A 121,896-nucleotide genomic window follows, 5' to 3' on the forward strand; every position below is an offset into this window, starting at 1 on the left:
GTTAATAGATCTGTGTGTTTTCGTTCACACAACTTTTCTGCCACGGATGGAAGACGTTTTTGCAGCAATGAATGAGATTCAGGTATATTACAGGACTGCAGAGTGGCCCATGCGGAATGAAGTGTTGTTTTTCACTCTCAGGCTGATTCCCGTGGCTGCCAGAAGAGAGACGTCCGACTGACTTTCCAGTGATCACACACTGCTGTGAGGAGCATTCAGAATCGGTGTGCAGATTATATCAGCAGAGAAGAAGAATTTTTAATGTTTCCATTAGTTGATGTTTGTACCTGTGATGATAATCTTAGATGCATATTCCACTTTGTGAAGATTTTAACGTGATGTGTGTGTACCATTTGGAGTGAAACATTGCTGCAACACTGCAGCATTTCCACATTTCTTCTTCTTGCTCACACCTTACGAAATAAGTTTATGTATATAATTTATAGAATTAAATCAATCTAGACAAAGCTCAATACTTCTGGTATATATTTTTCGTAGTAGCATCAACACTATATTGTTTGAGCTGATTGCTTTGGAAGAGTGTTTCTTGCTGTTTTTTAATGTGTGAACATGAAGCACAACTTGGCTGGCGCTGAAAAAAACAGGGTGCTTGTTTTCAAACAGACGCTGTGCTGTTTAGGTGAAATTATTTACAAAGAAATCACGATATTGTAGAACAATGGTGCTCAGTTGTGCTACACAATGCGGCAGAATTATTGTACCACCCTGTGCAAAAAGCAGGTGTGAAGTTTTTCCTATTGAGAACATTTTGAAGGTACAAACTGTTTAATGTGTGATTTTAGGTCATGGAATATTCCCCCAAGAGCAGCTCAATGTAGAAACCTCCCATTTCTAAATATTTACATCTAAACCACTCCTAAAAGAGGATGCAGACACCAGAGTGTAATTTGCTCCACATCTGTGGCTGATAATTAGGAAGGAAATCCTTCAGGGTAGGGGTGGTCATCTTCTCCCCAGGTATGACCTTCCGTCCGTGGGACCGTCCAGCGACAAGCCCCGGCAAGGCTGCGTCACACCGCCAGCGATGGCGGAGCCGGCAATCCACAGCCCTGAAGCAGATGGTGCGCTGGAAGCAACAATAGAGTGACAGCTGTCATTCAGGAGGGCGGAGGCGCCGAACCTCTGCAGGGAGACGCAGTTCAGAGACTGCAAGTTGCTCTCAGCAAACAACAGCAAATGTTCAAGATTTCTTTCTAATTTTTTGAAAATATGTTTGATGCATATTTTCAGTTTAATTATTTTATTGTATGTTTTTGCTTATTTTATTTAAATAAAGGTTTTTGTCAAGTGTCCAGTTCAACTAAGTTGCTTTAGTATAAGCAGCAGTGGAAGCAAAGCATCATGAATAATTGCATTGCTGTAGTTGAGCTGCATTTTTGGATACTTACACTTTCATCTACTGTCTCATGAGTGAATTCAGTACGCTTCATTTACTCTACTTTTTCTGTCTCTAATGACTCACTATTGAACACATCCACAAGTTAGAAACTTATCAAAATCTTATGATCTCTTTAAAATTCAGATGTTTTACTATTGTAAGAGAAAAAGTTTCATATCTACATTTGCATAATCAACAAATTGAGCATGTGGATATTTTTTACACTTTATTTGTTAAATAAATGGGCCTAGTGTAAAGTTAATAATCTAAATGGAATTGAATACTAGCTTGTGCAAAGCGGTTATTGCTGTTAAGCAACATACATCGAAGAGTTTTTGAGATAATATTTCCTTTAGCGTTTATAACAGGAGTACTTTTATTTTATCACTGAATTGTACTTGACTTCTTTCCAACACTTTTAAAATTTGAGTTTAACATCAGTGGGTGGAAATGTAAGTTTATTGAACTGTTTCATTAAAATAAATATATATAGTTTATGTGGCCAGAAATGTAACTTTAGTAAAAAATATCTGCACAGCTGAGTTACTGTTTTCTAAAAGTGATGTGAGAGACTGATGTGAATAAACAACACTGTATGCTTCCTAAAGCAACAACAAAAAAAGGGTTCAAAATGTTGCAACCCAGAATGTGGAGGATGATTTCCATCTTACATCTCATGCAATAGATTTCTGTCTCATTCGCTCTCTTCGGTGCACGTTAAATGAGGATTTCTCATTGTGGCAGTTTATTTTATTGTCATGTGAGAGTCTTTCATCCCATAAGAGAGTGTGTGATCTCTCCTGAACAGTCCGGCTCCCTAAACAGCGGCCAGTCGCTGAGCCAGACAAAAAGGTGTTACTGATGACTGTGTCCAGCAATTTAAGCTTTTGAGTGCTGCCCCCAATTCACCTTTTTTTCTAAACTTTATGGCTATAATTGCCATAAAGCTCCTCCTAAATCCTCCCAGCCCCCACCGCTCTTTCTCCAGCGCTTTGTAACATGTTCAATATTCCCATTGTACTGTACTTTCTTCCTGCGCAAGTGCCTCCGCGCCATAGTTTAGTCTTTATTTAATGAAGCTGGGTCAGAGTTCAGCATGTTAGCAGTCCTACGGCTTTGAGCGCAGCATTCAACCCAACACCTCACGTCCAACTTGTACAACTTCTCCTTATGTGCCAAAACAATAAAAACATCCATCAATGTCCTCCCTTGTCTGTGCAGGGTGGGTATGAGTGATGATGTGTATGGCACATTGATGTACTGGAGGGCCGCGGGACTGTGTGAATGTTTGTTTATGTCGAGTGAGGATTTGTCAAAAGGTTTATGTCATTGCTGGCATCAGGCTCCTCCAGCTTGTACTGGGTGGTCTTTGTCTGCTCGCAACCGTAAAGAGCTTCGTTCTCAGTCTCAATTGTCCCCTATTGATTTTCTAAATTAGGTTGATGAGAGGCCCTCCTATCAGGTGGCATATTAATTGGGTCAGGCTGGATCTTATATGAAATCCAAATAATGGCAAGCCGGACCTCAACACTAAACCTTTGTCCTCTGAGTGCTCTCTTTCACCAATTAGCCTCACGGTGAAGCTGCTTCCTGCCACCTCTGATGCCCGTTACTGTTTATTAAGAACCAGGATGATGCCTCTGGTGGGTTAGCGCTTCTTAGTCGCTGCTTCTGAGTGTGTGTTAGAGTGTGTGCCACTCAAAGATAGGCACAGCGGTGGTGCTACTCTCAGCACTGAGGTGTATCTTAGTTCCTGTTGTGCTTGATTCAACACAGAGGAGCGCACTTCTCTTCAAACGCCACTTCTGCATGTATGTGTGAATCCTGTGTATACTCTGTTTTCAGTCTTATATGTGTCACTCTGAATAACGCAAGTGGACATTTATGTGAGATATTTTTAACTCTGCAACATTATGCAGCCAAATGATTACCTTATTCAATAAATTGTACAAATATTGCTTGATTCCTCTTCAAAAAAGTGTGTAAAGGATAATACTATTGCATGAGCTCATCTTAAGGGAACACACTGGCTGAGAGGAGGCTGAGATATAGAAAACAATGTAATAATTTGAGTCAAAAAAAGTTATCCAACACAATTCACTTTTCAAACACAAATATAACAGATTTATCACTTAAAACCTCCATGAAGGTTTGTATATATTATACTCAATTGTAATTAACGGTGTTATTCTGTCTTAGATTTAGATGATCAGTTGTAAACTTAAACACAAACTGCTTCTGTTATTTACTCATTTTCCACTTTGTCTGCCGTTCCACCAGATCTTTTGGTATGTTGGTTTTATTGTAAAACTGTTATTTGTGACTATAGCAACAAGACAGATGCACTAAGTATTCAGAATAAAACAACAAATCCCATAAGCTAAATAAATGATTTATTGTACAAAAGAAAAATGACAGTAAATAAACAACAAAAAGAAAAAAAAAATAATTGAACAGTTATTTATATGCACAACCATTAAACTACAAAGGTGGGGTGATTTTTTTTTTTTTAACTACACAAATAACAGAGGAATAAAGAGGGAAAGTGAGAAAAATGTTAGAAGCGGTGAACCTGTCCAAAACATCATAAATGGCAACATTTGGGTATTTACATAGAGATTTCTTCCTCTCATATATTTATATGAAAAAAAAAAACAAACAAACAAACAATCAAACTCTCACACACACCATTATACAAACACTAAAATTCAAAATTCAACTTCTCAACAGCTTTAACCATAGTCAAGCCACAGATGTGGGCACAGCTAATTATTTCTTTTGACCACACATTTAGCAGAGCTGCTACCATCAGACACTCTGACGACGACTCAATCTGAACCTGAGAGCAAGGGCACCCTGTGGTTTTCTTCTACATTTTTGGACTGGATGGGGAGAGGTTTTTATGAGTTCAATGTTTTAATCGGATTAAGTTTCGACTCCTTTTTCTTAAAAAAAAAAAAAAAAAAAAAAGAAGAAGAAGAAGAAGAAAGAAATAAAAGAAAGGTGTTTAGGAAACTAAAGTGAGGTAGACAGACTTTGAAATGCATTGTAGTTAATATTAATAAATAGACAATTGACCAGTTGATTTCCTTTTTTTTTTTTCTTTTTCCAACCACTGCCCCTAAACCAGCCTTTTCCTCCCTTTGAAATGTTCTAGCATATTTCCTGCGATCACAAAAGTTATAGCATACAACATGTCATCCTCTACTTTGGCTAACAATCCCTGGATACTCCTCCCATTCTTGTATGGGTGCTTTCACTTAAAATAAACACACAATGGCAAAAAAAAAAAAAAAAAAAAAAAAAAAAAAACACGTCTACGCAAGACCGTCCACACATTGTTTGAACTCAAAAGGATGAAGTCTCTCTAACGTAGTAACAGATTAAAGTTGGTGGGTGGGCCGTTTCCAGTTAAAGCATTCTATGTTCATTGATCCAGACACTTATTACACACAATGTCGCGTCGCCGAAGCCTTTCAGGCCGCCGGAACCGAGCGTCCAGGTTCCAGACCGGATGGAGGTGTGTGAGTGTATGGACAGGCCCCCGCTTCAGACAAAGTCAGGAAAGTGTGATGGTATCAAAAAGAAGTGATAACCTCTCTAGTTTATGGTTTATCACCAGAAGCTTGAATAGTTTTTTTGTTTTTGTTTTTTTTTTTGTGTTTTTTGTTTTTTTTTTCTTAATCCTATACTGTACAAGCTCTCTTGTGCTTGGTAAAACACAAACAACACTTTACCTCCTCACGCCATGAACGTCCCATAGTGCAAAATTTATTGTTGGTAAGGTAGAGTGCCCCAAAAAAAGGTTTTTGTACCCCTTTTTAATATATACATATATCATTTATATATAATGTCAGAAGGCTCTTCCTTTATCCAACAGCATAGTGCTTTCGTTTATAACAAAAGGATATCTTTGCATTGACATCCAGGAGACAAAGACAAGCTTCAAGCGTACTAATCTACTCTGAATTCAAGCACTAACAATATTTTCTCCGTTATGACGATGATGATGCAGTGTTGAGGCTTAGGTGGAAAGGGGCTTTTTCCAAATGCAATCGGTTATGTTGTCTAATCTAAAGTCAGTGCTTGAGTTACATTCTCTTCATTGTTTGCACGTTTGCTGTGAATCACGGTAGCTAAATTGACTTAGTACAGAATCGCTGTTAAAGGATTTTGCGTTTTTCCTATTTACCGTCCGAAACTAACGTCGATAAAAAGTGAATGAACCGGCTAGACAGAAGTAACGTAGCTACTGCATTTCCTCAATTAAGGTGTATTTCTCTTTCACACAAATGTTCTAAGTCAAAATGTTTAAACTTCTATAGCGATCAAGATCTAATCAATCACACGTTCAGCTCAGTAGTTCACACGGATTAATGAACAGTGAACATGTGAGCCACAACGACACACCTGTGTGGTTTATTTCAGGATTTCTGTTTCTTGTCACATGTTCGGTTGGAACCCTCGGTCACAGTCAGCGTGTTGTGGGATGACTCCGGAGTCGCCACAAACAAAATCTGAATTTCAGCCGTAGTTTGAACGACGCCATTTTGGAATTGGATTTCTTAGAATTTAAATTCATTTCCGAGTTTGAAGCTGAATTTCAGTCAATTGAAATTGAATGTAATCCTCTGAAAGTGCAAGTCAACCTCAAACAGAATTAGATTTAAATTCTCTCTGCTTTTCTTCTGCGTTACGGCCCCTGAAGAGCAGTCGAGCGCAGATTGCAGTGGCTGTCAATAATTCACGAATAAATGTAGAAAATCAGTCATTCAGGTGCTGTAAATGAATGTTGCACTTCTCCATACAGTGTTCATGAGTTGCCGAGAGTGTATTGAAATGGGAAAACAGAAAACACTGACCTGTTTAACCATGTGGTTCAGGTTTGCTTTTTTTCTTTGAATGCAGGAAAAAAAATGTAATCGGCACTCGATTATTCCCCCTTGGTCCACGTCAGGAGCAATAAAACTGAAATTCAGGATTTAAAAATTTAATTGTTTTCCTGCAGGACTTCTTTCCTTATTCTTCTTTTAAAAAGGTGTCGAACAGTTTGAGAGTGCATCAACATGCAAGTTTTGTTTACTGACCTTTGTAGAATTATAAAAAAGTTATTCCAACTTCATTTCTCTGCCGTGAAATATGTAATTAATCAGTTCCCCCCTTTTGTTCAAGTTTATAAGAATGACAATAAAGGTAACTGTGAAGAGGTTTGGTAGATCCTTGGAAATGTGACACCTGGGTGTTATAGATTACTGTAACATATCGGTTTGGTTTTGGATCTCTCTGCCTGTAAACAAGATTTTGGATTTATCCTGACAGTATCGCCAGACTTGAACCTCCTCGTGGTTGCTGATGTTTGTTTTCTGAGTGTTTTTTGAAGAGATGAATTGCAAAACAGATCCGATCCTGCCCCCTCGCAAACGTTTTAATGTATCAAATCGTATCTATGAGTGAGTGTAATACCAGATTTACCTCCAAACAGAAATTGCTTCAAAATATTGTGAATGCTTAAGTCTCCTGTCATCTCGATCCACTAACCTGGACATTTCACAAAGATGTCAATAAAAACTTTTTTTTTTTTTTTCAAAAAAACCCACAAAACTAACACATACTCTATAACATAGTTTTGTCTCGTTTACCGTTGTCTGAAGCTGCTCCACAAGCACAAGCTATTTAAATTATTCATAATGTTCCATCGCTCAGTGTTTTTTTTTTTTTTGATTCATATTTCATTCATAACCTTTTGTTTTTTTTTCTTCTTTTTTCTTTTGTACAGTTAGAATCAATTCAAATACTGGAAAAATGTAAACCCAGTGGTGGTGTTTTTTTGTGGCTGAGCAAAGGTGAAATCTGGTGCAGAGGATTGGGTTCTGGTGCAAGAGGAGCGCTCCGTCGGGGGTTCGGATGGTTTGATGTGGGCTGTACACAAAGTGTGCGTCTCCTCGCGCCGCCTAAGAGCACCCACATCGATCCACCACCATCCCCGGGATCTTCCCGTGGATGATCTGCTGCTTGTCATTGAAGTAGAGCATGTTAATGGGGGACATCTTGGTCGGGGTACAGCAGGGTCCGGCGGAGCCCCGGGGGTTGGCGTGCTGCACCAGGTGCGTGTGCGGGTACTTCTGCATGAACATGTACTCGCACTGGCCGGAGCAGTAGTTGGCTTTGTAGCGCTTGGGCGCAATGATCCAGTCCCAGCCGAACGCCTCGAAGTCCACGGTCAGCGGGTAGCGGCAGCAGCGGGACTCGGTGGAGTGCTCGTCGCAGTCCAGGCCCAGGTTTCTCCGAGAACGTTTGGTCGTCTCAAGAACCTTCACTTCCAGGAACGGCTGCTGGAATCAGGGGGAAGAGGGGCAGGGCAGATGGAAAGAGGTGGTTATAAGAGAACAACAGCAGGGACACCGCTGAAATCTGCGCAACGTTCAACATCCACGTGTAAAGTCACACTGTAAAAAGGTGAAGTTTTGATGTGGCTTTGGAAAAAAAAAATCTTATTTCTGCATCAATGAATAGCAAAATGATCAGTTGCTGACATTTCTTCTCTCCTGTTCTTTACTTCACAGGCAAACCTGACAAAAACCTAGAAAACAGTAGACCTGTAGGGTTTTTTTAGAAATAGACTATTAAAAACAGTGAAGACAGACTCTACATTTTCCTGCCTACAATGAAGCTAAGAGGTAAGTTGTACATGGCGATGCCTTTTATTTAGCTCAGCAGACTGTGATCAGTGACGTACTGTACGTCACCCGGGTTTATGGGTGAAACTGACCTTGCTTGTCTGGTTACAATAATAAAAGCATTAACAGTTTATATATGTTAATAATAACAGCATAGTTTGATAAGTTACACAAGTTTTGAATGTTTTATATTATATGTGTGTTATCATATCTAGATAATTTAAAAAATAAGTGAACGTTTTTAGATATTTTCAAAGGGAATATATTAAATCTCTGGATTTATGTATTTATTAATTAATTGATTTTTTTTTAAACACAGCCAACACACTCATACCTCAGTTGTCCACTCCCTCCATTGTTCCTTTTATATAAACTATGGCCACTAGGGGTCACAATGAAGTCTTATTGAAAGTGTAAATGCATTATTCTTGAGTTTATATTTATTTGAAAGCAGTGATGACAGATGTCTTCTAATTTGGGAAGGTGATCACACTGGCTCCTCTTCAAAAACGCTAAAACCTTGAAGACCACTCTCACATATCTCGGCTTTATGTATAAAAATGAAAGAAAAACAGTCAAGCTTAGATAAGAATGAAGACTGAAAATGATAAAAAAACAAACAAACAAAAAAAACCAAAACACTTCGTTCACCTCTGTAATGAGTCAATGAATCGATCTCAGACTTGCTGATTTACAACGTTAGACTAAACTGTTTAATCTCAACCACACTCACACACTATTTTACTAAACTCTTGTTTTTTGGAGCAGACGTCATGCCATTCGTCCTGAAGTCAGCCGGTTCACATCCTCAGATAAACATCAGTTTAACTCTTCAGACCTGTCTGCTGCTCTCTGCATGGAGGGAGCTGATTTCAGCGGTTTTTGTTCACAAAGACTTCTTCATGTATATTGTTTTTTTTCTACACTACTGCATGAATATAACAAGCCTTTTGTAAAACTCAACTAGTAAGATTACTTTTAAACTCCCAAACTCATGCCAAACAGGCCTCTGTAGTGTAATCTCAATTATATACTTTTGGTGGAATTCACTGTTATTAATGGTATTTGGGATCAATGGAAAATACCAAGTTTTTGTTGATGACCTACTAAAGGTTTTGACCCTAAAAGAGGCAGTCAGTCTAAATATAAAGCCTAAAACTGACAGTCACAAAAAACATTCTGGGCTATTATTTACATTTTGCCATTGCATTTTAGTTTTTCTAAATGTGTTTTAAGGGAATTTTCTTCCTAAACATTAAAAAAACTATAGAGAGATAAGGTTTAATTAACAATGAACTGTGGCACTGTGATCACATCATGATTCCCCTAATATTTTAATAATTATTAATAATATTGGTTGTTTTTTTAGGGCCTGTAAAATTTACCCATGAAGACACAAGTCAACTATTACATTTCTCATTCCAGGAATCTTTTTGGAGCTGGAGAAGGCATTTATTTATAAAGTATAGAGGGGCTTTTAAACAGTATTTATTTGAACACATCTACGATGCATCCAGCACTAAATACAGTCTAACTTCCACACATGTAGCTTCAGTTTTTAATGGGTTAAACAATTAGCTTTTGTTGTAGTTGGGATCTTTTTTGTTTTTTGTTTTTTTTTTTAGAATAAAAATGTAAGGATTGAATTATATTTTTTTGAAGAGGAAACACAATGTGCCACTGTGAACACTTCTGCAAAGGGCACTGATAAAAAAAAAAACAGAAAAAAAACAAAAAAAAACCCAGCCTTTTCAAACCCTTAAGGCTGACTCTGCATGCTCGGTTTGATCCATGACCCAGGAGGTCATCTGCAGGCTACCATAACCTTGACCTCTGGGCAAAGCGAGCAGATCAAATATTTTACTTCATCATGTTTGTTTTACAAAGCCTTCTTCTCCCCACAGTGATTCCAGCTGGGCTCGAGCGCAGGTTTTGTGACGCATTCAAAAGAGGAAATAAGCTGAAAGGCTGTCGGGGTGAGGCCATGTCAGCTTGGCCTTTAGGGCTTTGTTATACAAAAAAACGACCCACAGAATCAAGGAGAGGCAGAGTTTGACTCGTCCGTGCTTGTTGTGTTTCACTTTATTTTCGTATACTTGCCCGTGTTTTTGATCTTTTCCTTTTTTTGTTCAAGAATAATATTGCACACTGCTGTGTGCTCAGAGGGCAGCGATTTATTGGCCAAGACACCAGAGCTGACCTCTGATATGTGTTGTGAAGATCTGACCCAAATAACCACTTGGTAAATATTTGGTGTTGCTTAACTGGGATAAGTGGCCTACATAAATCAACGTAGACGTTATACGTATCTGTCAGTGGCAGTGACTCTGGGATTTCTAATAGGATTAGTGATTCATGGATGGTTTTGCTTTGGGTTGGAAGTTTCATCCATGCAGTCACATCCATTACAGGAGACCCAGAAGGTTCATCATTAAAAAAATTATCTAAACAAACAGGCTGGGATGTACAGTATGCTGGCTGCGTGTAAAAAGCCTTTTCACAGAATTTGAAGCATCAATTTGACGTGAGGCACAGCCTGAGGTGAAAACCTCCACAGAAACATCGAGGGGAGCACAGTGTGTGTCTCAGATTTGAATAAAAATACTTCTTTTCAGAAGAATTATGCAAGGGCTTTGATGCATTTTAACATGCTACTGATTAAATGCATCTTTTTATCTGTGAGAAAAATGAAAAAGAAAGGAAGAAATAGCGTAAATAATATTCGGCAGCAGTGTGTTGCAGTGGATTTTTAAGACGAGATGTGAACGTGGCTAAATGATGAAGTCTGATCCAAACAGCTGTGTTTTCTCAGGATGGGTCTAAATATAGAGTCGGTCGGGAATGATGTGTTTATATAGAGTGATGGGGTTACAATATTTAGAAATGAAACTGAGCTCCAGGACAACATTTGACGTGACTATGAATGAATAAAAAAAATCACTTATGAATTGAAATGACATTTTTTTCAATCTATGTTTGATTGACTTTTGCGGACAGGCACAAGTTGTTTGGTGACCGCAGGCTTAAAATCAAAGAGGTTTGTAATTATCCTCAGTTTAGTGAAAACTGCTGTTTTAGGTTATGGTCATCTCACTGCGATTGTTTCTGCTCCTTAGTATTTACTGAATGCTATGTGAGGCGACGCTCTTCTATCTGAGAGGTGTATGCCTGTGTCTCCAGGTCTTGGTCATGGCTCATCAGAAAAAGTTTATAAATATGGGCATTTCCATTCTTTCTGCGCAGCCTTTGCATTCATCCCATTTGAATATGAAAACAGCGTGCAGATGCTGAACAGCCTGCCCCAGGGACAGGTCTGAGGGTCCTTACCAGCCCCTCCTCCCCGGGTCGCAGCGAGGTAACTGCCAGGTCATTGCCGCTCTCATCAAAGGCGTTGATGTCGATTCCCCAGTTGGTGTGGGGCTGTTTGAACCAGTTCTGCAACACGTGTTTAAAGTCAATGCTCTGCCAGAGGCCGACCCGCGAGTTGAGCTCGATCTTCAGGGAGCGGATGCGGATGTGGCGGCTGCCCTGCTCCGTGACGGGCTTCAGCCGCAGGATCTGCAGGTAGACGGTGGAGGTCTGCTGGAGCGGCCGCAGGTAGACCCACAGCTGGGCCTTCAGCACCTTGGTGAACATCAGTTTGGGGCTGAACTTGAAGAAGCAACAGCTGGGCTTCCCGTTTACCTGCACCAGGGGCTCAGCTGTGGAGGAGAGGACAGCCACGTCAATGACTGCACGCATAGTTTACAGGAGAACATGCACTTGGTCTTTTATTTCTAATATCACTCCACTTCTGGGAGTAAACATTATCTCACTCAGCAGCAGCATCTCCATTAAGCTCAAACAGTCATCAAATTCAACTATCGCTGATCCCAAAAAAAACAAAAGTACATTGTCTTAAACATTAAACATATCTTTTACGGTTAAAGAAAATTTATAGCCATCAATACCGCTCTACAACAATCACTGCCATCAAGAAAATGAAGAGAAAAGCCAACAACCACCAGCGAAACCATATTCAGAATTGAAAGATATAAGATAAAAGAGATCTGAATCCCACTTTCAGCAACACTTCCTGTCAGGTTTAGATTTTTGATACAGCTCTTCAGTTTTCTGAGACTGAACATGAACATACGTATGAGGTGACAGTGTGGAATTCCCTGAAGGAAATGATCTTTTTCAGGAGTACTATTGCTGTTGTTTCTGGGAGGAAGAAATCACAATTCATCCAATCACAAATGATTTGTCTTAATTTTTTTATGTCTTTAGTTGACAAAATTTACAAGACACACAAAATCTGAGTAATAGTAATTTTCACAAATATCTGCACATCTTTCTCTCGCATGATTTTGCAAAAGAGCAACACTGACTGTGACTGTGAACTCTGTTTTTGTGTGACCTGACAGCCGTCTTCTGTCTGTGTGCTTGAACGCCGTCGATTATCATATGTGCACATGGTCCTGTTGTTTGGTGAGGTTACATTTGTGATTACATTAAGGTTTGAAAACAGACAAATTTGCATATTAAAACAGGAATCAGCGATGGTGGCCAGAGGCCAGATGGTCACCTTAGATTCCCCTGGGTCAGTCATAATGAAATGGTCTTAGCCCTACATTTCAACTTAAAGAATTAAAAACACTCAAGATTTTTTTCTTCTCTCTTTCTGTTTTTGCTGCAACGCCTCGTTGAAAATATATTTGAGTATGGATTAGGGGTTGTGTTGGAGACTACAGGGCGTCTCTTAAAATAGGCAGATTTATTCCTGTCATGATCTTGGGCTCTGGTGTTTTTTGTGATTTGCACCACATGTCGAATCTGCACATGGTTCATTTACATACACTTCCATCTGACATAATGACACCCATCCATTGCATTCACACATTCATTTCCATGTAAAACGTTCATTTATTAAGGGAAATTTATTCTTTATCTATCTGGCACATTAATGTGCTGAGTACAATAGAATATTTAAGCTGCCTATTTTCTCTGAGCAAGTCTGACACATAAGAACTCGAGGTTTTTTTCTTGGAGAGGGGGGTGATTTTCTGTCATTTATCTTGAGAAGTTGTTGTTACTCCTTCATTTAAAAAAAAAAAGATAAAGAAAAACTGTATAGACCTGTCAATCACTGCTAAATCTGAGGTTGCTCAGGCAAACTGCAAATGCTTCCTGGGTCAAAAGGTTATTTGGCACCTCAGCCTAGTTAAGAAATGGGATCAGGGGTCAAAACCTTCAGCCTCTTTACATCTCTGGGGTGCTGGGGAGGGGCAGCCCTAACAGCCAGATTGAGTTTGAAGGTCAAGGTCGACCCTATGGCAATGGTAATATGTCTTTCTTCACATCACGCCTTTTCACCAGAGAATCATTTGAAATCTCAGAGACACAACAGTGCTGAATCAGCCACAGTTTGTTTTTGTTTTGATTAGGGCGGAGATTCTCCAGCCAATCGTGAAATGTTTATCAAACCTCAATTGACCAGGAGGGAACACTGCACTAGCTTTTTTTTTTTTTTCTCCCCCCCCCTCTTTTTACACTAAACAAGTGTTGTAATTGAATTATAGGCATGCATTGAGGGATATGAATTCACTGAGGTACAGATGGACTATCCATTAGAAGAGTCCAGAGCGAACCTTGAATAAGGGCCAAGCCAGGGACAGACATGGTCCTTCAGCCTGTATTTCCAAAGACAGTCATTAGCGAGTGTAAATTATACACTGTCTCACGCTGGACAAACAATATGTCAATGTTCCTTTTGGTGGGTTGCTGGGGTCACGGCAATTAACGTGGGTGGTGTTGTGTTTGCTCATCAGCACAAAACCGGGAATGAATGATTCTGCAATTTGCTTGGGGTTTACTTGTGGTTACTACTTTTTTTGTTGTTTTGAATCGCTGCAGATGGGGGACCAAAACACGGCGAGCTCTCCCCTTCAAGCGCTTTGCGTCGCTCTGGTCGAGCTCTCGGTGGGAAAAAAAAAGACGGAGGAACAATTGAGAAATGTTTCGCTCTCTCAAGCGCAGGACTTTCTTGACGGGTAATGTGAGAAGCAGAGCCCGGACACCGTGATCCAGTTAGGACCCTGCTTATTAAACACACGTGCGCAACATATGAGTTACGTCACGTTAAACAATGACTGCATTGATAAGCGGAATCAATTTGTGTCTTTATAGATCCTGTAAGCTCACGCTTTCGCGGCGGGCCGGAGAGGATGAATGTCTGCTCTGTAATTACACCCTGCGTCTTGACAGAGTTTTCCATGTGTGCAGAGCGAGCGTGGCTAGCTTGTAAAGATCAGAAAAACCAAAGGGACACTTAATCTGAACTAAGCTCCCCCTGGTCACCATAACGCAGGTCTGTTCTTACAGTTTGCTCTCAGCTCAGTTAACCCAGCGCTCCGCCGCTGCTCCCGCTCTCCTGCAGGTAAAACACAAACTCTGAATTTCAGCACCACCTGCTGGAGCAATGACACCTTCTCTCCATTGCAAACGTTGAGGTTCCACGTGAAAACTGATCTCTTTACAGTAAGAACGCTCATTTCAGCTGAGCTGAAAGCCAGGTGAGGCATGGACAAAAGGCTACGTTTTTCCAAAGGAAACAGGTTTGTTTGCTTTTCCTCCTCGCGCTCATGTTTCCAGCTGGCTTCATTATTACAGCAGCTTATTTCCCTGTGGTATAATTGCAGCATATGCGGCGCATGAATTTTACTGCCAGCACACAGCGGGCCTGCAGGTGAGCGTATCAAACATCTGGCGGACTCCCTGGATACCTGTGTTCCACAGTTAGCCTCCTATACATGTACGTAAGGGGAGGCGTATAGAATATAAGGGTTTGCTCGCCATGCCATCTGTCCGTGTTAATACGATCGCTGGCCATTTAAATGCTTTTAATAACTGAACACGGTAATGTTACTGAGGGGCAGGCGCAAATGGAGGCAGTTTAACTGTTGGAAACAGATGGAGGTGAAGGTGTAAGGTATGCACTGAATGGGGAACATGTTGCCAAGGAGTGCTCACAAGAATCATTAGTAAAATAGGTTTTTCAGTAAAAAAGAAAGAAAGGTTGACAAATGTTCTTATTGTTGACACTGGCTCTTCTTAGTGTTGTTAAGTTTAGCAGTATATTAACAACAGAGGCAGCCAGTGGAGGAAAACACAAAACAAGTCTAAATGGTTTGACTGAGCTGCTTCTTATTCAGAAGCAAAGTTTTCATATATATATATACATCAGGTAGATAAAACGACGGCTAAAACCAGGTGATGATTTAATATTTCAGGGAATGATCAGAGAGTTTGATTATATATTTTATGAATTTACTACATTCACTAGTTAAACGACATAAACACTTGAAAAAAATACGGATGATAGACATTTCCTGATCCAAACATTTGCCAGTCAGGTGAAGACACACAACTCAGATGGGATGGGGAGAGAAATGGTCATCTATTGTTAATGTCCAAATGGATAATGCATAATGATATAAACCTAGATAGGACTTCCATTTGCATATATATCTATATTTTCTTTTCTTAATGGGAAATGCAAATGTGCCATTTTGTGGTGAGTATGTGTTTGGGAGCCTTCGTGTTGAATAAATGTGACTCTAGGGTATCCCCACGCACCTCGGCATATTAATCATCGTGACACGTTCACGACCCTTCTAATAAGACAGGGGCCACAGTGCACCCCCTCAAACATCCCATCCCACCCCAGCCCCACTCCCTCTTTGTCTCTTGGCCATTCCCAAGGGACCGGAGAGGGTGGTGGGGGAGGCCGAGCTCGAGCAGAGGATGGGGAAGAGGGGGGGGCGTGTGTGCGTGTGTGTACGCGCGTGTGAGTGTGTGTGTATGTGTGTGTGTGAAGTTAGACCCCCTCATTCAGAAGCCCTCCCCTGAGACAACGGCAGGCACAAGACTCCTATTAGGACTGAGCACAGTAGCCCCCCAGGAGCAACAAAAGACACCTCCTAATGCTTGCTGTTCTAGCTCAGTGAACACACACATACACACACACACACACACACATATACGCATGCACACACTCACACACAAGGAAACACGCAGCCACACACACACACACACACACACACACACACACACACACACACATAAACACACAACGTCCACAGGCTCCAACCGGACTGTCTTCTGCAAACACACTCAAAATTCATTGTTTTTGGTCTTGTATATGTTTGTATTATAAGAGGAACATCTGCTGGACAGCAGGATGGGAAGGACGAGCGTGCAGTGAACTGCAATAAGGTGGACAGCTGGACAGCATGCAGCACACTGAGGTCTCACCGCTTATGTTTGTGTGCATCCACACATACATGCAAGACATTAATGTCACAGGACAATGTTCTGCTCTCTTTGTAAAAGTCAAACACGAAGCTTTTCTTTTTTTTTTTTTTTACTTTGCACAAGTGGACATTTAAACAGCAACACTGACAGATGGTTTTGATTGATTTGCAGGCTTTGTTTAGCACTGATGACAAGTTGCATTTAATGTGTGAATGAATATAAACAGAAATCAGAACTCAGTGCCCTCATCAGGTTCTTTGTTATACATTTTTATATAAATACTATAACAGGATAATCCACATTTTCTGCCATTTTATTTTAAAATATCAAATGAAGACTCATGCTCATTGTTGCTCTTTGAGTTAATATAAAGAAGCCAATTGATGTTGATGGAAAAAGCAGCCTTATGATTGCTTCTAACAATTAGCAGACCTTCAGGTATTTTTAATTAATGTTATACACACTATAGAAAGCACTACAGGGTTTTGTTTTCTGTGTTTCAATTCCTTTGTCATTCACACTTATACTTTATTCCACTGAGACTTTCTGTGTAGTTTCTCCACTCAAAAAGCATTTAGCATATTTCTGTGCCAATCCTAAATTTTTGTCAGTCTGCTAAATTTTCAATTTTTCAAATTTTAAAATTTTCAATCAGTTGATAATAACAAACGGCACACTCCATGATTGTTTTATATAGGGAGGCTGCTGTGAAACAGCAAGAAAATTATTGAGTTCAGTCAAAAAAAATGAAAACTGGGACTGATTAGACACAAAATAAGCCGATCTCCTGCCATGTGTCACTTCGTATGGTGATGATAGTGCAAATATTTCTTTGTTATTTAAATATATTTTCATCTCAACATATTTAATTATGTTGAAAATCTCCACTACAACTGTTGGCATATGCTCATAATTTCCTGCTAATCACATGCCACAAGTGATGCACAACAACACCAACTATTCTGACACACAGATTCTGTTTTCCTTCAGAAGTCGTCTTTTTAATTGTTTTCTGGCTTAGTCATAGGTTTTGAAAAGATTGCAGAGCAAATGAATACTTTGCACTGTCAGTATGTATTTCACTTCGACATGCAACACACCTTTACAGTGCAGTACAGCATTGTGAATATTCGGGCTTCATTTAGAAGCAACCTTTCCTACAAATTCATGAATCCTGGATTTGAACCAGGTGTGGCCATCAGGAAGTGTGTTCATGCTGTGCTCGAACACGCGACAAAGAAGTGACACCTGAAATACACACCGCGACAAAATAAAACTATCATCTGCAACAAAATATTGACAAACCTTCAAATTGATTATGACCTTTTTGTTTTGCCTTTTAGAAATACTCATGCTAAAGACAAGTGTTCAGTTTGAAATGTTTCGATTTGCTGAGAGAACAGGTAATCACTCATCAGGTTCGATGTCTCAATCTGTCGCTAGCAGAGGATGACAGATCATGATCCCTGACAGAGCTCACACCCGTCAACACACCCAGCTGCTTTCAGTGTCTGTATTATACAGAGTTACTTACTGTAATGAAGAGACTTTTGAAGTATTTGTCTCATTCGTAATAGAGCATACATTTCCACAATAAACATCTTAGTAAATGTGTACAGAATTAAATGAATAAGTGACAATCATTTCTGTCACATCATTTGTTGAAGAAGGGACACAATGAAACTAAAAGCTTCAATAGTCCTGTCCCATCCTTACTACTGATACACTTTTCCAGTCCTTCAAGGGTAGTTGACTTTTCTAGTCTAATTTTCTAACAAAAAAATCTCTACATAATGCACAAACATAGTTAAAGCTCTGACTTAGTACAAGACTTTTCATCTACCATCAAAATTGTATCATAAGCATCCAGATAATAGGCTAATTTCCCCCTCACAACACTTCTACTGACTCAAAACATTTAAAAAAAGACTCTGTCTCTGAGCTTATACTCTACCTTTATGAAAATGATACTGTTTTATAAGGCAGCACAATCTTTAAACTCAATACTGTCTAGCTGAACAGCAGAGAGCAGAGGAAGACAGACTTTCAGGGGACATCATTTTTATGAAAGATCTTTTTCCACTTTCTCTGTAAATACCTTAGTAAAGGTCTTTCAAATGCATGTAAAAGGTTTTTCATAAATATGTGACAAACAACAGTTCTTTTCAAAATAATTATACACAGCCATTTTCGCAAAAAAGAATCATTGTTGCACACAATTCAGTTGAAACTGATTCGTTGTGCTAATAAGTCTGCTAAGGATGAGCCTGGACTCCGTCCCAAACACTTGCTGAGCAGCAGTTGCAGGAGGCAAAAATGTGAACTGCTTTTTCACATTTTCTGTTGAAAGTACCCTCCTTTTCACTCTCACACATTCATGTCACCCCCTTAAGCAAGAAATGCGCAACACTTCTCCCTGAAAGTTTGTCTGTCCAAACTCACTCGACTACAGAGAAGAAAATCTCTAAAGCCACCCAAATCTGTCAGAGCCCGAGCCAAGAGTTTTCTCTCAAGACAAAGTCAAAGTGCCAGATTGTGCCAAACCTCCCTCTAGGAAGCATTTCCCTCCATACTGTTTCCTCGAGCAACAACAAATATCTATAGTTCCCTTTAGGAGCTTCTCTCACTGTACATTATATAAATATAACTTGGCTATTGTCCCGAAAGAAATCACTTGAACGCTGCATTCATAATGAATGTCTCGGCGTGGGCACGGCGAGAAGAAAACACAACCATAGGTGATAAATACAGCGAGGAGCTGCTCTCCTTTACAGCAGAAAGGGAACTAATTAAATTTTCATGTAGATAATCACGAGGTAATCCACTGTTAATTGTGCTACTTTCCACCACAATGTCTCCCTCATGGGATCCAACATTATGCCCATGCAGCATTTCGTTTGCTTAAACGCCACTTAGATTTAATGGACTCTTCCATAAACTCATCCTCAGCACCTCCTCACACACGACCACACAGAGCCTGAATGCATCCATCAACAATAATCCCCTCAATGATCTCCATTTTATCTTTTCACTCCCCTCCTCCTCACTCATGTCCCTACATAGGGCTTAATTACTGGTGTGAAGTAATTATTTCCTTTATTAGTGAAACGTAACATCTGTTTCAGGTCTTTTTAATTGTACCTATAAAACCCTTCCATTATTTCTGTCCCTTTAGGATAGGACTGGGCTGCTTGTTGCTCCCTGCGGACCGGCTCCCTTCTTTCCTCCACCCCCCCCTTCATACCCGGGACGTGAGCCGCGCCGCACCTAACTCCATCACGCTCTTTGAAAGATTCTCGAAAGATGCAACGCGGCGCTTGGCAGCGAGGCCAAAATGTTCCCGCACAACCTCTGCCTCAAAAGCTATAATGAATGCGGTCTTTCACCCGTCCTGTTCTTGTATTTTCGATATAGCATGGTGTAATACTCAGGAGGCATATTCTGAAATGCCAGGAGAGAAGCCTGGCTGCAGGGACTGGTACATGGGAGCGTGGGAATAGAGGAAGGAGGGTGGAAGGAGTGAGATTCCTAAGGTCCTGGGGAAATTTTGTCTCTGTATTAATAGACTTTGGTCCCTTTGAAATTTTATTAGCCATAAAGTTGACAGTATGTTGTGCAAATTCTACACTCCTGCAGAACCTTTCTTGAGTTTTTTTTACTTCTTTTTAAACAAGCCGGTCATGCCCCAGCGTCCAAACAATTCAAAACCAAAGTTTATCTTTCCCTGAACTGATGCCAGCAGCTACACAAGGAGAACAGGTGTCATCGTCAAACTGAGACCTCCATGGAATAAATAAATCTATAAAAACCTCACTTAGTCATCAACTTCCAGCAAACACTGACCAGTGAGTTGAAGACAGTCCGACTTCTGCTGCTCTGTCCTTTTAGCGCTCTCCCTCTTAATTTTTATGGTTCCTGCACCTTCAGGAAATGACCCTTTTATAGGGTCAACACTATAAAAGACTTGTTTTTTTGTGGGAGTGGTTAGTGGATGAGTGTGTGTGTGTGTGCGTGCGTGTGGTGGGGGGATAAGTGTTCAAGTTACTACCGGTTCGTCTTTGCTGCCAAAGAAAGAGACCTGATGAGGTTAATAGTCTCCTCTTCCAATATATCACATAGCTGTGAACTCTGTGACCCTTTTTGTCAATAGGAGAACTTTTCTCTGGAGTGTGTGTGTGACTGTGTGAGTAGGTGTGTGTGAACATCCCTATGTGTCCACACAAGTGTGCACATGTGGAAAGTTGCACATTCATACCTTTACACATGCGTTTCTCAGTACTTGATGCAGGGTCTAGCCTGTGTTCATGCAGGAATACAGAATATGAGCTCTCCCTGTGTGACGATGCAGATATTCATCGAGAGGGAAACAAGACAAGGAGTCTAAATAGAAAAATTTGAGAAGTAATGGAACCTTCTAGAAGCATTAGGATAAATTCGGAGCGCTTGAGTCTGTCTAACACATACTGTTCGTCACGTTTAGGGTTATCAGATTTCAGTTTCTGATGATGAGTTCTGTACATTTTGGATGCTTCGAGGCTGAACATGGAGGATAAGAGAGTTCTGCTGTCTGCTGCATCCTTCTTTAGTGAACAATCTGAACATTACGCCTGCAGTGCAGAAAGTGAAATTCAGTGAAAGCAAAAATATTGAACAGAACTTTTAGTGACATTCAGCTGTCTTGCACCATGTGATGGTACGGCTGGAGGAGCAGGTCGTGCACCTCTTCACCCCTTCTGCAACCGAGCTCTGGCACTGAAAGAATATTCTCAGTCGATTTCCTGAAGTCACATAATCTGAAGTTAATCTCTATGAAAATACACAAAAGAGACTGAAAGAAAGACGAAAAATAAAAGGTCACCGGTGGCAGAGGAAGGCTGGGCCTGAATGTTCTGGACAGGTGACAAATGAGAGACTAGTGGGGTCAATTCCTCACCCCACCTCAGGCAAAACAAACTGCAACACACACACACACACACACACACACACACACACACACACACACACACACACACACACACAAACACTCAACAATGGCTGAGTTCACACGCCGTGTGTATTTGTTAATATCAATACTGCAACGAGAAACGTCGCTGACGAGCGGCTCAACACTGAGTCACTTTTCCATGCCTGTGAAAGGCACTGAGCGGTTACCTACACAACACACTGTATGGAGAGAGATGTTTTCGTACATAAAGTGCCGCGCGACGATATAAATAGATGTACTTTTCCATGAAATTTCATAGTAATTAGAGACCAGGAAGCATGGACCCTCTCAACCCCCACTGCGGCACCCACGTACCTTGAGTGAATACTAAGAAGCAACTCTGGCACAGGTCCAGTTCAGTATGTACTGTGTGAACCCCCATGGCCCATCAAAGGCAGTGTGCACGACCGTGAAAGGGTGATTGGGTTCGAGGTGCGCAGGGAATAGTGTTTGAAGTCCTCCTTCTATCAGAGAGACAGAAAAAGGCACTTTTAATCCTGTGGGATCACTAAGGCGCCACAGGCAAAGGAGATGCACTCATTCTCTCAACTCTTCCATGAGTACCGGAGGAAAAGAAAGAGGAAGAACAGAGGGGGGTAACGGGAAAGAAGAAGAAGAAGAAGAAGAAGAAGAAGAAGAAGGTGGGGGCGGTTGTTCAGGGGTTTGTAAGAGAGGAAGACAGCAGATGATAAAAAGTGCAGCTGATGTAAAGAGATGAGAGGAAGTGCTGTAACATGACAGATAATGTCAGTCATTAGCTCCTCTGGCTGGCAGGAGCTCTCAGAATGAGCCAGCGTCATACGAAATGCCTTGTTTTTTGGGAGGGGGGGCTTAACAAGGTATCATGTCACTTTGTGCTTATGCTTAATGTGCATAGCGGATTCACAGAGGATGGAGGGCAAGACTCTAAAATAACATTTAAAGCTATTTGTCTATAACGTACAGTAAGAGCTCAGTATGCAGAGCTTGATCTTCTCTGTTTATTACTGCAGAGAAATAGCTGCAATGTGGCATTTATTAGTCTGGACATCGTTGCGATAACATGTCAGTTCACTGTCAGCAACTGTCACACACATCTGAACATTTGAGTGTGTGTTAAGAAATTAACATGGAATAAAAGACGAACAGGTAAAGAGTCAGAATGCGACGAGTGTCAGCTGGAAAACTAACTGCTGCGTAAAGCATGTGTAGATATGAACTCTGACCTGTCATCTTCCTCAAACCCCAATAACACACCTTTCACTTCCAAAATATCACAAATTGTTAAGTCCAATCAAATCTGTCCAGAGCAGGAAAACTGAGAGGACAAGGTTTGATATTACATCTGAGATTCAAAGACTGGTTTAAGGATAAGTCATAAAATACAAAGGCAGATAGATATAAGTATCAAAACAGAAATTATGTGATGATATTAATGAAATCACTTTTTTTTTCCATCTGAGAGAGGCGGTTGGGTCTGTCACGACAGCTGAGGATGGGAAAATAAGAATATAAGAATAAACTTGATAAGAAGAACATGATTGAGAAGAGAATTAGAGAACTGCAATAATTTCACATTAGATAGATAGATAGATAGATAGATAGATAGATAGATAGATGCAGGCAGGGCTGTCTTTGTTCAGTCAGAGTACAAAAACTGATTATCTGGAGTGTGCTTCATCCGCCTTGTGCAGAATATATTATGTGTGTAAATGTTGTTGAACCCCGCGATTCGCCAGGAAAAGGTCACACACTCCCCTCGACCCTAAGTGATTCTCTGTCTTTGTGTACTCGTGGTGAAAAAAAAAGAGAAAGAAAAAAAAACGAGCTGCGCCTATAAACTTCGCATTTAAAAGGCAAGTGCGGCCGAGGGGGGCCGCTGCATGAGGGGAACAATAGCAGCTTTTTGGACACACTTTTTCTCACTGCGATGAACAGCAGGGAAACCGGTAGAGCCTCCTATAAAAGACCGATAGAGCACAGCTGCCAGGGTTCAGCAGTAATTTTATAAAATGTCTCCAAGGGGCCTGCCTGCGGTTTATCCGTGGATTTATGGGAAACTATAAGAGAGCGAGCAAATTGTTAGGGGGCAATAATCAGAGGGCCCCACGATGCGATCATAACTCCAGAAATTTTAGGGCCTTCGTGCAAAGTTAGGCAGCTTCCAGCAATTTCTCTGATAACGCACTTGACATTCAAACGGACGCGCTGCGCCCTGATTCCACTGTCCATCACGAACACGAGGAAAGTTTGAAAATGACAGCAGGGGGGATGGAGAGGCCAATGCTGCGCTATATCACCGTCATTATCATCATCAGCACCTCCGAAACAAAATTTCACCGGGCCATATTGGAGCTGTCGGTTTCGGAGTGACGAGGCTCTTTGCCCGGATGATTATTGATTTATCAGCTTCGCGCATAATCCCTATTTTGACAGCCACGGGCAACAGCTGAGCAGAGCCATTTGTCAAGCGTTATCAGTCAGCTTCAGGCACAAACAGCGAGCCTCCCGAATCTCAAAAAGTAGGTTAGGTCAGTGACTTGACCGGGGCTCAGTGGCTCCTCTGTCCACGCAGCAGGCCCGAGTCACTTGAACCTCTCCGCTCCGTAATTACGCGCATGACGCATTTGGAGACAATATCGCTGATGGGCTGTAAACTATTACTCACGCTCAGAGGCCATAGTGATCACCGACTCCGTGGTGGCGTGGTACTCATCCTCCTCCATAAACTCATCCTGGGACGACGCGTCTCCCTGGAAGTCGTGGTGGTCCAGGAGCTGCTGGAGCGGGGGCGCTTTGGGGAGCAGCTGATTGACCACCTCCCGGCTGATATTGGGCGCCTGCTTCAGCCGCAGCTTGCTCAGGATCTGGGACTTGATGGTCTCCAGCCTCAGTACTTTGCTCTGCTCCCTCCAAACGCAGGCGGAGCACTCGTGGGAACCGGCGTCCTCGTCCAGCAGAGACAGCCCGGCGTCCGTGGGCGTCTCGCTGGTAGGAGGCACCAGCAAATTGGGCTCATCGCTCCCCGACTGTCCCAGGGAGATGAGCACCATCAAGCACAATAAGAAGTTGTACCTCGTCATGACGATGCGCGACCGCCGGGAAATGCAACTTTTTTCTCAGTGTTTTCTTGTTTTTTTCCTTGGTTTATTCCGTTATATCCCCTCTCTCGGATGTGCGCCGCTCCGTGCCTCAGCCTATAGACAGCAGGGAACCAGTGACATGCATCTAATCCAATACGATCACCCCGAAGTTGCTCCCTTTTTTTTTTTTTTTTTTTTTTTTTTTTTTTCTTTTTGTGCAGCGGGAGCTTTTTGCAATAAGTTTTCAAAAAAGTGCGTCCCAGTGTGTCTCGGCACAGGCGGTTTTGATTGAAAACGGACAAATTATCTGCCTGGTGAATGCATAGCCCGCTCACGTGTGCTATTATGGTTGTTTTGGGGTCTTCCGTACTACTTAAATCCACGGAGGTGTGTGTATGTTCAGAAGTGTCACTGAAAAATGTGCAAGTGCGGTCAAAAAGGGGCTCTTTATATATCACAGCTGCCCGGTGTCGTAATCCGTCTCCATTGGCTAAGATTGCAACAAAAGGCTTTTAGGTCTGTCACCAAGTCAAGAGGGACGGAGCGGAGGGAGGGTGCGCGCACTGTTATGGGAGTATAAATGTTTTTACAGTGCACAAACAAGGGCTCACATTAGAGATATAGACCAATTAGCTGATTGTGAGGAGGCATGTTGTTGTAAAAAAAAAAAAAAAAAAAAAAAAAAGCCTTTAATGGGTCGTTTTCTTTGATTTCTCGTGAATTCACTCCTGAATCACACACAGTCAGATTTAATGTTCTTTTTTTTAACAGAAACCTGCAAATGGCAAGCACTCATACCAGACTGTTATATGCAAATATATGACAAGTGGTGTTTAAACTCAGCATGCATTAAATGTAATTATAAGCCTTTTTAGCTGACAATTATGAAAAGTGCATGCACTGGATTTTACACTTTAAAATTGTCTGTATGGGACTTGTCACGCTCAACTTTCACTATTTTATTGTAAAAAGACTTATTATTGCACATATTTTTTTTGAAACACGTAACAGGGATGATAACAACCATGTCATAAGTCTGCAAATTGTTCTGGATTTAATCAAAATATTATCCTTCAAAACATGTTTACTGCTAGATATAAATATTTTGAATATTCTTGTAAAGGTCCAGCATGTGTTCCATTATGAGGTTTTAATAAAAGTTTCTATATTACTAATTGCGCCTCTTGGTGGAGTGGGGAGTCCCTGAATCAATAATAACTCACTAGTGTCATCTGCTGGAGGAAAACATGCAGGTCTGTGATTTCACTGAGGAACAGATGCTTTCCCCTGATTTTTTGCAGTTTACAGGATTGTGTTAAATGTTTCATATCGTTCATCTCGTGAGGGATTGAATTCAGCCTGAACCATTAACAGATAGATAAGATAAATGATTATCTTAATATCCATCCATTTTTTAATAAGACAATCACAAACATTGTCTTTCACACTTCGGGGCAATATCAGAATCACCAATCAACACAAGTTCTTGGACTGTAGAAGGAAACCAGACCATCATGATAAACCCACACATTGCAAAGTAATATAGTGTGGTGAGGGCACACACACTCAGTCATGTGGAGCAAGAATGCAATTTCTTTCTTTCTTTCTTTTTGTATGAAACCCTTGCAGAAATTATCTGTCTGTCTTTAACTCATGTATTGGCTAATCTTAGGGAATGGTGCTCTGCATTTCTCACGGTCAAAGGTCATGCTCAGGAGCCCACATTGGTAACCTATACTGACAAGGGGATTTGAACCTGCACACTTCTGAATACGTTGCTTCATTCATAGGTCCCCACTTCCCCTTGGACTGGATTTCATCTAAGTGCAAAAGAAACAAATTAAAATGCTGCACAAAACCAGTGTAAGGATTAGGACTGTCCATAGAACTGTCATTGTACTTACAAACATTCCTATCAATTCTAATACTCAGATATTGAACGCCTTTTTTTCAGTCCGTCCCTATAATCCATTTTATAAACAAGTCTTTATATTAAATCCTTGACCTTATTATTATTTTCAAATCAAATGCCCTATCTTAATTTATTTACCTATTTGGTCTGCAATTGGCTTTTGTCATATTTGTGTCTTTTTCAGAAATGTGTTTCATTTGTTTTCAGTGTCAAATTGATGAAAATGTAACATTGCTAAGAGAATTGTTGCATCTTTTATCATTTATTCTTGAATGTTCAATAAGTGACAAGACACCAAAAGAGACACTGAAGGCAATAACATGTGAATGTCTTCTGTAGACAGGTGAATTATTTTACCAAGCCTCTAGTCCTGCGTTTTTAGAATTTTATATACCCGGTATTCCCAAAAATGAAAGCTAAGAAACAATATAAAATGAAAACTAACACAACCTAAAGAAATATGCATGTTAACAACTGAAAGTAATGTAAACGTAAGACCCATTAAAATGACAGTATTCTGTAATTAACTTTAATAAATTTTTTTCCTGTTTCCATCCATCCATCTTCTATGCTGCTTCATCCTGTCAGGATTGGGGGGAACTGGAGTCAGTCAGCCAATGATGGGCAAAAGCAGGATCCACCCTGGACAGGTCTCCAGTTCATCACAAGGCAAACAGAGACCAACAACCACGCTCACATTCACAGCTTGCCATCAGTTAACCTCACATGTGGGAAGAAATCCTGAGTAAGTGGACTAAACCCACGCACACGTGGGAAAAATGCATTCTCCATATGGAAAGGTCACAGTATTATAATTTGTTCTCAAAAATAAAAAAATATATAGTGAAAAAAAAACTATTCAGGGAAAAGCAGTTAAAGCCCCTCCAGCTCTCTGGCGCCCCCTAGGCGAGACCCGCCCCACACTTCAGGAACTACTCCTGTCATGGGAAATGGAGTTTATCCCGCTAAACAAAAGCAGACAGAAAAAGAAGCCCTCACCTTGAACAATGAAGTCGGTGTTTTAATCCCGGAGTGAGTCCGGAGCCCGGAGCGGCCTCCGGGGAGAGAGAGGCCGACCTTTGACGCGGCGGTGGGCGGAGTGAGGGCGTCCTTAAAGGCGGCGTGGCCCCCGCGGGCTCCCGTACATCACGGCCTGCTGCGTAGGAGCCAAACAGCGCTGGAACCGGGGGAGCTCGGAGGAGTTTCTTACATAAACCGAACCTGAATATATAAAGCACGGAAGATGCTCTCGGTCACGCTGGACAGCAGCGTCTCTCCGAAGAAGCGGACGTTATCTCGGGGACTCAGCGAGGATGAGTCGCTGCGCAGCATCATAAAGGAGGTGAGCGGAAATCACGGCGTCCTTAGTCCACTAGCTGAAGCTACAGTCGCCGCCCAGTGTCACATTTTCAACGATTTACCGTGGTTCACCTCTCCAGCCGCGTCTTTATTTCTGCTGTTAAACGCTACAGTTCGTCTGTGTGCGAATCTCTCGGGCAGCGCTCCTTACTCCTCCACTTCCTGTTTTTTTTTTCAGCCTCTCGTTGTTGTTGTTGTGAGTGTGAAGTCGATGGCGTCCAGCTGAGAGCACTTTGTTTTCTTCTCCTCCACAGACTGAGATCTCCTCCAGACGGCTGACACGCAGCGACAGCCGAGCAGGCACCCTGAAGAGGAGGACGGACAGCCAGGTACCGTCCGGGGACCACCGGGTCATGCTTGTGCTCCACACCGGGAAATACTGCTCTAAACTCTCACATGGATGTATTTTAACCATGACTCTACAGAGAATTTGTTTTCAGCCACTGTTGTGTTACTTAAAGTGAACACAAGTGCAAAGTTCATACAGCTGCAACTTTTTAAAGGGATTTCCACATCGAGCCATTGCGACATGTTATTGACAAGTAAAAGTACAAAGTAATCCTGTATAAAACTGTACACAGGATTAGTTCCTCTGTAAAGCCACTGACAACACCTGGCTTTTGACTCAGTGTGTCTGCAATTTAAGTCTTTGTTTTGACCACAAGCTTCAGATGTTACACAAGTTAGATGATTGCCAAAACATTCAGGCAGGTAGACGAGGTAAAGGTCTGCTGGAGTCAAAGTAAATATCGGGATGATTTAAACAAAGTTTAATGGCAGTAGCTTTGAATATTTCTTTGTTTGGTTGGACACGCTAGTCTGAGCAGTTCACATACTGCTGATCAGCAGACGCATATCTCTCAGGTTTATGTAGAATGTAGTGATAAGGATAGGATAAATGCCTCTACAGTGGTCTTCAGGTGGAGCTGTCTTTATGCCAAAGCTCAAAAGAGGAAAAACAGAATAGAGAGAGAGAGGCAGGCAACTGAAATGACAGAGCATGGTTTACTCAAATATGTCGGTCAGTATTATCAGTGCTGAAAAATATGTATTTCTGTGTTTGAACAGTAGTAAATGTATAAAACATTAAAAATCTGTCATTGCTGGTATTTAGGATGCTTCCTATTTCACTGAGAACCATTGTGCATGTGGGCAGGGGGGTCATGTGGTGTTGAGCTCACTTCTGGAAACATTGACTGAAATCCTTGTAAAACTTTGTGATTAAATCACAACAGTCAAACTCATTGTGTCAAATTATTGATTAATTGGATGCACTGTGCCGTCTATTTAGAGATACGTTCAGTTCTCACAAAAACTGAGAGCATAATGGAGTATCTTCATCACAGTTCTGGTGTGACTGCTTTCGATATTATTTATCCATTTAAGCTCATTTGGTTATAAAAGCCTATTTTGAAGTCAGACGCTGTTTTAAACGCTGAGGCTCTCAAGGACACTGGCGATGTGATAAGAGTGTCACGTAACGAGGCGAGATAAGAAGATGTGATGCAGATGGGACGCTTCTGCTCTTCAGGTCACATTGTGTCGACTAATCGCTGTTTTGGCTCCAAGTCATGAAGTGTTTGTCACAGCAACAGAGCAGCGATTTCTCACTGAGTTACAGAATTCAGTTTAAAACCAGTCATGTGTTTTTTAATGACAGGTCAAACATCCTCTGCATTTGTTTATAATAAAGTCTGTCTTGAAGCTCATAGCTTCTGCATTTTTAGATCAACTCCCCAATTTTAGACATTGCTTTACTAAGGTGATGTAGCATGGGGTTTTTTCATCTTTTGTAATAACCATTTCTTCTCTTTTCACAGTCTGACCAGGACCTTTTCATGGGACTTCCAGAAATGGTGATGACTTCAGTGTTTTTAATTCTCCTCTCAGTTTCTACTGCTCATAGTATTAGTCACTGTTTTGTTGAGCCGGATGATCAGTCACTGCAGTGAAAAAATATTCTCTACATATTGAGAGATGTTCGTCCGGGTCCATTAGGCCTCCCACAGCTGGCGTGCCTCCCTCTCAAGTTGCCTACGCTGATTTGCAACTCTTGTTTTGCGGCGTAGCTGGAGCTGCAGGCCAGCTACGACGAGGTGGTGCAGGAGCTGCGTGGGCTGGAGGTCGAGCGAGAGGCTCTGTTGTTCCAGGTGGACGTCCTGCAGGACACCCTGGAGGGCGTCGAGGAGCTGCTGGCCGAGGCCCAGAGGGAGGCCGGACAGGCCACTCTGGTACGTCGAGGTCTCACCAAAACTCAAACCGCACAAGTCCCTTGAAGCAGGTTTCTGGTTTCTAATTGTGTCAAAGCCTGGAACGGCTGGTCGGCTCGTGACGTTTGTGTCTTTCTGTACTTGCAGGAACTCGAGCAAGAGAGAGCAGCCAAGAGGAGACTGGAGAGCATGGTTCAGTCTCTGATGCAAGAGGTGGAGAGATTGAAAGAGGTAATATGACGTTTGCGTGTGGTTTAATAGACTCTTACGAAAACTGTTACACAAGTGTTTGTCAACGGAGTGACTCACACCAGTCCTCTCATAATAATGCTGGTTGGTGGAGTGACTGAGGATGGTTTTCTGATGCATTAACTCAGCCTGGGTTTCTCAGTTCTTCAGATACATGGTTTCACTGCACTTCAGTGCATTTATATTTTACGACCGACAGAGAAAGGTTGTCAGTCTGAGATCCATTACTGTTTGAAATGACGGTTTTATGTCTGTCTCTGCAGGAAAGGAACAGCAAACCGCCTGCTTCAGTGAATATGACGGACGAAGGATCAAGACAGGAGCTCCAGACAGAAACTGACGGAAAGGGATCGCTGAATGTTGGACCGTCGGCCGAGGAGTCGGGGGAAGCGGGAAATCTCCTGACCAAGCTGCGGAAGATGGCCAGTAAGCCCCCGGGCCACGTGCCCTCTCTGGCCCTGGACAGCCTGGCCTCTGAAGACGGGGTCATCCAGAGGCCGTGTGAAAACGGGATCGAGGGCGGACTGGATCCCTCCGCGGACACCAACGACACGGACAGCATAAGTGCCTATGAAGACGCGTCTGCGGAGACTCCGGAGCAGGACAAGGTCTTTCCAGGTGACGGAGACGACCTGGAGCTGCCGGACGACGCGGGGAATAAAGACAACGGCCCGACTAACGGCCACAAGGCGGACGGCGGCGAGAGCCTCGACGGCAAAATCCCAGACGGCAAAATCCCAGACGCCTGCGTTATGTCTTAATTCGATGTGCTTTTTCTACTGCTGGGCTAAAGGAGATACCCACTGGCAAATGGAAGAGAAAATCAACGATTGCAGTGTAGACCCACAGCTCTCTCTGAACTAATATTTATGGCAACAGAAAACTTAAAGGTCAACGGTTATAATCACTTATTTCACTGAAAGGAAGAAATAATTAGACAAGCACTTAATCCCTTCATTTTTCAATTGAAATTGTTGAGCAGTGTCTGCCTAAAGCGTTTCAAATGAGAGGATTTTCTGTTTTTCTCTGCCACAGTTTACAATCAGTGATGTTAAATCCTTTAAAAGACCAAAATCTCACTTAATGGAGGAATTTATGAATTAATATCCCAACATTTTATAAATGATAGAAGGATTGACGGCATGATTTGATCTAAACTAATGTAGTCACAGCCCGAGCTTTAACACACTATACTAGAATAACTTTCCTTTTTAAAATAATAGAGGAACTCAGGATCGAGGTGGTTTATTTTAACAGTTGTAACTTCTGCCAGGACCACTTCATATTTCTGCCAATCATTTCTCATCAATCTGTCTTAATTTTTTTTTTTTTTTTTTTAAATGCATTGACCTACATGGGAAAACCCTCCGTGGAGTCTGGACTGTTTACCTCATCCTCACCAACACAAGCAGCTGCCAGAGACACAAATCAGGATCTGTCTGCATACAAAACACAGTGAGCTCTCCGTATTTGGCCAGAGACTGTTACCTTTTTTCCTTTTACATTAGAAACTCTTCAGTTTTCGTATGAGATGTTGTGATTTCAGGCTCATTTTACTGAACAATCCCACCTTTACCTCTGCGGTGGAAGTCACTAACGCAGGTTTCCATCACATTTGACACTGATCCGAGACAGGCATTGATTAAAGGGATAATATAGATAAGGGAAATATCAAATATTCACTGCCTCAACCTTCAAAAAGCATTAATTATTTTTCTTTTCTTAAGATTTAATTTGTTACATTTCCCCTGTTTTGTTTATATTCGGCTGATTTTGCACTTCTCTCAGAATCTTGTCATGCGGCATGAATTAGTCAGATAACGTTAAAAACGACATTCCCTTTACAACCAAACGAAATGAGTGGACCTGCTGCAGGCCGGACTCCGTCTGCCGTCAGTAAAGCTGCATGTTTGCACATTTTTGCAGTCGATCTTGCTGAAGTTCGTCTCTTTGGATGTCTTGGATTGCTGTAAACACTTTTCATATGTGCTCACCTTTTTAAGGTTTCTTTTTTATAAGACGTTTTTCAGGGAAAGAAGCAGCGGTAGATTCTCTCACCTCGCCTCGGATATAGTTTGCATGAAGCACCTTCGAATGTAAACTGATTTCCAGATGCACACGAGTTGATGACATTTATGAGTACTTTTGCACGCAGTACTTTTCATACGTATACTGAAACAACTTTGTTCATTGTCTGCAGAAAACTCCTTCAAGGGTTTTTTTTCTAGTTTGAATTACATTCCTGGTTCCTCGTGTGAGAGGTGGGAGGTTTTTTTTCTATCACTTGAGAATTGTTCCGTTAATAGAGAAAATCAGAACTGTAATAATATGTGGAGACTTGAACAGATACATTTGCTACTTTTGTGTCATTTTGTAGGTTTGATTCAGCACATCACTGTTTGTATACCAACTTGTTTGCCTTTGTAACTTTTTCACTCAGACATTCTGCTGATTCAGATGCTCATCCTTTTCTTTCTTTCTTTTTTTTGTACATTTCCCAGATTCAGCAGTTGTACGAGTCTGTTTTGATGTTACGTGTCTTAAGTCACAGGGGCCTGCGGCGATCGCAGCTCCTCTGTAGGATTCAGTTCTTCATGTGAGTCGAATCGTAAACATCCAGTGTCTGATCGATCATCAATACTTCTTTAATTTATCCTGGTCATTGTTTTCATGTCGAGAGTTTAGTTAAACAGAGCAGACGTTGGAATTCCGTTTCTTTTTCATACCACAAAGCAAAAAATCTTTCAATGTCTTTTGTGCATCTATTTTCAATTTTTTGTCATGAGCTTTGAATACGATGTTATGATAAAGTAAATTAAATGTGTTTCTATCTAAATAAAATGAGTGAATAAAGCAGATTCTGGTGTGTTGTGTTCAATGATGAGAATACAGAAGAAAATCGGCCAAACTAAAAGCACAAAATGAACTACTCATAGGACTGGGTTGGACAGTGGGTTAATATTCTCGACTGCAGTTTGTCTTTTTTACTACTGTATTCACGGTTGTCTATAGGTGTGATTCATGCCCAACTGGTGCTGATTTGAAAGAATTTAGAAGTCAGAAAACATTTATTTGTGTTTGATGAACTGAGCTGCAGTCACACCTGCTACACTGACAGCGCCCTCTGCTGGACAGACGGCATCATTACATGCAAGACACGAAAATTGATCTCAATCAAGTTTATCAAATCAGCTGGAAAAGCGTCTCCGAGCAGAGTTTTTCCTAAGAAAGCATTCAGCAGCCACAAACACAAAGGAAACAGAATGAAATTTATATATGATTCTTAAATTAGTACGAGATTTTGATTAAACCATGTAATAGGCGCAATGAATATAACTTAGTGTTTGTCTTAACAGTATAAAATAATTTGAATAGACGGGTTTATTTCAGTATAAGGCACCAAAAAAACTTTGATCAGATTCCTGGTATTGAATCAGTAACCTTGTAAAAGTGTGAGATGATTCAGAAATGCTGACGTTTTTGAGCAAAGCAAAATCAAAACATGCCCTTTTCCTTCTTCAGGTTGAGCTGCTTCCACAGTGGCAGACTCACAAAGTCGTCTTTGGTCATGCCAAACACGCAGCTGAAGTCCGAGTCAGAGAGGTGTTTCTGAAAAAATAACAAAAACAGAATTTAGTCAGTAAAATCATGAAACACATCTGAGTTGTAGCATCACATTTAGTATCATCACATCTGCCTTGAAAAACAGTTGGACAGACTGTCAAATTTGGTTCATATTAATACTGATTTTAAGGCATTAAGAATATTTTAGAGACTTTATTGTGAAATCGGAAACCACACAGGAAATCACATATGATAAATGACGTAATGTGGGAGGAGGAGCGGCTGTTTGCTGAGAGGAAGGATCCAGAAGGTGGTTTTCAAAGAAAAAAGTTCTCAGAAATATTAAACTGTACAAACATCTGCGCGACTTACAATCAATTGACAATGCCCCTGACACTAAATTAACTATTTTTTTCTTTCAATATAATTTTTCTTTTCAAACTTGATTAAAAGCTTGTGTAACACACATACACACACTGATCCTATTTCTACACACCTCTTTCTGCTTGGGGTCGACGCCTTCAGGCAGCTCGTTGGCCTGCTTGTTGATTAAAGCATCTGGGGGGAAACACTGAGGGATTTCCTCACTCTCAGAGCTGTTTGGTTCCTGGAAAATCACAGAGAAGATTCCAAGATGACCGCTCCGCTCTGTGTCAATCAATTTCAGATCAGACCAATGGATGCAGTGCTTTACAGAGGCGGGGAACAACTAGGATCTTGTACTTTGTTTTTATTCTCTACATCTGTACGTCAGTGTCAGTCTCTGAAACTGAGAGATGAAAATTTTACTTACACTGTTTAGAACGACGGGCGCTGCAGCATCTCCCACCTCCTCCTTCAAGTCCTCATAGCTCTTTCCTCCCTAAAAGATGTCAGTGTTTATGAAGCAAACTTTTTTAGTCTATTAAAAGTAAAGTTCTATTACAGTTGAAACACTCACGCTCCATTTGGTGGGATCCCAGGCTGGGAACCATCCGGTGAAGGTTGGCGGCTCGAACCCCTGCTTGATCATGACGATGGGGGTCTCTGGGTCTCTGCCGGCAGGGTGGGTCTGCAGATACTCTCGACTTGTGACCACTGCGTCCTTGCGTTCATCCTCATTGGCGTCTTTGCCGATCCAGAGGAACACCTGAGGCCACCAGAGGGAGGAGGCTGAGTGTGGTCAGAATGGCCTGAGCCCTCCTCCATGGCAGGGTGGCACATAGAAACGATACAGTCTAATTTACCTGATTTCATTTTGTATCTCTAACTTATCTGCTTTCATGACGTTTTTCAGTCTAGGATCTTTCTCTTGCTGATGTTACGCAATCATTTAATCACAATAACAACTTCTTTATTCCACAAAAACATAAAATATGGATGTCTCTATCATTTCAGTTCATCCTGAACTATTGCATTTATTTAGATGTTATTGTTCAGGCTTGGAGTTGTTCAGCTCTGCAGCTTGATGCTTTATTTTTTTCTCAAAGTCCTTTCAACAATGTGTCACTGGATTTTATTACATAATGATATTATGACTGAATGATCATTTTGTTAGTTTTCACAGTGTGACCAGCTGTGACTGAGTAGTTTGATGCTATTAATTTAATTTATTTTCTTATTTTTTGATGAAACTTGATTTATATGGTTTGAAACTGTGATACTTGTCATCAGTTTTTCTTTATACTTCTAATTTAGTAAATTCGGTCTTAAAAATGCATGTTTTCATAAAGTAACTATCACTTTTACATTCAACCGATTAGCTACATTTTATCCGGATTCCACCTCTGAAACCGAACAGGTAAACGTACTCCCAGACTGTTAATGCTGGCGCTCTTCCAACACGAATCTCTTCGTGTCGTGTGATACCTGGTCCCAGGTGTCCAGCAGCATGACGTCGTCCTCGCTGAGGTCCTCCTGGATGAACTGGGTCACCTCCGTGGCGATGAATCGGCCCGTCTTGTTGGAGCACTCGAACAGACGGGGCTGATGGTCCAAAACCAGCTGCTGTAGCCTGAAGACGACAGTCACATCACTCGCACATCTGCACACCCCCGTCGTCCTGATGTATTTCATTCATTGCACTTGTATTGTTACATTTTTTTTTACCTCTTGTCACTTGAGTATGGCGCCTTCCCTCCAAGCAACTCCCAGAATTCACTGGGCTCCTGACCCTCGGCCACCAGCTCCTCGGAGCCTCTTTCTGACTTGCTGCAAGTCACGGAGCTCACTTCTTTTGCCATCTCTCGCTCATCTCCGCTCGATCCCTGGAACAAGTACAAAAGTATTGCTTATTTGTCATTATATTGTTGTTTTACTCTGCCTTGCTCTGTGGCTCGGCAGCTGGCGAGGTTTAAGACTCAAAAAACCACAGCAGGGCAGATGTTATCACTTCTATCTCACTCCTCTCTGTGCCTAAACTTACATCTTCCCCATACATGATTATGATTGATCAATCTGAAGTTGTTCTGGCAGAAACTCGTCTGGAAAGCTTTTCCTCCTCTGAGCCTCTCTGTGGTTTTCGTCTTTCGTCAGCAATGTGATGATTAGAGACGATGAGCTGCGATGTTGGAAAAAAGTGCCTGATCGCTGACGTCTTGGTCCAGTCTGCAGGGAATAACTTCAAGTGTTTTTCTAACATTCTATTTTAAAATGTTCCTAAATATTAGTTATCAAATTGAGAGAAAATGTAACTTCCATCCACACTGAATACTTAGTGGGTGGTTTGATGCGTGCGTTAGTCTACATAATACATTAAATGCTACGGTGTTATTTGCATTTTGACAATGAAAGCTTTACACATTCATTTTCTTCAGTCTTCATCATTCATGTTTGCAGGATTACATGTTGCTGTGTTGCATGATTGAAGTTTGAATGGCTGAAAGTAGCAAAGAAATAGAAGAACTTCAACGATGTAAAGGAGAAACAGTAATTTTGAACCAGCAGCTTTTTGATAAGCTCCGTGTTTATACTGAGCAGAAGTGGGTAAAGCTTTTTTTAGTTATATAATGGCTCGATTGTTGTGATGATCTCTAAAACTGAACACGAAATGCAGCACATAGAAAACGAGAGATGACGACCAAAAATAGCACAGTCTGACTGCTGTGTTGACTGGAACTGGGTAGAATAGTGGGATAACCGAGTCCCTGGAGTTGTGGGTGTTGTGATGATTGGATCTGATTTACTCAAATCTAGTGTAAAGTCCGCTACAGTCCACGCTCACACTGTTTTTGTGCTTTTGATTTGAGTACAGGTGATGAACAAACAATAATTTATTGCATTAACTAACTTTAGTTTCTGTTTTTTCATACAGAATTTCTGGCTGTTTTACCTTCCCACACCACAGATAAACCCCCGCTTGACTCTTCAGGAGAAACACATCGTTGGAGTTGAGAGAAGAGGCCAGGGCCGGAACTTCGATGGTTTTTGTGTTGGTCTGGTCGGAGCCTCGAACCTGGAACAGTCTCACTGGGGGTTCTGGCTCAGAGGAGCCGTTCCTGGACGTGCCGCCCTGACATAGAGAAAGAGGAAGGTTCGTACGGTTAAACAAAATGTAAGTGGACGAACTCTTTTCTACAAGCAGGAGAGATAATGTAAATTCAGTGAAGGTTTTCACCTCAAAGATGACCATTTTCCCTTTGAAAATCGCCATGAAGTGCCTCGGCTCCTTTCCCATCGTGACTCTCACTTGAACCGGCTCGTCATTGTACTTCTTATCTAAAGCCACAGCCTGGAAGGCCGAAGCTGCCACCTCATCCTGCGATGCATGTCGGCCCTACAATCATGAGCGGCACGTCGATCCTCACGTCAGACAGTTCAGTAAGAATAACAGTGAAATAGGAACGTGGTTTTGGTATCCTTGCCTGCCAGATGTAGAGCAGGTAGCACTTCCTGCTGTTGACCAGGTAGGTGTAGAGGATCAGGTAGCAGTCTCCTCCGTAGAAGTACCCGTGCCACTGAGGGTCCACGGGGACAAGCTCCAGATCCTCGATCCTCCACACCTGAAAACATCAAGACTACATCAAGCCATGTGATTTCTCTATTTATTATCCATGAAGCACTTTGAACTATGTCAATGTGCCAGAAAAATGCTACATAAACCAATTTTGATTGATGGTTTGATTCATTTTGAGAGTTGTTTTTAGTAGTTATCAGCTAGCAATCCCAGCTAGCCATGGAGGAAGACAGGTACACACTTGACTTTACTGTATCTTCTTACATAAATCCATCCATCCATCCATCCATCCATCCATTTTCTACCGCTTATCCGGGGCCGGGTCGCGGGGGCAGCAGTCTCAGCAGGGATGCCCAGACTTCCCTGTCCCCAGACACTTCCTCCAGCTCCTCTGGGAGGATCCCAAGGCGTTCCCAGGCCAGCCGAGAGACATAGTCTCTCCAGCGTGTCCTGGGTCTTCCCCGGGGTCTCCTCCCAGTGGGACATGCCCGGAACACCTCCCTCGGGAGGCGTCCAGGAGGCATCCTAAACAGATGTCCGAGCCACCTCAGCTGGTTCCTCTCGATGTGGAGGAGTAGCGGCTCTACTCCGAGCTCCTCCCTGGTGACTGAGCTCCTCACCCTATCTCTAAGGGAGCGCCCAGCCACCCTACGGAGGAAGCTCATTTCGGCCGCTTGTATCCGGGATCTTGTCCTTTCGGTCATGACCCAAAGCTCATGACCATAGGTGAGGGTGGGAACGTAGATTGACCGTTAAATCGAGAGCTTCGCCTTTCGGCTCAGCTCCTTCTTCACCACGACGGACCGATACAACGACTGCATCACTGCAGCCGCTGCACCGATCCGCCTGTCAATCTCACGCTCCATCCGTCCCCCACTCGTGAACAAGACCCCAAGATACTTGAACTCCTCCACTTGGGCTAGGGTCTCTCCACCAACCTGGAGGGGGCAAGCCACCTTCCTCCGGTCGAGGACCATGGCCTCGGATTTGGAGGTGCTGATCCTCATCCCTGCCGCTTCACACTCGGCTGCGAACCGCCCCAGTGCATGCTGTAGGTCCGGATTCGATGAAGCCAACAGGACAACATCATCTGCAAAAAGCAGAGATGAAATCCTGTGGTTCCCGAACCGGACCCCCTCCGGCCCCTGGCTGCACCTAGAAATTCTGTCCATGAAGATTATGAACAGAACCGGTGACAAAGGGCAGCCCTGCCGGAGTCCAACATGCACCGGGAACAGGTCCGACTTACTGCCGGCAATGCGGACCAGACTCCTACTCCGGTCATACAAAGACCGGACGGCCCTTAGCAAGGGGCCCCGGACTCCGTATTCCCGGAGCACCCCCCACAAGACACCACGAGGGACACGGTCGAATGCCTTCTCCAAATCCACAAAACACATGTGGACTGGTTGGGCAAACTCCCACGAACCCTCGAGCACCCTATGGAGGGTATAGAGCTGGTCCACTGTTCCACGACCAGGACGAAAACCGCATTGTTCCTCCTGGATCCGAGGTTCGACTATCGGTCGGATCCTCCTCTCCAGTACCCTGGAATAGACTTTCCCGGGGAGGCTGAGGAGTGTAATCCCCCTATAGTTGGAGCACACCCTCCGGTCCCCCTTTTTAAACAGGGGGACCACCACCCTGGTCTGCCAATCCAGAGGCACCGTCCCCGACAGCCACGCGATGTTGCAGAGACGTGTCAACCAAGACAGTCCCTGCACATCCAGAGACTTAAGGTACTCAGGCCGAATCTCGTCCACCCCCGGTGCCTTGCCACCGAGGAGCTTGCCAACCACCTCAGTGACTTCAGCTTGGGTGATGGACGAGTCCACCTCTGAGACCTCAGTCTCTGCTTCCTCCACGGAAGACGTGGTGACGGGATTGAGGAGGTCCTCAAAGTATTCCTTCCACCGTCCAACAATATCCCCAGTTGAGGTCAGCAGCTCCCCACCTCCACTGTAAACAGCGTTGGCGGAGACCTGCTTTCCCCTCCTGAGGCGCCAGACGGTTTGCCAGAATTTCTTCGAGGCCGACCGATAGTCCTCCTCCATGGCCTCCCCGAACTCCTCCCAGACCCGAGTTTTTGCCTCCACAACTGCTCGGGCTGCAGTTCGCTTGGCCTGCCGGTACCCGTCAGCTGCTTCGGGAGTCCCATGAGCCAGCAAGGCTCGATAGGACTCCTTCTTCAGCTTGACGGCAGCCCTTACTTCCGGTGTCCACCACCGGGTTCGGGGGTTGCCACCACGACAGGCACCGGAGACCTTACGACCACAGCTCCGAGCAGCTGCTTCGACAATGGAGGTGGAGAACATGGTCCACTCGGACTCAATGTCCCCAGCCTCCCTCGGGACATGAGAGAAGCTCTCCCGGAGGTGGGAGTTGAAAGCCATGCTGACAGAGGGTTCCGCCAGACGTTCCCAGCAGACCCTCACAACACGTTTGGGTCTGCCAAGTCTGTCCGGTTTCCTCCTCCGCCAGCGAATCCAACTCACCACCAGGTGGTGATCAGTCGACAGCTCTGCCCCTCTCTTCACCCGAGTGTCGAAAACACGCGGCCGGAGGTCAGATGACACGACAACAAAGTCGATCATCGACCTCCGACCTAGGGTGTCCTGGTGCCAAGTGCACTTATGGACACCCCTGTGCTCGAACATGGTGTTCGTTATGGACAAACTGTGACTAGCACAGAAGTCCAATAACAGAACACCACTCGGGTTCAGATTGGGGAGGCCGTGCGATCCAATCACCCCCTTCCAGGTCTCACTGTCGCTGCCCACGTGGGCGTTGAAGTCCCCCAGTAGAACAATGGAGTCCCCAGTCGGAGCACTGTCCAGCACCCCTCCCAGGGACTCCAAGAAGGCCGGGTACTCTGCACTGCTGTTCGGCCCGTAAGCCGAGACAACAGTGAGGCACCTATCCCCGACCCGAAGGCGCAGGGATGCAACCCTCTCGTTCACTGGGGTGAACTCCAACACATGGCGGCTGAGCTGTGGGGCTACAAGCAAACCCACACCAGCCCGCCGCCTCTCACCGCGGGCAACGCCAGAGAAGTGGAGAGTCCAGCCCTTCTCGAGAGGTTGGGTTCCAGAGCCCAGGCTATGTGTGGAGGTGAGCCCGACTATATCTAGCCGGTACCTCTCAACCTCCCTCACAAGCTCGGGCTCCTTCCCCGCCAACGAGGTGACATTCCATGTCCCTAGAGCCAGTCTCTGTGTCCGAGGATCGGGTCGCCGGGCACCCTGCCGTCGGCTGCCACCCAATCCACACTGCACCCGACCCCTACGGTTCCCTCGGTGGGTGGTGAGCCCACCGGAGGTCAGGCCCACGTCGTCCCTTCGGGCTGAGCCCGGCCGGGCCCCGTGGGCAAAGACCCGGCCACCAGGCGCTCGCTTACGAGCCCCAACCCCAGGCCTGGCTCCAGGGTGGGGCCCCGGCTGCGCCATACCGGGCGACGTAACGACCTTTGTTCTTTTTCTGCTCATAGGGGGTTTTGAACTGCTCTCAGTCTGGCCCGTCACCCAGGACCTGTTTGCCATGGGAGACCCTACAAGGGGGCATAAAGCCCCCCGGCAACATAGCTCCTGGGATCATGCGGGCTCTCAAACTCCCCCACCACGTTAAGGTGGCAGTTCTAGGGGGAGTTCTTACATAAATAGAAATCAAAATATTAACGGTCTCTTGGGCATTTTTATCATCATGGTCATGGTGGACATGAAATCAGCTCAGAAACAAATACACTGAGATATTTGAAAAAGTGGCAATTGAACAGCGCAAAAAAAAAGACTGACCTTGAATAGGATTGCCGTGGCAGCAGAAAGATCATTTGAATGTCTGTGTATATTCTCATTTGACTAGGAAGGAGGCGTCTCAAAGCAAATTACACAAGGGACCCTTACGCAAGAGGCAGAATCTCTTCCGAGACACATGACCAAGTCCCCGCTGACGCCATTCAGTTTGCTTCAAATTATTTTGAATTATTTCCGCCATTTTTTCTTGATATACGATTTGAGCTGACATAGACATACCTGTGTAATAATTGACATTACCTGCACTTCACCTGTACCGGTGTCCACCATCCTCTCCTGAGCCGCCACTTCTGGCATCATGTGCATCAGAGTGGAATCAAACTTCTCCTGTGAGACGTTTGCTAAAAAAGACATAAAAAGCATCTATAAAACAAGCATTTTTTTCCCCCCAGAGAATGCATTTTTCATCATTTACGTGAGTTCTCTGTGAACTGACAGATGAGCGTACCGATTTTGCCCCTTGTGTTGATCTTCCCCATGCCTTGAGTCTGGTCCTTCACGGTCCACCTCTGGAAGAGCTGCTTGAACAGAGCAGACTCCGCTCCATCGTTCACTGTTTCCACGTTGGTGGTCACTGGATAGTTTTTTGCCCTGATGAACTCCTGCAGCGGCGAACCAGATACGACAATGGAGAATGAACGTTCCACTCTGGATCAATCAAGAGTGTCACTCACCACTGCCTTGCTCATGGCAGCCTGCCTCTCAGATTTGTTTGCTTTCTTCCCTTTCCACACAAAGATCTTGGTGCCTCCCTGGTCCACAAAATAGCAATCCTAAAAAAGAGGCATTTGTTTTATACATTAGCAGACTTATTTTCAAACGATTAAGCACTTTGTGTGTTTGGTTGAGTGTGTCACAGCTCACGTCATGATTGAGGAGCTCCTGAACCAGCGGCCTTGTGGCAACTTCCGTGACCTTCATCTCACCTCCGGCGTCTGACAAGCTGTGAAGAAAAGCACCAACAGCTCACACCCAGAAATCTGTGACTGAGCCGACAGCCTGAGATCTGCCTGTGCAGCGTCTTACTGGTACAGCGTGAGGCTGGCTTTCTGCTGCTGGTCAGCGGTTTCGTCCGGAGGTCCGTCGACCAGCGCAAAGTTTCTCTCTCCAAGAGCACTTGTCAGGATCGCCATGGCCTCTGGAGAGTTGCTCTCTGCGTAACCCTCCACTATCTTGATCTCTGCCCGGCCTCCTCGCTCTCTGTCTCGGATGTCTTTGGCCAACAGCGTCCCCTGAGCAGCAGAGAAAACTCATACAGAACTCTGACTATAAGCTACGATAAAAATATACAAGCGCTGCTCACTTTCAGTTTTTCCTGTCTGTTGCACTTGGGGCCATTCCACTGGACAATCGTCTTTCCGATGTCCAACAAAAACACGTCTCCAAGGTTGAAGTTCATCCAGCTCATTTCCACCTGAGACACATTGAAAGACGGAGGTCAGCGGTTCTTCTGCGTGACGCTACGTTCCACCTGCGAGGCGAGGCTGACCTCTCTGGCAACCGCCCTTTTCTTTCCTTTCATGTGAAGCAGCCTCTTCACGTCATACGTGTTGGTTTCTGTGTGCCTCATGCCCGATGCTACTCCTCCTTTTTTATAGCTGGAAAAAAAAAACCAGAGGATTATTATCTGTTTACTTCTGCCAAAGGCCTGTGTTTCAGATTTTGTCTCTCACATTATTCCTTTCTTGAAGTAGCCCTTGAATTCATTAGATTCGTGGTTCTGAACCTCTCGGTGTTGCACTGCGCTGCCGCCCAGCTGGTCATCCAGCTGAATGGTGTAAACCGCTGCAGCGCCCTGTTCGTCCTGAGAAGACTGAGATCCGATCCAGTAGTGGATATGGTAAGTCAGAGAGCTGCACTCCTTCTGAGTCTGAAAACGGAGAAAACGGAGAGATCTGCTCAACATTTATTTACTTTTCATGACATAACAAAGAGGAATTAGACAAATATACTAGAATTAGCTGGGCGGTCAGTCATCCTGGCTCCAAATCCCACAATGATTGGTCAGTCAGCTTCCCAGACTTACAGACAGAAGGATGTAGCAGTCACCCTCATAGAAGTTTCCGTATGTTTTCTCACAGATTTGAGCCAGCTCCAGTCTCTGTTTCCCAGAAAAGAAGGAAATGATTTATCCTCAGGTCATGAAATTAAAACAACAAACACATTATAGATTTATCAACTGCAACTCTGATTCCATCAGGCAGAACATTTAACAAATGTAACACTGGAAGAATTGAATTTCACAGAAACTTGGCAGAGGTTGAAAGCTTTTAATTTCAAGAAAAAAAATGTGTATTTTTTATTTATGCGTGAAAATACAGCAGCGTATCTCAATAAATGGAAGAAAAAGACATGAAATATAACTTTTTCAACAATTTGATTTCAATCTTGTCAGTGACAAAACTTACAAAAAGAGTATTTCAGAAAGGAAGAGTCCCTCAGAAATAAATTTTTTTAAAAACTACATCTACACACTGGCATACGTTCATACAATGAAGCTCTAACCACCACATAATATTCAAAAAAATGTTTAATTTATCATGAAGTAATTAAGAAAATGAGGCAAATATTTGCACATTTGAATACTGTCCAGAAACACCTCCGCTCACAAACACTGCCACCAATCACAGGTTGCTGTACATGCACGGTGAAGTGGTTTCATATAAAGGAGTCACATGTCAGCACAGTTCACAAGCAGTTAACTTAAAACGGCCTGAGGCAAAATGGAAAATGGTTTCGTGATCCGATCTGTCAGAGCCTCAATTCTTTTTTGGAAATTTCAGACGTGGATTCCTGCAGCAGCCGTCCAAAGCCTTCAAACGCCTGCATTTTTAAATGTGGCACTGAATTAGAGCCAATGACTGGGAGGATTACACGTGTGGAAAGACACTATCATCGCTAAAAATATATATACAGAGGTTATAAAACAGCATCTGTTACGTCCAGATTTGGGGGAAATCTTGCATATTTCAGTAAATCTCTCATAAAATAATAACTCCAGTAGGAAGCCTCGGGACTGGTTAGTATGGAGGAACAACCATCTCCCAGAATAGTTAAACTAGTTTAACACTGCACGTCACACAAGAAGAGGAGATACTGTATTAAACATGCAGCTTTTTGGTTATGCGTGCGATCATCACTTTCAAAATGACTCTGCCTTTTTCATGAAAAAGAAAAATGTCTTATTTTCAACATTGCATGTAATATTTAAAGGCTATTTTGAACAAAGTATGGGTCTGTGCAAACTGAAAATTATTGTATCCAGTTACATTTTACACATCATACCGACTTTTTTGTTTTAGTTGAGGCTGTATTTCAAAGATATAACTCAATACATTTGTGTTGTGCTTTTTTCTGTGATTATATCACACATTCTAGAAAATAGAAAAAAAATTTTTGAATTACCTCCACTCTCCAGATGATAATCCCAGGACTATGAGTTACTGCTTTGAATGGGTGCTCCATGCTGCTCATATCAGTCAGCGTCACGTCTGCAGACAGGTGATCCCTTTTTCTGACAGAAGAAATGATTGCAGCAGAGTCTAAGCAGTAGATTAACTTACTTGGCTAAATTTCCACAATTTATAAACTTTGCTGTCAAAACATCAATAATAATTGCTCTTTAACTGAAACACTCACCTTGTGCACTGTATGAACTGATGAAGAAGCTTCTATACGACCCTACAGTCACAGGTGTCCTACCTGCCAACAATAGAACCTCAGTTCCAGAGGTCCTCTGTGCTCCTGACGGATTTGCCTGTGTTTGCATGTTTCAGGACCTGTCACTGGGTTCTGCCCAATCACTGAGGATGAGACCAAATCCTGTAGGCAAATGTCCAGAGAAAACGCATTGGCTCATATTCAAATACACACACAGTAACACTGACCGCCGTCCTCACGTCTATGAGTTTCCCAGCCTCCTCGGCCTCATCAGATCTCAATCTGTCCATATATGGATATTTACACAGCGGACAGTAGATACACTACCTGTCAGTGAAGTTCATGTCAATGAGCTTATATCAGACATTCGTATTTGTTGTTTGAGTCACTCATAGTGATGAATAAAGCTGTTTCATAACCGCAACTTCAGACATTTGATGTTTTACTTCTTGAATATGCGTACCGATCATTAGGATGACGGACACTGTTAGAACTATGAAATATGTATATCAGTCGGACTGATCATGCCAGGCATGGTTGTGTCACCCAGAAGATATAGAGGAAGCAACAGAGTTCACATAGCTGCAGCGTTTTCCATAAAGCTAGGTGTGGACATTGCTCCAGCTTGGCTGAATATCTGAGGAAATTTAAAGAAAACATTGAAAATTCTGGCAAATCCACAAAGGGAAGACTGCCTTTCTTTGAGATGGCTGAACCAACTAGTCTCTTTAACTCACTGTGCCATGCCCAAACACTCAACACATTGCAGCACTCACATCTTCCAAGAAAACATTTGGATCGTCAAACATCAGACATGAAGCATGAAACCAGTCATTTGAAAAAATCTAAATCATTCTTGTTTGATTTCCTTCACCAAACCAGTCACACCTGTTATCATTTCACTTGGAGTCGCTGCACGAAAAGGTTTTTTTTTTTTTTTATCCCAGAAAACAACACACATTTGATTACTGGTCACTTGTCCAAGTAATTCAATAGAGATTTTATCCTCTCAGGTACTGTTCTTCTTTCTGACCTGGTTGCTGTCGCTACTAGCATGCCCCCCACTGTTTTGTTTTATTTGGAATGAAAATGACGCTCAAGTCAAGCATGATAATGTTTGTATGTAAATAAACTCCTCCTTACACAAACAGACGTCCAGTCCAACAGATGGAAAGTGGAGCAAAGGCATGTGTTTGGCAGTTTCACTAATCTGCAGAAGCTTTGTTTTACCGAACAGCTGTTAACAGTGACTAACTTTATTTGTTCTGTTTGATTCGTCGACATATACAATGCAATCCAGCAGAGGTCAGCATGCAGATTTCCCGTAATATTTTATTGAAGAAAAGCATGTAGAGAAATTTCCATGTCAGCTGTAACACAGCTCTGTTTAGATTTGCATATCCACTTTTACCACTGTGGATGTACTGAATCCATTCGTCTTTTGCATCACATTCAACTATAAATTGCTGTCTTGAACTTTTTGGACAGCCATTTTCAAAAGATATGAATAGATTCTTTTTTTCTTAACGTTTCCCATGTGTCCCTCTAGTTATGTAACAAACCAAAAACACTACACACTTAATGAATGACACACCTGGAAAACTGAATGAGACTGGGAGCATTCTGCTGTTATTTATAGCTCTAACATAAGCACGTACACACTATTCACTCCGGAGTCGACTGGAAAAACACACGCACTCTTTTTTTCTAGGAGGAAACTCAATGAGTTTGGCTTGAAGATAACTTCCCAGCGCAGTGAGTGCTGAGTGCGCCGCGGTGTTTTATAAGCTTGGACCATAATCACTTAGCTCTGAACGGGAGACGACATAAACACAAATTTCCTTTGTTTCCTGCTGTGCTGTTGTTTTGATGGTGTTTTCTTTGTTACTTTGGAGACATTATTGTATCATTAATCCTGTTCCAGCTGTAAAACACAGCAGATAGGCACACACAGTCTGACTTCAGTGTTGATCTGTATGGTGAATTGCATGTTTGGCTTAGTTCATCATTTGGAGTAACCTGAGTGATGAGGAAACCATCCTTGTGAGTTTTCCAAAGTCATTTCAGTGCTGTAATCCTTTATGTTTCCGCAGACAGCTGATTTCCTGCTGTAAAAATCAGACTATGAAGATCATATTTTGTATCAAGGAGCCAAGCTTTGGAGAATCGCTTCTTGATTTGTCCAACAGACTCCTGAACACTCATGTTACCAGTATTTATGAGAGTACAGGTTTCTTCAGGGGACGATAAAACAATATTCGTGCACACAGCATGGACAGGTAGATGGAACACATCAACCACGTTCTCCTGCAGCGTGAGAATTATATGCAAATAAACTGAACAGAAGCCTATTTGTACAACCCTTTTTCCTCTTAGTCTCTTCAGCTACAGTTTTTCCTCTCCACACAGTCGTACAGTGTCTCTCTGCCGCCTTCACTTCCTGCTGTGAAACTTGTGCTCCTCCCTCCTGAAGGGTCGTCCGGCCCTTTCAACCTCAATTATATTTTCAATTACATAAATGCAGTGTCACAGAATAATGCCTTGTTTTGTGTGGTGCAGGTGAAAGCAGGGGTAGAAGTCAGCAGCAGCGGCGTGCCGTTCCTCTCACGGTGCGCCTCCATCTCCTCCAGATGTTTCTGGCTCCTCCCAGACAAGCTTAGTAAAACATTCCAGCCCACCTCTGGGAATCTGCTGGCTCCTCCGCACACGCTCGCCCAGCTCCAGTCGGGATTTCACGGCAACCAAAGAAGGCACAAAAATGAGAGGACTTGTGGTCTTGGTCACCCTGGCCTGCCTTGCCACTGCCCAGCACCAGGCACTGATTGACTACTTGGAGCGGCGGCTGCTCGCTATTGAGGTAAGGCTCTCCTCACCTTCCTGCCGAGCCCTGAGCTCCAGAGTGCCTCTGAAGGGGAAACTTCCAGGGATATGCCAGAAGCAATGGAATGCAGATGTGGGCACAATCCTGAGTGAAATGACAGAAAATACTGTTTGCTGGAACTGGATGGTGTCTGTGTTAGGATAAAAGAAATCTAAAACTGAGCAAAATCATTAACTTATAAATGTGTGTACTACACTGTCGGCATTTAATGAAAACTTGCTCCTTTTTGCATGTGTGAAAATGCACCCATGTGAGAGATGAAGATACATCAGTGGTATAGAAATAATGGAGCGCTAAAGCATGTGATATTCTTTATTATCACACCTTTAGAATTAAATAATACTCTAAAGTGCATAAAAACATCCTTCAGTCTCACTCTGCATGTTTACGCTGGATGTTTACTGAACACCTGTAAAGATGGTTTCCTGTCTGTGGTTTGGTGAGGTCAAAGGTCAGGGTCTGCTTCAAAGCCGGAGCAGCAGCAGAGCGAGTCGGTAGGATTCAGCCGTTTCCTGGAAAAAGCGTGGCTCTTTGCCACATCCGGGCCGGACCTTCCTCCTTATTATGGTTTACTCTCACAGTGTATTTACCGAGCAACAAAAAGACATGAAATTATGGCCTTTGGTGCTTCTGAGAAATCCCCTTCTCTTCCTTTTTTTTCCAAAACCCATATCTGTGTACTGCTCTGAAACAAAGCAGCCCTCTCCCTCTCCGCTTGAGATCGGACTCAGATGTGACCGATTGTTTTGTTATTAAAAAAACAGGACAGGATCTCCCTGTGGCACGAGCAGACCGCCCGCTATGCCTCGGAGCTGCGGGAGCTGAAGCAGCAGATGGTCTCCCAGCTGGAGAACCTGGACAAAGAAAAAGAGACGCTGAGAATGAACCTGGACGGCGTGGGGACGAGGGTGGACCGGGTGGAGCGGGAGCTGGACTACCTGGAGACTCAGAACGGGGCGCAGCCGTGCGTGGACGTGGACGACAAGCTGATCGAGCAGCAGGTGACTCTGGTGGAGGAGAAGCAGAAGGCCAAGTACTCCAAACACTCGGGTGAGATAAGAGCGTCTTCTCAAATTTACGTCTCTGGGCCGCGAGCGTTGAGGCTCCTTTTCGTCTTCTCCCAATGTCCCAAAGTGCACTCTCATTTCCAGACTGCAGCGACATGATCTCCACAATAAAAGCCATGAAGATCCTGAAGCGAGTCGGCGGGCCGAAGGGCATGTGGACCAAAGACACCAGCAGGAGCTCTGGGAAGGTCTACGTGTTCAACGGGACGGAAGAAGACACCGTCTACGAGTTTGGCTCAGTGCAGGACTTCACCCGCTCAGCCGGCCTGTCTCTGTCCACGGAGCTGACGCTGCCCTCGGCCTGGGCGGGAACCGGGCACGTGGTCTACAACAGCTACGTCTATTACGTCAGGCAGGAGGAGGAGGTGATGGTGGCCAAATACGACATCAAGAGCCGGTCGATGACGGACAGCGCCGTGTTCCCGGTGCAGGACCACGTCCCCGTGTACAGCCTGAGCCCCGAGACCGTCATGGACCTGGCGGTGGACGAGGAGGGGCTGTGGGCCATATACTCCACGCGGCAGAACGACAGACACATCTCTCTGGCCAAGGTGGACGCCGTCTCGCTGGACATTGAGCAGATGTGGGACACGAACTGTCCGAGGGAGAACGCAGAGGGGGCGTTCGTCATCTGCGGCACGCTGTACGTGGTTTACAACACCAAGCAGCCGGGGCGCTCGCGGGTGCAGTGCGTGTTCGACGTCAACGACGTGATGGTCAGCGAAGAGGCGCCGCTGGTTTACTTCCCCAAACGCTACGGCTCGCACGCCAGCTTGAAGTACAACCCGCAGGAGCAGCTGCTGTACGCCTGGGACGACGGATACCAGATCCTCTACAAGCTCATCATGAAGAAGAAGCTCGAAATCTGAGCTCATCGACACCAAACCATTTCAATTCTGCTTATTTTATTTGAGTGACGTCTGACTGGTGATCGTTTTTGATTTCCATAGTGTTTTGTGTGTAATTGCAAAAATTCATATTATTGAAACAAAATTGATCAAAGTTCTTCAATGACTAAGAAGTTTACTTTTTTTTTTTTCATTTTCGTTCCAGTAGCTGGTGAATTTTAGTCGTTTCCACAATTAGTTGATCACATGAGGACCTTGATTGAAGATGATTTATTTGTTCATTTTGATAATCAAGTTGAAATACTGAGGATATTTTTTTCATGAACTGAAGCAAACTATTGGATTGATACACATGCAAACTGTGTATGAAGATGTGTGTGTGTGTGTGTGTGTGTGTGTCACAATGAGATGCATCTCTGAACATCAAAGGTATATATTGGTAATTCTTGAAAATAAATGTGATTCCATGAACTCCGACTGCCTGACTTGGTAATGAATGGGCTGATTGTGGAAAAAGTCAACACCTTTTGAGGCATAAAAAGATAAGTGGTTTTTCAGACTTATCAAAAAGAAGTTGTACAACTTCATTTGAAGGCCGGTTAATAACCCCATTCATCGTGAGCTGCTTAATATCGCACTGTGTGTTCAAGCAGCCAAAGATTACCGAGCTGTGGAAATAATTTGATTTAATAACACCAGACAGGCTCTGAGGCTGGTATTTGATCACACAAAGAATTTGGCAGAATTGTTACATTTGGAGAGAAACCTGCAGACTAAGACCAGAAATCTGAAAACTTCCCACCACAAAGCTCCTGTAAGCCACATGTATTCCATTCAGGATGTAATCACACAGTCAGAAACAGCTAATCGTTTTTATTTTTCTATAAAAACTGTTATTTTTGGATAAAATCTGGAGTAAGAACAAACCAACAGTACATTAAATTCTGTAAAATGTGACTCTTAAAGAACATTTGTACATCTGGTGGAGACTCCTGCTGGCAGATGTAAATTCTCATTTATGCATAATAAAGGTGCATTTATAAAATCACTTCAACATACCTGTCCCCGAACGCTGAGTTTGAGTTAGTGAGAGAACTTCACTAGAAAACGTTTGGTGGCCTCACGAGCCGCTGCCGTCTGTTGAGCCTTTGCTCACGGCTCGCCAGCCTCTATTTGCACTTCTCCCAACACACCCATCATTTCAACTAACTGTTGGGCCACGTCTTCTTTAAGTCCAAACTTCCTAGAACCGGCATAGCTTTTAAATTGATCCCGAGAACAGAACAGAAGTGACTGGCTCTTTCAGATACAGCCCTTCACAAAAATCACAAGCACGTCCACGGCAACTACAGATAAATACATAAATCAACAGAGAAAATTAAACAACTATTTTACATTATGGCTGAAAAAACAGAAAGACTCGAGACTTCTGTCGTCCCGAGACCATGACTGAGGCACTGAGGAGGCGTTCCTGTAGTGTCCACTTTTTTCAGTCCTGGGCCAGTCAGGAGCCTGAAGCGTGGTGAGGCAGAGTGCTTATTGCTGGGGCACGGCTGGAATTAAAACAGTCAGACGTCTTTCTCAGAGTCTCAGCTGAGGAAGCGGCATGCTGACGTCGCGGAAGAACCGGTGGACCAGGGCGTTTTTGGCAGACAACCTTTTGTTTGGATCATACTTCAGCATTTCCTGCAAGACACATTGTAGATAAATATTAAGCATAATTTTGACAGTTTTCAACCGAGCGCTGAAACTACTGAGATAAAGAAAGAAGCTGTGGTGAAGAAACCTTCTGGATGTAGAATACAAATGCATTTATTCCATATCCAAGTTTTTCATGCCTTTCCAAACTTTGAATAAGAATAAAATCAAGAAATCAAGTGTTCTCACTCCGAGCAGCTCTTGACCGTCCTCGTCCAGAAGAGGCACCACTTTGGACAGCTCCTGTCGAATCCATTTGGGGAAGGACGGTTTGTAGTCAGGCATGGATGTAACTCCAGGCCAGACGGTCTCGTCGGGGGTCCCCAAGGTACGGAAGATCCGGAATAACTGATCGATCTCCGAGTCCCCGGGAAACAGAGCCCTCCTGGTGATCTGTGGACGGAAAGCAACGTGTGTCAACTGGAGGTCGGCTCACTGTGCAGCCTTTTGGTTTTGAGAGTCTTACCATTTCTGCGAAGATGCACCCCAGACTCCAGATGTCGACACCTGTCGAGTAGTACTTGCAGCCCAGCAGAATCTCCGGCGCTCTGTACCAAAGTGTGACCACCTGACCAGGGCGACACCAGCAGGTTAGTGAAGAGGATCACACTCTTTCCTCCAATAATATGAGCTGATCAACACATTTAAACTGATAAACATTTGATGACTGTGGTGTTATTTCTCCTTAAAACAACTCCTCTTTTAAAACATGTCTAATCCAGCTATCACAGACACTCCTTCAGCATTCTTTATAAACACACGATTCATTCTGATGAGTGATGATTGGACTAAACTAGATTTTCTGTTCTCATATCCGATGGCTTCAGTGTTCTAATCATCTCACCTCGTGTGTGTATGTGCGTACAGGTACTCCGAAGGCTCTGGCCAGACCAAAGTCGGCCAGCTTGATTTCACCCTGCGCGTTGATGAGGAGGTTCTGAGGCTTCAGGTCTCGGTGGAGAACTCGGTGAGAGTGGCAGAAGGCCAGGCCTTGAAGCAACTGGAAAAGATAACTCTAAAAAAACACAAAAATACACACTGAGGTCAGTCGGCTCCCCGCATCATCTACGCTACACTTCTTGGCAGAGACAAATGTGAGACGGTGAGCACCTTAACCAGAGGCAGCGGGATGCCAGTGACTGAGGAAGAGTCCATGAACTTCTTTAGATCCTGATGAAGAAACTCAAAAACCAAGTAGAGTTTGTTCTCGGTGTGAATGACGTCCCGCAATCTGAAACAGGTTAAGAGACAGGTGAGGTCAAACACTGGAGCAAGGCACACAACGATCCGGAGGTCTGGATTCAACACAGAGATGTAACTTACTTGACAATGTTTGGGTGACTGAGCTCTTTTAGAAGAGAAATCTCTCTGATGGCTGTGCTTGGTACGCCCTCCGTTTCCCTAAGGGAGAAAACACAGTGGAAAAAATGACCCTTCAGGTTGTGGAGACGTGTTTTAAGTCACCTTCAGAAAACATTACCTGAAATTGTTTTAGCATCATTCACGCTTATTAATTAGTCAGCTATTTATGAAATGATGATAAAAACAATACTAATATGTATCCTAGCATATTTATTAACAAGATGTGCATTTATATATTATTAAGAAGGATGTTTTAAATCATTAGAGCTTAAGCAATGTCACGATGACAGGCTGTAAATAAATCTAAACTAATCTAATAAAGATTCTTCATAATTCACAAAACAGCTGTCAAAAGAGACATACATTTTTTAAATTAGCAGTTTTTGGCTTCCATGTATGCTGTAATCTCTCAATACAGTGCAGCTCAGTTCAACATCACTGTAAACATCCTCAACAACACACCAGGAAGTGAATAGAATATATCTTTGCTTACATCAAGCAACACTTTACATAACGTACATTTGTAAAAGTCAGCTGTAAACAAACTCTCCTATGAGCATCCACCGAGTCGTGCCAAGGAACGAATTTTACTGAACAATACATTGGTGAAATGAGGCCGAGTTAACTGATAACAGGACTGAAGACAGCTTTGCTACCGAGTTTCAGGAAAGCATCTGGCAGTGTATCATAAACACATTTACTTTCTTTTTCCAAGTTTCTATTCACTGCCTCTGATTTCAGCTTGAACACATTTTACTCCATGTAAATCAAGTATATTAATAACTTATGGGACGAGTCTAGCTAAATCTTAAAGTGCGCTTTAGACCTGTTGATATAAACGTTAAGAAGTTCTGTAGTTTGTAGAACACCGTTATGTGCAGGTTTGACCTGAGGTTAGCTCCGGCCTCCCGGGTGCTCCAGATGATTCCCACCAACACCCCGAGCTTCACTTACGCGTCGAGCCTGATTTTCTTCAGAGCGACGGTTTCTCCGGTCACTTTGTTCTTGGCCTTGTAGACGACTCCGTACGTGCCCTCTCCTATCTTCTCCACCTTCTGAAACGAATCCATGCCTGCCGTCGCCGTGAGCTGCGGGGCCACTGCTTTAGCGTCTTTGTGCTGGGAGCTAACGAGCCAGGCGAGCCGCGCGGACCCGCGTGAACCTAACGGCTCCTCCGGCCGAACTTCAGACGCTTCCGACGACTCGGTGTCCTGACCGGCGGGCCCCGTCGAGGACAGTCGCTCTCGAGTCGGAGCGAAGTTGCTCAAAATGAAAGAAAGCGCATTGATTGTTTCCGCTGATGAGTATTACCGATGTGGACCGCCGCGGCTGCAGCTCCTCCGTGGAAACACTGAACCAACACAACAGCGTTTCCCGCGTTAGCTTGGGAGCGCTCGATTTTTTGTCCGCGACACACCGGACACAAAAGACCGGCAGAGTTTTTTTTAAGTTTCTGGGATTACTTCCTCTGTGGTGTCCCGCTCAAAAACGCTTAGTATGAAGTATTTGTTTTTTAGTCAATTATTTGTTCTCAGCTGTGATTAAAATTTCGATCACTGCGGATTAACAACGATAAGTAGAAAGAACTATATAACGCCGGAGCGTTAAACAACAGTACACCAAACTACCACACCGGTCACATGGTGGAACGATATGACGCAATTACGTAACCAACGTCTGACGTCAGCAAACTTACTTCAAATTAGAATGAAGTTATCATCAGAGACAAAATGAGAAAAAATAAACAGAAAAAAATGAGGCAGGTCCCCAAAGTAAAGCATTTTCGAGGAGCACTTTAGTCTTTGTTTCTCTTAAAATGATGGTTCTCAAACAGCTTCAAAGAAACAGTATTACCACAAAAGGCACACAAATACTTGCATAGCAGTGTACTACATGAAAAATAAAATGAAATCATCAACAAGAAAATAACTGGGGACAAAGCACAAGACAAGTGGCAAAATTATTGCCTCTTTAAAATTGTTTATCAAATACAAAATATAAAGCAATAAAAACAAGAAACAAAAAATGAAATTCATCGAATTTTTAATAAATATCTCGATAATGAAGTCACAGACTAGAAGAAAATGCGTGAAAATAGATCATTTGACTGTCTAGTCTGGAGAAAGTGAAAGAGAAATGAGTAGCGCTCTCTGGTGGCTGTTAGTGTAACTTCACATTCCATCTGAGCACCACTGATGAGTGGTTTCCACCTCTGTTCTGTCTTCTCTGCCACTCCTTTGCTTTATCCAATCAACAACATTAGATTCTCAAGTTCCCTATTAATATTATTATTTTCATCACATTTTTCACATCAGATATGGGCACCAGCTTAACTCATTCCATTCCATTAATGGTGAATAAAAAGGCCAGGTAAATAAAGAGCTACAACCAGAACGAGCCAAAGTCAACAAGGAACAAAGATCAATCAGTCTGAACAAGAGTCAGTCACTATGACATTGTCATGGGTCATTCCAACATAATTGTTTTAAGAAACACCCAAGAGAAGACATTTATATAAAAGTAGAAATTTATAATTAATGTTTTTCTTAAAGGGGGTCCACGGCCCAAACTGATTTTGTTCCCCATGTAAAGATAAAGCCTGCACTGATTACACTCATGTGCTGGGACCGTGTTGAGTCATCAGGTGTCCCTGTTGTGTGCTGTGGGCTGCATTTGTTGGTCTTACCAGACACACAGAGAGCATTCATGCCAGTGGTGCACATGATGGAAGCCCAGAGGCCTGACACGTCTCCAGCCAGCAAGTTTTATATGCAGTGTGATGTCTCTGCGCACTACAAAAAACGTTTTCATTGTCTTATTGAAAAGCAAATGTAACTTTTAACTCTCAGCTCTATGTTTGTGTACGGTATGTTGTTTTCCATGAAAAGTCACGAAGAAAAGATACCAAGCAAACAGTATTTAAATATCCGACGTGAGTTACAAATTTTGCTGTAGATTAAGGTGTTGAGATTTTCCAGTCTCCTCTGCTCTGCCAAAACATTTTGTTTCATAACAGCAGAAATAATCCATGTGGACATCGATAACCAGGAAGCAGGTTTTATTTCAGGGAATTTACTGCATCCTGAATGATCAATCTGATGTTGATGGAATAAGCTGCACAGTGCCGTCGTAGATAACGCTTTCACTTCATTGCAAGAATGTTTGAGTCTGAGCTTAGCTTTGTGGGTTTTCAGTCTATGCATGCAGTTTGCATTGCAGATGAATGACTTTTAATTTTCTCTAAGTAGGAATGTGAGAGTGGCTGTCTGACCCTCTGTGTTTGCCCTGTGATGCGCTGGCAGCCTGTTCAGGGTGTGTAGCTACCAAGCATGGAATTACTTTGGCTCTTCAATGCAATGAAGACCATAATGTAATGATATGCCATTGGCGGAGGAAGATGTTTGATCCCTTTTTGTAATAACATTTTGGTAATAATCTGATAAGTTACTGCATGATGGAAGGAGCATTACAAAAAATATTTTTAAATTTAATAACTGCTGTCAAAATAGGAATAAAATATAAATAAAACTAAAATTCTTGGAAATGCAGTTTTAAGCAATTTTCTTAGTGAAAATAGGCACAGTTGATGGAATTGTCAGATATTTACTCATTGAGAATACATCCTGTACAACACTTCCTCCATTTTTGAAAGACATATTTTATAATTTTATCACATTAACCAAAAGTTATGAGGAGATGTTTCGGAGAAAGTGACTGGCATATAACCAGGCATGTCCTTTACTCAGAAAATCTTGATTACAGGATCTGATGATTTCCAAATGCTTCCTTTTAGTTCTTGAATTCCGGTAAACAACTTTCTAAGATAATGAAGAGTGGTGACTAACTAAGAAAGATGGCTGACTATTTGTGGTATGCTCGGTCAGGTGTTCTGTAGGGGGATTTATTTCCTCCTGAACTGTGTTGTGAGCACATGAGGGGTCACATGTAGTGCAGCTTGAGCAGTTTCACAGGCATGAGACAATGTCAGACCCACAGCCGCGATGATAACAGAGCACATACTGACTGCTTCTTAAGAGCTATTCCTCCGAAAACTGAATGACAGAAAATCAAATACTAGGTTCTTCAATCGTTTGTAAATTTCTACCTAAATATGTCATCATCTTTCAAAGCTAAACATTTTTTTTTCACTATCATAAAACTGATTTTTAAAGACAATTTTTGTTTCCATGAATCAATAAAGGAACATTGGTAAAGCAATTTATTCACTGTAAAGTAAAAATTTCACCAAAAATTATTAAAGAAAAAACTTTAACCTGAGCTGAGAGATGAGCGATGCAGCAGTGAAAGCTTTAGAAGTGACACTTCACTGTTAGAAATACTCAGAAAAAATTTCAGATTGTTGAATCTTCACTTCATTTTACCTTAAAAATGTCAACTTGCTCAAATTTTATGTACTTGTTCCTCTTTGCGCTAAATCAAAGAAAAACTCTTCAGGAGTATTTGTGGTGACATTTGGAAATTCCTCTTGTAGTGGGCTCCGGGGGTAATGGGGAGGCTTGCTGCAGTGTCGGGGGAGGGGTTGGGGGTTCCAAGCCCGGCTCCCAGACCTGCTGGGGGGCCTGAGAACTTCGGTCATGAGGCACTCTGACATCCTCATCTGGAGGAGCATTTCCTTTTCTGTCAGGGAGGATGGGTGCGGAATGACGGTGGTCGAGTGTGTGTGTGTGTGTGTGTGTGTGTGTGTTCATAGGTGGCCATACGTATGCATAAGTATATTTCCTGTAAGAGATTATGTAAGACATAAGTATAGAAGACCAATAGAAAAAACACTGGTTCGAATATAGTCAGTGGGGCTTTAGAAGAATAGAGTTTTTCAGACATGATTACAGTTTGTGCACATGTGAGATGAGTGACTTCAACAGGAGGGAGGACTGAGCCTGAAGCTTCATTATCTGGGATGGACTGCAGCGTCCTGCCACCCTGAAGGACATAAAGCAGCGGAGAAGATGGATGTGTACATGTACACATGCTGACAAAAAAAATCTACCTGGCTGACATAAATTATCATCATGGATTTATTTTCCTGGTACAGCCCACTCAAAAACACCCAGACACTGAAATCTTCATGGATGAAACTCTTAAAAAAAAAGAAGCTTTTTTCCTAATGTATGTGAATGAACAGATTGTTTTTTCCCCCCTCTTAATCTGAATGTACACCCTGACGAAGGGTCGATCTTAGAAACGGTCCCTGGGTGTGTCTGTGCTGCCGCGAGGGCAGATTCTGAAGCAGCCTGAGGTGGATAAAGGAATGACAGAGGAAATAAAAGGACGCCATTGATTTGCCACCCACACTCTCATCTTGTGATGCCCATGCACACATAGCAGTAAGGTCATTCGTGCAACACCGGCATGACTCGGCTCTGCTCCCAGCCTCCTGCCGTCCAAACACTGAAGCAGACATCCACACAGCGCTTTCATTGACAATGTGCAGAAAGTTTTTTTTTTAATTGATTTTCCTGCAATGCACCCAAAGGATTTCTTTGTGTTCCTCTGAATTATTAACATGCATTTATTTTTCAGTAACTTACTTTCTTGAGCTAAACAGAAAATTAAAATTTGTCTTGAATGTGGTGAAAATACAACATGTCATGCTCATCAAGGACATTTCAGCTTGAACCATTACAAAAAGACAGGAGACAACAATAAATATTTAGAAATTAAAATTCTAGGAAGAAATTAACTGACGTCAAACACAACAAAAGTAATGGTTGACTTGTTGAAGGGGTGGCGCCAGTTTGCAGACTCCCAATGATGTCAGAGGTGAGAACTGATTTTATGGTAATTCAAGGGCAGAGGCTTTCTTAAAGAGAGTGAGGGGGCATTCCTGAATTCTCTCTGGGGTTTTTGTGTTTGGGGTCGAGGACTGCAGGGTGAGGTTCGGGGCTCAGACAGGAGACAGACACACACAGGATGAGGACGCTGCTGCTGCTCGTTCTGGCTTTCGCTTCAGCCACTGCTAAAGGCGAGTATGGAGAATAACAGAAAACTGTGTTTGATAAGGTTTTTTTAATGAATTAATTTTTATAGTAAAAATTATTGCAAGTAAATCAAAAACAGATCAGTTAAGTGTAGTTTTAACAAGATATTTAAGTTTTTTGAAAGTCTCAAAGTTATCTGACTAATGTAAATTTAACATAAAAAAATGTAAAAGGTGAATTTTTTTCTTCCTTCTTTAAAGTGGTGCAAGATCCTCTTATAGATACCTCTGAAAAATACACTTAGATGAAATAGATTGCATTTTTAATCTGTATAGATTGTTGCTTTTCCATGAGAATCCCTTTAATCACTGTGACTAATGTAGACTAACACATTTCTGCTCTAATTACAAGCTTGAGTCTCCACGTTTGAGGTTTTTTTTTTAATTTGGTTTGTTCAAGTAATTTTTCCATTTCATGCTTGCTTCATGCACACAATATATTCTCTGTTCTAATAATGAAGGTAGGGATGAGGAAAAGGGGGTCGCACACTTTTATCCATTCAGTTTCAGACCCTTCACATGTTACTTATGTCAATAAGAACATACATACCTCTTTATTTGAAACATTTGAAAAATGTTGCAATGAATTTCTAAAGCTAGAGAGACTTTTAGAAAATATTATTTCTGTTTCTTTTTTTTTTTAATGATAATTGCTGAAATTATTTAGTGGTTTTCACATCAATTGTTAAACACACCAATAGGCGGGAAAAAGTGCAGCGACCCGGTGTCTGGGAGCCCTCATTCCTCCCACTGGGATTACTGATGCTGCCTCTCAGCTGATAGTCACATGAAAGGGATTGAGGGGGATTGCGAGTCGTGTGACTCCCACTACTAAGAACCCTGACTCCCCCTCTCCACCCCATCTACCCTGAAAACACAGAACTGCTCTAATTTACATTTAAACAGTTGATGATTTTCCAACAATGTTAAAGGTCATACTTTACTGACATGTTTAGGAGTTTTTATACCCTATATTCACATTTAAAGACGGAGACTCTTTCAGTCGTTTGTTTAGAGGTTACCTGGAAACATGATGTGTATTATATATTCTTGTCATGCTGACTTGGTGATATTTCTTACAGGACAAAGAAGTCAGTTCACACGTTATCGATCATGGAACTCGCGGACTTATCCAGTGTGGAAAGATGGCGACCCGAGATTCAGAAACTGCTGGTCTGGTGAGGCTCAAAAGTTTCTCCTCTAAAAACCTTTCATCTAGTTGCTGATTTTCTTTTTTCAGAAACAATAAAAAAAGTTAAAATGTGATTTTCTGTCTTTCTTTCTTCTTTTTGCCCAGGTGGAGAAGTGACCTTCACTCTGAAGAATGACGCTCCCACACTGACTGGAGCAAAAGCAAGCTTCACAATTGATCTCAGCTTCCCTCCAAACCAGACGGTGCGAGCTGACGGACAGGTGGTCTGGGCCCAGAACTGCACCGTCAATGGTAAGAAAACATCTTTAATCTAAATAACAACTCTGCGTTGAGGTGTACAGCATGTTACCATGTAAAGTTTCAGCAGGTTTAAATTTGACCTGATTTGTATTATTGCAGCATGTGTGAATGATGGTTTTTGTCTCTTTCAGGCCGACAGTACCAGGAGGGTCAGGCTGTATATCCCAACCAAGACACCGATCGGACTGGAGTTTTCCCTGACGGCACACCTTTCTCCAGGACCCGGACCCGGAAACCACAATACGTTTATGTGTGGAAGGCATGGGGTAAAGTCTACGTACATTGTTATTCTGTTTGAACTTTGCTGCTTCTGTTTCTGTATTCTTCTTTCTTTGCACACCAGAAGCTCAAAGCACAGACTGCTACTGACTTGTTTGTATTCTTGCACCAGTTCTTTCTCACTGATGGTAATATTGCTGCATGTCAGGGCGATACTGGCAGGTGGCAGACGGACCATCCTCCTCGCTCAGCATCAACACCGACAATGTCCCGCTGGGCTCCTACAACATGGAGCTGGTCATCTACCACTGCCGGGGCCAGGACAGGTTCATCCCCCTCGGCTACGCCTCCTCAGTGTTTACTATCACAGGTAACCCATCAAACTGCTTTAAACTGTCTTTAAATTCTTTACCAGCCTTTTAAAAACCAGCTCTGTTGTTCTTCTCTGTCTTCAGATCAGGTTCCTTTCACCATATCACTCGCCCAAGTCAACGACGTGAACCAGAACGACCAGAGCTTCATCCAGAACCAAGCCATCGGGTTCACCGTCAATCTCCACGACCCCAGCCAGTACTTGAGCAGCGCAGACATCAGCTTCAGCTGGGACTTCGGCGACAACAGCGGTACTCTGATCTCCCGAGAGCGCACAGTCACGCACACGTACGTTACAGTCGGGACCTTCAACCCTCAAGTGGTTTTGATGGCGAGCATCCCCTGTTTGAATCCCACTGCTGGTGAGGTTTCAGAATAACTTAAGTTTCATTTTCTATCCTTTAAGCATATGATATTTTGCTGAGAAATATTTTTGTTTCCCTTTCAGCTGCTCCTGTTGATGCCTCAGCTGCTCCAGCAGTGGTTGTGATTCCCTCCACACCAGCAGCCGCTGCTGCTGCTGCCGCTGAGGGAGGAGATGCCATTGCTCTGGATGTGGATACCTCTGACGCCACTCCCCTGGCTGCGTCTGTGCAGCCGGACGACGCAGCCACAAACACGGAAGACGGCGGAGCAGCTGCTGATGCAGATGCAGCAGCTGAGGAAGTCGCCCCCGCCAACGCTGCCGAGGCCGACGCAGCCGCCACTCCGGCAGAAGAAGAAGGAGCTGCCGTTCCTGCTGCAGAGGAGGCAGACGCTGGAGCTGAAACAGAGGCGACGGCAGCAGACGAGGCCCCGGCTGCCTCTGTTGCACCGGCGGTGGAGGAGACAGCAGACGCTGCTGCAGCTGCTGCAGATGAAACGGCTGTGGTGGTCGACGCTGCTGAAGAGAATGTGCCTGTGATCGACGCGGCTGCTTCGGCTGCCCCGGCCGCAGAAGGAGAAGAAGCTGCAGCCGAAGTCGTTGAGACCATCACTGCTGCGCCTGTGGAGGAAGCAGCTGCAGAACCAGAAGCTGATGTGACCGCCGAGGCCGAGGCCGAAACTGCTGCTGCTGCTGCTGAAACTGACACTGCCGTTGAAGCTGCTGAGCCTGCCGCAGAGGTCGTCCAGGCCGAAACCGAAGCCCCTGCAGACAATGTTGTTGCTGTGGCAGCTACTGAGCCCACGGCCGTAGAAGCAGCAGCAGGCGAAGCTGTCGAAGCTGAAGTCACGGAGAACGAAGTTGCAGCCACCGCAGCGGCCACAGGTGAACACATACAACAGATTTAAATCAATTCAGGCAAAATAAAGAAACTGACAAGATATTTTTCTTCTCACAAGCAGGTGAAGAAGCGGCTGTTCCAGCTGAGGGCGAAGTGGAAGCAGATCCAGCGCAACCTGCTCTCGTTTTGACCAAAAGACAAGCGCCAGAGCTGACAGCTGATTGCACCGTCTACCGCTACGGCTCCCGCGCTGCATCCGTGGACGTTGTCCGTAAGTCAATAGGACTCATTCTTTAATTTAAAAAAAAAAAAAAAACATATTTTAATCATTTTTGGTAATATTACTTTCATCTCCTTGCAACAGAGGGTATTGAAAGTGTGGAGATTGTGCAGGTTTCCAGTGTCGTGTCACTGACGACGGAGCTGGATCAGAACGCTGTGGATGTCACCATCGCCTGTCAGGGAAGGTGAGCAGTGACATCCGTCATGTTTAGTTCTTTAAATGTTGCTTTCATTCAGATTTTATGGGCAAGGGGAAAGCTGAGGCCTTGGAAATGTTTGTTTAAAATTTATAAAACAAGAAGCGCAAACTAATGTTGACTTGTCACCTGATTTTCTGATCAAATCACAGGCAGAGAAACACATCTTGAGTGTGATATAAACACATTTTCAAGGCTTCTCATGTTCATAACTTGCACCTGGGAAAATTATCCTGTACCCAATAACCTTTTTACATAATCATTTTGAATACATATTCAACTCCGTCTTGAAGACAACCAGTCAAGAGTTGGCTTCAAGCCAAAATTGTACAAACCAACACATTCTTCCCAGAAACTTTCATAAACTTTCTAAAAAAAACTGCATTTACTCTCATTCCCAGTCCTTCCTGTTGATTTTGTGTATGATATTTCCAATATGTAAACTCAGAAGACATTAATACAGTTTTCTCGTTTCCTCTGTAGCCTGCCCAGTGAAGTGTGCACCGTCATCTCTGATGCTGACTGTATCACTCCGGTGCAAACCATCTGTAACGCGGCTTCGCCTTCTCCAGACTGTCAGATGATCCTTCGTCAGTTCTTCAACGAGACCGGAGTTTTCTGCCTCAACGTCTCTTTAACTAACGACGTCAGTCTCGCCGTGGCCAGTGCTCGAGTCAATGTGGCACTCGGTAAGTCAATAAGAAAAGGATTAAAAGACAATGAAGTGAATCTATAAAAAGAGCGTTTCTCATTAAAGTAATGTGTCCGTGTTTTCAGCCTCTGGCGGCTCTCCAGCCGGGACCGCCGCTACAGTGCTGGGAGTGATGGTCCTCGCTTGTGTCGTCTGCTGTATCGGGTTGATGTACAGGTGGGTGCAGATGATGCTGAGGTCAAATGTCCTGACTGCTGCTGTTTCACAGTAACTTTGACCCCAGGTCAAGGGTGTCAAACATGAAACTAAATGGCCCTGACAGCGGGTCCAACCTTAAATTTCTTTGTGTAAAGATTACAAATAACACTTCAACTTTATTTTTCAGTCACAGAGTATGGTGCTTCTAAACTATTCACTGTTTCAATAAGTGTAGCAGACAGAAAATGTTAGATACCACATAGTGAATTAGTGTCAGCACCAAAACTTTACTTTACTGGTGATTTAATGAAAATCAGGTCACTGAAGTCTGGAAACATTATCCTGCCTGGAACACAACAAGCTTCAACCCACATTAAACTGAAGAGAAAATGTGAACCAGGTTGGATTTTTGAGGCATTTTTAAGGAGCTTTGAACAGATTGACTTGAAAAGAAAAAAAACCAACACAAAGCTGAGTCATCTGTTGCATTTGTGTATACAATAATAATAATAATAATAATAATAATAATAATAATAATAATAATAATAAATTTTATTTGTAATGTGCTTTGCATTTCAAAAGAAATCTCAAAGTGAATTAATAATATTAGTATTAGAAAAAAATGAAAGCAACAAAAAATAAATTACTGTTGCAAAAGAGATTATATAAATTTGATAATCACATCATGTTAAAAATATTTTTTTCTTTAAAATTTGAATTGAATTTCATATTTTATTCATCCATTTTCACACTAAAACTAAGTAAAATTGATGTTTATCATAGGTTATAATACTATAATTTTTATAATTCAAGATTAATAGGTCATTTTTAGCCTAGATTCTTTGTCATCATTAGTATTGATTACAGTCTCTTAACAATTGCAAAATACATTTATAACATGGGCCTATAAAGCTACAGGGACTAGAGCTAGACTAGACTAGACCCACAATCTAAAGTGGGTTCAGGTAACCAATAACCTGCCAATTATTTTTAGTAATCGTGTCCTGTGTCCTGTTTCTGAACAGGCGGTTCAAGCAGTACCAGCCACTGAGAGAGGACGGCACGGCGAGCAGCGGGGGCAGCTCTGCAGTCACGTCAGTGCCGCTGCTGCTGTGGAACCTGCTGAGTCGACACTCGCCAGGAGAGAGCCGGCCTCTGCTTCAGGGGAGGATCGTGTAAATACCTTCATCGGATTGTGCGCTCAATGTCTGCAACACACGCCAACGTCTCCTTTATATAAGTACTACTGTCCGAGGTGATCCTCTTATACGCCCGGCCATTAAAACCAGAAATAATTAGGAGAAGTGGAGCAGCCCTACATCACAGAGCAATTTGTTTGATTAAAAAAAAAAATGGAATAAAACTGTTCAAACATCTGTGGGACAAACATTCAACGTGAGCTGTAATATTTTTATTAATTGGCATTGATAGTTTATAGAAGGCGTATCCTATCTCTCATGGCCTGTTTTTACTAAACCCAGTAACCTTAAAAGACGTTTATCGCCCATTTCTCCACAAGGTAATTTAAATCAAGCTCCTCAAAAACATTGTCCTGTTTGCTACGATGAAATGAATAAAAATGGACCTTTATCTCCATCATGAGCTTGTCTGGCATTTTTGTTCCATAATTGTAATATTGTCTTTGTCTCTATCAAGAACAACGACGACAACAAACATGAAAATAGACAAAGTCAGGAGAAAAAACATATATGCACTAGAAAAACCACAAATTAGGTTGCCGAAGCGCAGAAGTGAAATGAACAAATCAGAATAGTGTTGGAGGATACAGAGTGGGAAAAGAATGCATGAGCCTCCTCATCCTGCAGGGTGCAGAAGAGAGACGCTGCTTCCTCTGGCTTGTGGTGGATCCATAATTTCATATAATCTGTCCCAGTAGAACAGAAACAGACAGCTGGCAGCCTGCAGGAATATGCTTCCTGAACTCAAGCTTTGAAGGTTATGAGAACATTTTAAACACACTTCAGCTACAGTATAAAGGCTCTGTCATTGCAATGGGGGCCTAGAAATCAGAAAGGTGAGTTAGCGGTCGGAGGTTTCACTGGTTTGAATCTCACTGCTAACAGATTACCATTGTGGGTCGTCGAGCGAGACCTTTGACCCCCATGAGCTCCCACTGCTCCATAGAGATGTGTGAAATGCAGAGAGCAAATTTTGTTGTGTATCAGTTGTGTAAAACCACATAAATCCTTCTTCTTGTATTTAAAACTGAAAATCACATTCAAATATTTACCAAAGCAGTAGCGATACACACAATTTTGCCCCTCCAGAAAGTGACGATGAAATTTTTTTTGGCCCTCAATGATGAAATTCGAATCCTTGAAGTGTGCCTGAGAGAATTCCTTCGACCTGCAGTCAGGACCCGTGCGGGCTGCAGCCACCTCGGACTGCAGGAGCACACGATGTGCTACGCCCCGCAAGACAAGGGCACCGTCAGAGAAGCACCGCCCTCGTACCCACCCCCACCCCGTGTGTCTGAGGGTCTGCTCTGGTCGGACGTTCATCCGTACTGGGTGGAACTGTTGCATCAGTGTTGCATTTGCTGAACTTCATGAAATCCAATACAGCTTGAGGAGGAAATAAAGGATGATTTCTAAGAAAATGTTAAGCACTGATTTGGTTTAACTTATTAAATTACAACAAATGTACAAGAAAGTGTTGTATTTTACATCAGACCAGTCTTCCTGTTACCAGTTTTATCCTCTCAGGTGAAGTACAGTGTAAGTTAATAGATCTGTTAAGCGCAATTTATAGTGGTGGCTAGTTTGAGTAAAATGTCAAAACATGAAGACAGAGTGTTACAATCAGTCTCACACAGGATACGTGCATGAGGCAGGACGTCCTGTTAAGAGCGCAGCAAACTCAATAAAAAATTCAGAAAACTTATAATGCAGAAGTAGCAGATGCATCCAGAAAGCACTGTGGTTATAAGAACCCTGAGTGTACAGAAAAAATTATGAGCCTCACAAGCTGGACTCGGCTCACTTAAAATGATTTACTGTTATGTTGCGGGCTGCTTTCATGCATCGGGCCGACGATGCACCGCTGATCGTAACGTTCACATTGCATGACACACTGCAGTGCAGGAAGAAAAAAAAAAGGGCTGACGTCACTGCAGCAAAACCTTTAATCGGAGGAGCCGTGGCCCGAACAAAGACATGAGCTGATGTGACCATGAACATGAAAGTCAAAATCAGCTTTTAATGGCATGCTTGCAGTCCGACGTAAAGTCTAATGTGATGTTTTTGTAATAAAAGTAGGGATTACATCTGCTTTGAAACAAGAGACAGCGATGCTGCAGGAGAGGGGATGACCAGTGGTGTCTTATCATCCGTTCTCACTCTGAGACGTCAGAAGTTTGCATTGGGATCTGTCACTCATGTATCAGTGCATGCAGCGTCCTTTGTGAGTTATTACTTACGTACACAAGATTCTAAGTGAATATCCCTCCAACAGACTTGCGTAACACTGCGGGGCTCCATTACAGTAATTACCAAGTACAGCAATTCATCACGTTCGACCATTAACATGTCTGTTGGTCACATGTTCCCTGTGCCGTTCAGCCCTCTCCTTTAGCTCCTGAATCCTCTCCTCTGCAGCCCAGACACGAGCCAATGGCCCTTCTGGGAGGCCGTCATTTTTCAAACCATGATCTCTATCTCAGCCCTGACAGCGCCGGTAGCTTCTAATAAGTAGTTCTATCCTCGCGTTTCATCCCAGTCAGTGCGGACAACCTAATGTTAATGTTGTCACCTTGCTCCAGTGAACAATATAAGAGGTATTGTTTTTTCCTTTGTCCAATTACTATCCGTTGACTTTACTGTAGATGGAGAAGAGATGAGTCAGGGAGGAGGTGACACCGCCCGGCCAGCCTCGTCGCTCTGATTAATTTGAGCGACTCTTTATTGCTCACCACTCCCTAGCAACAGATCTTAACAGGGATGTAGTTTCCTTCTTCCCCGTCCTTCTGCGCAGCAGAAACAGAAAGCTTTACGACGATAATAAGAAAGTAGCACTGCAGCACACAATCAGTACATGTTGTACATTGAGCAGTTCAAGCTGCTGCTTCCAAACAGACGGTGTTGGTCTAACGTGGGTCACCGAGGGTTTTTCATTGCTTGATAAACAAAATCTACACTGTGTGCAAACTGTAATTTTAAACTTGTAATATTAATCTCACCCTATCTTTCTGAAAAGGAAGATTTTTTGTAATCAAACTTTCAACAATCAAAGCAGTTTCAGCCGCACCAGATGTCCACAGATAAAGTAAATTTAATTAAGGGGAAAAAAAGGAATTCAGTTTTTCTCTTGGGCTGTTTTTTTTCTCAATCAATCACTTTTTAAAGGTATTGATGTTCAAACACAGTCTCTCTGCATGCACCATCACCCCCATGCAAATGAAGTATTTTTGTGTCCCAACCCCCGCAAATTAGTTTTTTCTTTTATTTGAGACGCTTTGAGATGATGAAGGACAATAAATGCTTAGACTTCGTTTCACACGTAGCAACGCTCCGTTCTGCTGTCCCGGCTGACTGCTGTATAAGTTTGATCAGATTTCCCATTAAAGGCCACACCCAATGCATTAATTTTATTTAAGAATACAGGGTAGATCCCATCACCTGACCCTTCAACCCCCATAATGAAATCACAACGCCGTATTTGAGGTCCCGATTTTCCACTGACCGAGATACCTAAATGCCTGTTTGGATTTGAAATATGACACACATGCTGAGTTCAGCTGGTTGAGATGGACACAGATAATGTAGACTGACAGTCAAAGGAAAATTGAGTTTTAAAGGTCCTGTGGGAATTCTCCGAGAACCAGAAGGATCAATCGCTAATGGCAACATCTGGCTGATTGTTAATACTACTACACCCCCCCAACATCACCCCACCCCCATGATCAGAAGTCTGGGTGATTTTGGCTAATGGAACTTCTATTATATGCACGGCTTTATCTGGAAATGCAAACTGGATAAACACCGATGAGAAATACTTGATAGAAGCTATTACAATGAGTTGGATTTAAAGATGCGAACGGAAAGTGAGACGTGCGAGTGAGACGGGGTGTGGGACGATGGGGGAGGGAGCGGAGAGTTACTGACCATGAAGCAGGTTGATTAGATTACAGAGCTAAGACCAACAGGCCATTTGTTACCCAGAGAGCCAGGGCTCAATGGGAGCAGTCCTGCAGACCTGCAGACCTGGAAGAAACAGAACCAAGCGCCTCTGTGTGTTTCTGTGAATGAGAGACAGTGAAAGAGAAGTAAAACAGTTTTACTACAACGTCCCGCAGACGTGGCTTCAGTCAGCAAACACGCAAAGTTAGAGTCAAGCTAAACAAAACGCTCATTTTGGTTTGGGTCTGTTGTTGTGATAGGTGTGTGGGAATTTATGGTTAAAAGTGAAATAAAGTTATCAAGTAGAGTGAAATGTTTAAGGTGCAGTAAAGCAGAGATGGATGAGACTTCAAGGCACCAAGCATCACTAGAAACACAAAGAGAGAACTGCCACACCCATTCCACACTGAGCATGCTCCGTATTACGTCAACTTTATGTGTGTCTGCAGGCCTCTGTTAAAATGATTTACACACACACACACACACACACACACACACACACACACACACACTCACACACGCACACACACACACACACACACTCACACACGCACACACACACACACACATACAGACACACATACACACACAAGAGCACACAGAGAGACTACTGAAAGTGCTGCCTCAAAAAATGCTGCTTTTATTGCCTTTTAATATTTACCCCAGGAGGACAGGACAGTAAATACTCGTACTTGAAAATCTACTCACAATTAGCAGGAAATGATAAAGTTTTATGCAGGTTGAAATGACAGTGTGTGTTTTCCATATCACTCACAGTGCCTAATGGATGGGATGCTGATGCTATTGCAACATGCAAAAAATGAATATTGAAAAGTTTAAGATATAAAGGTGTGAGCTGTGCTTCATTGCATGTCATCCTTGCATCATTACACTGTCTTTAAGTGTCTTTCTATTTGATTATGGTTTACTTCTGCAATCCAGTTTGACACTAAAATCTCTTGAATGTCAGTTATTAATTGTTGCAGTTAAATCTGATGGTGGAAAATCCTGATTCTATAGAAAAACACATTTTCAGAGAAACGCAGTACTATTAATGTTGACACTATAGAATGTCCACATTATACACTCACTGTGATTACTTTCAACAGATAAAAGTTACTCTATGATAGCTGTATAGCTACAACAATTTGATTTCTGAGTCAGTCTGTAGACCAGCAGACGTCTGGTCTGTGCCCTCTTCCACCTGAGAGCATGAACTCACTCACCGGCCAAACGCTGCCCAAAAATACAAACAAAATTATCTGACAACTCGCATTTTGACAGAGATTACTGGATATGGAGCATTTTAAAAGGATAGAATAACTGCAGAGTCATGGCTCTGTCCCAGACGCCCAGGATGTCAATAAAGTATTCCATTACTGTAAAAGGAGAGAGGGAAAGAGGGGAGAGGAGAGAGGGAGGGAGACAGACAGAGGATGAGAAGAATCAAATCAATGCACCCGTGTGTTTCAGTTTAAGCTAGAATTTCACATTTCTTATGGAGCACTCATCGAGAATCAGGTAACCGAATCCCTGACATTTGATATTCATGTTGAGAACAGAAGCAGAATCGAAAGTAAGTTATTTACACAGAAACAGACAGTATACGTGCGTGCAGGAGTCATACGGAGAAACCCTAAAGCATCTGTCTACAGTGTCAATGAGTGCATGAAGAGAGAGGAGGGGTGGCGGTGAGGAGGCAGCTTTAGTTATCAAAGCAGTAATGTGGAAGTCAGTCTGACTTTTTGCCAAGTGGTGTGGTTATGAGGGTGGAAGAGAGGAGAGACGGAGTGAGACGGAGCACCGCCAGAGGCTGGGTCTGTCTCTGAAGGGCAGGGAGTGGCCAGAGCGTGCATGCTGATGACTGATTGAAGAAGGAGGGCTTCGTGTGGGTGGAGTGAGGAGGCACGAGGGAGGGGGGAGGTGTGATGCTGATAGGGTCACCAGCTCTGGGTGCATATAAACCCTCGACACGCTTCAGCCGGATGTCCTGTTGCTTCACGAGCCTCTCCAAGCCTCCAGCTCTCCACCTTTCCAACAGCCACAGAGAACAGAACCAGAACCAACCATGAGCCATTCCTCAATGCACACCTCCACCTCCTACAGGCGCACCTTCGGGAGCCCCCATCCTATACCGATGTCCACCTACTCCTCTGTGTCCTCTCGCATGCCAGCTTCCGGGGGACGCTACATGCGTTCGATGTCGCCGGTGGTGGCGTCCCGCTCCACCACCTACCACCAACAGCGCTCCCGCCCCGGCGCCCAGGCCCCCCGTCTCAGCTACGACAAGGTGGACTTCACCCTGGCCGAAGCCATCAACCAGGAGTTCCTGACCACCCGCAGCAACGAGAAGGCCGAGCTGCAGGAGCTCAACGACCGCTTCGCCAGCTTCATCGAGAAGGTGCGCTACCTGGAGACGCAGAACGGCGCGCTGCAGCAGGAGCTCAACCAGTTCAAGGGCCAGCAGCAGCACGGCCAACCCAACCGAGCCTCCGAGCTCTTCCAGGACGAGCTGAGGGAGCTGCGGCGCCAGCTGGACGCCACCGGCAAGGAGAGAGACCAGTACCAGATGGAGAGGGACAACCTGGCCGAAGACCTGACCCTGCTGAAGCAGAGGTTGGTACCAATGTGATGCAAAGTGCTGATAGGTAGACAGATAGACAGATAGACAGATAGATAGATGGATAGATAGATAGATAAATCTTTATCGTTTCTTTGACTGACTCTTGCAAAATCCAGCAGACTGGTTTCACTTTGAGCACAGAGGGAGTGGAGAGTCCCGTGGCGTGAACCACTTGACATGAATGATGCTGCTGTAGGGCGTGGCACAGGAGCAGCAGCAGCAGCGTGACACAGGATGCTGCACTGCATCATCATGTGTGCAGACGCTGCTCATGTGTGACCGCATGTTGTTACCGGTTTGCATGCCGGTGAAGTGAAGAACCTCAACTGCATGAAAAACGGATCAACTCAAATGTATGACACGAGGATGCTGAATTCAGGCTACAACTGTCTGACTTTTAATTTTTTTTTCAATAACAATCATCCAAGCATCATGCATACAGCAAGATGTGATGAGGCAGCAGGAGGAAGGGGGATGGACCAGACACAGGGTGGGGCTGGGCCGAGGAGTGGGAGGGAAAGAGAGAGGAAATGGGACCAGAGGAAGAGAGGTTGGATGTCAGGCGTGGCGAGAATAGCGTCAGGAAAAATCAATGTGAGTCAATGACTCCATTAGGTGTGTTTTCAGTGTCCCTCTGTGTTGATGGGCCGGTGCCAGAGAGCCCATTAGGAAAACGAAGGCCCTCTGTAATGCAGCATGAATTAAAGATGAGGAGGCAGGACCTACCAATCGACTTGATGTCCAGCCCCTCCAGCCCGGGGAGGACTTCTGTCTGACAGGACAGGCTGAAGCGCACATCCAGAAACACACCCAACACTGAATTTAGACAGTCACTCAAAGCTCAACAGAGAATGATTAAATCTTCATCGTTACTTTTATATGACAGCCAAGTCAGCAGATAATGAAGGGTGATTTGATCTGACACTGAAAGAATAAGAAAAATATATACTTTTTTTATTTTACCTAATGATAACCTGCAAAAGATGGAGTTTGCAAAGCCATCCTTCAAAACCTTTTAAATGTTACTCCTTTGGTGAATCACTAAAAACTGGCCACACCAGAGTGAGTTTTGTGTGTGTGTGTGTGTGTGTGTGTGTGTGTGTGTGTGTGTGTGTGTGTGTGCAGATGACCTTACTGAACTGTGAAGATGGCACATTAGTTGAAAGGAACAGCTGCCGATCCCAGAGGACTCACTCCCAAAATCCTTTCTACGGGACAGTAAATTAGCAAATTGATCCAGAAAGCTTTTTGCCAGCTGAGGCTCCGGTGCACCTTCTCTCCCCCGCTGAAAAAACAATGCTACTTGGGCAGCAATGAAATAACATACTTACTTTAATTACTTTCTTCTCAAGGTTTGATGAAGAAGCGCAGAAGAGGGCAGACGCTGAGAATAACCTGGTTGCTTTCCGCAAGGTAAACATTCAACTCGCTGGACCATGATCACCTTTAGGCTTTCAGCGTCCGCAGTGTCAGATAACAGGTCAAAGTGAGCAGCTCTGTTCCATCATCAACAATTTTACAACACTGTCACAGTAACAAGACCAGGCACCTTGTGCCGATCCAGACTTCTGTATGAAACACACACTCATGCAACTCACTCATGCATTTTCCTTTATCACATTTTCCTATAAGAACACATGGAATTTATTGAACTTATGTCTGTGTAACTCCTGTCATGAAGACCTCAAGAGATGAAATATGAAACTGTTTCTTTATCTGAAAAAACCAGGATGTGGACGATGCCACCTTGTCTCGTCTGGAGCTGGAGAGGAAGATTGAGTCTCTCATGGATGAGATAGAATTCCTTAAGAAGCTCCATGATGAAGTGAGTGTGCCAAATATCTCCACATTTCACTGACGATGCAGAAATAGTAAAGTATTAAAACTCATTGGGCACTTCAGCATCCGGTGAGATCGCCCTGTGATCAACTGTGCGTACACACTAAACAGGGGCGAGGATTTACCACCTGCATTGCGCCACTCATTCATTCTTCACAACTGTGTTGTTTTTGTTACCAGGAAATCCAGGATGTTCAGGTGAGCGTTCAGACCCAGCAGCTGAAGATGGAGGTGGACAGCAGTTCTAGGCCTGACCTGACCGGTGCTCTGAGGGACATCCGGGCCCAGTATGAGACCATTGCCTTGAAGAACATGCAAGAGTCCGAAGAGTGGTACAAGTCCAAGGTCGGCACTTTGACAGATATATGGAGAGCTACATGTAACACAGAAATATTTTTTTCATATTTTGTGAATGTATTTTGTTCCTGCAGTTTGCTGATCTGACTGAATCTGCCAAGCGCAACACTGACGCTCTGAGGCAGGCCAAGCAGGACGCCAACGAGTCCAGGAGGCAGATTCAGTCGCTCAACTGTGAAATTGATGCTCTGAAGAACACAGTGAGACCAATACCGTTATTACATCACACCGATCACTGACAATGCTGCACAGATAACTATTTCAAATGACGGGCTCCTCTTCCTTTTTCAGAACGAAGCTCTGCTGAGGCAGATGCGTGAAATGGAAGACCAGTTTGGCAATGAGATTGGAAACTACCAGGACAACGTGGCCAGGCTGGAGGATGAGATCCGCCACCTCAAGGAGGAGATGGCTCGCCACCTGAGGGAGTACCAGGACCTCCTCAATGTCAAAATGGCTCTGGACATTGAGATTGCTACTTACCGTAAACTGCTGGAGGGAGAGGAGAGCAGGTGTGTAGGAACACTCTAAGAGTTTTGTTCTTACTTAATTTTTATTTATATATTTTTTCAGTTGAGATTTTAGTTTTAATGGTGTTAATGAGAGTTCAGAGGGATGGTCCAGGTTGACATAAAAAGACTGACCTCAGAGCAACTGAGATTTTAACCTCAGGTCAACATAAAATGTATATCTCACATCTATTGTTTTTCTTATGTTCAGGATTACTGTTCCCATCCTCAACATTGGCATGAGCAATCACCTTGGTGACCGAGGTAAGCTGCAGTTTGTTTAATTCTTCAATTAAATGTAAATTGAAGTTTCAATGTTCAGTGATTGCTGTGAAAAATTGTGCAAGATTGTTTGGTATGGAAGTTTTCTGTTTAAAAAAAGATCTTTTACTTGAATCCTCCAATCATAACAACACAGTGAAGCAACCGAGAATACTACAACACTAAGAGACAGTGGTTATAATTGCAGTGAATTCACAGAGAATTACTGAATATTTGTAAACAAAACACAGTATTATTTTTCCTGGAACACTCCATAAATGACATTAGAATTCATCTAAAATTACCAGCATCTTCGTCTCTGCACTGTGATTAGCTCCTGGATTTAAAAAAAATCCAATGTAGTTGTAGAAAATGTCCTGTTTTCAGGCTTTATCATCAATTTTAAATGAAATTAATTTTTAAAAGTAGATATTTGTGCAAATGGAAGCTATGCTTGTTGTTATTCCACATTATTTAAAAGGAAAGGTTTTATATTTCTCCTTTTGGGGCCGATGCTGTATTTACATGAAATTTATCGCTGCTCAATGAAGACTGTTTGTTTTTCTCTGCATTTTGCATTTTTGCATTTCAGAAGAAAGAAAACTGTTTGTGAATGCAGATCTACTTGAATGTGTCGATCTCAACAGTCTTTGAATTTGACTTTTTATAGACTATGAAAAAACTCCAGACAGCCAGGGCAAGAGGACTGTGGTGATAAAGACCGTGGAGACTAGAGACGGAGAGGTACAGTCATTCATACGTATATAGTATGAAACACAACAAAATAACTAGTATTTTTGTTTGAAAAAAAAGAGAAATCAAAATCAGACCAGCATATAACAAGGCATATTCAACTCACCTACCTTCTTCTTTTCATCAGGTGGTGAAGGAATCCAGGAGGGAGAAGGAGAGAGATGCAAGCAGAGTCGACAAGGACGACAACGACGAGTAAACCTGTTAGATAATGTGAAGGCCAGTGCCATGATAATGAAAAACAATATTTGAAGGTGGAGGAAAAAAATAAATAAAACTGACAAACTTTCAACTATATAGTCTTAAACCCCTCTAGTTATGTGTTTGATTGTCTAGCAAAGTGTCTCTCAGCATAGGTGCAATGTTGGATGAAGTCCATCAGACGGTGTCATTCTGGTGCTATTTAGGCCACCTGACTTTTGTTAAACACTTGTGTCATCCGTAGGGCGAAGCCAAACTACTTTATTAACGTACCACTCGAGGCCTTGATTTACAGTGCAATCCCGTGGAATCCTTAGACGACCACATATTTGTAGCAGAGTATGAATGTTCAGGCTAACACAGGTAGTTTAAATATCGGACTTAGTAGTTTGTGTCACAGACATGACTTACTAGGAAACCTCCTGACACTGCCCTTTGGCAAGAACACTTTTAAAGACAGACTGGGGATAAATAAACATGTCTGCATTTGTTTTAGCAGCTTTGCGATACTCTTATTGTGCAAGCCTTCTTTTCACCAAAGAGTTGCATTCTTAATAAACATGTAACAATGAAAATGTTGACACTGAAAATATGACAGCCACCAACGGAAAAGACTTTTGCTGAATGTGCTTTGCAATGCTGTGTGTATCTGGCACGATTAAAGAAAGAAAGTGTACAAGGAAATAAACTTCACTGGAGGAAATCTGTGTTGTCTGCTGTCATAACTACAGGTCTTTTAAAATCAATGTTTCGGCTTGTAAAAACATCTCCTGAAGTGTGAATATAGAATAATACTGAAGTAAATTGTCATCTCACTCTTATTCAGGAGGACAGAGAGAGAGACAGCAACTCCACAACTGCTTTCATGTGGAGCTGTGTAATTGCAGCTTTTACTCACAGTATTTTAATATTGCAATTAGTTATGAGTGTGTTGCTGGGAAAAATAGTGGTGTTACAATAATGTCTAATTTATAATGTATCATTCTCAAATCTGGTTATAAGTGAGGTGATAATAAGTGAAGTGAAATGAAATGCTTTACTGAACTTTCGTTGGATGAACCACAAGTTCACAGTAGCTGTAACAGGTGATATATTCTTTTAAATCTTTTAAAATTATGAACGAGCATTTAATATGGACTTTCTGAATAATGCTATCTTTGGTACTGTGTATTTTTTACATCTTCCCAGCAATTATTTTGTTAATGTTAGAATGTTCTCTAAAATTACTTTTTGCATAAGCTTCTCTACTGTCATCACGTCACACACACTCACACACACACACACACACACACACACACACACACACACACACACACACACACACACACACACACACACACTCACTCACTAGAAAAAATATCTACCTTGATGCTGCTTCTTTTCTTTACACTGTGAAACTATTTTCATTTCTTCGTAAGAAAATGTGCACCACCATAACACTTGCAGAAAAGACAAAAAAATAAACAAAACAAAACAAATAAAACAATTAACGCTAACAACTTCACACGTGCACATATGTCCTTGCAGTCTGTCAAAATGGAAAAGGAACCACTAAACAACAGACATCAAATCATCAGCTTGGGCTGAGTGACCTGGAGTAAAATTCGCCCTCAGTTTCACATTTCAGGCAAACTTTAATCTCAGGGTTTGGCTACATTAAATACATTTTTGCTCGATTGAAGTTCACTGACCTGAATCATTCTTAAATATGATTTTCCCCTTTTTTATTTGTCCAAACAGGGTCAGGTATGCCATTACGTTACTTTTATCAATACTTTACCCAGAAAGGGGCTGCCTGCCAACCCGTACTCAGGGAGTAAATAACACTCTGTGACGTAATTCTACATCCGCTGCGTGTCTTCGCTCGCTGTGTTGGCGCGAGATTTTCGGTTGTGGGAGACAAGCTTTTCCTGATCTTTTTATTACATTTAAGATAAAATGGTTCTAATACACGTTTAATCCGGTGTTTGTTGAACAAGAGCCCCGCTCAACGAGACGTCTCTGGACCGACTGTGTGGTGAGTTTTTCTCTTATTGTTACTTTTGCTGTTGTTTTTACGGTCAAGCTGAAGCTAAGTCACACAGCATTAGCATTGACCTGGAGCCTCTTGTTATTAAAACTGATTCTAATAATTACAATAAAAGACACGTTTTCCACAGCCAAAAGTGTTGTCACTGTCTGCCACTTTACATTTATGACCGTCCTGCCATCATGCAAATCTGCTGCTGTTATTATTAGTTGTGAAGTCTCACCTCCTCTGTCTGTTACTAAATTACACGAAATTGATTTTTGGCTTTAATGAATGAATATAATCACGTGTGATTCTGAATTTCTTCCTTTATGACTCCTGTTTTATGCACTCAGAATATTATAAAACTGCATTTTATAAGTAATACTGATGGGTATTCTTGGTCTCAAACAGTGAGACTCTGAATTGTTATTCAAAAATACTGATTTCTGGATTATTATTTTTTTTTAAATTGTGAATATAAGTTTTTAGGTGAACTTTCATCTTGCTGAAGGTGTGAGGACTTATTCAGGATGAATAGTGAAATCTTGGCCACCTGCTGTGCTCTTGGTTATTTGGAAGGAGACACTTACCACAAGGAAGCGGACTGTCTGGGTGAGTTGTTATGAAATGGTTGGGGAAAAAAAATGTCACAAAGAATATTTCATTACTGTGCATGAAAAGTAGCCTCTCATTAACAGTCTTCCGTCTGTGCTGTAGAGAGTGTGAAGGACTTGATACGGTATTTACGCCATGAAGATGACACCCGTGATGTTCGCCAGCAGCTGGGCACCGACCAGATTGTACAGAATGACCTTCTGCCAATCATCACCCAATACAGACAAGACAAATCCTTATTTGATGCCTGCATCAGGTAAATATCTGTCTAACAAAAAAAAAACTACATGTATGTTTTTATTTGTGTTCTTAATGTGATTTATATTTAAATATCCATCATTGTACAGGCCGTATGCAAGTCACTGTGTCAGCACCACACACAGGAAATCGCAACATTGATCATAGTGTTGGCTGCAAAAAATGAATCCTCACAATCACAGGGCTGAATTGCAACTCAGCATGTGTACCATGTGTATTTTGGAGAATTTGTGCTTCCATTACCATTGAAAGGACTGATTTTATGTCTGATTGTAATCGCTGTGAATGAATGCAGAATCATGGATCACATATTTTGTTGTTTTTGTTGTGTCTGTGTGTTTTTAGGCTCATGGTCAACCTTACGCAGCCTGCCATGCTGTGTTTCGGTAAAGTTCCAGATGATCCGGTGTTCAGACAACACTTTTTGAAAGTGACATCTCATTTAGAAGCCTATAAAGAGGTATTAATACGCCATTAGCTAATCATATTTAAGAGGCTGTCATTGCACCCTGTTAAATTCCCAGTGTGTTTGTTGTTTGTTAATTTTGTCCTTTTGCTTATGTTTCAGGCATTTGCCAGTGAGAGCGTGTTTGGCATTTTGAGCGAGACTCTCTACAACCTTTTACAGCTTGTGAGTGTTTAAGTGTTGGAAGCCTCCATGTATTCACCCGTTTTCCCCCTGACTGAAATATTCCAGACGTTTCATGCATTTCTCTTTGTTTTGCTTGCCTTCGGTGTCCGGCGGCGTCAGGACTGGGAACAGAGGCAGGAGGAGGACAACCTCCTGATAGAGAGGATTCTGCTGCTGGTCAGGAATGTGCTGCATGTCCCTGCAAACCCCTGTGAAGAGAAGGTTTGACTTTATCTTGAGCACACTTGCAAAAATATTCAAACAAACCACAATATATGTTTTGAATTAACATTAGAAAACATTTCTTTACGGAATGGGCTTTTTCATAGCACCTCTCTTTTCCCGACCTTTGTCCATCCTTGTTCCTGCAGAAAGTGGATGACGATGCCAGTGTCCACGACAGAGTGCTGTGGGCAATTCACATGAGTGGCTTTGATGACCTGGTGAAATTCCTGGCATCGGCCCAGAGCGAGCAGCAGTGGAGTTTGCACGTGTTGGAGATCATCTCCCTCATGTTCAGAGACCAGGTTAGAGAGTTGACAACCTCACTATTGAAATAGTCACAATCAAATCGTGTTTTCAGATATTTAAAATAAGTTTTGCTCTACATTAAAAGACACCAGAGGGTCTGGTGAGCGCCGGCCACACACGCTCAGCAGAGGAGAAGCAGAGAGACGCAAACGAACTGGAGCTGCTGAGGCAGAAGGAGCATGCAGAGATTCGCTCTCGTGCTTTTAAACGAGGAACCAGGTAGAAACACACACAGATGGAAACACACAAAAATATGACGAAGGCTGCAATTACTGTTCATGGAAACCATGGGTTTTTGGGCATTTAATTTTATTAAACAGAAGAAATCATCAAAAATAGAAAGCAAAATTGCATTTACTTTGCTTTGAAATCTTCACTGTGTTCATATTTTGCCAAAAATACAACTGAATGTAAACATTCTTATAATGTACTCGTATCAGTGTGCTAAAACAAAGGGAAACATTTTGAGTGGTCCAAAGTTCTATCTTCAGGTCATCATGCTTCTGTTTGTGGGACTGAAATGAGTTTGACGCTGCTGTTTCAGACATTCTCGCTTTGGAGGATCCTTTGTCGTCAAAGGGCTCAAGGCAATCGGGGACCAAGATGTGATCTATCACAGACATGTTCACAATGTGAGTCCAGAACCTTCCACGACAGTATTATATGATTTCATGTGATGACTGAGCTTTACCCTTATGTTTTTCAGTTTAAAAATTACAGTCACGATATCGGCAAATCTGTCAGACGTGTTCCAAAGAGGAACCGACGGGCCCAGGAAACTCAGGACCAGCGGCGCTCGGCCTTAAACGTTCGACTCTTCCTGCGGGAGTTTTGTGTGGACTTCTTGGAAAACTGCTACAATCGACTCATGTACCTGGTGAAGGTCGGTCGACTGAGTATTTCTGCCCTTTATCTTCTAACAAGTTGCTGTTTTTGATATGAAGGTTTTGTCACAGAGTATTCACTGGATTTCTCTCGTGATCCTCCTTCTCAGGAGAGTCTGATTCGAGAGCAGACTCAGCAGCACGATGAGACCTATTACCTCTGGGCGCTCAGCTTCTTCATGGCTTTCAACCGTGGGAACGGTTTCCGCGCCGACTTGGTTTCGGAGACCATGTCCATCCGCGCCTTTCATTACATCGAGCGCAACATCACCAACTACTACGAGATGCTGCTCACAGACCGCAAGGAGGCCACCTCCTGGTCCCGCAGGTAACTGGACGCAGTTCTGAAGAAGGGAAGCTGAAGTAAATACTGCAGCGGCCCTCAGACTGCCCTCATTGGTCGTTTTCAGGATGCACCTGGCGTTAAAGGCTTATCAGGAACTGCTGTTCACCGTGAACGAGATGGACCGCTCGCAGGATGAAGGGATCCGCCAAAGCTCCAATGTTATCAAAAGTAAGGTGCTGGTTAAAGTTACAGAGGCAGTGCAGATTTTTTTTTTATTTGTAGAATTTTTTTTTTTTACTTATTGAACTAGAGACTCTCAAACTTTCTGCAGTGAGTACAGCTTAAAAAAAAATAAAGTAGTTGAAGCCTACCCAAGAAACTATGGGCAAAGGACAGATGGACAATAGGACATATTATATTTGAAAATGTTTGCCATTCACACCCAAACTGTACAAACTAGCAGCTATATATCGCTGTTTTTTTGATCAAATATGAAAGGGAGATACTACTTATTTCTACTATAATTTTTAGGTTTTATATAGTTAGTCTTATTTTGAAAATGCTAGTTATTTGAGCATTGATCTTCCTGCTCACACCACTAGAGGGGGCTAATGTACAGTTGATGGAACAGTGTCACAATTTGAGAATCAACACTGTTTTGTATGTTTTTCACTATGTTGTAGTTCATGCATGAACCCAAAATACTGAAAGATTGTGCATTGTTTGTTACTGATGAAAATACTTAAAAGAAAGAGGTTTTAGTCTCATCTGTTTGTCTTCACCTCGCAGGTAACATATTCTACCTGATGGAGTACAGGGAGATTTTTCTCACCTTGCTGAGGAAGTTTGATGAGACCAAACAGCCTCAGTCGTACCTCAAAGACCTGGTGGAGACGACTCACCTCTTCCTGCGCATGTTGGAACGTTTCTGTAAAGGTCGCAGGAACCTGATGGTGCAGGTCGGTTCTTGGGTTTGATGTGGATTCATGTGCTTCTCCTTGTTTTGGGCTCTTCTTAAAACGTTAAAAAATAAATAAATAAATAAATAAATAAAAAGACAAACCTGTGACCTCTGCAGAGGAAGAGAGTGAAGCGGAAAAAGTCCAGAGGAAAAAAGCCACAGTCGGCTGTGGACAGAAGTCCAGAGGCGCTGGCAGAGACCTGGAAGGTGGTTGAAGAAGAGCTGAAGACTTCGGGGTTTCAGGTTAGTGTGGAAGTTTAGCTCAGGGAGGAGCAGGCGGCATTTTATCAGATCACATTGTTCTTCTCTTGGTTGTCAAAGTATGTACAATATTTGACATGAAGTGTTTGCAAAAAACGAAAGATTCTTTCTGTCTCCATGCTTCAGTTGTCTGGAGCTCTAATGGAGAGCATCGTGCCGTTTGACGCCACCTCTGAAACCCCGCTCGAGGACCAGCGCACCGAGGCCATGGTGCGGGTGCAGGACGCTCTGCTGGCCCGACTGGGCCCAGAGGCACTGGGGCTGCTGCGTGCCGCCAGGTCAGGACGATCTCTACACACACTCTGCATCCCTCCCTTTTCCTCTGACCTGACAGATACAGTTATCATGTCCACATTTCAACTTTGGTTCTGCCGCGCTCAGGGAGGTGTGGCCGGAGGGAGACGTGTTCGGCTCAGCCGACGTTGAACCCGAAGAGGAGCTGGAACTCCTGAAGCAGATCCTGAACGCCAACCTGCCCAGTAGGTTTTTAATTCTGACCATGTTATTCATTCCTCATGATGGCAGCTTTAAAACCAGCTCTGTGTCCCGTCAGGGTCGACTCCTCCTGAGGCGGCGGTGGAGGAAGAGGATTCTCCAGCCGAGTTAGAGGAGGAAGAGCTGGAATCCGTCCAGGTTTCTGAAACAGAATTTAACTTTCTGGATTTTATCAAGAGGTGGGGATAATGCTTTTAGTTTTTTGAAAAAACACACTGAAAAACATGCAGCATGATCTTGTGACGTTTTGCTCCGCCCCCCTTTCGCCCGTACAGGTTTGCCAACCCGGGCGTCGTGCGACCGTACCTCCTCCTGCTGAAAACCTACTCCAAAAACACGCCGCACACCAACCACTGCATCGTCCGGATGCTGCACCGCTTGGCCGTGGACCTGAAGATGGACGCCCTGCTTTACCAGCTGTCCGTCTTCCACCTGTTCAACAAAATCCTGAGCGACCCCTCGTCGGCCGCTTACAAGGTGCAGTGCCTTGGGATCCAGGCGCCGGTGTTCAGAAGCCCGCTGTGGGTCACGCACAAAACTGAAGTCTACTTTCTCTCCAATTTCACAGGAGCTAGTGACCTTTGCCAAGTATGTGCTGAACCGATTCTTTTCACTGGCGGCAAAAAACGACAAGGCGTATGTTGAACTGCTGTTCTGGAAAAATGTGGGGGCTGTACGCGAGATGACCGAGGGCTACAGCAAGGATGGGTAAGCGCTCCTTTATCCCTGCATTCTCTGTGGTTTTCGGCTGGTGTGGAGTAGAGAGCTTTTCAAACACAGCTGTGAATGACTCAGTTTCATTATTTAAAATTGAGCAGTGAATTAGCAGAAGGAACATCAAGGAACAACATTACAAGATCTTAAAGAACCAAGCGTAGATCTTCGGTTTTCTGGGTCAGTTCATTCTGTCCCTACATTTGAACCCACACAGATTGGACTGGATTACAGTCAGATCAGAGCTCTGAGGAGAAAAAGTGTCACTTCCAGAACGCATTATCCTTCTATACTCTGAAGGTTGTCCGTAAACAAACACTGTTGGTGTTTTGCTCTGCTGTAGAATAAATGTATAGCTGATATGAAGCCAGTGCTGCATATGTTCCAGGATTATCATCTCTGATATAATAAATATGCGTTCATGTTAGAATATCAGGTATGTGTGTTTATTTACGTCCACAACATAAAATGTCTTTCATTGTGCTAAATATGTCAGAGATGGAAAGAAACCTTCATGGACTGAAGAGGAGGAAGAGGAGTTGCGTAAGCTGTACGAAGAGCACCGTGACTCCGAAGGTTTGCTTTCCACTCATTCGTTTGCGCAGCTGAAGAGTAATAAATTACCAGAGCCGTCCACCTTCTCTCTCTGACTGCTGGTGCTCGTTCAGATCCAGACATCGTGGAGACGCTGCTGCCGTTACTCAGCAACAGCAGCCGCACGCGGCGACACGTCGTGCTCCAGCTGGTCCACATGGGCCTGGTCCAGAGCACCAAGGAGCTGAAGAAACCAAAGTATGGACCCAAAAAACATGATGAATATTTTCTGGAAAGCATTGAATGCTTCTATTGATGAAGTTTCTTTGATTGATAGGAAGGGTACTGGAATCGTCCTGTGGACCGAGGAGCAGGTGCAGGAGCTGCAGATGCTCTTTGAGGAGTTCAGAGACTCAGATGGTACCAGAAACCAAATTGATTTATCGTTCAGTATATTCATATCTAACTGTGACGTTACTGCTTTTTACTGCATATCTGCCCCTGGCTCCTGTCAGAAACCCCTCAGTTTGTGTGGTGATCCTGTTTTCACAGACGTGCTGGGGAACATCCTGAAGAAGATCACGGCCAAGCGGTCTCGTGCTCGTGTGGTGGACAAGCTGCTCAGCTTGGGCTTAGTGTCCGAGAGACGAGAGCTGTACAAGAAGAGACGCCGCACCGCTAAAGGGAAGAGCTCCGGTCGCGCAATGGTACTGACTTTAGATCAGTCATGAACTGAAGAGTAGATTAACAACTTGGAGATAAAATTGTTCCAAATATGTTTTTTTTATGTGAAATTATGTGTCTGTTTACACAATAATCACTTGCCTAAGAGATTACACTTGAAACAAAATGCTTCTGTTTTTTCCCCTCCAGACCGAAGAAGAGTTTTTAGCTGAACTAACACGAGGTCACCCAGATGAGCCCGCGAGCAGAGATGACGACGAAGACGAGGGAGAGGAGGAGTCTGAGGAGAGCGATGAAGAAGATGATGAGGAGGAGCAGGATAAAGAAAAGTCGCCAAAAGGTGGAATCAGCAGCCAGAGGCTGAATGTGACCGTGGAGAGGAGAGCTGATGTGTCCAACATGGTGTCTGCTCTGCGGGAGGAAGGTGATTCAGTCTTCATGTCTGATTGATAAACCGTGTTCTGCTGAGACATGTTTTATGTGTGTTTTTGCTGTGCTAGATGAAATGTGTGATAAATATTCAGACTGAGGTTGCTTTGAGAAACCTTGGACACTCATTCGAATTGGGAAAGATCCAGCTGGATCCGATATGGACAATATCAGACATGTGCTCTTCAGACTGGTATAATAATCCAGTGTGGATCACACATGGAAAAGCTGTTCGGACCACTTGCCTGCAGTGTGGATGAAAACTCTGGTTCAGACACAGAAAAGTGAAATGTAAATGATTGTATTGATAGTGTAAAATATTTAAAATAAATCACAAACATAAGCAAAGCAGTTTAATGAAAACATGATTATGGAGTTTATTGAACCCTCGTTCCTCCTCGATCTGCCCTCAGGCCTGTCTGGACCTCTGATGTGGCTGCAGAACTCTTTGAACCGGACAGCAAATGATCGTGAAGAAGACGGTGAGACCAACGAGAAGCAAATGAAATATTTAACTTATTATATCATCGTTGTTTTTTATCCGAAACCCTTTGTGCTCCTTTTTGGCAGGCTGTTCCCAGCCGGTTCCATTTGTCCCTCTGACGGAGGCGAACGAGGACGCCATGGAGAACAAGAGCTTCCAGAGGCTGCTGCGCAAACTGGGAATGCGACCACCTGCAAACGAGCAGGTGTGTCTGTGTTCCTGTCTCATTTTACTACCAAATCATTTCACCTTATTCTAACTCATCCACTGTGATTTTTGCTTTTATCCGAGGCAGGGCTGCTTCTGGAATTTGTTAAAAATATCACAGGTTATGACATCTCATGGGGCTGAATTAATGACATGCTGACTCCGGTTTGTTATCATCACCGTCCTTCTACCTAGGAGAGATTCTGGAGGATCCCGGCAAAGATCAGCGTATCACAGCTCCGTAGTGCAGCAGCAGCTCTGAGTCCGAGAGAAGACGAGCCTGAAGACAGAGGCACAGCCACGGAAACACAGGAGGAGGAGGAGGAGGAGGACTCGCAAGAAAAGAGGGCTCAGGCCCTGAGAGCTCTGCTGCTCACACGGAAGAGGAAGCAGCTCTCCTCTGACGATGCAGGTAAACGAGGGAAACTATCATGTTACAGAGTATGCGGAAAGATTTCCCCTCAGTGCAACCCCTGTGCTTCTTTTTCATGTAGTTCTTGTCGATGATTTAATTTTAATTTAAATTGTTGCCGAGGAGCAGTAAACCTGAAAAGTCTTAAATCACGCACAGGAGTCGTCCCGTGCTCCCCTTTTAGAAATGGTTTAATTATAGCACTTCTTCATTCAGTCTGGAAGCATATTTCTGCTCCTCAGACAGACGCTGTTATGAAGAAGATTAGTGGCCATCTTTAATGCACTTCAGGAGCTGCAGACAGAAGATGTATAAAGGTCTCTTAAGTTGCTCGGGGATGGATGCAGCCCTCTGGAGGTCTGCCGTCCAAACAGTGGAAACTATTAGCTGAACGCCAAACACCCACCTAAAGAAAATGGGCCTTTGAGCGGTCCCTGTGGACACAGACCCTCTTAAGCTATTTAATTGTGTCATATCTTTAGACTGCAATTCATCGGTGCCTTTTAGTTTTATGGCTAAAAAAAGAACCTGTGACGCCTTTTTTTGTTGTTGCAATAAAATGTAATCTTAAATAAACAGCAACTCATAGCTGTAAGAATAAAAGGACTAATTGTGTCACGCATACTGACCAATTTTGTCTGCTGTGCCGGTTTAAATAAATACATTAAAGATGGTGTTAATCAATACATGTTTTATATATAAAAAAAAACCTTATAAATGTGTGAACTGATGTGATCTGCAGTGTTTAAAAAGAATTTGTAGTGATAATTTTTCCTTCTTGTGTTGTAGCTCCAATATCTGACGTCACTCTTGATCATGGTGATAAAGAAGACATTGAAAGGTAACACACACACACACACACACACACACACACACACACACACACAAACTTATTAATTAAAGCAAACCTCGGTTCAGAGCCTACTAATTCATCCTGATTCTTCCTCCACTGTGTTCATCAGGCCTCAGGAGAGAAACTCCACTAAAAGAAGCAGAAGCAGAGTTTTGGATGATGAGGAAGGTACTGTGCTGCTCCTCCCACTTCAATAAGAACAGAAAATAAATTGTTTACAAATTTGAGAATTTATACTGAAGGACGTTTAGGTCATCAGAGATTTAAGTTTGATAAAAAGTTGGCTTGGTTGATTGATTAGTGTCTGCTTTTATGGGTAAATATATTAGTGACATGTGCAGAAATTGATTGTTAGTGCAGCATCACTTTGCTCACATGCTGCTGTCTTCACAGTGGAAGAAACGAGCACTGCGATGGATCCAGACACAAATAATGACTTGGGTTCAGACAGGGAGGAGGATATCTCTGCTCCTGTGAAACGAAGGCGGAAGATGGTCTTGATCGATGACGACGACGATGAGGATTAGTGAAGGAGTCTCTTAAGGATTTTAGGAACGACAGAGGGGAGAAATATGTGAGTCATTGATGTTCTTTTTGCTGCAGCAAAAGCTGTTACTGTAACATCAAACATGCCAGAGGATACACAGGTTCTGTTAGGAGTTGCATTTTGGACGCTCAAGAAAATAAAAATCTGCTGGTCTTAGCATTTTTATTTTTTATTTTTTGCTTGTTTTTCCCAGTTGCATGTATTTTATGCAGATAATACTTTCTGAGAAGATTTTGCTTCATAACAGTTTCTTTAAATGCAAATTTTGTCTTGTAAACATGGTATTTGTTGGTTTTTCAATGTTGACTTTGGGTTTCCCTGTTAAATTTAAAAATATTCATGAATAAAACAATCCTGTTGATGATTCCAGTGGTTGCTGTTGAACTGTTTTTTGGATGTTATTGTAGCATTCATTTTTCAACACTAGAGGGCGCATCATCGTTAATAACTGATATTAAAAGCAGTCGGTATAAGAACACACGAATCCCGAGCTAATAGACTTGAATGTAATTTTTCTACATCTTTTTTTATTATCATTATTGTATGGTCAGTTTGGTGCTTGTGTGTGTGTTGAATGAGTAGAAACGAAAACAAAGAATGGAATAACTGAGAAATCACTTTTATTTCAGTCAGACTTGTGTAAATATTAATAAAGCATAGATATTGCCACAATGTTAGTGTTTTCCATCCATGGGGCCTGTATCTTTTGTATATCAACAGTCGGGGCCTGTATTCGAGCAGGTTTTCCAGCTGTGTCTGTGGTGATCTGTTGTCCTGCACATCTGGACCGCATTAGTAACTTCCTGCTGCAGCATCTGCTCTGCCCCCCACCTCAGAGAGCCTGGAGGAGACCTGACAGCCCTCATGCCAGTTCAGCATGTGAGTTCACTGCTGCATTGGGTGTAGTCCATCAAGCTGAGGCCTTAAAGGTCTGGATCGCTTCCTCTGCTCAAAGAAAGGGCCTCACCGGCCTGCGCCGCTTAAGCAAAACCAGGCTCGTGTTTGAGTTAAACTGAGATGACTCACTGGCCTGTGACTGCAAGTAATTGTCTGAAGACTGTTGCATACATGTGAGAGACAAATGTGCTGTGCCGAGTCATTAAATCACACGTCTTGTAAACAAAAACCATGCACGTGCATTTTCGCACAAAGAACTGGCTTTTCATTTAAGGCTGATAAAGCAGGAAATCACCTCTCAGACTTTAAGTTTCTACATTTTTATCAGCAATTAAACGTTTATGCCTGTAATCAAAAAACATGAAAGATCCTTTTTAGGTGTATTTACTGGAGAAATATATTATCTAGTTTCACCAGTATTTGTTGCATGCGTTTCTTTTAATCAGATCTGATGAAAAGCTGATACTGATTGTTTTTTTGATGAGTGTTTAAGGCCCACAGTCACAGGGAGAATGTCACTGCATGCAAATGTTACAACATGTAGGTGAAGGTGCCGGCGGTTCCTTATTGCGTTACCCTCAGGCCTCAGCCCAATGCGAAATACTGTCTGTTCGTTTACTCTCCCTGTTGGAACATGTCAACAAGCTTTAAGTTCACCGCCTTGTGGCTTTATATGATAATTAAAACCTATTCTTTGCATTCATTGACTAAACTGGAGAGCCATGATTGAGTTTTCAGAGTGGAGTTTCACTCCGCTGTGAAACCAAATGGATTACCTTGATGGTGGTCACTTTCTGCCTTCAGCGTGAATTTAGGATTCTCTGATGTGTTCAGGCTAAATCGAACACTGTGGGGGTATTAGGGCTCATGCTGTGACCACCTCAGTGGTTGGCTAAACTTAAAATCCTTGTGTTTGATTAACCTTATCAATTAGGGCCAGTGTAGGTCACTGTAGAACTTTCTTCTTTTTTTTCTTTTTTTTGAAGATGCTGTGAAGATCAGGGCATTATTACATTTCTTGGTGGTTTTCTCAAACAAAGAATAAAAAGTAGAAAAGTGATTTGTTTGGCTCAATTGATAAGACAGGACGTATAGTCTAAAGGCTGAGGCCCCTAACAAAGGAGGGTTCTGCTCTATTTAAGTGAAGTCAGCTCTACACTGTGAAAAGAGCACAGGGAATCACCCAGGCTTTTTTTTTTTTTAATGAAACACAAAATGATCCAATTTTACAAAATCAGCCAAACTGACCTGGCATAGTGTGTCAATAGTTCACTTTTACATCATAACGTTTTTTCTCTATTTCACAAACTCAGAGCTTTACAGAGTTGTACATTAGTTTTATTGTACCTTTAATGTCATGACAAATCTTCAGACATGCAGCAGCACACAAATTCTCACCTACCCCGCCTCCCGCAGCCATAGTGCAGGAAAAGAAGTGCTCCTCTGAACAGAGCTCACAGCTGTAGCTCATTCCTGAACATACCAGCACAGTCCTCAGGGTTATGTGTCACCATGTGTTACTCTCCGTACCCAGCAAATTCCCTGGGAGGACTTAAAAAGAGAAACAAATAAGTTACCCACTAATTACCCTGCTCCAGCTTCACATCCAAACACTGGTCCCAAATGTGCGGCTTCCTACAGGCCTGATTGCAGACACTTGTCTCCACTAGTCATTTCACAATGCTCCTACAATGAATCTTGTAAGTCATGACTTTTGGAATAGCATTTTCTTCAGAAACATTTCTCAAAAATGGCAACATGCCAGTTTATTGAGTCTAACTAAAAACACATTGCTTTTTAAATGATCAATAGGTAGCCTGTGTTTGGATTTACTTTACATCATCAAATTTTAAATTGAGTTGTTTCTATGTATTCCAGAGATTGTTTTCATGGTTTCCTGGAAAGAAAAGCTAACTGAATGTGAATGGATCACGCAAGACTTGTCGACTGATTTAGAATGAATTTAGATTGAAATAATAGGGTCTATTTGAGTGAGTTACAGGTTGTGACTCTGCACCGTCTCTGTTACATGAAGCCACTGTCTCTGGTCTTTGTGTAAATGCTAATTAAAAATCAACCTGTTATGGAAACAGAATGTCTGTAAAGGAATTTTCATTCTAAATATTATGTGATTATTTCAGATCGACAAAACAGTCATACATCTTTTTTATGAACCATGTCACACAATAGATGATTGACCAAACAACACGCTAAATGATAATCGATGTCGGGCAAATTACTTTTAAAAAGTAATTACCGTAGTAATTACGGAGCGCCGTAATTGGCTGCCTGGGCGTCTTAAAAACCCATGCAATTTCGTTGCACTTGTAACTTCGGTAACTTGTTGCGATGACAATAAAGACAATTCTGATTCTGATTCTTCTTCTAAAATGTAACTGAGTAATAGAACTTTAACAGTAACTTATTACAGTAACTTATTATTGCTTAAAAAGACGTGTTTATCTCATAGAATTTGATTCCCCTCGTAATGGAACTTGAAATTCAGATGCATGTTCAGTTACTTATTATAAAACTGAAAATATGATGAATTACCGGTAAATAAATGGACACTTCACAAAATAAATCACAAACAGGAAACACAGCATTAATCTAAATTATTCAATTGTTGCTGTGTTATAATATGACACCAATAAAATTTGATTTGTAGCTGTATATGATATTCTACATTTGTAAAAAAAAATTTAATAAAACACAATGGATGTATGTCAACAGATGTCTGTACTTCCATTTGATCAGGGCTCTTTATATGACTGTGTGTCTGTCACATCACGTGATGCACTTACATCCAGATACAGTTCCTTCTTTCTGTATGACCATATGTCATTTAGAACGTCACTGACTGAAGAGTTAGCAACAATGTATCAGTTTTAAATGACGTCATCATCTAATTTAACTTAGATATGCAAATGAAGAGCGGTTATGCTAATTAGATGATGACATCATTTAGAACTTTTCTGACTGAGTTGGCAACAATGTATCGTTTTAAAGCATTATTTTGTAATAATACACAATAAAGTGCATCATATTTAATTTAATTTAATTTAATTTAATTTAATTTAATTTAATTTAATTTAATTTAATTTAATTTAATTTAATTATTAATCATATTGTGTAAATGTTATTTCACATAATGCACTTTCCTTTAAATTCTTTTTAGCATAAAGGCTGTGGGTGGAAACTACAGGGATAGTGGGGGAGTGGGGTAGGACTACAGGAGAGAGAGAGAGAGAAAGAGAGAGAGAGAGAGAGAGAGAGAGAGAGAGAGAGAGACAGGGAGAGAGAAAGCACAGACTAGTGATAATAATTGGAAGCACAATTAAACACAATTATTTCCTCTTTGTTGTCAGATTTTACCAGAATGTCAGCTCAAAAATAAATTGCACAGATGATATTGTCTTAAATATCGACAATCTGGTAAAATAGATGACTACTTTGATTATAATGACTTGAAGTAATCACTCTGCTGCCAGAGAGTTTACTTCAATTCAGCAGTAAGAACAAATAATTCATGAATCCTTGTCATCTCTGTTCAACATTATGTAATTAGCTGTTGTTGTTTTTTTATATACCAAGACGCTCAGTTCAAAGCATGTCTGACATTAACCTCTCATTTCAGACTTGCCCAAAAATATCAGCATATGTGGTTTTCAACCAGAATTGCAAATTTGACCACAGGGCGGTTATTCAGTTTCACTTCAGTTTTTAGTCTGTTGTGAGTGAGCTCTGACTAGAAGGAGCGAAGTGTTTTACTGCAGTCTTTTTTTCCCAATAATAGCTTTCACTTGCATTAGCTGTTTTCTCCCCAATTATTAAAATATAATGATTTCTGGAGTTTTCTCAGTTCTCCATACAGTAACTTTTTTCAAGTAATTATGCTTGCACTAATTGTATTATCCAGTTGATGGCATTTGATGACTTCCAGTCTTGCTAACCTTTGTCCAGATTGTTTAAATCTTTGGTTGATACTGCTTTACTTATTGATGGTTAGATATTTTCAGAGGGCTTAAGCCAGTCGACTATCATCCAGTTTAGAGACTTGTCCCAGGTGCAGGCAGACGTTGGGGATCTGAAGCCCCCCCCCCCCCCCCCCCCCCCCCCCCCCCCCCCCCCGCAGCCCCCCCGCCCCCCGCGCGCCTAACGTCCCAGAGAAGCGCCGCCGCGGCTGGATGGAGCCAGAGGGAGAGAGGGGGTTACCTCGGGTAGAGAGAGGGAAAACTTTTCCTCCTTTGTTTTTTTCTTTTTTCTTCCACTTCACTTGGGAGAAAGAGGAGAGAGTGGAGGCGTGCTAGGGAGGGTTGTTCATATTTTCCAGGCTGAAAGAGGAAGGTTTGGACTGGGTTTTAGTCGCGGACGGGAACTTCGAGCGAGGGCTGCGCGTGCAGAATGGAAACGAGTTAACGCTCCTCACATCTGCCCTCGTGAGCTTCTGCTTTCTCTAAACAGGAACAGGAGCCAAACCATGCCGCGCAGGCCGCCTGAGAACTCTTAATAAGTTTTTTTAAAAAAGAGCCTGGGGGATAAGTGGAAAGGAAACCGGTTCTCCCTGGTCCCCTGCTGCCGCCGCCGCCGCTGCTTTGTGTGTGAACGGTGGCTGTTTTTCCTGCCTGACAGACGCAGAGCGAACGTTACTGCCGCCGATCACAAGCGAGCGGCTTATCGGTAAGTCTTTAACAAACACTTGAAAACCAGCTGAAGCTTTCAGTACCTCCGGTTTACACTGTTTCACCGGCTCAGGCTTTAAGGACAGGGTTCGGAGTGTATGTTTATATTTTTATTTTTTATTCCGTCTCAATCATTACTTAGTTGAAGAAGCGGTATGGAAACAATAGCTGCTCATATCGATCATCGTTGAACTATCATGCCTCAGATCTAATCCTAACAGCTGGAAATGTTTAAATAACACGTACCCAGACTTCTCCTATCTCTTCATCCACGACTGGATCTCTTTTAAAGAGGTTTACACTCGAGACACTTCATGCAACTTATCTTCTCAGCTTCTGCACAACAGAGACATAGCGATCCTTTATCTGTGTGCACTGAACCAGCCATTCTGTCCCACAGTTATCCTTTATTCACTCCTGCCGGCAAGTTATGCAGAGGATGTGACAGTGACAGACAAGTTATTGTCTTGTCTTAACAACCACTGGAATAGAGACTGACTTTTAATAGTTTTTTTTTTTTAATAACTCCACAGGTGGTTATAAACATTCAGTAACAATGTCCATACAATTGGTAACAATGATATGGAGGCATGTTTGAACATTTCAGGTGTTCTGGTGGCCCTCATAGCATGCAGAGAGCCCTGCCCTGTGGTTCTGGGAGTGCCTCCTGGGTTTTCTGGCCAGTGTGATGACAGCCTACAGGTCTTGTCTTTACTGGGGAGCAACAGTCTGTAGTTAAAGCCCCTCAGCCCATGTCCCCTCCCCTCTTTCCTCAAGTTGACCTACTCTGTCAGCCTGCACCAGATGGTTTTGGCCCCTTGAAAAAAAAATGGCAAAGAGGAAGCCCTTCCCCGTTTTAAGGTGAAGTGAAGGCAGAAATGGAGACATGAAAAGTAGAGGGTGATGGGATGGAGCCGGTGTCGTTGTACATTTACATTTGCATGAATTCAGACAAATGTCACTTTTTACCTTGTTTTAATTATAATCTTTTGTAAACATCACGTTGACTGAATGATAGAACACACACACAGGGAGAACATGCAAACTGCACACAGATGGTAAGTTAAAGACAATTCTCTTTATAATTTATTTAGATACACTATGAGTTCAGTAATAGAATAATCAATTATGTGTTTCTCTTGTTGTCAAGCATGTAACAGACATTTGAACCTTTATGAAGTAACTTTTTTTGCAGAGATACATTCAGTCAAGGATTATGTAAGCAAATTTAGAACAGACATCCTCAACACTATTAAGTTAACACAAGCTCTGTCTTATATCTCCTGCATTGGTTCATGTACACAGCATGTCAGGTTAACTCTATATGCCAAGAACCCTTTGTCCCTATGGATGAAAGCAGTGCGATGAAAGATGTGTGTTTTAAACTGTTCAGCATATTTGGATGAGCTAATGCAGGGGGGTCCAAACCTTTTTTCACTGAAGGCCCAATGCAGAAATATATAAAGAGCTGAAACATTAGAGTCAGGGTGTATCGCTTCACCTCTAGTTCAGTAAATTTAGCGGTGCCAAGCAAATGTTAAATTATTCTTCTCAATTGTTGTTGGCTAATAAAAATAAGTCAGTTAGCATGTGGTCAGTAGTTTTGTACTTGAATCAAACGCAGTATTGCAGAATCATTTAGAATCTGATTCACAAAGAAACCACATTAAAAAAGTGATTTTAAGTGTTTTGAAACATCCGTCCATTGACTGGCCTACTTATAGTCATTTAAACATTGGTTATAGCTCTCGCATGAGAAGGGAGCAGAGTTGGCATGGAAAGTAAAGGACACACATGATATTTGAGGCTCGTGAGATCGCTGTAGGAGGTACAATTATTGCAGACTGGAATTTCACAAAGAGGGTTAAATGCCTGCTGTAAATGATAGAGCTGCAGTGGAAGCACTGCAGACATATATAGGCACAGCTCTGGAGGTCTAAACCACTACTGTGTGACTGCATGGCTCCTCTTCTGTTGCTACATCTATCTCCAAAAGGTCCCGAGTCAAAGAGACCGGGGGTCTGTTTGATTTACCTCTGGCAGTCTGCCGTAGCTGCTCTGCCCATTGTACGCCCACTCACTGTGTATGAAACAAATACAAGATAAACAGAACTGATGTGTGTTTGTTCATAATAATATTTTGAAATGGCTCCAGTTTGATTGCTGAGGGGATGTGGCGATAAAGGGTGGCGGCTTTTCGCTCAAGGACACTTCTGCCCCAATGGCGGTTATATTTTGAGGCCTTTTCATCCAAACTTTGTGTTCATCAGCAGCATATATTAACTCACATACAGTCCCATACTGTCACGCTCTCTCTCACATATGGACATCAGACTCCACCACACCGCCTACTACTAAATCCTCTCCGCCGCAGACTTTAATAGAGCGTTGTGGAAATGCCCCTCCTTGCTGCACAGGCTGGGCTCTCCCTCCTCCGCTGCTGAATCATAAGTAACTTACAGCAGCGGCAGCAGCATGTGGGGATGACTATTACTCCTTAGTTTGGAATTCACTGTGGTAATGACCATGTGTATGTGTACAGAATACGCTCATGCTCCGGCGACATGTGACTCTCTTTAAAAGGCTCCTCATTACATTGGCGCTCTTTCATGCTTTTTCATTTATAAGTAGCTCTGCAGTTTACAGCTCAAAGACCTCGATTGTTTAGATGAAAGGAAGGCGGCCATGAAATGCAGAGATTATGAGGGAAAAAGAGATTAGGGACTAGAAACTTAAATAAATAGCCTGAAATACACATTATCGGGGGCCAGAGCTGCAGGTCAACTTTTGAAGAACATGGCAATCATTCGGAATTGGCCGAAGATGACTTTAAGACTTGTTCTTTTTCTTGTTAATGTTTTTTGAGAAACTGAACTCAAGATCCCCAAAAAATGCAAAACTGTGCAAGTTTGTTGATTTGGAGGTAGCTGTATCAAATATTCTCAATATTGCAGACCTCAAAATGACAATAAATACGCCACAAAGGAGGTTTTTGACACAGCTTCTGTGAAAGAAGAGAGACCTGGTCACAGTTTACCACGCTCTGTACCTAATGCCAGCTTTGATGGACGAAGATGTTGTGGTTCCAACCTGGAGCAAAGGACAGGGGGCTTTTCTAACATTTTTACAGACATATGTTCATTTTGAGTGTTGCGTACAGGCAGGACATCAAAAGTATAGTGATTCCAAATTACAATGACTTTACCACATTCCTCCAAGTAATGATGTAGTTCTGTTCACTTGGTCAGAATTACTCTAAACCAGTATTTGATTCACGCATTAGTAAGTTTATTCTCTTTGTTGAAGCGCCATTAGTTGGATTGGTTAGCCAGTTAAGCATCAGTTAGGAAATGTTCCATTTCTTGGAGATTTCTTTCTTGGTAAAAAAGAATAAGCAAAAAAAATTTCAAGATCTAATTATACCATAATCTTTGATTGAACTTAATATTTCTAGAGTCAGCATTCAAACCCTATGGTCATTTTTATCTAATAAATATCTGTGTGAGCGGTAGGCTGACAGCAGAGGAAGCAGAATGTTGTTATTCGTGACTTCCCATTTCACAAAATAATCAGTGTTTCACTTCAGTTTTAATATCTTCACATGGCTCTAAAAATCATGTGTATCATGTAGACAAAGCCACCCAGTACTCAAAATCTGATAAAAAATAATAATAATAATAATCTTAGCTCATGTGGTGCTTTGTTTATTATGCAAGTTTTTACAGAACACAAACATAGCAGAGACACAAAACCTCTTCTGAGAGACTCAAGTATGCACACAGAGGAACTTATGTCACGACAGTAACGTATCTTAGCCTGCAAGCTATAGACAGATTACAAACTTATTTCCACTGTGTCACAAGGACGCTTATCATACTGCTCCCTAATGCGAAAAGCAAAAACGAAATGAGTGTTAAAGTAACGCAATATAGAAGATAAAACTTTGGGGATTTTTTTTAGTTTGGGATTGTCATCAGAAATGCAGAGTTTTGTTGTTGAGGTTCAGGCTTGACTGTCCAGCTCTTTAGTCCTTTCTGCCCCGTGTCACGATCTCAGGGGTCAGTTCCTGCTGAAACGCCATGTTCCACTTCCTCATCTGGTCCTGAGCTTCCTGCTCTGGGCTGACAGGAAGCTCAATAGTGAGACATTTGATGTCTATTTTTTTACACTTCAGAGTGGAAGCAGATGTTGTTGTGGTGATGAGTTTATATGTAGAGTACATGTGAAGTTTTCTGAGTATAATATGGCATCATTTTTACCTCCTGCATTGTGACTGGTGGCCAGGTTTCCCAACAATTGATGTTTTCTGTGTTTCAGCTGATTTGGATGTTCAGCTTAAGGCTTCATGATTTACAGCTACAACTGCACAGACCTCAGAGCTTCTCGCATTCTTCTCACTGAAGTCCTCATATAGTCACGGCATGGCAGTTTTTCGGCATCTCAGCTGGTCTCGGTCGTCAAGTCAGGGGAGCACGCGTAGAATCCTCGGCTGCAACTGCTTCACACCCCCACCACTTGATTAAACACACCCAGATTAGCTATGTGGGGAACTTGTAGTCAGGCCTGCCTGTTCCTCAGCAGCTGAACTCTCAAATTTACGCAGCTCAGCCCCTCTGTGTTTGTTAAAGGAGCATAATAATTCAATGGCTCATCAGCAGCTGATGCTTACATGTGCGTAAACTTTCAGGTCCACTCTGTGACCTCTTGAGTAAATCTGAGACCTAATTTAAAGTCTTAAGCAGTGAGCATCTAATCAGTGAAATCCTCTCGTTTTAGTAGTGGTAAAGAGGTTCTAATGTTCAGTCAGAGTGTGTGGTCAGAGTCTCTACACATTTCTTAAGCTGTAGTCAGAGTTGAGGATTTTGCAGGAACTATGATTGGAAAGAAATAAATGTAGGCCTGTAGTTTGACTCTATGTCTGTTAATCAACAGGTTTGAAGCTTTTTTTCAATTGCTGGGAAACCTGTTAGTGTCTCCAGAGAACAAAATCAGTCACTTCTGTAAACGTATCACCATCATCCAGTTTAATTCACCGTGTCATGCGCGCTATTTTTATAACAATCAGAACTGAATCACCCTCAACCATGCTCTAAGATTCATTTTAAAGTACTCTCAAGAATTGTCTGGGAACAGATGGTGTTTTATCACTCGAATAACATTGCTTCTATGATGATATTAATTGATAATGCTAACTTTTTTTCAAGCACAAGAGTGATGAAGTACAACCTCTTGGAGCTGCTAGCGTGGCCGTCGACACTTCTTCTTGTCGGTTTGTATTGTGGAAGTTGCCAGGCAACTTTAGTTGGTAGAAAATTTGGTATTGGAAGGTTTTGGGGGGCCTCTAGTGAGTTCAGTAACTAAGACAGATAGCACTGCTTTGAGTTAGGACCCCCCTCCCTTCGTCACTCAGCACCCCTCTGGGCGCAAATACTTGGCACCCATCTCAAAGCAAACAGCTTGGGATGTAGCAGTTTCCTCACTGCTCCTCAGCCATCTTTATGTGGTCCCCTTTTAGTCCGCATGGTTTCCTCTGAGTGCCACTAGAGGTCACAGCATGGGCCTCAGAGTCTTTGTTTTGCCCCATAATGGCTCCATTCTCCCTCAGCAGCAGTGACTTCCAAGCCTGCTGGACATTGGACACCATTGTGAGGAAAAGAGGTGGTAACATGAGGCAGGGAAGTGGGAGTGTACCTGGGTGTATATGTGTATTGAGTTAAGCAAATTAGTGTAAAATGCCGGTAAAATATTTACTAGTTAACCCCCATAGCAGCAACTTTACTGGTCATAAAAATGTTTGTGTGTTTATTTTTTACATTATTGAGCATTAATCTATTATGAAGAGTTGTTAAAAGCTTAAGCAGGTTGAATTTTATTTATTCACTTCTTTGTGTGTATGATGTAAATGCATCCAATAAACCAAGCACAAAGCCTTCATTCAGGGTCCTCTATATTTATATCCTGCAAACATTTTTGTCCTCTACAAAAATGTGCATTGTACTTTGTTATAGGGATCAGCTGAGTAGCCGTATGCAGAATTTGTCTCATGCTGCATTGGGTCACAGTCCCCACAAGATAAACAATGTCTAAAAAAGCAAATGGCAGGAGCTGGCCAAACAGGTATACAAAGCTCCGCACCAAACTGGAGGGGCCAGGTGTTTCGTATTGGAGGTGTCATGTTGGAACGAGGCCAACTGAGACAAAGGGCTTTCAGACATACTGTATACAGCAGTCAACAAAATCAAGCTTAACAGGCAAACTCAGAGGAAAATCCTTCCACTGATGTTTCTTTTCAACACACAACCCTGAGAAAATCTTTCTGTTTTTATATGGCCGCATGTGTGGTAGCACAGAGAGGCAGATCACAGAACTGAGCTAACTAGAGGGAAACAAAAGCTCAGAGCGGCCAGGGCTTCTTTTTGATCTTTCCTCCTGTTCAGGGTCACAGGGGGCTGGAGGGCTCGCTCGCTGGGTGAGAATAACCCGTCCATCACGACGCGCATATGCCAGCATACTGACAGTCAAATTCACATCTGCTGTAAATTTAGCTTTGCTCCGATGATCCTCACATAATAACCCTTACAGATACATTTATGCCAATGTAACCAAGATGCTAGAGGTTTTTGAAGCAAGTGCTTACGTGTATGTGTGTGTGTGTGTGTGTGTGTGTGTGTGTGTGGCTGTACATATGCATATTTATCGCCATTGGCAACCTGTCCAGGATGTACTTTGCCAACAGCTGTAGTTAGCTGGGATTGACTCCAGCACCACCCAAGATTGATATAGACGATGGATGGATGGATATAGCCTTGATTATAAACCGTCCAGTGCATAATTTGTTGTGGAAAAATTGGATTTTCTCTTAGAGTTTTAACACAGAGACCAAGACTAAATGGCAGATGGAGCAATGTAGCAGCAGAAGCAAAATCACATTACACTGAAAGCCATACTATAAGAGTGAGTTTGTGAAAACACACACTGAAGGCTGCAAAGCGGCCAAAAAAGTTTTGGCCAATGTTAGTGTGAGAAGAAAAAGCAGATGGGATTTCAGGTTGCACTTTTTCTCATTTTCCTTTCCATTGCTTGAAGGTAGTTTTGCCTGTTATCTTATATCACAATAGTGCATTTTAGCCCACAAGTTTCATAAATTGAAATTACGTATTAGTTATGTAACTGTGTTTCATGTGGTAGAGCGACTGTGCTCCAAACTCATGAGCCGTGATCCTCCTGTTGGCTCTGTCATTGTGTCAGAGTAGTGGATGTGAATAAAAGCATACTCCAAAGATAAAGAAATCTGGGTGCCCACCCTTGTTAATTAGCTGTATAATGTGACGGATCATCAGGAGACGGTCAAGGGCCATTTCATTTTTCCTCAGCTTTGTCGCTTGTCTTTCAGCGCAGAAATGAGACGTTGCAGTTGTGAATGATTAAAAAAAAAAAAAAAAAAAACAGAGAGAGGGAAAAATAGGTACCGAAGAGCTGCAAGTGACTGAAGAAGAAAAGGGGAACTTTCCGACGGTCTCATTTTTTCCATGTCGAGTCATTCAGGACATTCAAATTACACAGTCTGCCGTCTGACAGAAAAACCAAAACAAATGTGCCATATTTCGGCGTTAAAGAGCATGGCTTTGGATGTGGGGAGACCTGGAGACAAGAGAAAGAGAAGAACAAGATAGGACAGAGAGAGCTGGCATCTGTGAGAGAGGAAAGGCAGGGCCGACTGTTCCTGACCGTTTGTCTCAAGTCGAAAACGTGAGTTTGCTGTAATCGGATCTCAGCTGCGGTGAGCTCATACACGAGGCCCGCCAGCAGCCTCAGAGAAAGCAGTCCACCCATAAGCCTTCAGCCCTCTGCGGCGCTCTGCAGGCCTGCCACTTCGGATATCACAGATAATCTTTGAAGAACACTCGTCATTGCACTTCAGACGACACAGAAATGAGAAGGAAGAGGAAAGGGGAGAGTGGAGTTGAAATATAGCTTACCGGGAGGAAAATGGTTTAATCACTGTTTTGCTTGTAGACTAAGGAGAGGGTATTGGGTCATTTTAGACTTTGCTAAAGTATTTCTATACCTTGCCGCCGGTAATTAGTTACCCTGATTACCACTCTGGCTTCACAGTGAGAAAATCATCAGCTTGAGTCCGGAGTTCGGACTTTCCTATGTAGAGTTTGCGTGCGTGTGTTTTTTTTCCTCCAGATATTCCTGTGTTCCCCCACGGGCCAAAAACATGTTTGAAGTTAATAAATGACACGCGAATGAGACTCTGTGTGTGTGTGTGTGTGTGTGTGTGTGTGTGTGTGTGTGTGTGTGTGTGTGTGTGTGTGTGTGTGTGTGTGTGTGTGTGTGTGTGTTATTGTCTGTAGCTCTGTGTTGGCTCTCTGTGTACTTATGCGCCCGGCCTTCACCCACAGTCAGCTGGAATCAGATCCAAAACCCAGTGTGATGCACCTTAGAAGATATCATGTTTCAGTCACAATACAAGACAAATCTGTCACCGATACAAAAAGAGGGAAATAAAATTTTAGTTTAGTGAGCATCAAATCAAAGTTTCACAATAACCCTCTGACATTTCTACATTCCTCTGAATGTTTGAATGGGGGAGTGACTGAGGGGTTTGTGTGCCTGTGACATATCAGGATTTCCAGAGTTGCTTTATCAACTTGCAGCTGTACAGCTGTTCAGGAGGAGTAGCAGTTCACTTGAAGATATCACCTTTCACCTTAACCTCTGGAGTTCTGGGTTTCCTGTGTTGATCAACTTTGGTCCATACTTGACATAAATTTGACGACACATAAACATTTCTCCTCAATTCATCAACATTTTCCTCTTCTTTTTTTTTTTTTTTTGCAGCCACCACACCTGCCCAGATGGACTTGAGATAACGTCAGTCGAAGTCCTACCCTCTTCCTGAACTCCAGCCAGCCCCAGAGCCTCCGACGTTCAAGCAGAATGGCCGATCCCACTGGACTGAGCTTTGAAGGAACCGGGGCAGGCATGGCAGAGGTCGACGCCTGCAGTTTGGAGATAGAGAGGAAGTACGACGTCATCCCTGCCGTCATCTGCTCCATGTGTTGCCTGTTCGGCATCATCTATTGCTTTTTTGGTGAGACTTTTGCATTTTAACACTTGGCTCAATCAGACATTCAGGGAATCAGTTTGTATAGATTCAGATTTTTTTTTTAATATAATATCCTCGTATCTCTCTTTTTCTAGGGTATCGCTGTTTCAAGGCCGTCATGTTCCTCTCTGGCCTGATGTTCGGCTCGGTCATCATTTTCCTGCTGTGCCACAAAGAGCACGTGCTGGACACCCAGCTGAGCGTGGAGGCCAGCGCGGGCATCGGCCTGGGCATCGGCCTGCTGTGCGGCCTGGTCACCATGCTGGTGCGAAGTGTGGGCCTCTTCATGACCGGCCTGCTGCTGGGTCTCCTCCTCGCTCTCGCCGCCCTGCTGGTCACTCACCAGTTCTACACGCCCACCACGGTGTGGGTGCCGCTGGGGGCCCTCCTGGGGACGGGCATGCTGTTTGCCGTGCTGACGCTCCAGTGGCAGAAGGCTTTCACCATGCTGTCCACGGCCGTGTTCGGCGCCGCCATCATGACGGTGTGCGCCGATTACTTTGTGGAGATGCTGGCGCTGGCCATGCACGTGTATGACTGTTTACGGCTCACGCCGGGGCCGCCGCTCTGCTGGTACAGCTGGGTCATCCTGGGCATCTGGCCTGCGCTCAGCCTCATAGGAGTGCTGGTTCAGTGGAAACTGACGGATGACAGCTTTTCTCACACTGAGGGTAAGGAGCACTCATGAAGACTCTTCAGCACATGGAGTCACGGCTGAAGTCACAAATACTACTGTTTTTATCAATTCAGCGTTAAATATTTTACTCTCTGCAATTTGAATATAAAAGCTTATTTTTTTGTAATGTCCTTTGTTTCTTCTAGTTCTTATCAGTCGGAGACAGAAGCGAGTCCAACTGATGCGGATTCGAGAGAAGGACGCCAAGAAGCGACAGCAGGCAGGTGGGCAGGAAGGCACATACCGTCGTAAACCCACCCCAGTGAAACGTTATGCTGGGGATCTACTGGCGCCGGTCAGTGTCACCCAACAGTCGTGCTGCTGTAGTGATTAGTGATGATTTCATTATCCAAACTGATTTCTATGTGGGTCATTGATGTGCTCCTCTCTCACTTTTCTGTGTCGATCATCTCTTCAGAGCTACCTGCAAAGTCTGCGGGACAGACAGATGGGCACAGGCACTTCCCTTAGCAGCCTGGGCACTGCCAACCACACCATGATCGACCTGGACTACGACACGGCGTCCACCGTCCCCCTCACAGCCACCACGCCGGTGGTCAGGGTCTGAGCAGCACACAGAGGAGAGGGGACTGCTACAGTTCTCCAGCTGTGTCTCACGTAGAGTAGAGCCCGTTAGCTGCGCCACTGTCTCCGTTTTTTTTTTTTTGTTGTTGTTTTTTTTTTTTTTCCTTCCATGACTTGTCTCCGCGCAGGGATGGATCCTGTCAGGTGTTCAGTGAAAACAGAGTGCCGCTCTCTGGGGAGATGTAGGAAATGTCAGGCTCCTGCTTGACGACGCTAAAACCACTGCAACCACTGTTTCTCAGAGAAACACTTGAAAACACTAACAAATTAAAGTCACCATGTCTGCACACCGTGTATCAAATACATAACAGCTAGTACGAGCCTCAAAAACTGTTCTATTTTTATTAGTGAATTCTTTTGGACTGTATGTGTACTGTACATTGAAAGTTAGTTAATGCCATTTTATGTAATTACCTGTTGTATTATTGTTTAATTGCGTGGCCTTAGAACATGTGGAAGCTTTTGTTTGAAGTGACTTTTGTTTTAGACGGAGTGTGTTACGAGTGTATTGGTGGAGTGCGAACCCTGATGCAGTTGAAACTCTTCCCAGTCTCCAGGCCTGTGTTATCTGTGTGAGTCTTTTCCTCTTGCGGTCCAGCTCCTTTTCAGAAAACCACAGCTGAAGGATTCAGAGGGTTGTGTTTGCTTGAGGAATACGTGTTTTTTTAAATAACTTTATTTATGTAATGACCAGGGAGTTTTGAGACGAAAAAGGTTCAAAAATGAACAAAAACAAGGCATGCTTGTTGTTTATTTGTAGATTTTTAAATAATTATCCATTTGTTGTTTTGCAGGGACAATGCACTTGTGACCTGAACCTGTTGATAGAAATTTCAAAGATGAATAAATTTGTTTGATAAGAAAAAAGCAACAGTTTGGACCTCACTTACTGAGTCCAATGGTTTTTATTGTTTGTCTCTTTGGGCTCTTAGCAACACTGGCGCCATTACTCACCAGATCTTTCACCAGCAGGAAAGAGGTCATCGGGAGAATTCCCCACTCTGCAATTGGTTGGGGTTGCCATGCACCCCCCCCCAAAAAGTTTCTTTTTCTTTCTTTTGGCAGACTCCACACTGCAGGACAGACCTCTCTTTCATTCCGTGGACATCCTTATTTGATATGTGACCGTCAGAAACATTTCAATCCGTTTTTAGTTTGAACATTTTGTCCTGTTTATTTGTAAAAAAAAAAAAAAAACAATGAAACAAATACACATGCTCGTGTAAAGCGAGAGCACATTATCACAAGATGTTTCACAGACCAGTGTGATTTCATGACATAATGGAAGAACCGACTGAACATATAAACAAAAGAGAACAGAAAGCGCACACACCCTTCATCACATTACATCTCACTAAAAGTATTACAGCAGATAATCCAACACATATGGGGGGAAAAAGAAAATGCCTGTGTTTCTTCTGCGAGGCTCAGAAGCTTGCATAATGCTTCAGTTTGGAGAAAAACAAAGAACACGAAGAAGACCTCACCTATCAGACTGCATTTCAGTGTGGAGAAGATGGCTGTGATTAGATCCAGTGGAAAAGATTGAACTGATTCTCTAGAGTTCCTGAATGTGATCAATGAATATTCACAATTTTTTTTCACAACAGTGGTTCCCAACCTGGGGCTCGGGACCTCATTTAGGGGCCACCAGAGATCAAATATTGGTCGTGAAGCTTTGCTTCTCTTTTGGATGTTAAAATTAGACCCACGAATCTTTAGAAAACTGTGAAGCTGAACTTTACATCTACTTTGAATAGTTCTGCTTTTTCTCGTCAGGTTGTTTCAGCGCATGTGTGGATTCTCTGCCATGTTTACTGCAAATCAGAGACAGAGTCCACAGCTTTAGGTCGGGAACCACTGCTGGAGAGGTTGCAGAGTTGTCAATGCCCTTTGGAGTGAAACCAGCAGGCCCACTTCAGAGCCCCTGGTGCCTGCCGCCCCCTGCTGGTGGATCACTAGCACCGCATCCAGCGCTCCCTCTTGCTCAGAGGATAGCCTCTCTCCACGGTCAGCAGGTCATTCACTCTCCAGTACTCATCTCCCTTGAAGAAGTAGACTTTCCCGTTGGTCCAGGTGAAAGCCGCGTCGGGAGAGGACGGCACCCCGGTGAAGAGCGTGCTGAGCGGCCTGGGGTAGAAGGTAAGGTCGTTGTACTTCAGCTCATCCCACTGCCAGTGCTCCGACCCCTGAGCAAAATCACAGGAAGGAGAAAAGGTTGAAGAAAACAGCAAGAACTGCAGAAGTTTTGCTTAATTGCTGCTTTTCCTCTTGGGTACCTTGATGAAAATCAGCTTCTTGTTCCTCTGCAGGTACAGGGCTGCGTCGATGTTTGCAGGGACACGCTTCATCTCTTTTGGGTAGCCGTAGTCCAACATGAACCTGGTGTACTTCCACACCCGGTTGCCTGTTTATACAAACAGCACACACTATAACATTTAGAGCTGCACAAAGGAGTTTGCTCAAACTTTGAGTTTCTTTGTCACAATGTGACAACTGCAGAACCGTGTCAACAACATTTGATAAGGCTTACGTTACCTTTAAAGAAATAGGTCTTGTTGGTTCTTTGAGAGTGCACGGCAGCGTTCAGGCCTCCAGGAAGTCCCCGCCACAGTGTTTCAATTTTAATTGGGGTGTTGTGACCCATATCGGAGATGGTCCAGACATAATCACCACTGAAAGCAAAGGTTTTCTCCCATGGACCTGATTGAAGAAATGTTCATGTTTTCACTTCTATTTTGGAAAGCATACAAACAAATCAAAATAGGGTATTTTCACCAGCAGCTCATGCGAGAATTACCTAACATGATGGCGTCCAGGGGGGCCGTGCAGGGATTGGGGACAGCCTCAGCTCCCTGGCTGCTCTCTGTGGGAAAACTCTCTGGAGTAGCTGGACTGGATAAACTGCTGGTGATGCGTTTTCCTGCAACAGAATAATTGGGATTTTGGAAAGAGAACCAAAAGCTAAGAAACATGGCACAATATTCCACACGGTGCACTCACCATACAGCGCCTGAATTCCCCTCACGTCATCTGAATGCAGCCTGAAGTTGGCCCGGTAACCAGCGTAGATGGCCGCCATCAGGGAGCTCCTGTACTGAGAGTGACCCAGGCCGAGGGCGTGGCCGATTTCATGGGCCGCCACGATGCGAAGGTTGGTACCGTAATACGTTCCCTCAGTCCAGAACTCATCCTCATCAAAATGGACGATACCAGACTCTGGGGACTCTGCATGGGCGAGTACGCGACCTGGAAGGAGTACAAATAAACAGAAGTAATGTCATGTTCAGGAGCCGAGTCACAGTCAGCTCAAGTGGCGCAGAGTGAAAACACTAAACTGACCTCGGCCATCGAACGGCACAGCACAGCCATCTGTCCCGTGGAAAGAGATCCTGATGTCCGCTCTGCCGTAGTCCACCTCTCTGAAGGTCAGAGAGGCCACGTCGCTCCAGTATTTGAAGGCCGAGTGAATGGCGGCCCTGACCTCTGACCTCTTCATGTCCGGTGTGTAGTTGTAAATGCGGTAGGTCAGATTTCTTTTCCTCCAGCGTCCTGAAAGAAAAACAAGTCAGGACTTCCTGTGCTGTGAAGAGTGTTTGAGGGTAACGCAGACAAGTGTTTGTAAACACAGTCTTGGCACAAATGATTTGTTTCAACTGCAGGGAGAAACATCTGGATAAATCCCTGAATTTCTTAGGAACAGTGAGATAAGGATGTGGATTATTTTGGTTAAGAGCCACACTGCATTATCATTGAACCATTTTGCCAATGATAGGCATTGTATTTACCTGAAAATAATATGAGCGACTCTGTTAAGCTAAAAATCAAACCAAACCTGGACTGAAATAAATATTTTACCAACTGATGCACACATTTTTTGACTCACCCAAAACTCTGTATTTGTGAAATTTCTTGTTGAAGGGATCCTCCAGGCCACAGCGGGGCTGCCTCATGGCTTCCAGGGTAGATTCGTCTAATTCTCCAGTAGGTGGCAGATCGTTTGACTGCTGGAAGACCCTGACGAGACATGAGAGGTTCAAACATCTGGAAACTCAACAGTCCACCGCGTCCTCTGCAGAGGAGCCTGGTCTCCAGGATCTAACAGGTGATGTGACATGAGTATATTTATAAAGAAATATTCTGTGTCACCTTAGTGCTCCATAGAGCTCCTCCAGGTATTGAGGGTCTTCTGGATCGTCGGGATCGTACAGGTACCCATACTGCCTCAAATAGGCCTACAAATTTGTCAAGCGGGGGAGTAAAACACAGTGTTACGGCAACACGTCATGCAGAGAAATTCCAATACATTTATGCGCTCACATTTAGAATATAGAATAATACCTTCAGCCCAAACGGGCTGCTTACCTTTGCTTCGTCCAGCTCTGCCCACTGCACCACAGCACAGAGAGCAGCTCTGAGGCCGAGCAGCAGCAGCAGCAGTAGGCCCGTAGAGTCCATAATCGTGGGGTTTTTCTCCTGGTCTTGACCCAGATATCTGCAGCCGGTGCTTTGAAGCCGGAGAAGCGTTCAGCAGAGTCCCACAGCAGACTCTTTGTTCTGTTGGTGCTCCAGCGGTTTTTAACTCGGCCGGGGCATGAGTCAGCCCTGTGGCTACGATGATCCACCTCTGAAGAATGAGGATTACAAGAGCAGCCAGTTGACCAACAGCCAACATGTCTGCTGCCGCTGGGCGGCTGTTCGGAGAGGATGTGGAGCCTCTGCCCTGCGTTCAACCAGTTTACAGGCTCAACAGCTTTAGTAAACCCACAGAAGTGATCTTCGGTTTACCAGCCACAGAGGAGAGGGGCACGCTCCCTGAACAAGACCACAACATTCCCATCCAGGATGTTTTGTTAATCCTCTGACCTGAATTTACCTGTGGATGTAGTCCTGTGCATCACGGTTCAGATCCAGCAGAGGAGCCTCACCCTCCGTCTCCACATTCCTGCCATCCCCACTCCCGCATTACCTGGGACAAGTAATTCATGTTTACGACCGGCAGACCCCATAATGACCCCATAATCTGTCTGTGCAGGAGTTCAATCTAGGGTTGCTGGATAGATTCTGTCTCTTTCAAGAATTTTATTTTGTTTTGTGATAGAGATTTCACATATTTTGACTTCAAACATGAAGAAAACACTAAAAGTTTGACATCGTTTTTGTGCTGCAAAATTAAAAACACCTTCCCGCAATGTGTCACGAATTTAAAATATTAGTAGTTCATGAAAAAAGGATTACAAATAAAATAAAGGAATTCAATCTTTTTTTTTAAAGAAGTTCATGAACATGTGAAAAAAACATTGTATATTGTTTCTCTTAGAGTTGTATCATTCTGTAGTCATTATATTTAGAAAGTATTGATTATGGCCACTTGTTGCTGTAGTGGGGTAAGGGAACCTTTTCATGTGTAGGTTGCATGTTCTCCCTTGGCCTGCTTGTGTTTCCCATACATAGTCTAGTTTTTACCACATTCTTGTACAAAATACATTTGAGGTTGTTGACTTTAGCTGTAAATGTTTGTGTCTGTCTCTGAGTTTCCCTGGTGATGGACGGGTGACCTGTGAAGGGTGTAAGCTTTGGCCTGTAGCTCTGCTCCAGGATCCGCTGCCCCGTGACCCAGAACTGTCATATCCTACATGCATCATCGAAAATAACGTTAGGCTCTGATAAAATACTAACATCTGTGTAGCTATAGAGAGTCAGATGTTCCTGTACAGGCACTGATGAACCTGAACTAAGAGAAAAGACCACTTTTATTTTAGAAATGCTACAAGCAACTCCCATCCCAATACTTTCTGGCCTGAAAGCCAATTTTAAAAACTGAAGTTGTCTTCTAAACTGACTACAGAACTTTTTTTTATTGATTGAATTTACAAGTACACAGCATGTCCTTTACACTGAATTAGCGACCATAATCTTGTAGATGTGCTCAGTCACTATTTGGCCCTCTTTGTATTAAAGAAGACATTGTTTTTGTGCCCATTTCAATGAGTGAATTTTTTTTATTCTTGATTGGTTATTTCAGTGCATATAAACCTTTTTCTTTTAAAAAAGTTCACATTTGAAGGCAAATGAGATAAGGTACAGATTCATGATGTGTTTTGTTCAGGTTTTTTTTTTTGACAAATGGAAGAAATGAGTGAATCATGGAGAACATCTGTTACTATTTCATAAATAGACGGATTCAGTTTTGACTTTCTCAGCAAATCTGAATTCCTTCTGTTTTTGAGAGCAGCGTCATAATTTTCAGGAGATTTTGAGTTTCTATCTTTAGAGGTGTGATATAAATGTTTCCAAAGTATCTCGACAATTTAAAAATATCGGCGTGACAAAAGGCTGATAACACCCTGCAGAGCGGAGAGGCACAGACTGCTGTTCGTGCGAGTGGCAGAGAAGCCGTGACCATCCAGACAGCTGGTCTCAACATGTCCGTGTGGCTGGCACGAAGCAGGATTGCCTCGGAGCGACCACTCTGAATATTTCTGCCAGTTGTAGGTCGACAGGAAAGTTTAAACCCAAATTTTCCAAGATTGAAGACTGACGTGAAAATGCTTAGTGAAACCCTTTTTCTCTGTTGAGTGTGCTTTGGGTACCATTAAAATATCCTGGCACTGCACTCATATCAGGTTTCGCAACCCCCCCGGTTCCGGATGTTCTCAGGAAAACATGTTTTGAAGCATGTTCACATATGAACTCACACAGGCAACCTGCATCATTAAAACAGACCCTATACTAATGTGTTTTTCAGTCATCTCTGGGCTCTCATGCTGGATGTGTCCCTGATTTAAACATCGTTCATTAAAATACTCTGCAGAAGCTTCATGGCAGCAGCTTCATCTGCAGCAGATGCTCAAGAAGAAAGTGAAATCTGAACCGTATCGGTCAGCGTCCCATGGGAAGACGAGAGGGAATCGCTCATCTACAATACTGCGATATAAACCAGACAGCCTGTTCAGAAGCTCTCGAAGGCAGGGCTGCTCCGACAGAGCTCGTAGCTCAAAGGCTGGGTGTTTCCTGAACAATGTGGGTCAAACAGCAGTGAATCAGCAGGAGTCAGACACAAAGATGGAGAAGACAAACAAGCGGGAACAACGCAAGCAGTAATCAAAAGTTTGTGGCCAAAGCATTAGGAACCTGAATCAGAGCTGGTACTGTTGATAGAGAAGGGAGGTGAAGTAAAAAAAAAAGCTGGGAACCATTGACCTATGGAGCCGAGACAATCCAGACACGGCTTTGATGCAAGGATGCTTTTAACTTCTATCTTATCTACACACACAGATAAGGTTGTTTCTTTCATTTACACTCCTATTTCAATAGAAAGCCACTCAGACATCACATTTTAACACAGAGAGAAAATAAAATCAAGCGCTTTCTGCTGGTTTGAATTTATCACCGACGTGACACAATTCCCTGCATTCGCTGACTTGGGCAGCTGGAAGCAAAGGAGTCATCTGCAGGCTTCCTGTCTCCTGCATTTGTCACTGCTGTGATATTTTTATAGTTACTGACAGTAAACATAAAGGAACAAAAAGCAGGAACAAGCAAGAAGTAGGAATACAGCCTGCCTTATTTGGATGAGGATGTTTTGTGCACCATACCAGGGGGAAAAAACACACACACACACACACACACGTGCCAATGAGACAAAGCTAGTTCTGTTTGTGTCCAAAACAAATGATATGAGGCGAAGCTTTTCCATCTGAGTGGCAACTTTTCCTAACCTCAGTTTCTGAGATTTGTCCTCTGGGTGATGCACGATTGCTCTCCACTGCACGCAGCCTCATAGTCACTGTTCTGTACCTGTTTCCACAGGAAGGAACTGGTGAAATTGCCTTTTTTTTTTTCTCTCTGCTGTGTTCACAGAAAATCGCCGGTGCTCTCAGCCTGTTAGAGTGTGTGACGGTGTCTGGGGGTGTGCAGGGGGGGTTAATCATGCAGCCGAACCCCTGGGCCTCTCAGTAGCAGCAGAGCTGTGTGTGTGTTTATTCAGTCGGTAGCTATTGGAGCATGCTGCTGCTGGCATCAGTCATTTGCTCTGTAATTGAAAGTTCATTTGATTGGTTTGGTTCTTGTTGTTCCCGTGTTGTATTTAGTGCATCAGCTCCTGTTTTCTTTTATGGAAAATCCCCTCAGTCGTTACACTTATTAATAAAAATCTTTACGTGACTAATTTTTCTTGATTTCATCTTGTTTACGCAGCACAACTTTCATATGTTGCTCATGATTTTAACATCTGTGGATCATAACAGCTTAAAACCAACAATATGAATGAATGTTAACATTTGGGGAGTTTTGCAGAGCCGTGACTTCTCTTAATCTGTTTCACCATAACTTGAGTCATCAGCGAGTCAGAGCCAGATGCATCCTAGAAACTCCTGAAACGTGCTTGATTTATAGTAGACACCAGCAAAACATCTGCTTCTGCCGTTTCCTGTCAGAGAAAACCAAATGGGAGGACGTCTGGATCAATGCCAGAGGTGATTTCATCTGCACGACGACTCCAGGTTCATTCATTTATCAAGTACGATCATTTAAAATTGCTTTATAAATGGATTTGAAATTTATCTCCAGGCGGCTGTATATGTTGTTTTCCTGACACTTCATCCCCTACAGTTAACTTTTGCGCTCCTCTCAGGAAGCCCTTTGAGTCCACTCACATCCTGCTGCCTCTCTGATCTGATGGTTGCTGGAAAAAGTTAGATACACTTTAAAGAGTTGAAGAAACCTGCCACAGCCAAGACAGCAAAACCCAGGACGCAGCGGGCAACCGTGTCTTTATAGATAAGTTTGATTTTTGTAAACTTGGAGAAATGAAGATTTCTTTCTCACGCTGGACTAGGCCTGCGTCTTGATGCTTCACCTCAGCTTTCGAAACCACGAAATGTGGCACCAGCATGCGAGGACAATCGCTCAGGATACCTCATCTGACTTTTGAATGTTTCCCCCGACGAGGCACCTGCACTCACACGCAGCAGCACAACAGCAAGACGGCACAGCTCTTCTCTCTGCTCGTGAAAATATTTTTTTTTAAAGTGCAGTTTCTCCAGCTTGATCTGAAAACAGATAAAACTTCCCCAGTTTATGAACTCAATAAGCACACATCAAAATAAAATTAGAGGTTTATTAACCACCAACAACAATAATGCACAGCTGACACTTCAAAAAATGCACTGTGGACATTACAGGACTGTGCAGAATAACAGTAACTCAGGATTTCACCTTCAATACGACTGGAATGACTCAACAGATGTGAATATTCAGGTCAACACTCTCACTGCTGTTTTTCCATCCTTTTGCATTATTCACAACTTCAGTTACTTAAAAAACTCTACTGCTGTTGTTTGGTTCGGGCTTCTTCTGACGGAGAACACAGACACTTGGCACAAGACGGGACAGGAAAAAAAAAAAAGTGCAGTGAGGTGAAGCAGCACAGACTTCTGCGATGTGCTGCAGCGTAAACACAGCTGAGCCTCAGCTCCGCCCTCACGGTGAGGTCCAGCACTTCATGTTACCTCTGCAGCAGGAACAGTACCTTCTATAAACCGAGTGGGTGAACCAGGCAGAGGGCCGAAGATCACCCAGATCAAGTAGTGACGACTTCCAGCACTGATTGTTAGTAAAACATTATTTACCCACATAAAAATTTATTGCGGTCAGCCTTGGAAAAAACTAAATACTTCTCATCGAAGATGCAGTTTCAGATGATGTAACTCCTTCAAGTTTTAAATATTCAGCATTCTGTAGTCTTCATCAGTGTTGTCAGCACCAAAATCAATATAACTTCCCTCTATTTCAAAGTGATTAAATAAATCCTTTACATTTATATTAAATTCAAAATACGTACCTAAAACGAGCCTTTTCAATGAGGCTGCATGTTGATCATTACATTAATAAACCTTTGAGCTCTGTGTTTGTCTTCAGCATTAAAAACCCTGAAACTGATCACAAAAATAAAAATTTCCTAGAAGAAATCACGATTATAAAACAACCACAGCACTCCTTCACTTAGAGTCTGAACAGACTTAACTCCAGATACAGCTGCTGTTTGGTCATTCTGCTGTAAATCTTGGGGATTTCTCCAGCATTGCGATTGCATGAATTCCTCGAAGCCTTAAGAAACAGCTTCCTGTGTCGTCTTCCTCTGCGTCTAAAATGAGGATTAAAGACACAGGCCATGCTGTGATGACTGTATTGTAGCATATAAATTACTAAAAGATGGTTTCAACCCCGGAGTCTATGCTTCCTCCTCCTCCTCATCCTCCCGTATCTCCACCTGCACTCGGTGCCAGGCGTTGCTCAGCACTCCTCTCAGGTTCCAGATGGGGGGGACGGAGTCGGGCTGCATGTTGTAGCTGTTGTCCACCGCCTTGCAGACGATCTCCATGCGCTGGGCGTCGGGGGGAAGCGGCGCCTCCAGCTCCCACAGCTTCCAGGCCCAGGCCCGGCCCGGCGGGGGCGCCGGCCGGGGGCCGTGCTGCTGCTCCTCCTCGCCGCCCCGCAGCCGCGCCGCCTGCCACGTCTTCCCCCCGTCCAGAGAGACGTCCACGCGCACCACCTCCCTGCCCCCGCCGCTCCACGCGTAGCCCTTGACGGTCAGCGTCTCCGCGCTGCGGTCGACCGCGGCGCCGTCCGCCGGGGCGGTGATGGCGGACTGGACGGGCAGCTCCTGGATGGCCGGGGCGGACTTGAAGTCCACCGTGTCCCAGTCCGTCCCGGGAGAGAAGCCTTTGTAGTCGTTCTGCTGCCAGTGGCTGCCGCTCTCCTCGGCGCTGACCATGATCCTGCCCAGCCACTTCACGTTGCGGGCGCCCACCGTGCCGGGCACCACCACGCGCACAGGGAAGCCGTGGTCGGCGGGGAGATCCTCGCCGTTCATCTCGTAGGCCAGGAGCACGTCGCCGTCCTCGCTGACCGCCTTGTTCAGAGGGATGGAGGCGCCGTAGGTCGTCCCCGTCACGTCTTTGTCCAGCCCCTCGAACTGAACGTGGCGAGCCCACTGAGCCACGTCCGCTCTGTAGCCGGCGGCCTGCAGCACGTCCCTGAGCCGGGCGCCGCTCCACGTGGCGTTGCTGATGGCGGCTATTCCCCAGTTCAGCCCCTTCACCTGCTTGACCTTGTTCATCTCGCTGCGGCGGTTGCCGGCGCACTGCAGCGTGGCGGTGACGGTGTGCTTGGGGAAGCGGGTCTTCAGGTCTTGTAAAGACAGCGTCAGCGCCCCTCCGGGAAGCCCCTCCACCTGCAGCCGGTACGACGCCGGGTCCACCTGCGGCACCGGCAGGTGGTTCCTCTTGAAGAAGAACGGCGAGGGCGTGATGAAGCTGTCCGAGAGGATTTCAGGAGGCGGCTCGGCGTTGAAGGGCTTCAGGCTGTTGACGTGCAGGACCGGGTGGCGCTCCGGGTCAGAGGAGTAGGGGTCCGACGAGACCACCGACTGCTGCTTCTTCACATCGTCCACGTTCAGATTACCAATCTTTAGTTAGACACAAAGACTTTTATTAGATCAGATAAAACAAACACTGGACAGGTACTGCATATCTTCAGATGAAGTGAAAAGAAAGCAAAGAGACAAAGGTCATAAATGTCGTTTGTTTAGAGGAAATTTTTCACCAGATGACTGATCTGACTTGTATTTTCCTCACTGGCCACTGGAGGGCGTGCCTCTGCTCAGGCTGCAGCTGTTGCTCTGTCCTAGTATACATTGTGCAGCAGACCTTTTCATACATGCCTGCAGGGAACAAGTGTTTCACAGAAAGGAGAAAAGACGAGTCTGCTTGAGGGTAAATGTTGAGCTGCGTTAACACAGCTTTGTGTCTGATTCTGAAAGATAAACTGGACATTACTTTATGGATTTGGAGTGTGATTGTATATTGTGAATGAATAGTAGCGCAAAAAAATATGAACACGGTTTAATTTTACACTTTAATAAAAAAAAAAAAAAAAACCCACTCAATTATTGTTAAAGTTTTACCCAACAAGATATCTGCTGATCCATAAAAAACAGCAGTCAGGTGACCATGCAGGCAATAAGCCTGCAAGTATTTTCACCAGATAACCTTGGGTTTAAAATTTCAAACAATCCAACAACTGAGCGTTGAACCAGAAACTGCCAACCACGATGTGGCAACAGTTTGTCTTTCAAAAGAATTTCTCCATTATCTTCCTTAATAATCAACAGTAAATCTTACTCAACCGTAAGTATCGCAGAAAGGTGAAGCTGTTCACTCGCTGTGTTACTTCTGAATTTCAGACGCAAGTTGACAAGAACTGATCAAATCTGCAGTGTTTGGTTATTTCACAACAAACTTTAACACCCTGTGCTGGAGACTTGTGTCACTTTCTACAGTATTTACTGAAAACAGCTTGTTCCTGCATGACTCCGCTGTTTCTACTAGACTCAAGGCTGCATATCTGAAAGGCGTGACAGCAGCTTATATAGAAACATATTATCCCAGCGGAGCATCTTGTCTTTGGAGTTCATGCTTTCTGGAGGTTCCCAACGTGCACGAAAGCTGACTTTTCAGTTGTTATCAGCTCACAGACTCCGTTTGGGAGACCAGAAACCCACCTTGTATTCAGAGAGGATCTCCAGCACGTGCTCCTGGCTGTGCACGGCGTACAGAGACCAGAAGGGTTCGAGGGCCCCGCCGGCCGCTAGCAGGATCTTCTCCCCGCCGGGGTGCATGGCCACAAACTCCGTGATATCATAGACGCCGCCTTTGTAAGTGACCCACACACCATGTTCCAGCGAGCGATGCTTTGTGACTTCCTCCTGGCTGAAGAAGGGAAGGGAGGCGCTCGTCTCTACGGTCTGTACGGTGGAATCCACCCGTTCAGCCTGCAGCCGAAGAAACCATAATGTCACTTATCTAATCCATCGAAACAGCAAAAATACACAGGAATTGCATCATTGAATAAATCAGTGAAGACTCCACATTTTATTGGTATTTATTTTGGAGTACTGTCACACCAACACACTGGCATGTTGCATTTTTTAATACAGCCCAGTGATACAACACATTGCTTTTTGCTTTAAGGCATACATTTTGACCTACAAGGTAAATTTCGTGTTCATGCTAAGAGTCTCGCCACCGGCCCGTAGCGTCACACCACACACATCCAAAACAGAAGCCAAGACTGTGCAAATAGGACATGGCGGCGAGCCAGATAAGTTTTGTTTGTCCAGTGGTAGGAGGACATTGCCGGGCTGTAAATCATTGATTTATTTCATTTTTTTAAATTCTGGGCAAAAAAGTATATATATAGAAAAAAAAAAAAAAATCAGAAGAGAACTTTGTATAACAACCAGAGTGACATTACGAAGCACATCTATATATTATTTGTGACACCAGCAAAACCCTCAAGCTGACACTCTGCTGCTCAGCTATGTTAACTGATAACTTTGGAGAAAGTTAATGTTTTCTACTAATGATGTGTGTTTTTTAAATCTGTTCTTTCTGCGGGACAACAGGTGTATGAGGCACCATTTCTGCTTGGCACAGCCAAGGAGGTTTAAATATTGACCGTGTCTCCTGATCCCATCTCTTGCTGACCTTGTGCTGGTGCAGGTTGTAGGCCAGCACCGCTCCTGTGCCGGCCAGGACCCCCGCCAGGACATGTTTCCACCGGGGACCGTGCTGGTACGACCTCTTGTCTTCGCTGTAGCTGCTGCAGAGACGCGCTGCGCAAGACGCCGCGACAGGAGACGCCTGACGCCTACTGAGGAAACAGAAATGCAGCTTTTACACAGATCAGACGGAGCCCAACAGGCAGCTCTGTGACAATGAGTCACGATATACGTTGAATGTTGATGTTTAATCTGATATAAGGCCTGCAGACTGATGAAGAGGATTCACAGCTGGTAAACAAATGATCTACAACCTGTGCAACCAGGTGCAATTAGGGATTTTAGCTGCACAAAAACCACCTCTACAGCTGTACAAGTGTAACATCTACGTTATTCTACTATAGTATAAGCCAAAAGTCACCTGTGACAGAAAGGTGTGTAGGGATCCTTGATGCGTTTTCAGGTTATAAATCTTTACTACCAACACTTTTAACTTAATTCACGTGAGAAATGCCCGTACACTCCTACATGACTGTACCTTTGTGAGTTGAGGGGGGCAAATCGAGTCAGGCTGGGGCAACGTCTGAGAAGCAGCATGGCACTGATGTTCTGGGAAGAGAATCACACAGAAAACATTATTTGGGTTTTTTTTTTTCCCCTCAGAAAACAGTTTGGTTATAACGTAGGGAGCTCAAACTAAATTTGAAAGACAAAAGAATAATACAGCAAGACATGTTAAACAGGACGTCAGCACACAATGACACTTAATATAAAGTGTAAAAGTGCAGTTTTGTCAGGTAAATAATGATAACACTTTTTAATTGCATTGCACCACATATTTTAAGCAAATCGTAGAATTACAAAAGAAGAAAATAAGAGCATATTAGGATAAAGTTCAAAGACTAACAGACTCAAACCGGTGCATTCAACAAACAGCCCTTTCCCACTCTTTTTTTCTGGTGGTGCAAAGATTTGTGGTTGAAGCGTTGACTTTCTGAGCAGTGCTCTCACACGTGTGTTTGGAAAATGCAGAGATTTTAACGGCCGTCCTCCTTTGTGAAAGCGACCTGAAACTCAGACTAACTGTGAAAAACAAATTCATCATGTTTGAAACCACCTACAGTCGATGTGTTCTCATTTATTCACAGACTCCACCTTTAACCCCTTCCACCCCTACGCAGCCGGCCAACCGTCTGTTACTTCAGCCTCCAAACCAGCCAACCAGCTGAGGGGGAGTGAGCGGGGTGGGGGTGGAGTAGGTGGAGGAGGAGGAGGAGGAGGAGGACGTGGATGTCCCAGTTCAGCTCATTTTTTTTGTGACTGCAGACATTTTACGAGACGTGTAAGCTTGTTTTGACCCGAGCGCAGATAAGCTGTTCAGCATATCATATAATAAAAAACCAAATAAAACACTTTACCAGTCAGCGGGAAGATGACATTTAACAGGACTTTGTATTGAAAGTGCTGACATTTAAAGAATACGGAAACAATTTGTGAGTCAGGAGAGACGACAACCAAACATCCCACATCTTCAAACCACAAATCTGTGGCTGGCTGAATCAACTGAAAGTGGCACATATCTTTCATTAATTGGGGAAAACAAACCAAAAGGGGAAGCACACACTTTCCACTGAAGATTACAGGCCACCCGCAAGTGACAGATAGCAAACCAAAAGTTATTAGTTGATTAGCTCTGGCTTATCACTGACTATAGCAGCCATTAAGATTACTCTTATCTATCTCCAGATTCAGGAATACATTAATGCTGCCGGCAGCTTCAAAAACTACAGAAATCCCAAGTTCTGAAGATGTCAAACAATATTCAGTCATTATGTAACCGGTGCTGCTTTTGTGTTGATCGATCCATTTAAATGCTACTAATCAGCTAATAAATCATGAGCCATCACTAATGCTGACTAGTCAGACGAGCTGTAAGGTTCTCTTTGTTTTTTAATCATTTTCCACAGTCAACAGGTAATCATCACCAAACTGACCCATAACATTGAGAGATTGTCATCCTTATTGGTTTTATCTCTTGCATTCTCGGTAATCTCAGTTTTTTGTACATGAATACCTCAGTTTCATGTAAAAGATGATGAAAACATTGCTCTTCAGTGTTAGAAACAAACTTGGTTATGTCAAGAAAGACATTTTGCCTCTTTATCCAAGTGGTGCCAGCTCAAATAATAAAGCATTTCTTTGTCTTAGATGTTTCCCCAGTTCACAAATGGGACTCAATGATGTGGTATTGGCTCTTAAAGTCTTGTTGTGCTGTAACTTTGATGCTCATCTCGATATCGGACTCAGCAGTGGCACCCTCCTCACTTGCCACACTGGCTTTATGGGTTTTGCTCCAATACGTCTCCTCTTCTTCATAACAGCCCTCAGGTTCAATTCGCAGTTCAGATCAGAGTCAATCAAGCCAAAAAGGCCTGTTTAAAAAGAAAACCAGCACTTCCTGAATGTTTACCAACAGACAGACACACAAAGCATCCTAGTTTTTTAAGAGTTTTTTAAGAGACCCTGCAAGAGAACCTTGGAGCAGAGCAGCAGCAACAGATCATCAGTAGCTGTGGACAATGGAACCTCTTCACTATTTCCAACAATGCAGAGCAAGTGTTTCCAAACGAACAACAAAACTTACTGTGAGGCTGAAAAAATCGACTTCACATCACTGAGCCAATTCCCAAGTTCTTCCTCTCCTCCACCTCGGCAGCTGCCTCTGGTACAGGAGTGCTCTCACACTGACAAAGTGACACTTACAGCCTGTTTTGAGGACCTGTGTGTGTGTGTGGAAGCCCTCACTGTCACCTCAGTGTGCGAGGAGTGACGCTCCACCAACTCCTTGAATCAGCCCATTCGACAATCTACGGCTGTGGGCACTCCTGATGCTTGCGCACCTTCTCCTGCCACATTTCCCCGCCCGGCCAACTTTCCATAACGCAGCACCCTGAGCGGCCAGCGTGGTGAGCAGTTATCTCCCGTGGCAGGCCCACAGTCAAACACGGCTCCTGGACATCAGTCAAGTCATCAGTAGTCATCTTGACTGCAGTGGAGAGGAATGATCCTGACTAAGCAAATAATCATGTCTAAAATACATAAATTGAGTAAATAGGTAAAGTAATTCTGCAAACTTATTTGTTCACACAGCATCATCACTTTCAAAGAGTGATTAACAAGCATTATTGGATGATATTCTCACTTTTCGAGACCAATTACTGCACAAACTGCCAACTTGGAAACATTGCAGCGACAAAGTACAGCGGCTCGGCCATAAACTCAGACTTTACAAAGGCAATAATGTTCAGTTTTAAATAGGATCATCGCAGAAGTTTGAACTCTTGAGTTTGCAGGTCGCAGCAGTGTTTGACTGGATTGCATGTAGAGAGGAGTGTTTTTAGCGTTCCTGCCACCGTAAGCAGACTGTCAGAACCAGTCCATTTAAAATCGCTCTGCCTGTCTGACTGTATGACCTCCGTGAAGGTAGAATTCATCCATCCATTCAGTCGACCCATCAAGACTCATTAGGGATCAGACGATCCTCTCAATCCCACATCGATCTCGGTCATTTTTTTATTGACAGGATTTTTACACACTATGAGAAATCAGACATATGAATGGTGAGGCCAAAAGCAAAGAAAACATATTTAATTCCAATGAAAGAAGCCCAATTCTATGTACTAAGCTTGTAGTTACAAAACACAAATGTTGATCATGAAAAGGAACATTTTTATCTTCTCAGAACTGCATCCGGCTTTAGTAAGACCTTTGCTGGGAGTGTGCTCCAAAGACAGACCCTCTGTGGATGTAAGCTTGATAAAAAAGAAAACCCTCCTGTCTGCCCCGTCTGGAGCCCCAGACACATTCCCTCTGAGGGAGTCACACTGTCACTGGTTCACTCACTGTTTGACCAGTATTACTGGCTGTTTGGTTGAGAATTATGTAATCTGGTGCTGAATTAAAGAAGAGTTTATCAGATCCCCTCTTGATGGGCAACACTGGAGGTAATACTGTGTTTACAGAAAAAAGTCCGAGCCATAAACAGAATCCATGCTGTGTTTACTTCACCGGGTGTCCTGCGGGATCTCTGGCTATCGACCGCCTGGGACGTAAAGATGAACCACAGACTGGAGGAAGATCGCAGCGGATCCCGAAGCTCCAACGAGGCCGTGTGAAACTAAACCAGCCCGCCGTGCCGTCTCTCTGCTGTCACACGTTTTCAGAGTTTACACGACACACGAACACAAGCTAACGCTCAGTGTCATTAGCATCTCCTGTATCACCTCATCCCCGCGGCTAACTCAGCTAATGTCCACTGTAGCCTCACTTCCCGCGACATATGATCAAAATAACACCCGCAAACACGTGAAGTCTACGTGTTCGGTTACTTTGGGATTTTTATTGAGAGGTCGTACTTACTTTAGCGCCGTCGGTCGCCCGTTTGTAGCCAACAGAGAGACAGAAGCACACGGCGGCGGCTCGCTACTGAACGACACACACACACACACACACACCCACACACACACACACACGCACGCACACGGAGCCGGTTTTCGCACGAGCGCGCGCGCGTGAGTGTGTTCTATCAGGTTCAGTCCTCCCGCAGGTGAAATACAGGTTAAGCACCACATGTACAAGTTGTTATACAAAGTGATTTTTTTTTTTTACATTTTATTTACCTGTTTTTTAATCTTTGTACACCGTCCTTGAGTGTCTTGAAAGGCTTTGAAATTAAATTTCTTCTTCTTCTTCTTCTTCTTCTTCTTCTTCTTCTTCTTCTTCTTCTTATTATTATTATTATTATTATTATTATTATTAATATAACAGATTCGGGATTATATTGCTTCATAATAAACAGAAGTGCAGCCATGTGGAAGCTTCTGTGGACAGGTATCAGACAACACAGAAATATTAAGAGATACAGATCAAATCTTTATCATTGTTGTACAACTTTGTGGTTGTTTTGCAAAGTGACAGCTCTTTTTGATATTTTTGCACATTTTTGTAGTGATTTTTTAGTGGCTTTGAGGTCCAATGACCTCTTTGACCAGTGCAGTCTGCACAGTAGTGTTTTTATGAGCATAATATCAGCTCCTGGGCTGTAAAAATGCTGCAGTGAGCACACTTCTCACCAGGTGATGAGGTAGCCTTGCAACACTTGTATCTCATCAGAAGGCAGATAAGGCATCCAGGAAGCATAAGCACATGGGAGCAGTCGCAAAATCTAAGTTTTCTTGATTTGACTCAGATTGAAGTTGTTCCACTGAACCAGCACTCCTGAAGGCACTTTGCTATGTTGGTCACATTTATCCAATCACAAGCACATTATTGGTGGCAGCTATGCTGGAAACTC

The 121,896-nt window shown here is 43.3% G+C and overlaps 11 protein-coding genes across 17 annotated transcripts; 6 read left to right on the forward strand and 5 right to left on the reverse strand.

The window, feature by feature from the left end:
• Positions 1–7,175: 7,175 nt before the first annotated feature.
• On the reverse strand, positions 7,176–24,822 carry LOC115388553 (growth/differentiation factor 11). Of its 2 annotated transcripts, none has more exons than XM_030091723.1 (3): positions 24,003–24,822; positions 11,404–11,777; positions 7,176–7,728 (listed from the first exon to the last, which is right to left on the reverse strand). In XM_030091723.1, the coding sequence occupies exons 1-3, from the start codon at positions 24,415–24,417 to the stop codon at positions 7,351–7,353; spliced, it is 1,167 nt and encodes a 388-aa protein (XP_029947583.1). In that variant the 5' UTR covers positions 24,418–24,822; the 3' UTR covers positions 7,176–7,350. The 2 variants fall into 2 exon arrangements, with proteins under 2 accessions (XP_029947583.1, XP_029947582.1); XM_030091722.1 differs by having other exon boundaries at positions 7,176–7,731.
• A 2,656-nt stretch (positions 24,823–27,478) lies between these two features.
• Positions 27,479–33,000, forward strand: LOC115388792 (leucine-rich repeat flightless-interacting protein 2). Its single transcript, XM_030092066.1, has 6 exons — positions 27,479–27,671; positions 27,943–28,017; positions 29,509–29,544; positions 29,758–29,919; positions 30,046–30,129; positions 30,411–33,000. The coding sequence occupies exons 1-6, from the start codon at positions 27,573–27,575 to the stop codon at positions 30,906–30,908; spliced, it is 954 nt and encodes a 317-aa protein (XP_029947926.1). The 5' UTR covers positions 27,479–27,572; the 3' UTR covers positions 30,909–33,000.
• A 186-nt stretch (positions 33,001–33,186) lies between these two features.
• Positions 33,187–45,221, reverse strand: avil (advillin). The gene is made up of 20 exons (XM_030092065.1): positions 45,094–45,221; positions 44,860–44,968; positions 43,481–43,555; positions 43,128–43,324; positions 42,944–43,052; positions 42,758–42,868; positions 42,481–42,686; positions 42,319–42,397; positions 42,129–42,227; positions 41,903–42,056; positions 41,695–41,795; positions 37,554–37,691; positions 37,307–37,465; positions 37,022–37,201; positions 35,800–35,957; positions 35,560–35,704; positions 34,652–34,840; positions 34,505–34,573; positions 34,208–34,318; positions 33,187–33,756 (listed from the first exon to the last, which is right to left on the reverse strand). The coding sequence occupies exons 2-20, from the start codon at positions 44,926–44,928 to the stop codon at positions 33,643–33,645; spliced, it is 2,463 nt and encodes an 820-aa protein (XP_029947925.1). The 5' UTR covers positions 44,929–44,968; positions 45,094–45,221; the 3' UTR covers positions 33,187–33,642.
• A 2,458-nt stretch (positions 45,222–47,679) lies between these two features.
• On the forward strand, positions 47,680–50,562 carry olfml3b (olfactomedin-like 3b). Its single transcript, XM_030092235.1, has 3 exons — positions 47,680–47,971; positions 48,760–49,045; positions 49,147–50,562. Exons 1-3 carry the CDS (start codon positions 47,873–47,875, stop codon positions 49,929–49,931), a joined length of 1,170 nt encoding a protein of 389 aa, XP_029948095.1. The 5' UTR covers positions 47,680–47,872; the 3' UTR covers positions 49,932–50,562.
• On the reverse strand, positions 50,563–54,551 carry cdk2 (cyclin dependent kinase 2). The gene is made up of 7 exons (XM_030092236.1): positions 53,925–54,551; positions 52,932–53,009; positions 52,719–52,839; positions 52,453–52,623; positions 52,075–52,176; positions 51,798–52,001; positions 50,563–51,596 (listed from the first exon to the last, which is right to left on the reverse strand). Exons 1-7 carry the CDS (start codon positions 54,038–54,040, stop codon positions 51,492–51,494), a joined length of 897 nt encoding a protein of 298 aa, XP_029948096.1. The 5' UTR covers positions 54,041–54,551; the 3' UTR covers positions 50,563–51,491.
• Positions 54,552–58,851: 4,300 nt separating this feature from the next.
• pmela (premelanosome protein a) lies at positions 58,852–65,074 on the forward strand. The gene is made up of 12 exons (XM_030091754.1): positions 58,852–58,950; positions 60,045–60,146; positions 60,266–60,412; positions 60,553–60,687; positions 60,849–61,010; positions 61,096–61,374; positions 61,461–62,261; positions 62,339–62,488; positions 62,582–62,684; positions 63,180–63,385; positions 63,474–63,564; positions 64,572–65,074. The coding sequence occupies exons 1-12, from the start codon at positions 58,902–58,904 to the stop codon at positions 64,723–64,725; spliced, it is 2,379 nt and encodes a 792-aa protein (XP_029947614.1). The 5' UTR covers positions 58,852–58,901; the 3' UTR covers positions 64,726–65,074.
• A 5,590-nt stretch (positions 65,075–70,664) lies between these two features.
• On the forward strand, positions 70,665–75,262 carry prph (peripherin). Its single transcript, XM_030091755.1, has 9 exons — positions 70,665–71,300; positions 72,660–72,720; positions 73,037–73,132; positions 73,327–73,491; positions 73,578–73,703; positions 73,795–74,015; positions 74,224–74,276; positions 74,944–75,017; positions 75,154–75,262. Exons 1-9 carry the CDS (start codon positions 70,753–70,755, stop codon positions 75,223–75,225), a joined length of 1,416 nt encoding a protein of 471 aa, XP_029947615.1. The 5' UTR covers positions 70,665–70,752; the 3' UTR covers positions 75,226–75,262.
• A 1,865-nt stretch (positions 75,263–77,127) lies between these two features.
• Positions 77,128–87,378, forward strand: timeless (timeless circadian clock). Of its 2 annotated transcripts, XM_030091752.1 has the most exons (30): positions 77,128–77,244; positions 77,721–77,850; positions 77,956–78,109; positions 78,457–78,571; positions 78,680–78,742; positions 78,863–78,964; positions 79,114–79,269; positions 79,359–79,492; positions 79,818–79,905; positions 79,980–80,156; positions 80,268–80,485; positions 80,568–80,671; positions 81,233–81,402; positions 81,522–81,647; positions 81,792–81,943; positions 82,047–82,144; positions 82,219–82,339; positions 82,436–82,637; positions 82,729–82,868; positions 83,371–83,450; positions 83,543–83,666; positions 83,746–83,828; positions 83,961–84,115; positions 84,282–84,516; positions 84,935–85,003; positions 85,092–85,210; positions 85,408–85,624; positions 86,414–86,465; positions 86,587–86,645; positions 86,871–87,378. In XM_030091752.1, exons 2-30 carry the CDS (start codon positions 77,769–77,771, stop codon positions 87,002–87,004), a joined length of 3,729 nt encoding a protein of 1,242 aa, XP_029947612.1. In that variant the 5' UTR covers positions 77,128–77,244; positions 77,721–77,768; the 3' UTR covers positions 87,005–87,378. The 2 variants fall into 2 exon arrangements, with proteins under 2 accessions (XP_029947612.1, XP_029947613.1); XM_030091753.1 differs by lacking the exon at positions 77,128–77,244 and having other exon boundaries at positions 77,734–77,850; positions 77,937–78,109.
• A 4,794-nt stretch (positions 87,379–92,172) lies between these two features.
• Positions 92,173–103,231, forward strand: LOC115388928 (transmembrane protein 198-like). 2 transcript variants are annotated; one of them, XM_030092242.1, is made up of 5 exons: positions 92,173–92,601; positions 101,451–101,703; positions 101,814–102,389; positions 102,541–102,618; positions 102,813–103,231. In XM_030092242.1, exons 2-5 carry the CDS (start codon positions 101,550–101,552, stop codon positions 102,863–102,865), a joined length of 861 nt encoding a protein of 286 aa, XP_029948102.1. In that variant the 5' UTR covers positions 92,173–92,601; positions 101,451–101,549; the 3' UTR covers positions 102,866–103,231. The 2 variants fall into 2 exon arrangements, with proteins under 2 accessions (XP_029948102.1, XP_029948101.1); XM_030092241.1 differs by having other exon boundaries at positions 92,175–92,601; positions 102,541–102,689.
• A 970-nt stretch (positions 103,232–104,201) lies between these two features.
• Positions 104,202–107,577, reverse strand: mmp19 (matrix metallopeptidase 19). Its single transcript, XM_030092238.1, has 9 exons — positions 107,345–107,577; positions 107,129–107,214; positions 106,866–106,996; positions 106,322–106,531; positions 105,983–106,228; positions 105,780–105,902; positions 105,518–105,682; positions 105,259–105,386; positions 104,202–105,168 (listed from the first exon to the last, which is right to left on the reverse strand). Exons 1-9 carry the CDS (start codon positions 107,435–107,437, stop codon positions 104,938–104,940), a joined length of 1,413 nt encoding a protein of 470 aa, XP_029948098.1. The 5' UTR covers positions 107,438–107,577; the 3' UTR covers positions 104,202–104,937.
• Positions 107,578–112,086: 4,509 nt separating this feature from the next.
• Positions 112,087–121,037, reverse strand: suox (sulfite oxidase). Of its 4 annotated transcripts, none has more exons than XM_030092709.1 (5): positions 120,963–121,037; positions 117,082–117,152; positions 116,530–116,695; positions 115,545–115,814; positions 112,087–114,449 (listed from the first exon to the last, which is right to left on the reverse strand). In XM_030092709.1, exons 2-5 carry the CDS (start codon positions 117,138–117,140, stop codon positions 113,214–113,216), a joined length of 1,731 nt encoding a protein of 576 aa, XP_029948569.1. In that variant the 5' UTR covers positions 117,141–117,152; positions 120,963–121,037; the 3' UTR covers positions 112,087–113,213. The 4 variants fall into 4 exon arrangements, with proteins under 4 accessions (XP_029948569.1, XP_029948572.1, XP_029948571.1 ...); XM_030092712.1 differs by having other exon boundaries at positions 116,530–116,692; positions 120,963–121,024; XM_030092711.1 differs by lacking the exon at positions 120,963–121,037 and adding an exon at positions 120,612–120,729.
• Positions 121,038–121,896: the final 859 nt, after the last annotated feature.

The sequence above is a fragment of the Salarias fasciatus genome, chromosome 5 (assembly GCF_902148845.1).
Source record: "Salarias fasciatus chromosome 5, fSalaFa1.1, whole genome shotgun sequence".
NCBI lineage: Eukaryota > Metazoa > Chordata > Actinopteri > Blenniiformes > Blenniidae > Salarias > Salarias fasciatus.

What these genes read in the sequence shown, in the direction of transcription:
- LOC115388553 (XM_030091722.1), bottom strand. Translation starts at nt 24,417, where the DNA reads ATGACGAGGTACAACTTCTTATTGTGCTTGATGGTGCTCATCTCCCTG. An exon ending in GATCACTATGGCCTCTGAGC is followed by an intron (nt 11,778 to 24,002) that starts GTGAGTAATAGT and finishes TCTCCTCCACAG; the next exon opens with CTGAGCCCCTGGTGCAGGTA. An exon ending in GACCCGGGGAGGAGGGGCTG is followed by an intron (nt 7,732 to 11,403) that starts GTAAGGACCCTC and finishes CCCTGATTCCAG; the next exon opens with CAGCCGTTCCTGGAAGTGAA.
- LOC115388792 (XM_030092066.1), top strand. Translation starts at nt 27,573, where the DNA reads ATGCTCTCGGTCACGCTGGACAGCAGCGTCTCTCCGAAGAAGCGGACG. An exon ending in TCATGGGACTTCCAGAAATG is followed by an intron (nt 29,545 to 29,757) that starts GTGATGACTTCA and finishes TTTGCGGCGTAG; the next exon opens with CTGGAGCTGCAGGCCAGCTA. An exon ending in AGGCCGGACAGGCCACTCTG is followed by an intron (nt 29,920 to 30,045) that starts GTACGTCGAGGT and finishes CTGTACTTGCAG; the next exon opens with GAACTCGAGCAAGAGAGAGC.
- avil (XM_030092065.1), bottom strand. Translation starts at nt 44,928, where the DNA reads ATGAGCAGCATGGAGCACCCATTCAAAGCAGTAACTCATAGTCCTGGG. An exon ending in TTATCATCTGGAGAGTGGAG is followed by an intron (nt 43,556 to 44,859) that starts GTAATTCAAAAA and finishes TCTGGGAAACAG; the next exon opens with AGACTGGAGCTGGCTCAAAT. An exon ending in ACCTGCTCTACATCTGGCAG is followed by an intron (nt 37,466 to 37,553) that starts GCAAGGATACCA and finishes TCATGATTGTAG; the next exon opens with GGCCGACATGCATCGCAGGA.
- olfml3b (XM_030092235.1), top strand. Translation starts at nt 47,873, where the DNA reads ATGAGAGGACTTGTGGTCTTGGTCACCCTGGCCTGCCTTGCCACTGCC. An exon ending in GGCGGCTGCTCGCTATTGAG is followed by an intron (nt 47,972 to 48,759) that starts GTAAGGCTCTCC and finishes TTAAAAAAACAG; the next exon opens with GACAGGATCTCCCTGTGGCA. An exon ending in CAAGTACTCCAAACACTCGG is followed by an intron (nt 49,046 to 49,146) that starts GTGAGATAAGAG and finishes TCTCATTTCCAG; the next exon opens with ACTGCAGCGACATGATCTCC.
- cdk2 (XM_030092236.1), bottom strand. Translation starts at nt 54,040, where the DNA reads ATGGATTCGTTTCAGAAGGTGGAGAAGATAGGAGAGGGCACGTACGGA. An exon ending in AGTCACCCAAACATTGTCAA is followed by an intron (nt 52,840 to 52,931) that starts GTAAGTTACATC and finishes AACCTGTTTCAG; the next exon opens with ATTGCGGGACGTCATTCACA. An exon ending in TCCCGCTGCCTCTGGTTAAG is followed by an intron (nt 52,624 to 52,718) that starts GTGCTCACCGTC and finishes GTGTTTTTTTAG; the next exon opens with AGTTATCTTTTCCAGTTGCT.
- pmela (XM_030091754.1), top strand. Translation starts at nt 58,902, where the DNA reads ATGAGGACGCTGCTGCTGCTCGTTCTGGCTTTCGCTTCAGCCACTGCT. An exon ending in CTCAGTGTTTACTATCACAG is followed by an intron (nt 61,011 to 61,095) that starts GTAACCCATCAA and finishes CTCTGTCTTCAG; the next exon opens with ATCAGGTTCCTTTCACCATA. An exon ending in TGCATCCGTGGACGTTGTCC is followed by an intron (nt 62,489 to 62,581) that starts GTAAGTCAATAG and finishes TCCTTGCAACAG; the next exon opens with AGGGTATTGAAAGTGTGGAG.
- prph (XM_030091755.1), top strand. Translation starts at nt 70,753, where the DNA reads ATGAGCCATTCCTCAATGCACACCTCCACCTCCTACAGGCGCACCTTC. An exon ending in TTGATGCTCTGAAGAACACA is followed by an intron (nt 73,704 to 73,794) that starts GTGAGACCAATA and finishes TTCCTTTTTCAG; the next exon opens with AACGAAGCTCTGCTGAGGCA. An exon ending in CTGGAGGGAGAGGAGAGCAG is followed by an intron (nt 74,016 to 74,223) that starts GTGTGTAGGAAC and finishes TCTTATGTTCAG; the next exon opens with GATTACTGTTCCCATCCTCA.
- timeless (XM_030091752.1), top strand. Translation starts at nt 77,769, where the DNA reads ATGAATAGTGAAATCTTGGCCACCTGCTGTGCTCTTGGTTATTTGGAA. An exon ending in GGGCTGCTGCGTGCCGCCAG is followed by an intron (nt 81,944 to 82,046) that starts GTCAGGACGATC and finishes TGCCGCGCTCAG; the next exon opens with GGAGGTGTGGCCGGAGGGAG. An exon ending in GATAAAGAAGACATTGAAAG is followed by an intron (nt 86,466 to 86,586) that starts GTAACACACACA and finishes TGTGTTCATCAG; the next exon opens with GCCTCAGGAGAGAAACTCCA.
- LOC115388928 (XM_030092241.1), top strand. Translation starts at nt 101,550, where the DNA reads ATGGCCGATCCCACTGGACTGAGCTTTGAAGGAACCGGGGCAGGCATG. An exon ending in CATCATCTATTGCTTTTTTG is followed by an intron (nt 101,704 to 101,813) that starts GTGAGACTTTTG and finishes CTCTTTTTCTAG; the next exon opens with GGTATCGCTGTTTCAAGGCC. An exon ending in CAGCTTTTCTCACACTGAGG is followed by an intron (nt 102,390 to 102,540) that starts GTAAGGAGCACT and finishes TGTTTCTTCTAG; the next exon opens with TTCTTATCAGTCGGAGACAG.
- mmp19 (XM_030092238.1), bottom strand. Translation starts at nt 107,437, where the DNA reads ATGGACTCTACGGGCCTACTGCTGCTGCTGCTGCTCGGCCTCAGAGCT. An exon ending in CAAGACCTATTTCTTTAAAG is followed by an intron (nt 105,387 to 105,517) that starts GTAACGTAAGCC and finishes TTGTATAAACAG; the next exon opens with GCAACCGGGTGTGGAAGTAC. An exon ending in AGAAGCTGATTTTCATCAAG is followed by an intron (nt 105,169 to 105,258) that starts GTACCCAAGAGG and finishes GATTTTGCTCAG; the next exon opens with GGGTCGGAGCACTGGCAGTG.
- suox (XM_030092709.1), bottom strand. Translation starts at nt 117,140, where the DNA reads ATGCTGCTTCTCAGACGTTGCCCCAGCCTGACTCGATTTGCCCCCCTC. An exon ending in ACAACCTGCACCAGCACAAG is followed by an intron (nt 115,815 to 116,529) that starts GTCAGCAAGAGA and finishes CTTCGGCTGCAG; the next exon opens with GCTGAACGGGTGGATTCCAC. An exon ending in AGATCCTCTCTGAATACAAG is followed by an intron (nt 114,450 to 115,544) that starts GTGGGTTTCTGG and finishes GTCTAACTAAAG; the next exon opens with ATTGGTAATCTGAACGTGGA.